Here is a 144179-nt window from a genome sequence, read left to right on the forward strand (position 1 = left end):
CTGTCAGACTTGCCAGGCAAGTGGAAAGAGTGGAAGGAAGCAGAAGGCTCCTCTCCAGCCATTCCCTGGGGTCAGTACCCCCTTTGAGCGGGTGGGGATTGGCATTGTGGGGCCACTGGACCCCAAGACAGCCATAGGCAACATGTACATCCTGGTCTTGGTGGACCATGCCACCCGGTACCTGGAAGCCATACCTCTGAGGACAGTGACGGCCCCCGTGGTGAGACAAGCACTGATGGGAATTTTATCATGAGTAGGATTCCCTCAAGAGGTTGTGTCTGACCGGGGAACCAACTTCATTTCTAAGTACATGAAGTCCCTGTGGCAGGAATGTGGGGTAACCTACAAGTTCACCACTCCTTACCACCCCCAAGGAAACGGGTTGGTTGAAAGGTTCAACCGAACCCTGAAGGGCATGATAATGGGTCTTGAGGAATCCCATGAGGCGTAAGTGGGATGTCCTCGTACCATGCCTGTTGTTTGCGTACCGGGAGGTGCCACAGAAATCTCTAGGGTTCAGTCCTTTTGAGACAGAAGTACTGTAATGGGGTTCCTGGGTGCACCTTCCCCAATTAGCAGTTTAGAACCACCGTCCTCCGTATCAGTCTGAGCAACACTCTGGCTATCTGGGATCTGTGGAAAATGTAACTTTGACATTTTTCGTTTAGCAAATCGTCTTATCCTTTTTTGTTTCTTCTTCCTATTTTGCACTTTGCAGTTTGTTGCAAGCCCTCCCCTCTTCCCTGCTTTCGTTCCCAAGTTCGCCAAAGAGTTTGAAGGTTGGGCCTGTGGGGCAGGTGGAGTTGGGGCCTCCCCCTTTGTCCCTCCCCCACCTTTTTGCCCAACGTAACCCTCGATTTTCTCTCCATTCTCAGTGGCTCCACTGGCCCCCCTTTTCCCCTTCATGAACAAAGGATAAAGTTTTAGTGGGACATGTCCCAAAGGAAGGCCCACTGCAGCTTCCTCAAAGAGTGGGCTTAAACAAAGCTCTTCATTCTCAAGATTACAGGAAGATTCAATTTGGGACATTGAGAAGAGAGGTGTACCTGCTTGAACAGACACATCTCTCTGCTCTACAAGGGGAACAAGTAAAAGGGGACTAACATCAGTTTGTTCGTCCAATCGCACGGGTATAATAGAGGGGGGAATAATGGTGCCCAATTTATTTACTTTTTGTACTTCAAACAACATTACGGAAATCATTTCAAGCATATGATCTGAACTAAAAACAGATTTCTCCAATAAAGACAAAATAGAACTTAAAAGTCTTTCAATGCAGACAAAGTATTCCGAAAACATACCATCCCTCTCATTACCCAGCTTTGGTTGTGAGCAAGGCAAAAATACATCATGAACATCATGAGCATCATAGACGGGCTCCACAGAATTACCATTCAGTGGACTTGTACTACAATATAATAGGGGCAAAAAGAGACGCCTGAGGGGGGAGTTTACAATGCAAGTGTTCTTCTCCTTTGGACTGCTCATTGAATACCCGTTCTTCACAGGGCTCTCCACAGGGTGTACGTTGATGGCTCCCCACCCCCTTGTTTGAGCTTCAATGTCAATGTCTGGGAGTGTAAAGTCTTCCCTTAAATTGGGTTTTTCACAAAATGAAGCCTTTTCCACCATTACAACAATAGCCTTCCCGGCATCCTCCGGAATTCCTCCAACACACCCATGTGCACCCTCTTCACTGAGCACCTTGCCGATGTTACCCTCCATAGGGGCAACATATGCACCCGCGTTCTTACTGGACGATTTTTTCCTGCTCAATGAAGTGGATTGCTGATTCTGCTGGTTAAGAGGATGATCCGAGCTCATGACTACGAGCAAAGCAACGTCCAATGCAACAAGTATACTAACAGCAGGAAACTCCATTTCTGATGGATTCGAAGGGATATAAAGGCTATGTTGTGACTGTTGGGACCGTTGGATTGAATGATTACCACATGGGCCAGGACCCAAATTTGTCCTTGAAGATATGTCCGGTAAGGCAGGCCTAACAGCCACCCCAGCATGTACACGTTGTGGGTTGGGACGTGTCCGCATCGTACCCCACACTGGGAAGCATTGGAATCTGAGCTTACGGGCATCCTGGGTTGGGAGGTGCCACACAAGCCCCTAAATCTACTCCTGGGGGTTATGGACGGCCTAGACGGATCAAGGGCAGACATGCTCCTCCTGGGTACTGCCATCATAGTAGCCAAACGGGATATCGCTAAGAACACTATCACTACACCTTGACCAACTCATAAGATCTGAACATACATTGTGCAGATGTGACGGTTTGTTATTCGTCCCTGAGGCGAAGCAGCATCAATAGATCATGAACAAGGGCGGCCTGACTAAGGTCTCGGCTTGGGAACAAGAATGCTTTTTGCTATAAATAAACAAGCATTTCTGGTTTGGGGCAGAGGAGCACTTGTGTCATTGCAAGGTCACTCCATACCAAAACCTTAACCCAGCTGCTTGCCAATCACTCTGCGAGGAGGGATGTCCAACCTGTGAGCAAGACGGGTGTCAGCTAACCCCTGTAGCAAACAATGGAATAGAGGATAAGGAGTACCATGCCATCCCTTCATATATTTCTCCCCTCCTGTATTCACAGTCCCCTTTTACCAGTTGGCCGCTTTGCTGTCAGCAAGAAGTGGAGAGAGGGGAGAGGGGAATCGGATGGCGGCCACTTTAAGCCAGAGCTGAGGACGGATGTCAGAGGATATATGCTTCAAGAAGGTTGGAAGCGCGTCGGGTTAGTCAGTAGTTGGTCCAGCTACACGCAGCACGGGAACGCGAGGCGGAGAAAACACGAGTGTGGGGAGTGAGGCCATATAGCCAGGACCTGTCCCCAAAAGAAGTCGACGGAAGAACCAATGGATGTCGGTTGTATACCCAAAACCATCCTATATACAGAAGAAATGGGTTCTGGCTTCTACGCAAGTCTCACACTCAATGGAAAAAACGTGAAGCCTTATTGGATTCGGGTTGTAGGCAGGCCGTCGTACAGAGCACACTGGTGAAAGACTTTCAGATCTACCCGGAGAAAAAGACACCCATCTGCTGCGTTCATGGAGACATCAGAACATATCCAATAGCCAAAATCCCCATCAAGTTACCCAATGTCAGTACTCTACTGGTTAGGGTGGGATTATTGGACAACCTACACAAACAACTCATTTTGGGCACAGACAATCCAGAATACATCTTGTTGCTCAAAAGCACACCGAGGGAGACTTCTACACCCCCTTGTATGCTGCTCACACAAGCCCCCTGGCTTTCGGACCGGTCATTTCAGTATGCTCAATTCCAAGACCCCACCCTCCAGAATGCCTGACAACAAGAGAAGAACCCAGTGATACCGTCCTCATTTCCCTTATTCATCATCAAAAACAATTTACTACCGGATAGGAAAACAAGACGTTCCCCCACAGTTAGTGGTTCCCCAGAGATTTCCCGATCAAATATAATTTTTTGCCCATTCATACCTGCTAGTAGGTCACAGTGGGCCTGCAAAAACAAACCAGACTGTGTTGAGATATTTTTATTGGCCAGGGATATTTGCCAATGTAGATAAATACTGCAGGGAGTGTGAAATATGTCAGAAGAAGAACCCCTATAAACTCCCTCTACCAAGAATCCCTTACAACCTCTACCAATCGTCAATAACCCTTTTGAGAGGATAAGTATGGATTTAGTGGGTCCTCTTCCAAAATAAAAAAAAGGATATATCTATATACTGGTTATTGTTGATTACGCAACTCGATACCCAGAAGTATTTCCCCTATGAACACCAAGCACGAAAATTATCAGTGAAAAGTTACTAGAAAGGTTTTCGAGGGTAGGATTACCTGAGAGATTTTGACAGACCAGGGAACCCCCTTTGTTTCTCGTTTAATGAAACAAGTCTGTAAAACCTTGAATATTACCCAAATAAGAACATCGGCCTATTACCCTCAGACAGATGGTCTGTGCGAGCGATATAATGCCACCTTAAAGCAAACCATGAAGAAAATGCTAACACCGAAGGGAAAGAATGGGACATGTTGTTGCCCCCCGCCCTCTTTGTTTTTAGAAGCCAGGTTTAGAGATGCTTGGGTTGTTCTCCCTTTGAACATCTTTACGGGAGACAGCCACAAACCTTGCTAGAAATGACAAGAGAAGCGTGGGAACAAGAGAAACAATAAGACACGCAAAACCTTCTAGAATACACCCAAAGCCTAAGAAACAGCATACAGAAACTGTGAGATTTTGCTCACGACAACCTAGAAAAAACTCAAAGAAGTCAGCAGATGTCTTAGAATAAAGGAAAGTGGTGGCAACAGTTACAGGTCCATGACTGAGTGCTCCTACTCCTACCTTCCTCTATACCCCATAAACGGGCAGAATGGAAGGGACCATTTGAAGTTGTTTAAAGGATAGGCCTTACTACTTCCCCTTTATGCCTTTCCTCAACTAAAACCCAGGTATACTACATAAATCTGCTAAGGAAATGGTTGGGACCCCTCCCCAAAGACACCCATTACGTGTTGTCTGACTCAAAACCCATTCATTCAACAGTGACTCAATTGCCTATAAACAAACATCTAACAGAGGAACAAAGAGTGTCTCTTCAGGCCCTCTTAGAGTCCTTCTCCTCCATTTTTTCCGACCTCCCGGGAAAAACAACAATAGTCGAGCATGCAATTGTTACCCCACCAAACAAAGCAATAAAACAACGCCCCTACAGAATACCAGCCGCTAGGAGGGACTTAGTTGCTGCCGAAATCGAGAGCATGTTACAGCTAGGAGTCATAAAACCTTCCAGCAGTAACTGGTCGCCCCCCCTTGTCATAGTTCAGAAACTGGATGGTTCCATCCGTTTTTGTACAGACTTCCGAGCAGTCAATGCCATCTCAGAATTTGACTCATACCCATTACCAAGAGTCTATGAGCTAATCGTGAAATTAGGCGTGGCCCGATATATAACCACACTCGATCTTACAAAAGGCTATTGGCAGGTACCACTTAAAGAGGAAGAGCAAGAAAAAAACGCCTTTCGCACCCCTAATGGGTTATACGAGTTTACTGTACTGCCTATTCAGTTACATGGAGCACCGGCAATGTTCTAAAGACTTATGAACAAAGTTCTTTCCCAACAGCAAGAGTACTCCTTAACCTACATAGACGATATCATAATAGTTAGCCCTAACTGGGAACAACATCTCGTCCATTGTGGGAAGGTATTCCAAGCACTTAGGACTGCAGGGCCCCACATGAACTTCAAAAAGTCCAGGATAGGATTCACCAAAGTCAAATATTTGAGCTATCTATTGGGGGATGTGGCTATCGCTCCCCAACAAGAGAAAGTTAGAGCAGTCTTAGACACCCCCTTCCCTACCACCAAAAAAGGCATTAGATCCCTTTTGGGCTTACTAGGCTACCACCGCCGGATTATATCCAATTATTCTGAAATAGCAGCACCACTAACTGACCTACTGAAGAAAGAGAAAAGGAACAAAGACCTGGTAAATCCCCCACAAGCCGCCAGAAAGGCATTCCACGAGCTCAAGCGAGCCTTAACGTCCAGTCCTATCCTTATTTTACACAATTTGAGGGAACCCTTTATCCTACAAACAGATGCCTCGGAAGTAGGTCTGGGGGCCGTTCTTTCCCAACACACAAAAGAAGGCCTTGAGCGTCCGGTCCTCTTTATCAGCCATAAATTATTTCCAAGGGAGAAGAAATATTCTACGGTTGAGAAAGAGTGCTTAGCTATAAAATGGAGAAGTTACACTATTATCTGGAGGGATCTCCTCTTGTCCTGTATACTGATCACGCCCCCCTCTTAACAAAGGGAATAATCCCAGTGTCCTCAGGTGGTTAAAAATAAAAATAAAAAAATCTGTATTTGTAAAGCACAAACTACTCACCCTTACAGGTCTCGAGGCGATGGGGGCCGTCGTGGAAATTAAGTGAGCTATTGCCCAGAGTCACATGGTACTGAGCTGCCACATAACATAACATAACATAACATAACATAGCTGAGCTGCCACCGGAGCCCGGGATGGATCTGTGAACCCTGTGCTCCGAAGTCAGCTGCCCTGGCCGCTGCACCACATCTCTTTACCATGAGATGGCATTGACTACTCATTTGAGGTCCGTCATAGAAAATGGTCTGATAACGGCAATGCTGGCTTTCTTTCACACATCCCTCATTTCCACGAACGGGAAACGCCTGGGGGTGGGGTGTGTCAGGTAGCCCCTGTGGTAGACGATGGGATAGAGGATAAGGAGTGCCATGCCATCCCTTCATATATTTCTCCCCTCCTATATTCACAGTCCCCTTTTACCAGTTGACCGCCTTGCTGTCATCAAGAAGTGGAGAGAGGGGAACCGGCAGGCGGCCACTTTAAGCCGGAGCTGTGGATGGACATCAGAGGATACACGCTTCAAGAAGGTGGGGGGGAGCGCGTCAGGTTGGTCAGTAGTTGGTCCAGCTACACACAGCACGGGAATGCAAGGCGGAGAAACCAGCGGGGGAAGACCAGAAAGACGGAGATTATCTAACAGCCTTCTTCCGAGAGAGAAAACCTGAGCCCAGGGGAGGTCACAGCTTGTCAGCGAGCGGAACACCCGAACCTGGCAGAGGAGGGAAAATTGAAATGGAAGGAGACCAGACTTCAGTGAAGGACGCGGAGTCACCACACCACCGCCCCGGAGAGACGTGGCTCTTCCAAGTGCATGGGCGTCTATGGGGCTTTTGGAAAGGGGCTGAGTCAAAGAGGGACGAGAGGGGAGGCTGAGGGGTGAAAGGGACCCAGGGAAAAGGAAATAGGTGAGATGTAAAAGAAAGACAAGAGCAGTAATCATCGGCTACTCTTTTTCTTTTGATTGCTCCAACCTCTACCCCTTCCCTTCACATTTATGCATAGCTATTATTTATCCCTCACATCCTCCCTTGATTAAACCATACAGCAAAAACACTTACCTGAGTGTTTTCCTTCTGTCCGAGAGACTACAGCGGCCGAGGCTCACCTATGGGACTTAAGAGGAAGACCCTGTAGGAAAGAAGAATATAACAGAGAATCAATCATTGTGATTTCCTGTAATACTAATACAAAGTGCATACCAAGAAATTATTTAATGCAGTGTGCTCCTTCTTGACCGACTCTTCTACAACGGGGAGCTACATACTTTCCCTACAGGGAATGGGAGACAGACACACAGAGACCAACGGACACACACACGGGAAAGCATAGTAGGAAAATGCTACATACAGTTTTTATATGCTTGCATATGTACATTGTTTTAGAAAGATGGTGGAACTATTGATTTTGTTCAATGTGCTTATTTTGCTAATTAGTTTTATCTGCTTCTATTATCATTGCAGCACATACATTCTATACAAGAATTACAATGGTTCAATAAATAATAAAAATGCTAATATTATATTATTTTAATTTGATATCGCCCAAGAATTACCCCTAAGCAGAAACTACTTTAAGGAGAAATTTAGGATTACGTAGAACCACTCTACCTTTGTGAAGTTGAAAGAAAGGCTCTTGTATAGTTAATGCCTGAAGTTCATCAACTCTCCTTAGTGAGGTTATCGTTATGGGGAAAGCAACTTTCCATGATAGGAATTGTAACTGACATTTGTGCATTGGTTAAAAAGGCGGGCCCATTAGCCTTGTAAGGACTATGTTTAAGTTCCACTCTGGAGCAGGGGGAACACTTGGTGGTATAGCCCTTTTTAATCCTTCCATGAAGGCTTTAATCACTGGTACTCTGAAGAGAGATAGGTGTTGTCTATTTTGCAAGTATGCAGCTACGACTCCCAGGTGTAAACAAATGGATGTGTAAGTTAATCTACATTGCTGTAAATGCAACAGATAACAAATGATGTTCTGCACGAACGCATCAAGATAATTGATATTGTTGTTGTTACAATAGGAAACAAAACGTTTCCATTTGCTGCATAACATGCTCTAGTAGTAGGCTTTCTAGCTTCCTTGAGAATATTCATACAGTCTGGTTGTAGTTGTAAATAACCAAACTCTATGACTTCAGGAGCCAAATCGCCAGGTTGAGTTCTCTGGGAATTGGATGTCTGCTTTCTCCATGGCTCTGAGTAAGGAGACTAGATGTGAGATGTAGCTTTTGATGTGGAACCACTGAGAGTTCTAAGGTTGAGAGTACCAAGGTTGACGAGAACATGTGGGGGCTATCAAGATCAGTGAGGGACATTTGTCTGAGCTTCCGAACTAAAAATGGAATTAGCAGGGGAGGCGGAAAAGCGTAAGCAAATGTCCCTGACCAAATCGTCAAGCGGGGGCTGAGAAAAAAGGGGGGGTCCCAAAACGCGTTTTCTCCATGTTAATTTCCATAGGAAATTTTACGACAAGCTACAGACCAAACTGCTGAACGGAATTACCCGAAATTTGGCAAAAATGTAGAGCTTGGTTCAGAACGCAACCTTCTTTAAAATGGTGTAAATCCGTTCAGTAGTTTTTGAGAAAATCAAAAAATAAGAGTAAAAAAATTAATTTCCCATAGGAAAATTTGTGCAAGGCTACAGCCGAAACTACTGAATGGAATTACCCCAAATTTGGCAAAAAGGTAGTGCTTAGGTCAGAAAGCAACCTTTTTAGGTCTCACCTGAGCCAGCGCATGCCCTGCACTGGTGAAACTTTTAGTAAGTGGGCTTCAGAAAATTCTACCACTGTTGCCTAGAGCTTGCGGTTAAGCGCTCGGGCGCGCGCTCACGAGCAGAGGAGCGACCTGGCTTTTCTCTCTCCTCATGGGTCATCAGCTACGAGAGCATTCTTTCCCATTCCTTAATATGATAGCTTCCTTTTCATTTGCCTATATATCCCTACCTCTCTTCTACCCATCTACCTCTACTTCTACTCTACCTCTCTTCTACCCCTCTACCTCTCTTCTATCTGTCTACTTCTACACTACCTCTCCACCTCTCTTCATCCCACTACCTCTCTTCTATCCCGCTACCTCTCCTCTATCCCTCTACCTCTCTTCTACCCCTCTACCTCTACTCTACCTCTCTTCTACCCCTCTACCTCTCTTCTATCCCTCTATCTCTCTTCTATCCCTCTACCCCTCTACCTCTCTTCTACTCTTCTATCCCTCTACCTCTCTTCTAGCCCTCTACCTTTCCTCTACTCCTCTATCTCTCCTCTACACTTCTACCTCTACTCTACCTCTCTTCTACCCCTCTACCTCTCTTCTACCCCTCTAACCCCCTTCAACCTCTCTAACACTCTTCTACCCCTCTACACCTCTACTACCCCTCTACCCATCTAATACCCCTCTTCTTCCCCTCTACACCTCTTGTACCCCTGTACTACCCCTCTACCCTACTATCCCTCTAACCTGCTATCCCTCTATTACCCCTCTACCTCTCTTCTACCCCTCTTCCTCTACTCTACCTCTTTTCTACCCCTCTACCTCTCTTCTACCCTCTACATGCACTCTACCTATATTCTACCCCTCTACCTCTTTTCTACCCTTCTACCTCTCTTCTACCCCTCTACATGTACTCTACCTCTCTTCTACCCCTCTACCTCTCTTCTACCCCTCTACTCCTACTCTACCTCTCTTCTACCCCTCTACCTCTCTTCTACCCCTCTACCCCTCTTCTATCCTTCTACCCATCTACCCCTCTACCTCTCTTCTACCCCTCTACCTCTACTCTACCCCTCTATCCCTCGACCTCTCTTCTACCCTTCTACCCCTCTACCCCTCTTATACCCCTCTACACCGCTACCCTTTTTCTACCCCTCTAATACCCTTCTTCTACCCCTTCTACTCCTCTACCCCCCTTCTACAGCTCTACCCCTCTTCTACCCCGCTAACCCTCTAATAACCCTCCACCCCTTTTCTACTCTTCTACCTCTCCTATACCCCTCTACTACCCCTCTTCTACCTCTACACTACCTCCCTTCTACCCCTCAACCTCTACTCTACCTCTCTTGTACCATTCTACCTCTCTTCTACCCCTCTACCTCTCTTCTATCCCTCTACCTCTACTCTATCTCTCTTCTAACCCTCTACCCCTCTTCTAACCCTCTACCCCTCTTCTACCCCTCTACCCCTCTTCTACCCCTCTACCTCTCTTCTACCCCTCTACCCTTCTTCTACCCCTCTACCCTTCTCCTACCCCTCTACTATACCTCAACCCCTTAACTACCCCTTTACTACCGCTCTCCTACCACTCTACCGCTCCACTACCCCTCTTCTACCACTCTACCCCTTTTCTACCCCTCTACCCCTCCTCTACCACTCTACTAGCCCTCTACCCCACTACTCATCTACCCCTCTAGTACCCCCCACTACCCCTCTACTATCCCGCAACCCCTCTACTACTGCTCTACAATGCTCTACTACCCCTCTACCTCTCTTCTACCCCTCTACCCTCTACTACCCCTCTTCTATCCCTCTACTCCTCTTATACCCCTCTACTATACCTCAACCCCTTACCACCCATCTACCACTGCTCGCCTACCCCTCTACTACCTCTCTTCTACCGCTCTACCCCTTTTCTACCCTTGCACCCCTCTTCTACCCCTGTACCCCTCTTCTACCCCTCTACTACCCCTCTTTTACCCCTCTTCTACCCCACTACCTCTCTTCTACCACACTACCTCTCTTCTACCCCTCTACCTCTACTCTACCTCTCTTCTACCCCTCTACCTCTCTTCTACACCTCTACCTCTCTTCTACCCCTCTACCTCTCTTCTACCTCTCTACCCCTCTTCTACCCCCTACACCGCTACACCTCTACCCTTCTACCACCGCTCAAACCTACTACCGCTGTAGCCTACTACCCCTCTAGTACCCCTCTACCTCTCTTCTACCCCTCTTATCTCTTTTACCCCTCTACCTCTATTCTACCTCTCTTCTACCACTCTACCTCTCTTCTACCCCTCTACCTCTCTTCTATCCCTCTACCTGTCTTCTATCCCTCAACATCTCTTCTACTCTTCTACCACTCTACCTCTTTTCTACCCCTCTACCACCCCTCTTCCCATCTACTACCCCTCTTCTAACCTTCTACCCCTCTACTACCCCTCTACTACCCTTCTACCTCTCTACCATCCCTCTTCTACCCCTCTACCCCTCCTCTACACCTACCCTTCTTTTACCCCTCTACTTCTCTTGTACCCCTCTACTTCTCTCCTACCCCTCTTCTACCCCACTACCTCTCTTCTACCACACTACCTCTCTTCTACTCCTCTACGTCTACTCTACCTCTCTTCTACCCCTCTACCTCTTTTCTACGCCTCTACCTCTCTTCTACCCTTCTACCTCTCTTCTGCCCCTCTACCTCTCTTCTACCCCTCTTCTATACCTCTACCCCTCTTCTACACCTCTACACCTCTTCTACCCCTCTACCCCTCTACAACCGCTCTATCCCTCTACTATCCCTCTACTACCCCTCTACCCCTCTTCTAACCCTCTACACCTCTTACCTTTCTTCTACCCTTCTATTACCCCTCTACTACCCCTCTACCTCTCTACTACCCTTCAACTCCTCTTCTACCTGATTCTATTAGGGCACAGAACCATTTTATTTAGTGATGTCCATCTGCACACTTTCCTGCATCTTGTAGTAAATTGAATATTGACAAACAGAAGTGTTATTTCCAGAAACAGTGAGTTCTGCAGCTTGTCTGTGTATCTTTGATCTGCACCTCACTGACTCCTCACATTCCTCTCGAGAGAAGATCCTGCCTCTTACTCATTAGTGAGGTTTCAGTAACTGTTTCTATCATGTGTTCATGTTTCATTGACTTGTATTAAGAGAAAAGTGTGTAAAAATACATTGTGTAGCATTAGCATTATATACTCAAATTGCTTTAGGGTGGATGCTCTCGTCCATTGCAAAGATAATTGTCACTTGTTAGTTTGCATGGCCTTTTTCTATTTTTGCATTAAATGTATTCAATGTAATCTGCCTGTTACTAAATGACTGACTTGAATTGCATCTTGCTGATGTGAGCTGCGGAATTGCGCGGTGTATTGTGTCTGCCATGATTTTGTTCCTCAATAAAGGTTTTTGAAAACTTTAAAAAAAAAGAAAAAAATATTTTTTTCCATTAAATGTATGATAGATTTGTTGGCCTCCCAGTGTGCTGTGTTTTATTTTACATATCACAAGAGATGAAGAGGAAAATGACAGTCCAATATACACATTCTTCATATAAATCAACTCACAGTATACTGTTCTGGAGGTTAAGCCCCACAGACATTATCTCTAACTGAACGCAGCCAACCTAGGAAGCATGTGCTTTTCAAACCAGTTGCCCTCTGATGCGGCACTATTGGATAAGTCAAAATGTCCTGAATTTTAGGAGGGTTACCGTATCTAGTGCACTCTGTTAGACAGTGCTCACCTGTGGTAGTAAGATGGTAGTAGGCACCTTATCACCTATGCACGGTGCAGGGCTTTGAGTTACAGAGCTCCTCACGCTGTGGAGAAGATTAGGTCCTATTTACCCATTTTCCCATATTTGGTCATGATGAAATGCCAACAGATTGCTACATGACTACACAGGGCATGAACAAAGTTGACCTGAAGTATATACCCCAGCTTACCAGCAGGTCCATAGGTTATTGACACTTTCACACAGTGATAGGGGCCATTAGTTCCTCATTTTCTCTGCCACTGTTTTTAATCTCAACATGGACCAGGAAGATCACATGAACTATATTGCAGCAACTGGCCGATAGTTGATCTTATATTCATACTTTCACCAATCTCACATCTTATGACACAACATCCTCTGTCCTACTATGCTCATCCCGAGTACTTAATAAAAGATCTCCGACAAAGTGTCCTCTTGTGGTGCCCGCCAGGCATTGTAGCGCCGGGTGAGTGAACGCAATTGTCTTAAAAACACATGCTTCCTAGGGTGTCTGCGTTCAGTTACAGATAATGTCTCTGGGACTGAACCTCTGGAACAGTATACTGTGATTTGATTGCCCCTCTGACCTACCGGTCATTTCCGCCTGCCCAGTGACCTGCTTGTTGCTGCCTTCTTTGACGGACTTCGCCCCATCCACATTGCGGAGCGCTGGACTGTCGGGACTCCAGTTCCCAGGAGGCAGCGCGCTCTCACAACATTTCCATCGGGCCAACGAGGATAAATTAGCGTCGGGGCTCCTGCGGCGCAGGACAAGGGCGGGCCCGTCAAAGGCCGGAGGAGGCCGGGTAGCGCCCCCCCCCTTGAGTCTGAAACAGGACACCTCCCATAGGGACGGACGCTAGACCCAGAGTGGCAGTAAGTAAACGGCCGGATACACATTGTGGACACGTCCTCCAGTGAATGAGTGGAAGTAATAGCTGATTACATCAGTTTTAGCAGTTAGGGAGGCAGCGCCTTGTGCTTTGTGGACTCCATTTAATTTTTAGTGCCTTTCGTACTGTATGTAACGTAGGACCTGACCATAGTTCTATAGCACATCTGCGCTGTAACCGGTGGGAGTATCGAACACCACTCAGTAAGCGGAAGGTGATTCCTGGGGTAGGGGCGGGGTTAAGGGGACCCTTGATGCATTTCTTCAAAGGGCAGAATCACTATTAGTCCACGAAATTCAGCTTACAGAAAAAAGATTGTCGCTAGATACACTGCTAGAACATAAGCGATCATCAATGGGCCCCATAGCAAGGTCTAAAACACCAAGTAAAAGTATCCTCCAAGATCCATCAAAGCAGGATAGTGGCAGCATCACTAGTGCTATGGTTCATGTTCCCCATATGACACAGGAGGGTGGCTCACTTATGTACCCTGATGACCCACTTATAACGGATTCTGACCCTGACCGGTCTCACATTAGTATTGAAGAGGTGGAGAAGAATTCCAGCAAGTCCACTCCAGTGATTGACAGGCCAGAACAAGGGCCATCAGAGTTGGTAGCCTCTAGGGCCAACTCAGGTATTGGAACCATAGTAAGGGGGGGTGGAGAAGTGATCACAAGATTAAAAGGTGCAATAAAAGACACATCTACTACGCAGTTGGTATCACCTCTAGCTGACACAAAGACCCGGGGCAAAATCAAAACAGAAGGGTGCCGTAAAGATCAGCAGAGTGAACACTGCCGTGAGACCCATTTGTAGCATCAATGTTCAAACTGTGGGAAGATGGGGAGCGGACAAGGAATGGAAGATCTATTAAGGTCAAACGTAGAGCTCCTTTTTTCCACCCATTTGGGACCGGTGCTCGAGAGAATTAAGGTTATTGAGGAAAAACCATCTCGGCTATGCGATCAGGGGAATAGTGTGCCAGGTAGAATTAGGGGACCGGAGGAGGGAGAGCAGAAGCCTCATCAGACTCAAAGCCCACAACTAGTTATGAGGGTCAAGGAGGGGGGCACAGCGAAGGCGGGCGATTGGGCAAAGACAGTGAGGGCACCAACAAGGGTGCCTTGGCGGGTAAAACGAACGAGACTACCCTAAGCATAAACAGAATGGGGCCACCTAATACGGTTTGTCCTGACACAGCCCAGAGGGGCTCGGAGGGAAGAAGGGCAATAGTCAGTGATGAGGAGTTAACAATAGCGGACGCTGTGCAGAGCACTAGGGGTTTACCGACATTGGATCTCCCCCCACCCTCCAGCCCCTACACAGTGGTCCTTGTAGGGGTTCCTACTAACGGGGATGAGAGGGAGGAATCCCCGCGCACTCTAATTAACAAGACAGCACATTGGCTAGTCAAAAACACGGGTTTCAATATCACACAACACAGACATATTCTGATGGCAAGGAGGGGGGCTTGGATCGGAAGTAGCAGAAAGAGCTTTGCGGGTGATTGTGTGATTTTGAATTTCAGACATCCAGAGTTAGTCAATGAGCAGATGACGCAGTACTCTTGGCCCGCACTGCGCGTGGACTGCAGCGCCTCATAGATGGCTTTGTCCATTTTATGGATAGCTTAGATTTGTCACCGAACCTCACCAAATCATATGTTATGGAGGTAGGGAAGGACCATCCAGCAAAACTAAGTATACAATAGGCACCCAGGGACTGGAAAAGGTCAAGTCATTTTCATATCTGGGGATCATGTTCGACCGTCGCCTTAGTTTTAAAGCCCTTGTGGAGGAGAAATGCAATAAACTAATTAACTCAACAGGGGCAACTATGAATTTTGCAAAGAGGCTAGGCCGATGGGCTCAGGAACAAATCCTGAACCTCTACAGTTCTGTAAGCTGTGCCAAAGTGTTATATGGGAGTGAGGTCTGGGGCTTTATAGACCCGCTTAAGTTACAAATAGAAGAAAACAAATATTTGAGGTGGGCACTGAAAGTCCCACAAAGCATTTCCTCCTACGTGTTTCATGAGGAACTGAGTATAACCCATCTGTGCGGTAGGCTGCAATGGAAGCCCCTCGCATGCTGGATTAAGGTATGGACAAACCCAGAGGCGGCGTTAAGTCAACAAATAAAATCAGACTGCATTGCACGGGAACGGGGTTACAATATTCCTTGGATTAGACACATCAAGGAAAACCTGTTAGCCATGGGTTGTGTTGAATATTTTACCCACCCGACCAAATTGCTATCTAAGGATAAGGGCTGTATTCAGTCAGAATTTTTAAACAGAGCCAAGTCAAATAGGGAAGCAAGAGAGCTGACTAAGCCATCAGTAGGAACTCATCAGTTAACAAAGTCGTGCCTGGGCGTGGAACCTTATTTGGGTCTTATTTACAATCCTCAAGACAGATTTCTCATGACCCGTTTCAGGCTAGATTTGTTACACCATACTTTGGCGGTTCCAGCAGGGTATACACAGCATTTGGAGAGTAAGGGCTCCTGTGGCTGCGACCAACGGTCTCCACCGTACGCTCTATTTGGTCCTGCTATGCCCATTTTACGCTTACCCTAGGCGACTATTTTTAAAAGGTATTTTAAGGAAGGCCAAGTTCAAACAAGCTAAGGTGGCCCTACTGTTTCTGAAATTGTCAGTAGAACCTTTAACGCTTTTCTGTGTAATAAATTTTCTAAGATTAGCGATGAAACTCAGAGCCAGTAGCGGGGAGGAATAATGGTCCTGTGTGTTCAATATTTGCTCTGATTTGCACTATACTATGGATGAAACATTTTTAACCGGGTACCTCCTTGTCATTTCTATAAGATGATCCCCATGCCGAATCATTTATATTTTATGTATTGTTGTTAAACAGGTTTTTAGTATGGTTTTTATAATGTATGAGATATTGTTTTTTAACACTGTACTTTTATGGTATTGCTTTATGCCGAATAAAGTATATTTTGAATTGACTTGATTGTGTTTTATTTTAACAAATGTACATAGCAGATATTGGTGCTTGCTTGTTTCACAAAAATGATCGGATACCTGCCTCGGAGCGCACTTCTTACAGACGAGTATGGGGGTATCATGTTGCTGCTACAAGGTCCTTACCTGTGTGAGTTATCGGGAACGATGCAGGGGGCAGACCCAAACCACCACACATGGAGATCAATGACAAATACTGAAGAATTAACTGAGCTTCCAAGCTGATGACCATTACTTAATTGACCTTCAAAATAAAAGACACGTTTTTAGTATCCTGGTGACTCATGACCATAAAAAAAAAAGATTATAAATTCAATATTGTATCAAATACTTAAAAAATGGAACTGGATGTGCTGAATCGGAAGTTGTCCCAGGTCATGCGTGACACCTTCCACCACTATTGCTTATGGGACTTGTAGTTTTGTTTTTATCATTAAAAGGATGGTCTCTAAAGTCCCAGTGTTCTAAGCAATGTTGGTCAAAATCAGAGGCCTGACGGAGGATGAAGCATGACATGGCTCTGCTTAGCAGTGAGATGAATGACAGTTCCCCAGCCCTTCCATTCTTTGACAGACAGAGGCTCGTTCGCCATTCATATTTTTTTTCAATGACAAAGAAACTTTTATTGTAGCTTCTGTCAACTGAAGAGATAAAACCCCTGGGCATGTTTAATTAACTACTGACAAACATGAACAATCAAGAAAATGAGTTTCTGGAAAACTATCAAGCACCCAATCAGAATCAGCCGCCCTTCACACCCAGGAATTCTTGAGGCTTGGCTTTGGAGAGGATGAATTGCACGTGGTATAAGCAGTGGCGGTTGGTACATAGGGGCGAATGGGGCGTTGCCCCACTAGCCTCGGGAGTCGGGACGGGGAGGAAGACAAGAGAGACACGTACCACACGCACGCAATGCAGCAGTGTCAAATCGATGAACTGCTCACTGCCCCGTGTGTCACAAATTAAATTCAGTCAGTCTGACTCTGACTGTTTTGTTTTTTTTCGTCAAGGGACGGACGATGACGAGGGCACAGCAGGTCAGAGACCTCCTGCGCATGTGCTGGCCGGGGCGAGGAATATTGCTCGCCCTTGAAGCACATGCGGAAAGAGTGATGTCACCATGAAGCGAGTGGCGTAATAAAGGGAAAAAAGGCCTGGTTTCAAATGGACACAAAAGGGGGTGGGGATGGACGGAGCATCTGAACCAATCAAACACTCACACCCAGTCAACAGATCTAGATTTAATCCATCACTGTTCTTTAGCCCACTCTGCCACCCCAGTTCAGACATGGCCATAAGCAAATCAGTCTGACCCTGTGCCTCATGGGAACAGTCCAGCCCGAACTGCCAAGCCATGCTTTCCATGGACCGGAAACAAGCTTCCTAGGACCAGTTTCTGGCATTTCAGCTGAACAAAGCGGGCCATCACCACCCCCTTTTGTACCGCTTTGTTCGCCATAAGTTGGTAGGGTATGCTCGGACGTAAATCCCTTGCTCACTTTGCCACTGGATTCGACAAGCCTGGCTGAAGACGGCTGAAATGCCAGAAACCGGTCCTAGGAAGCTTGTATCTGGAGCGGAGACACCTGCGAGCAGCAGGTTAACAGCAGCAGCATGTGCGGATTTCTCTTCTGCAGCATTGTTTTCCTGCCCCGAGGAAAGGGATGGCTTACTTCATTTAACTACAGTAGATGCGGCTTCATTTTGCATACGTTATGCCACTTGATTGGTAAAAGAAATAAATGAAATACCGCTATTCCAAATATTGGCAGATATAGCTGTGACGTTAAATGGGAGCTGTGTGGATGTGTATGACTCTTTTTGTATCAATACATCTGTCCCCCATTCCATGTTTGCATTGAGTAAAAGACAGCCTGTTTCTGTTTACCAATCGATGTACAAGCATTTGTAATGCAATAGGTCTCGCAATTACACGAGTTTAAGCTATTGGTATTGTAAATGACAATGGCTTTTATTTATGTTTTAAAAACGAATCAAAAATAAAAGGGATTTTAAGTTGTAATGTCAATAGCTCAAACTCGTGTAAATGCGAGACCTATTGCATTGCAAATGATTGTTTTGTAAAAGAGCCCCATACTGCTCTTTCACTTTCACCCCTTTCTTTAGACACGGCTCGTCTAAGAAAAGGGGCCCGGCCAACATTAAAGTTAATGCGCTGCATGGGCGTTTTTACAACAGGCATTTGCAATGCAATAGGTGTCGCATTTACGAAACTCTGGTAAATGCGAGACCTATTGCATTGCAAATGCTAGTTTCAATTTACCATAAGCAATATCGACCTTTTTAAAACAAACTCTTTTCCATGTGCACCTTTTGCATTTTCGTGCTAAAGCAATACATATATTTTTGATAAAACAAAGAGGGTGGCACATAACTCAGCAGGCCACAGGTTGGTCATTTAGACTCAAATGTGCAAATGGCAGGTCAATACACATGTCCAGCGCTTACAAATCCAAGGGCGTGAACACACATCTTTCTCGGGGTTGGGGCAATGCACCAGTGAGAAAAGACCAGGTAGAATGTATTACTTTTCACAGTTCTCCCATTAGAATCTAAATAATGTTGATAACTATGCAGTGTAAACATCTTGTAGAGTTAAGCACTGAAAGGAAATAGCCCCAGAGCTGTGAACACTGTCACAACTAATGTGCGTGCACCATTTGCTTTGTGGAAACATCGAGCTATTTTTTATAACGACTTTCTGTAAGAAATAACACTAGAATCAGTTCCTATTGTAAACATTTTGTTACATTGAGCAGAAAAAATGAGAAGACCGAATGCACTCAACTATACCTGGAACAAGAAGCCAGGTGCTTTGAAATTCCGTTTAACTGTATCCACTCTTCAAACAACCGCCATGGGGCCCCTAAGGAACTAGAAACTGAGACCCCTTGTCCCAGATTCACCTGGACACCCAGTGACCTGTCAATGGCGCTTGTGACAAACAACCTATCAGCGTGGGCTAGAGGCTTTGCATTAACTGCGCATGCGCTGAGGACAGACACAGTTGAAGATTGCCTATTGATCAACAACTGCGCATGCGCGTAGAACTGACACTACGTTCCACTGCGCAGCACCAGAGCGAGGGTTCCCGAGGGTCTGCTGGTTGAACACATGCGCATGCGCAAAGGACAGAAACTGCTCTCGGGCCTTATATTAACACCTGCGCATGCGCCGAGGACAGAGACTACTCCTGTCCCGGAGCACGAGAAGTCATCAAATGAAGTGCATTGGAGGAAATAAATATCAGAAAGTTCTATATTTTGAACAATGAAGCTCTAAACATATTTTGAAAATAATGGGAACGACTGAAATGAAAGGTCACTAACCTACAACCTCTTTGTAATATAACTTCATTTTTAAACTAATGGCGGCAAAGAAGACCCATGAGAGGGAAGTTTGATGGGGCTGTGAGACACTTACTTAGCGTGACAAGACCTCACTCGTGGGTCAACACTTTGCAGCAGACAAACAGGAAGTTTTAGAGGCCAGTGCGTCAAGAAATATAGACGGGCCAGTTACTCTGAATCTCTTTTGCAAATGTGCGCTCTGTACAATTATACAAATCTCAATCTCAGCTGCACAGAGAGTGTTATTATTGGTGCAGACAAGAATGATGCTTCAATTCAACCGTGCTATTCTAAAACACAGACTCTTATTTCCTCTGCAAACTGCGTAATAATTAATTGCCCGTCAATTGTCACGGTACGAAATTGTGGCTAACATGAGGCTTTACCAACAAGCATTTACAATGCAATAGGTCTCGGGTGAATTACGTTTGAGCTATTGGCATTGCTAAATATTGCAACTGCAACAAAAGTCTATAAATTGTAGGCCAAATAAAATGTGTATTTATTTTTGTAGCAATGGTGGCATGCTGCGCTTTAGATGAATATGTTTAAAAGTAAAGTGCACCATACTGCGATTGCTACAATAGTTAATTGTGGATGCATTAACAAATGATGTGTGCACGGATGACTGGTGGTGTGTGTGCCTGTTGGAAGTGTGCACTGCCGGCTAATGGTGTGTGTGCCTGTTGGAAGCGTGCACTGCCGGCTGGTGTTGTGTGTGCCTGGTGGAAGCATGCACTGACGGCTGGTGGTGTGTGTCTGATGAATGCATGCACTGACGGCTGGTGGTGTGTGTGTGTGCTTGGTGAAAGCGTGCACTGACGGCTGGTGGTGTTTGTGCCCAGTGAAAGCGTGCACTGATGACTGATGATGTCTGTGCTTGTTGAAAGCGTGCACTGACGGCTGGTGGTGTTTGTGCTTGGTAAAAGTGTGCACTGACGGTGTGGTTCTGTGTGTGCTTGTTTGTGTGTGGTTGTATGTGTGGTTGTCTTTGTGGTTGTATGTGTGGTTCTATGTGTGGTTGTGTGTGTGATTGTGTGTGTGTGGTTATGTGTGTGGTTGTGTGTGTGGTTGTGTGTGTGGTTGTGTGTGTATATGTGGTTGTGTGTGTGTTGTGTGTGTGGTTGTGTATGTGGCTGTGTGTGTGTGGTTGTGTGTGTGTGGCTGAGTGGGTGGGGCGAGTAAGGGGGCAGATAAGCGTAATGTTGTCAGCTCTGAGGAGCACACAGTTTATGCTCATATTCTGAAGCATGTGCTTCCAGACTCCCTGCTCCCCCTTCACGGTCGGTCCGAGTTATACCTTGCACTGCTGTTAAGCCTCAATAAATCCCAGGCACACTTCCGCTTTGCATCTATCGCCACAGGGAAGAAGCAGTGTACCAGTGCATTGATTAATTGACCGGCTGATGAGACCCTCCTGTGAAATCTAAAGCATTTAATAAAATAACCCTCATGTTAGCTCTTAAAGTGACCCTCACATTATATCCTCAAATTACCTTCATGTGTGATAATAAAGTGACCCTCCAGTGAGACCCGAGAGTTAGCCTTTGAGATCCAAGGGTGATTATACCTGAGACGCCAAAAGAAGCCACTGTGACATGTCCCGGAGCCACCTACATTACCCAACTGTATTTACAACAAGCCATGTAAGGACTATCGCGAACAGATGTTTGTGACGGACCCTCGCGAAGTTTGCTTACTGTGCCTGGCGGCGGAGCACAGTTCTAGGGCTGCATCGACTGCGCTCAGTTGAATCTGAAGGTCATGCTGTTTGCTTACTGTGCCTGGTGGCGGAGCACAGTTCTAGGGCTGCATCGACTGCGCTCAGTTGAATCTGAAGGTCATGCAGTTTGCTTACTGTGCCTGGCGGCGTAGCACAGTTCTAGGGCCTGCATCGACTGCGCTCAGTTGAATCTGAAGGTCATGAAGTTTGCTTACTGTGCCTGGCGGCGGAGCACAGTTCTAGGGCCTGCATCAACTCCGCTCAGTTGAATCTGAAGGTCATGCAGTTTGCTTACTGTGCCTGGCGGCGGAGCACAGTTCTAGGGCCTGCATCGACTCCGCTCAGTTGAATCTGAAGGTCATGCAGTTTGCTTACTGTGCCTGGTGGCGGAGCACAGTTCTAGGGCCTGCATCAACTGCGCTCAGTTGAATCTGAAGGTCATGCAGTTTGCTTACTGTGCCTGGCGGCGGAGCACAGTTCTAGGGCCTGCATCGACTGCGCTCAGTTGAATCTGAAGGTCATGCAGTTTGCTTACTGTGCCTGGCGGCGGAGCACAGTTCTAGGGCCTGCATCGACTCCGCTCAGTTGAATCTGAAGGTCATGCAGTTTGCTTACTGTGCCTGGCGGCAGAGCACAGTTCTAGGGCCTGCATCGACTGCGCTCAGTTGAATCTGAAGGTCATGAAGTTTGCTTACTGTGCCTGGCGGCGGAGCACAGTTCTAGGGCCTGCATCGACTCCGCTCAGTTGAATCTGAAGGTCATGCAGTTTGCTTACTGTGCCTGGCGGCGGAGCACAGTTCTAGGGCCTGCATCGACTCCGCTCAGTTGAATCTGAAGGTCATGCAGTTTGCTTACTGTGCCTGGCGGCGGAGCACAGTTCTAGGGCCTGCATCGACTGGGCTTAGATGAATCTGAAGGTCATGCAGGACTGTGAGGTGAAGTTCCATGTCACCAAATATTGGAACCCTTCACACCATGACATGTCGGAGCGTTGGGACACCCCCTACCGTTGCGCAAGAGTCCTGCATTAAAGTTTCCAGATCCAGGCTGACACTTGGGGAACATTCTCGGTGAGTAAACTGTGGGTAGAAGTATCCATCAGAAACAGGCCACGTTGATAACAGGAGATATGACACCTGGTAACAGTGACAAAACAGACCGAGAAGAGAGGAGGCCGGAGACAAATAGGGGACTGACAGAGGCACAGAACACACGTATGTAACATGGGAAAGGAGATTAAAGTCACCTGGGACAGAGAGAGACTGGGCTAAGTGACAAAGAAGAGACTGTGAAACTAAGGGACACATAATCCAAAAGAACAGCTACACCAGGAGACCTACAATAGACGCAGAGAGACAGAAGGGGTCAGAGAGAGGGAGATCATACCACTGTGGTGCAGAAGAGAACACAATGCGACATGGGACACTCATGGAAAAAGAGACTGAAACTAAGGGACACATAATCCAAAAGAACAGCTACACCAGGAGACCTACAATAGACGCAGAGAGACAGAAGGGGTCAGAGAGAGGGAGATCATACCGTGGAGCAGAAGAGAGCACAATGCGACATGGGACACACATGGAAAAAGAGACAAAGAAGAGACGGGGACATCTTGGGATACAGACGGGCAGAGAGTAGAGACACTCAGAATAGAGACACACCAGGGGTCGGACACAGGGAATACAATCAGAGACATCTTGACAGAAGCAGAGATTAGCACAAACAGTGACAACATACTCAGGAAATAGAGAAATGAACAAACTAATCGGCAGGCCGGTGCCTCCAACGCCAGTTGAATCTTCGCTCATGCCCCGGCACAGGGAGGTCATATACACCTGTGCACTTCAGTGCGGCTTATAAAGGGCACTGGATGGCTCGGCGCCTATACAGAGCACGGCAGAACACGGACCCGGGCAGAGCTATGCACCTGTACGCAGCACATAAAGGACACAGGGCCATCACCCAGGCCCTGGCCCACGGAGGAGATGTGCACCTGTGCACTTCAGTGCGGGTCAAATGGCAATGGAGGGCTCAGAGCTCATACAGGGCACTGCAGAACAGAACACTACAAAATGTAGTTTGAAAACAGTAATTTGTAAGCACTAACATGCATAATGTCCAGCAAGATGTCTCATTGAGTTAAATTGCTGCTGACATCGGTTTTGATCGGAAGAACCAGCAAAGCCAACTTAATTGTCCATCCTGGCCTGACTCTAGACGGGTCTGTGATTGATATGGGCAATGGCTTGGTAGGCCTCAGGTGTCCCGTGTCAATGAGACATGGGTACTCAGCTTTCACTCTCGGCTCATACTGCTGCATGGCCTTGGCATCGTCATCCTCTCACCTCTCCGCATGCGCAACAAGGACTCAGAGGTGTCTGGAGCACCCCGCTGCTGCCACCTGTTCATTCGAAGGCGGAAGCCAGTATTGCCCTGTGGTGGTTCCACGGACTGACTCCCCGTGCCTCGGTTACCCAGAAACATCTCTTCCTCAGTCTGTGGACCCGTTCTCCACAGCCGGGACGTCAGCCTGCCTCATAAACGAAGCAACTTCGGATGCTTCACCCCCCACCAAAGTCCGGTCTCACTAACGGTCACATCTGAATTATAATCCCCCACGGTGTGCCACCTGAGCCAGTAGCAGCAACCACTCACTGCTTAGAGCAGTCGGTAATTGCAAGAGCAGTGTGTCAAAGCCGCGCGGCACCGCTGCAATTAATCATGTAGCCTGGAGCTAGGCGCGACAGGGCGGGCAGATTCATTGATACAATGTAACACTCTCAGCCACTCCAGAGCTGAGAGCAGACCATTTTTAACTATTTAGGAACTACTGAGTCCAGCAAGCAGCTGCTGGCACCATGTCTCGGAGCAGCAGAGCAGGCGCAAAGGTTCAAACACAATGCAGGTGGTGCGCGCTGGAAAGTGGCACTAAATGCATGACAATGCATTTCAGTGCGGTGTTGGGGAACACCGCACTGAAATGCATGAGCGTCACACCTGATGCGTGATACTTAACAGGCATGGATGGTGACAGGTGCACTGCACCATGCAGAGGGTGACAGGTGCGCTGCACCGTGCAGTGTGGCTGGTGCACTGCACCGTGCAAAGTGTGACTGGTGCACTGCACCGTGCAGAGGGTGACAGGTGTGCTGCCCGTGCAGTGTGGCTGGTGCGCCGTGCAGAGTGTGACGGGTGCACTGCACCATGCAGAGGGTGACGGGTGCACTGCAGTGTGCAGAGTGTGACTGGTGCACTGCACCGTGCAGAGTGTGACTGGTGCACTGCAGTGTGCAGAGTGTGACTGGTGGATTGCACCGAGCATCAGGGTGACAGGAGCACTGCACCATGCAGAGGGTGACAGGTGCACTGCACTGTGCAGAGTGTGACTGGTGCACTGCACTGTGCAGAGTGTGACTGGTTCACTGCACCGTGCAGATGGTGACAGGTGCACTACACTGTGCAGAGGGTGACTGGTGCACTGCACCGTGCAGAGGGTGACAGGTGCACTGCAGAGTGTGATTGGTGCACTGCACCCTGCAGAGTGGGACAGGTGCACTGCACTGTGCAGTGTGGCTGGTGCACCGGGCAGAGTGTGACTGGGGCACTGACCCGTGCAGTTGGTGATAGGTGCACTGCAACATGCACAGTGTGACTTGGCATTGCACTATGCAGAGTGTGACAGGTGCACTGCACCGTGCAGAGGGTGACAGGTGCACTTCACCGTGCAGAGGTTGACAGGTGCACTGCACTGTGCAGAGTGTGACTGGTGCACTGCACCCTGCAGAGTGTGACTGGTGCACTGCACCGTGCAGAGTGTGACTGGTGCACTGCACCGTGCAGAGTGTGACAGGTGCACTGCGCAGAGTGTGACTCACTGCACCGTGCAGATGGTGACAGATGCACTGCACCATGCAGAGTGTGACTGGTGCACTGCACTGTTCAGAGGGTGATGGGTGCACTGCACCGTGCAGTGTGGCTGGTGCACCGTGCAGTGTGACTGGTGCTGTACTGGTATTAAACCTTAAAGTGTCTTGTTATAAACATTAAATGGGGAACCGTCGCCAAAGGGAGTGCACAGAAGACCTCTGCCAGGGGCCCCATATTTTTGTCCATTTACCTGGGCATCCCCTGCTCTCATATACCACTCTTTCAGCCTGTATGCACCAGTCCATATTGGCCGCCCAGTCCCTGTGTTGGGGCACCTTTCCTACCTTCCATGTTCTGGTTATGTTGCGTTTTGCTATTATACAGCCCAGCAAAGCCCATGTTTGTTCAGTTCAAGAGAGGTCATTGGCGTCCCAAATGTTTAGGAGACAAAGTCGAGGAGAGGTTGCTATAGGTGTATGGCATATTTGGGACATGGTGGACAAAATCGTACTCCAGTAATGTTGAAGAACAGGACAGTCCCACCACTGGTGTAAGAAGGTGCCCGTGGAACGACAGCCTTGGGGACAGAGTGGGGAATCAGAAAGACCCATTTTAACAAGTGCTGCGCTGGTATAATAGGCCCTGTGTAAGCTGTATGAGCTTGAAGCAGAAACGGACAGCCACTTCCCAGGGAGAAGCCAGAGCCTCCCTCCAATCTTCATCAAATAAGTCTCCCATGACATCGCACCATTTTGTGCGTAGTTTGTCAAGAGTCTCCAGGTAATTATTAAGTATTTTATGGTAGGTCAGGGAGATGAAATTAAATGAAATGAAATGAATGAAGCTTATATAGCGCATGGCTTACCCTGGGGCATCTCCGCGCTTGCTTAGGGAACCCATCCTGGTATTCCCCTGTGAGATAACCCTGGCAGGGTATCCACAAGGTGAAAGCCAGGCATCCCACCGCGAGGGGCCGATGTGGAGATTAAGAAAGCTATTGCCCAGAGTCGCAGAGTGTGAACCCGTGAGTCGAGAAGGCACCGGAGCGAGAATTAACGAGTCCGTGGAATTTTAGAGCCCAAGACCCACCAAGGCGGGGAATTGAACCCTGGTCCAGGGCCGAACTCAAGCTCCAGGTCTGCCGCCTCTAACCCCTGAGCCACACTTCTCCACTAGAGATGGCCTTATCCGGGAGATAATCGTCTAGAAGCCTATCTACCAGAGGCAAGGAGACGGGTAGATCGGAGCCCCTGGGAGTTGCCTTACACAATACACTAAGTGCCTGAAGATAACGAAATGTTACCCCCTCATGCAGTTGGTATTTTACTTGTAGTTCACGGAATGGAACCACCCCACCTTCCTCCACAGCTCCCCAAATCCCCAAATCCCACTTTTCAAACCCTGGATAACCTGAGAGCATACCCCATTGGCACGATTCCAGTAATGGGGTAACCTGCGAATTTTCCCCTTCCAACCCAGCGCGGTGGTTGCCGCATGCCAGATTGAAACTGTGGTAGAGGTCGGAGTATATTGGGTAGATGCCTGAGCCCTCCTGACAATGCCCGTGGATAATTGCCGCCACTCAAGGTCCGACGTCTGGGTCCGCAGTTACTTAACCGCCGTTTCCAGCTGCATCGTGGAGTGTTTAAGTGTTGTGACAGAGTCTTCGTTTGCCTTGACCCTCTCCCCCATGTTTCTCAGATCGGTGCATATGAGGTTGACGTCGATTGAGACAGTGTCAATTTCATGTTCCAGTGCTGTGCGGACTCCCCACATAGCCTCCATGATGTCCAGCAACGTTGGAACCCTGTCTTCAGTGTGCTGCGTCGCCTCCACACCAGCCTGCTTCCCCTCAGTTTCATCTGACTTCGAATGGGCACTTTTGGACAGTTTTTGCAATGAGGATTGCCTGGGGCCCCTTGCAGAGGCCATTGCGTCCCGCTCTCTGCAGTTCACGGTGGCCGGTGCGGACCTCCGTCCTCGGAAAGCTTAAAGCGGCAACAGCTGCGGGCTGGGCCACCTCTCACCAGGTGCCCTCCAGGGTTGACAGGCTTGCCCCCGATGCGCCGGGCCGGCAGTGGGAGAAGCCGTGCGATGTCACAGCCGGATCCTCGCTCCCCTCCCTGCCGATAAGGTTGAAGGCGATTGCTCTGGTTTATGGGGTCGGAATGAGGAAATAGAAATTTTTAGGTAGTCAGTGTGACCCCCACTCGCACCCTATCCATGCACCCGTGCCCCATGTATGTCCATGTTATCATGTAATTCCTTTTCCGTGCCTGTTTTAATCATGCCTCTGCATTTCCATCAAATGTTAGCATGTCAGTTAGTAAGCCCTTTTTGTATAAAGTACTGATTCCACATTCAGGCCTACGTTTCCAATGCATTTACATGGTGCACTTTTAAATAATGCGAAGCACACGTTTTCCACGTTTTTCTGGCTCAGTCGAGCCAGGCCCTAATTGAGGCTCCGAGCCTCTTCTGTCTCTGAAAGCTGCAGTTTAGGTATGCATCCCTGACCTCTACCTTACTTCCTGCCCAGCGAAGCGGTGCCCGGCTCGGCCTGGCCTGCCTGCCAAGACGGTATTTTGCCTACAGTTATCTGCTCAGCCTCCGCAAAAACACATTCCAGTCTAGTGAAATAGGTAAACATATTCCCGGCTGCAGAGCAAAGGGCCCTACCTTCCTGTCTCCTTGCAAGTGATTTACCGAACCTGTTGCCATGGTAGGCCCATGGCCCCCGTACATTGCATGAAGAACCATATGCACGCACTAGCATTCAGTATTGAACGACCTCTGCCCGAGAGACCTTTTACTTCAGACAATACATCCTCCAAACACAAGATACCAGATGTGCTATAGGTGCAGGTCGTCCTGACATCCCAGACACCAGACTCCTCTACTAGTGCTAAAGTCAAGCCCCCCAGCTCTCCCCAGTTACACGTCAATACCACGTCATGCTCAGTTGCGCGCGCATATGTGGTAAAGGTTTCTGCTGACCCTGCAAACTTTCTCTTTGCATCCACCCACCTATGACATTTCTGTGACGTTTCCAGCACCCACCTCCGTGTACGCCTCCTTACACGCCTTCTTTTACGCCCATGTGTTATTATCACTCTCTTTTTCACTTGTTACGCCTACTGTATTCAATGTAACTGTTCAGTTTTACTATATATAATGTGTGATGTTAATAAAATGTTGAATATCCCTTCCTGAACCTTAGTGGTGATGGAACCCGATGTCCAGTGACTCGAGCCACTTAATTAAAGCCTGTATGACTCAGATACCACGGACTCTGCCTCTCATTTATTGAGCTATCCTTATTGTCATTTAATGTATAGAAAAATAGTCCCAGTAATTTTATTTACCACATAATCTGGTGCCCGAATAGGGACCCCTCCCCTTCCCCACGCGCCAGCGATGTAACGCAGGCCCCTGACCCCTTCTACAGCCGTGACGGACCCCTTACAGTGCACACTCGCGGGTTTTCCTGCTAACTCCCTCAGGCCCACGGAGGAGACGGAGACTGCGACCCGGCATCCAGACGAGGCGGTGAGGAATGCGGAGAGTCCCGACCAGAGCCCAAGCCGAGAGAGCAAGGTCCGAGGTATCCGGAGGCCCACCTGTTCCGAAGCGCATGCGTAGTAGCAGCCAGACGCCGTAGCAGTCCAGTCCAGTATCGAGTTTCCGAGGCCTTCAGTTTTGCTTCCCGGTGAGTACCGTTGTTGGGAACGCATCTAGACGGGTTCATTAATTTGTGCCCGGTCGAGACGGGTCTGGGTACACAGACCCGGTCCAGACGTGTTCACTTAGGTGGATACGGTATGACGTGTCTCTTTATGGGACCGGTATGTCTGTATTGTTTTAGCAGTGCATCCAGTGAATCAGTATTCTAGTATTGTCTTTCGAGATTTTCAGAATTTATGTTTTTCTATGTACCAGGTAGTATCAGTCTGAAATGTTTTAATGTGTTTAATGTCGTGGTATGAATGATTGTTTGCAATTCATTACTGTGTTTATTGTGTTCACGTTCAAGTAAGTTCAAATATGCTGCTGTTTTCGAAATTACGTCAGATAGGAACCAGGAAAGGGATACTCGAAGAAGCAGTTCCCGTCCCGCCTAGGGACACTCCCGGACATTTTATGTACCATAAACATGGCTTAGACGCCATACTGTACTTAGACTTATGGGTTGACTATACCAAAGATCTGGAAGAGAAATATCGATGGCCTGTCTCAGGGACATGGGATGCTGATTGCATCATGAGAGTGAGGAAATATAAATTTTATGGTCAAGTTGTGTTCCCTAGCGAGTACCCCACCGTCTCCATGTACCAGCTTAAAGTGCATGTAACTTCCCTCCTGTCTCAGCTATGAAGACGCAAATACATTTGCGTCCAACGTTAACATGTCCTCTTTCAGATCCACCCTGAATGGGTTAAATAGTCCGTTCCTAAGTATGCTATGCCAACGTCTTTTTGTAGTGTACTTTACACGTTTCTACAGCTCTGGCAAAGTAGGCCCTGAATTTCTGCCATCGAGCCTTTTTTCTGGCTTCTGACTCTGAAAGCCTCAGCCCAGGCAGCCTCTGTACCCGTGAACTCTGACTTACTCCCAGCGCGGCCCCCGCGCTCAGCTCAGCCTGCTGCCTGCCAAGACTGACTACAACCTTCGAATTATCTGTTCAGCTCCTCGAAAATACATTCCTGCCTACTAGTTTAAGTAAACATTCCCCCAGCTGCAGAGCAAAGGGCCGACCTGTCTCCGTGCAAGTAATTCATAGCCTCTGTTACCATGCTCCCCTGGAAGGCCCATGCCCCCACGCTTCTCATGCAGACACTCAGGCGCTTATACACGCATTCATAGTCAGTATAGAATAGCTTCTGCCCCAGAGACCTTTCCCGTCCAGATAATATGGTTCCCAAACATCAGATATCAGATATGATAGAAGTACGAGTTGATCTGACATGCCAGACTTCTGTCTCTTTCCATCAGTGTAAATGTCAAGCCCCCTGCACCCTCCGGTTTCACGTCAATCACACGTCATGCAGCTGCGCGCGCATCCAAGCTTCCGATTTCTGCTGACATTGCAACATTTCTGTTTAGTGCCACCCCCTTGTGACACCTACCTGTGACGTTTCTAGCACACACCTCTAGTTTACGCCTAGTCCACGCCTTCTGATTACGTACTAGTAACACGTGGATGCTGTTATCTTGTCTTCTCTCAGCTGTTACGCCTCCTGCATTGCTTTCTATGATGTAAATTAAGTATATAAGCTATGTACTGTTAATAAAATATAGCGCTCTATCCCTTCTTCCACCCCTGCGGTGGGAAGAACATGATATCCAGGTCTTGACCATTCCTTTTTAAGGAATAAAACCCCTAAGAACTCTAACACCACGGACTCTGTTTCTTTCTTTCCGATTTGAGTTATTATTGATTAAGTACCTACCTGCATAGAAATTAAGACGGTAAATTATATATTTACGACAAGAGTAGAAGAAGCACTTTGGAAAAAGAAAGCCAGACAATCCCAGAAAGATGCCATAGAATTGTGGCGTAAAGAAGCGCATAGAAGAAGAGAGAAAGAAATCAGAAAAGCAGAGAAAAGTAGAGAATCATCAGAAAAAGCCCAAGAAAAAGAGTTACTAGAAGAAGGGGAACGAGTTAAAGCCGAACAATTAGACCGACAAAGAAATGCCCTTATGAAAGGCATGTACCCCCTTCTCGCCGAGGGCCTACCTAAGGTGACCCCGGAAGTACCCAGTAATTTACCGCCACCACTGGTTCCAACTAAACTCCGTCATAAACAGACCGCAGCGGAAATTTTTCTTTCTTCTTACTTAGATGACACTGTCCCAGAATATGCAAATACAAATCCTCCTCCAAATATTCATCCTCACAACCCTGTTCATGACACGATTCCCCCCACTGTTTCTCCTGCCACTGGTCCTGGCAATCCTTTTAATCCACCTGTAACCCAGGACCAACCTGCATTACCTACACCTACTTTACCAGCTACACTACCACCAGCGACAGCACAGCCAGTAATAGTTGACGATCACACTTCAGGAGGAGCAGTAGGAGGAACCCCTCTCACCCCACCTCAAGTAAAATGAACATCACTAAGAGAACTAGCATTACAGCGCACACCAAAAGTAGCTACATTCGCAGCCCTTAAACAGTACCTTACTGATTGCATATATGATCCAGTACCAGGCGAAGACCAGATGCTTGTATATTCAATACGTGTACAACGTGTTACAAACTATTTGACTATTTTACCAGATATGAGGCAACATTTAGACAACATATATCACTTTATTAGAACGGGGGAGAGACCAGAAAGTATTCTCGAGGCCATGGCACACAGGAAAGTGGAGATCCAAAAGATGATCTTACAGTTTTTGATAAATTGTTTGATAAGAGAACAAGATCAGCCAGGTAAAAGCAAAGAAGAGATGAAAGTCCTGACAAAATGGAGTGACAACATAGCTGATGGTAAACATAGTAAACAAGGTTGTATAGAATCCATGTATAGAAAGATTCGTAAAGAAATTCTAGACATACACGAAAGGGAAAGAGCAGCGAGAGAAGCCGAGAAGGCGGAGGATGAAGTCTCAGAAGACGATGATATAGAAACAGGGAATGCAAGTAGAATAGCGTACGTAGGTAAGGCGAGACCCTTTGACAAACCCATACGCCCAGAATGTAAGAAAAGTTTTCTTTCTCCCATACCAGAACAATGTTCTCTTGAGCATCTATTCCAAGCCACTGATAAAGTACTGAAACAACGAATAGGTTACAGTGAACTTAGTACCATGCATGAACAGGAACTAGCCCGGTCAGCAGTACAATGGGCTGGCAATACTAGCGTATATAAAGATGACATAGTAGCGAAAACATTTTTGAATCTTTCCCCAGACGAACAGCGACTAGCTGGTATGTACATGATTCAACACCTCATTACACTATATGAAAGTCAGCATTCTGATCCAGGTCCCCTGTATAATATATTGGAAGAGTTACTCCTAGGTAGATGGAGAGGCCTAGGTACCGATTTAATTAATGTCATTCTAGAACAGCGACACAAATACAGGACTTTCCTGACTCCACATTTCGTTCCTGTTCCACCCCCAGTAAGGAAAACATTTTACATAGACAGACAGAATCCCTTACGAGAAGTTCATCCCGTCCGGACCACAGGTGGTGAGCTTGAACGAGTATTCGTATACACACCCTTGACAAAAATGGAATTATTGGAAATGAAAAAATTAGTGCCCTGTCACGATAAAGATCCAGCAGGGTTTCACCGTGAATTAAAGGACATGCTCCGCTTGGGGGAGTATACGTATCCCGATATCATTAAAATGTTGAAAGTCCTGTTGCCAGCCGGCATTTACGAAAAACTTAAAGAAAAAGAATGGGAAGTGGGAGAGAAAAAGATTGATTGGGCAGAATTAGAACACGAGGAGAATACACGAGTCCCTGGTACTGGTCTTGGGGAAAAAGCTAAAGCATTACCAGAATTATTAGTACAGGTCTTGCCGAGGTTATTGACAACTAAAAAGGAAGACTGGGATGCTATCTCAGCCTGCAAACAGAAACAAGACGAAGACACTAGTGATTTTTATTCCAGATTCGAGAAATGTTTCATTATTAATAGCGGCCTGAAAACAAGTAGTGAATCGTATCCACATCTGTTTGTGACCAAACTAGTAGAGAATTCCATACCACAGATTAAAAATAGAGTACTAAAGGTTGAGAGTACCTGGCAAGCTAATACCCCTTCCCAAATGTTGCAAATGTTACAGTACCATCAAAACCGAATTAGAGAAGAACACGAACACGAACAGAGACGCATGAAAGACACGAAAATGAAAGTACTAGTTGCTCAGTCTGTCCCAGCTGATGGTCAGAAGAGGGGCACGGCACCCACCGGTCCTTCTGCAGCTCCTGGTAAAGGGAACTGCAATTACTGTAAACAGCCAGGTCACTATATAAACGAATGTGCCGTCCTGAAACACAATATAGCTACAGGCAAGACGAAAGAAAGACCGCGTCCCCCTAGACAGGAACATGTACCGCAGAACACGCAACCTCCTCAGAACACACAACAGACAGTAGCCGTACCCCAGGCTATAGCTGCCACACAACACGTTACACAGCAAATGTACCAGTATGCTCAGTCAGATTACCCCGATTATCAACAGTATTCATGAAATAGCCTAGAGAGGGAGGTTGGCTTGCCCCTTATCGAGGTTCCTGTAGATCAAGAGGGTCCCTATGTACATAGTCAGGTATTAGGGAAGGACAGAAAATTTTTGATTGACACAGGGGCGAGCAGAACTACCATCAGTCATGACGAGGTTCCAGGGGCACCCCTCTCAGGCTCAAGTAATGTTTCCCTGGGATTTTCAGGAAAACCTATTGTTAACGAAGTGTCAAAACCAGTTTCCCTAGAGGTTGGTCCATTGTCCCGTACTACAGATTTGTTGCTTACGAAATCATGTCCTGAAAATTTGCTTGGTATAAAAACACTGAAAGCGCTGGGAGCAGTGATTTGTTGTTCTCCGGAAGGAGTGAGATTGTTTTTACGTGATTTTAAAGGACATTATGTGTTGAGAGATTTTGATCCAAGATTGCAGAATGTACCACAGCATTTATGGGCACAAGGTCCAACTGATGTAGGTTGCATGCACATTACACCATATCGTGTCACTCTCAAACAAGGAGTTGTACTGCCCCGAATCCGACAATACAAGTTACCACCTGAAGCTGTAGTTGCCTTACTGAAAATTATTGACGAACTCATTGCACAAGGAGTGGTTGTAGAAACTGACTTCAATGTATGTAATTCTCCAATCATCCCGATTCTTAAACGAACTGATCCGAATGCACCACCGGTCTACAGACTGGTGATCGACCTTCGAGAATTAAACAAATGCATAATACCCCAGTACCCAGTGGTCCCGGACATTTCTTCCCTATTGACTGCTATTGACTCAGAAGCAGCGTTCTTCACTGTAATCGATCTCAAGAACGCCTTCTTTAGTGTCCCCATTCATCCGGAAAGCCAGTATCTCTTCGGATTCTGTTTAAATGACCGAAGCTTCAAATTTGCACGTGCTCCTCAAGGGTTCACAGAAAGTCCTAGCATTTACAGTCAAGCACTGAAACGACAACTAGACAGTATTCACATGCCTACTGACACTGCCCTACTCCAGTATGTTGACGATCTATTGATCACAGCACAAACAGAACAAGATTGCGAACGTGCATCACTGACAGTCTTGTATTTTCTGCCCGAAAAGGGGCATAAAGTGTCCCCTTCGAAGCTGCAATTCTGTGCCCAGCAAGTGGTATACCTTGGACACTTGCTGTCCAAGAGGGGTAGACAGTTGACACCTGACCGCATTCAGTTAATTGCACATCTTCCACAACCCAAGACACAAAAGGAAGTACGGGCCTTCATTGGCCTCACTTCTTACTGCAGACAATGGATTCCTCAGTATGCATATCTAGCCAAGCCACTCATACAGTTAACAACACAGGAGGCAGCGACTTCGACTGACCTCCCTTGGACTCAGGAACATACACTTGCTTTTGACGAATTGAAGAAAGCCCTATGTCAAGCACCTGTTTTAGCGACACCATGTTACAGCAAACCTTTTACACTTTTTGTCACTGAATGCGATGGCACAGCATTATCTGTTCTCACACAAGATCAAGCAGGAAAACACAAGCCTTGTGCTTATTTTTCTAGTACATTGGACCCAGTAGTCAAGGCTCTGCCTGCGTGCCTGAAATCAGTTGCAGCAACAGCTCTAGCTATCAGACAAAGCGACTCCATAGTGTTAGGACATCCCCTGACAGTACAGGTCCCACACTCCGTGGAAGTTCTCTTAAACCGAACACAGACTCAGCACTTGACCATAGCACGACTGACAGGATATGAACTGACACTGTTCCAACCACACATAGAGATCAGACGTTGCAACATACTAAACCCTGCTACACTGTTAACCTCAATCACAGCAGACCCTGCACCACATGACTGTGTGGACGTCATTAATACTGTAACAAAGCCAAGACAAGACTTGACAGACATTGCATTACCCGACCCAGACCTGACACTTTATGTGGATGGTTCATGCATGAGAACAAGTACAGGAGAGTTAGTGGCCGCATATGCAGTGACTACTGAAACTGAAGTCATGGAAACACATCGTATTGACACACTGTCTGCTCAAGCAGCAGAGCTCATCGCTCTGACCCAAGCCTGCATACGAGCCAAGAACATGAAAGTAAACATATACACAGATTCACAGTAGGCATTCGGAGTCGTTCACGACTTCGGCGTTCTCTGGCAAGAGAGAGGTTTTTTGACTTCTCATGGAGCCAAGATACAGCATGGTCCCCTCATTCAAGCTCTGTTAGAAGCAATACACTTGCCTACAGCCATTGCCATCATGAAGTGCAAAGCACATACGAAAGTCACTGACACTATTTCCCAGGGTAACGACCTGGCAGATCGAACAGCCAAGCTTACAGCTCAGACTCATGCTGACATTCCAGCTAACACGACAAAGACTGAAGTAACTCCACTGACGCATTGCATGACGGTCAGGTATCCCACACAAGATGTACTCGACATTCAGACACATGCCACTTCAGACGAAATTAAGAAATGGACTGAACAAGGAGGGGTCCAGACAGATCAGGAATGGATGACGAAGGGAAAAGCCACATGGTTTCTCCCCGATTCTATGGTTCAAGTTATCATTAATACAGCACATAGTCCAGCACACTTAGGAGAAAAGGCCATGTTAGACAGCATTCAGAATATCTGGTTCAACAAACATTTACGTGCAGCAGCAAAACAGAAAGTACGTACCTGTATGATCTGTTGTCAGTTCAATCCAGGTAAAGGCATTCCCGTGGAACAAGGTGGATTTCATCCTCCTGACCACCCTTTTGAAGTCCTCCAGATGGATTATATCCAGATGGACAGATGCTGAGGATTCAAGTATGTCCTCGTAGTTGTATGTGCCCTATCCAGATGGACAGAGGCGTACCCAGTCCCAGATTACACTGCTGTAACCACTGCCAAACAGTTGGTCCGTGAATTCTTCCCGCGATACGGCTTGCCCCTTGTCGTGTACTCAGATAATGGACAGCCATTCTCGTCCGAACTGATGAAACAGGTATCACTCCTGTTAGGGTACCAGTGGAAATTTCACTGCGTACGACACCCCGAAGCAGCTGGTCTCGTTGAGAGACATAATCAGACTCTGAAAACACGGTTAGCAAAGGTCTGTGCAGAAAAAGGTGTAGATTGGATGGTAGCCCTGCCGGTTGCCCCCTTTTACATGCGTATGGTAGCTCATTCCAGAACCGGACTGTCCCCGTACGAAGTGGTCTTCGGTCGACCACCGAATATGTGGGGTACACCTATGCCTAGGAGAATAACTGACGTTGACAGTAATATGCTGACAGATTACCTGGCTTCCTTGATGTCTGCACTACTCTCTTGTCGTTCACAGGTCGCGGCTGCTTTCCCGGACAACACCCAAGTGAAACCGCATGAAATTGTTCCGGGCGATCATGTGTGTATAAGGAACTTCGACCGCTCAAGCCCTCTGGAGCCCAGGTGGCGGGAGCCGAAGCTGGTGTTGATGACCACGAGGACCGCAGTGAAAGTTGAGGGAAGAAAAGGGTGGCTATATTCCAGCCACGTCAAAATATTTCATGGACTGTGTCCAGAGACATTTCCCAAGGACTAACCTGATTCTGATACTGACACTAAACTCCTCTTGTTAGAAAAAACTCTGCAGCAGGAGTATAAAGCAAAGTTAAGGTCTAGTAAGTCAGACAGCGTTTAATTGTTTAAGTCCCCCTCGGGTGAAGCGGTTAGACAGGTTTCTGACATGTATGAGATAGACCCAAATAGTGAGAGAGATAGACAGAAAGTCAAGAAAATGAAATACTGTAAAAATCTACGTAGCAGATGCATCGTTATATTACTTTTTATGTTTTTTCTGAGTATTACGATCATATGTATAAGCTGGACGTTACATGTTTTCTTTCCTCCTCTTGGTTCACATGTACATTCTTCTTTCAATGATACTATAGAGCACACATTCAGTGACCTGCCACCTCATGAACTATCCTATCGACTAGCACTGCGCAACAACACTTTTATCCGTATGTTACACCATTCTCACCAGACCAGCAATGTCACGAACTGCTGGGTGTGTGGCCGACTCCCACCCTACCAGAAAATGAAGGGAGCTCTGCCCCTCTTTCCCTATCCGTTTACACACAATGGTTCGTGCGGGCATGGTTTACTTTAATGTCCTCCTTAGACAGTAAGTCCAAAGTTTCCCAGGGCAATTGGATATGGGGGAACCTGAATACAGTCATGAATAAAGCATGTTTCCCAGACAAAGACGGTCTTCCCCAAAGGACAGGGACCGATCTGGAAAATGGAGTGTATGGATTAGGAAATTTTACCATTAGCCTCATGATTCTGAAGGTTCAGTCCGAGACTAATTCGGACTTGCCGTTTATAACAGTTTTACCCGTGAAAGGTGAATTATGCGTCAGGAAAAATAGTTCAGTACACCTAGGACACAGTGATTGTAATACTGTGGTTGAATTTAGCGATAACGAAAAGTCTACTTTCAAAGCTTCCCGCCATTCTTATTTTATTTGTGGTCAGACAGCTTATGTACGTCTGCCAGTAGATTGGGATGGAACATGTTACATTGCGTTCCTACTGCCACCAGTTTTTCTAGCCCCATCCAATTATCATCGAGATACCCATCTTGTGCATATAAGACATAAGAGGGAGATCGAGTCCCCAATTGTCGATCAGACTGAGACAGCGTGGGAGCAATATACAGATTTCAATAAAGGATTCTTTTTCTTTGTAGGTCCTGTCCAAAACAGTAAACTGATACGCAAATTAACCAGAACTTTGGAAGCAGTAGTGAATGAGACTACTTCTGCCTTAGGTAACCTGACCAAAGAGCAGTCTGCTATGAGACTTGTTGTTCTTCAAAATCGCCTTGTCCTTGACGTCATCATGGCCGATAGGGGTGGGGCTTGTAGAGTGATCGGATCCAGTTGTTGTGTGTTTATTCCTAATAACGCACCATCAGTATATAAAGCAATAACAAGGCTTCATAAAATAGCTCACCAGATACACCAGAATCCTGGCACCTGGACTTGGTCCGGTTGGCTCTGGAGTGTGATATCCGCCTGGGGATGGAAAGTACTGTCATTCCTAGGAATAATATTGCTTATAGTATTCAGTTGCTGTCTCTGTTTACAATGTGGGCCAGCGATTTGCGGCTTGTGCGCCACGTCTTGTATTCCCCGTCCACGTTCACGTTCTCGTACCCGAATGAAAAAAGATGAGCAAATGATGTTATACGAACAAATAGATGGTCTCATAAAAATAGATATATCCTGAAGGGCGCAGTAGGGGCCAAGGAGGGAATGAGGAAATAGAAATTTTTAGGTAGTCAGTGTGACCCCCACTCGCACCCTATCCATGCACCCGTGCCCCATGTATGTCCATGTTATCATGTAATTCCTTTTCCGTGCCTGTTTTAATCATGCCTCTGCATTTCCGTCAAATGTTAGCATGTCAGTTAGTAAGCCCTTTTTGTATAAAGTACTGATTCCACATTCAGGCCTACGTTTCCAATGCATTTACATGGTGCACTTTTAAATAACGCGAAGCACACGTTTTCCACGTTTTTCTGGCTCAGTCGAGCCAGGCCCTTAATTGAGGCTCCGAGCCTCTTCTGTCTCTGAAAGCTGCAGTTTAGGTATGCATCCCTGACCTCTACCTTACTTCCTGCCCAGCGAAGCGGTGCCCGGCTCGGCCTGGCCTGCCTGCCAAGACGGTATTTTGCCTACAGTTATCTGCTCAGCCTCCGCAAAAACACATTCCAGTCTAGTGAAATAGGTAAACATATTCCCGGCTGCAGAGCAAAGGGCCCTACCTTCCTGTCTCCTTGCAAGTGATTTACCGAACCTGTTGCCATGGTAGACCCATGGCCCCCGTACATTGCATGAAGAACCATATGCACGCACTAGCATTCAGTATTGAACGGCCTCTGCCCGAGAGACCTTTTACTTCAGACAATACATCCTCCAAACACAAGATACCAGATATGCTATAGGTGCAGGTCGTCTTGACATCCCAGACACCAGACTCCTCTACTAGTGCTAAAGTCAAGCCCCCCAGCTCTCCCCAGTTACACGTCAATACCACGTCATGCTCAGTTGCGCGCGCATATGTGGTAAAGGTTTCTGCTGACCCTGCAAACTTTCTCTTTGCATCCACCCACCTATGACATTTCTGTGACATTTCCAGCACACACCTCCGTGTACGCCTCCTTACACGCCTTCTTTTACGCCCATGTGTTCTTATCACTTTCTTTTTCACTTGTTACGCCTACTGTATTCAATGTAACTGTTCAGTTTTACTATATATAATGTGTGATGTTAATAAAATGTTGAATATCCCTTCCTGAACCTTAGTGGTGATGGAACCCGATGTCCAGTGACTCGAGCCACTTAATTAAAGCCCGTATGACTCAGATACCACGGGCTCTGCCTCTCATTTATTGAGCTATCCTTATTGTCATTTAATGTATAGAAAAATAGTCCCGGTAATTTTATTTACCACAGGATTCACGCCGGTGGCAGACCGGACAGATCCCATAACCTTCATTATTGATCCTGCACTCTTCTGAAGTGAAATACTCGGCCGGGCAGCATTCACCAGCGGGGTTTATGTAAAATAAGGGATCCTTTTTGCTTGTAAACACATAGCCAGAATATCATTTTAGTGAAGAATGAATTTCATTCACCTTCCTTCTGTTCTAAATAGAGATTTATTTTCTGGGCCAAGGGTCCAGAACTGTAAAACAGATTTCTGAGTTCTATTTTTTACGTGCTATCAGGTTAGTATCAGGTAAAAAAAAAAGGTCAAATAAACTATACTAGGTGATCAAATGTTCATGAGTTCATCGTGGGGCTGCGTATTGGTGCAGCCAGAGGCAAGGAGGTTTGCGGCCCCATATTTGCCCAGTGATTTGGCCGCTCTGGTGGCAAATTTGGTGAACCGAATGTTCAGCTTTGTATTTTCAGAGCTCAAGGTGGCTATTATCGCCTGGCGAAATGTACGAGGTCCAAGTTTGTTCCATTCGTCACGCAGTAAGTTCCTCCTGTCATTGAGCAATGAGGGACACGCGCAGGTTATGTGCTCCATTGCTTCAGAGTGGTAACCGCATTTTCTACATTCGGTACTGACATTTAAGTAAATGCTTTAAAAAAGGCCATTCTCCCAATCTCAGGACCATACATTTTAACTTCCAAAAGAGTGCAAACATACATGATAAATAAGATGATTTAACGCCCAGTTTGAAGTCAAAAATAACCTCCCAGGCATGTTTCCTTCTAGAGCGATTTGCCCTGTCTGAATGAAAGGACCATAGCTGGACACTTCACTTAATAAATGTCTTTAACGCCGGCTGTAACGGATTTGTTCCCCAGTATTCCTTGACGCCGAGTAGCTGCAAGGAATGGTTGAGATGATGCCCTGTTTTTGGCTGGATTGGCTGTTTAATATTTAATTCCAAAATCTAACCTCTAAGCTGCCTTCCCGGGAATTGCTCAGTCTATTGCAATGCTTGATAAACGTGCCGACCGTAACAACATGATGGTCTTATAGTCCACGTTCAATTTGGACTTGCGACGAGGATCTTGGCAGGCGCCCTGCTCATTTAAAAATGTTGGTGGTTAGTTTGTTTAGAAGGGTACTTAATGCACCCGTCATGATCTCATGCCCATATGATAGGGAGTTGGTTATCTTTGCCTTCATCACCTTTAGCAATGGGGTTAGGCTTGGGCCAAGTAGTTGTTTCGAAAGTTTCGCTGAGGCAACCTTGAGTGACCAAGCTTTTGTCCTTACTGCCTCTTTCTGCTTTGAAAAGGAGCCTCTGGCGTCTTAAAAAATTCCCAAATATTTGTAATAAGATACTGTTTCAATGTTTTTATTATTAAAGAACCACCCACCTCTCTGCTGCGTCCGCTTCCCAAAATAAATTATTTTTGTTTTTGGCAAATTTAGTTCAAGGGAGTTTATTGTTGTGTAGGGGTGCAGCTGATCAAGTAACCTCTGTAGTCCTACTTTTGTATGTGTCAGTAACACAAGGTCGTCAGCATATACCAGGTTGCTAATGCGAGATCCGTCTATTTGAGAGGGATGAGAATGGACATTGGTAAGTAAAGGAGATAGGTCTGAAATAAACAAGTTAAAAAGGGGTGGAAATAACACGCAGCCTTGTTTGACACCGCTATTGGTTGAAATCTTCCTTGAAACATGGCACCCATCTCCCAACTTCATTCTAATCCAGGTTTTCGAATAAAGTTGAATTATGTTTTTTAAGAGGGCTGGGGTATGCCCCAGCTCTCTAAGTTTTAGCCACTGTAGGTCCGCTGCACCCAGTTAAAAGCCGCTTTGAAGTCCACAAAGCAGCAGTGAAGTTGGATACCTGGGACTCCTGCTTTCTCCATCAAAACAGATAATGCAAGTAGGTTTCTGGTTGTTCCAGAGTTCGCCACAAAGTCGATTTGGTTGAAGGGAAGGTGCTTTGTTGATTCAGCTTAGGCCGACAGCTCTTCCAACAAAATACTGGGATAGTATTTAAATTCGATGTCAAGGAGAGCTATCATTCGGATGTTCTCTTTCCACTTTTATAGATTGGGTGGATAATAGCGCCTTTCCAGGACTCTGGGATGTTGTGGCCAAGAGGTCCGACCACAAATCTACGTCCGATTCAAACAAGGCCTGAGGAATACCGTTAGGCCCAGGAGCTCCTTCTGGCCTTGCTTTTCTGATTGTACGGGCAATGTTGTTTCTTAACACTTCTGGTGTCATCATGGTCTCTGTCAGTGGGTCTTCGCTTTGCTCTTTTCCGTCAAATGTTTTTGCTTCTAGGACATGATTAGCTAAGTTGCTAGGCTTGGTCTTACCTATGTGTTTGGCTTCCAAAGGTAATAACTCCAAATTAGTTGATGGGGGGGCAAGAATGACCGCCCCTGTTTGGGTGGTCGCGGAAATGTTTAGATAAAAACTGAGTCCATTCTTCAGAGGTTATATTTGCGCTACCATGCTCACTTCTACCTAAAGGACACCTGTTAACTAGAGACCAGAACAACTTTGTGTTGGAGTTCTTGCTTGCGTGAACCAGCTTCAGCCAGAACTGATCAGACGCTATTTGTTTGTCCCTTTAAATAGATGATTTGAAAGCTTTTTGTGCTTGCTTGTAGTTGTTAAATAAGCTTGTGTTTCCTGGGTGTTTCCTAGCCAGGCATAGGGCCATGTTTCTTTGAGATTTTTACTTTTTTGTCACTAATAAAATGCGAGGTTGTGTAATGTGGTGACGAGTACAGCTCGTAGACGGGAATTTGGACTATCAATGCAAGGAGGTTCAGCACTATATGATATAGTAAACACATGTCATATTTTCATAATTCCAAAATTGATTAGCATACAAAGAAACATCCAAGTCCACGGTGTATTTTATCTTGAGATGGCTTCTCTTTATTTTTTTTAAAAGGATTCTTTCTTTATTTCTTAATTTTTCCAAGAGAAAATGTTCATAACCAATAACCATAGCCAGGCTACTTTTAGTCCACTTAGTGCCAGTCTCCCAATGGGTTTCCTGATACTTCATGTTATTCCTAGCTGTAGGGAAATAAAGAATATTACAGAATAGACACTTTCATTGATGGGGATGGTGGAGTGCTCGTTGATTTTTTTTAGGTTTGAAGATTGACAAAAGCTTTTTGCACGTTCACTGTCATGATATAGCTTTTCACCTGTGTGCCTTGGCTGATGAATCCTTAATGTTGAAGAATCACGAAAGCTACTTCCACATTCCCTGCAATGGTATGGTTTTTCTACAGTGTGTGTTTGCTGATGTCTATGTAGGACTGATAAGCGACAAAATCTCTTCCCACATTCATTGCACTGGAATGGTTTTTCTCCAGTGTGTATTTGCTGATGTCCATGTAGGTCTGATAAACGACAAAATGTCTTCCAACATTCATTGCACTGGAATGTTTTTTCCCCTGTGTGTGTTTGTTGATGATACATTAATCCTGAAGATGAACTAAAAATACTTCCACATTCACTGCACTTGAATGGTTTTGTTGTAGAGATTCTGCACATACAGAACTATGCACAAGAAAATAGGCCGTTAGGGCATGATTGGTTGTACTGCACTTACACCTAAGAACCTACAATCCCTGGACCGACTAGCTACAGTGTCTCAGCTCCCCAGACCTTCCAAAGATACCTAATGCTTAGACAAACCGAGACCAAGGACATCCTGGCCTCTCGGTCGCGGTACCAATGCGCACCCTTTTGCTCACTCACCCTTGCTTATCCACACTAAATAATGCAGAGTCTATGTAAAGTTTAAAATGTTTATTTTTCAACTAACAAACTCTGTGTGTTGTTCAATAATGCAGTAAACAAGCTAGCACCAGCAGAATAATACATAAGATAAAAACAATGATCAAAGGTACGATGCCATAAAATAAGAAGGGGGTGATAATTCTGAATGACCAGGGGATATTACGGCTATATTGCCTAGACCACCCTCTCCTGGTAGGATTATGTATATTAAATAAAAGAAGATCTCTGGGCCAATTCTGGGGAAACCCTGACAATAGAACGTAGGAGTAAGGTTGCATCATAGGATCAGCAAGGCTCTAGTTCGTAGAAGGAAGTCTTCCGTCTGTCTTGAGAAAGCTGCTTTGTGTTAGTATAATGCAAGCATTTCTCAATCGTGCCAAGAAGTGCATAATGTTATGTCTAGGTAATACGGAATGACCAGAACTGGAAAGCACAGTGGCTTATTTTTCGACCTTGTACGCTGAGAGCAAACTATAACAATATGAGCTCATGTGAGCACAAAGGCGTCTTGCCCAAGAAGATAGTGTCACGCGCAAAAATAAAAAGACAAACAGCTAAAATGGTTGCTGATTCAGGCTAACTTTAGCAAAGAATAGTGTGACCCTAGGGGCCACACTACAGTTTTTCCCCAGTGTGTGCTCGCTGATGCCGTTTTAGATTTTTATAATTGACAAAAGCTATTCCCACATTCATTGCACTTTAATGGCTTTCCCCCAGTGTGTGTTTTCTGATTCTGTTTTAGGCTTGATAAGCGAAAAAATCTCTTCCCACATTCATTGCACTGGAATGGTTTTTCCCCAGTGTGTGTTTTCAGATGCTGTTTTAGGTTTGATAATTATTAAGAAAAAAGGGGTGACCCTGTGTCTCTCAGAACCTGGGTAATTAATGGTTAATTAAAGAGTGGTTCTGTTGGGTAGAAACACAAATAATTTACAACTGCTGTTTAATGCAATCAAAGAATCAAAGAATCCCATAGGTACTCGGCCTTTGAAGAATGTTGACGTTTTGACCCTTCGGCGCCCATGTCTAAGGTCGCGGTGGGTCTTTCTCAAGACGGATGCTGGGAGTGCGAAGCACGACAGTCCAATCTTCCAGGTTGGTCTGAATCGCCTGAAATGGGAGGGCGCAAAGGCCTCAAATACGGATCTGCTGGTGGATCGTGTCACTGGTATGTGGCGCTGCTTCGCATCAGTCGGCTGCGGTCTGTCAGCTCTGCGGCCGCGACCTTAGACACGGGTGCCGAAGGGTAGAAACGTTGACATTCTTCAAAGGCCAAGTACCTCTAGGATTCTACCAAACTGAAATAAATAAATAAGAATCTCTAGAAATATACCAGCATATGGCCTTCAGAAAATAGAACACTTGTATATATTTGTACATATCGATTGTATTGAATTGTATCTTCACTGTATATATTTCTTTACCACGTGATCACTATTCACCATTGTCACATTTTTGCACTTTCAATTTATATTGACAGTCATTGCACTTACTGAATGAAACATCAATTTGAATGAATTTAATTCAGATAAATACACAGTACAACGAATTGCTCACAGGTCTCTTTTTCATTCAGTGTAAGGGCTTTATTTTTCAGAGGAGACACGTTTTAGGTTTGATAAGCAACAACATCTTTTCCCACATTCACTGCAATGGTATGGTTTTTCTCCAGTGTGTGTTCACTGATGAATCCTTAATTTTGAAGATTCACTAAAACTACTCCCACATTCACTGCAATGGTATGGTGTTTCCCCATTGTGTGGTCGCTGATGTCTATGTAGGTCTGATAAGCAACAAAATCTCTTCCCACATTCATTGTACTTGAACGGTTTTCCCCCAGTGTGTGTTTTCTGATGCTGCTTTAGGTACCATAATTTACAAAAGCTCTTCAGACATTCACTGCAATGATATGGTTTTCCCCTTGTGTGTGTTGTTTGTTGATGATACATTAATCCTAAAGAAGAACTAAAACTACTTCCACATTCAACGCAATGGTATTGTTTTCTTAGCTGTAGGGAAAAAAACAATAGCAGACCATAGGCACTTTTATAATTTTTCAAATATATGTGTTTGTCTTCTTTCCTACTAGTTCAGTCTTCTATCCTCTGCTTTTTATCTACTGGTATTTGAATGTCCAGCATAACTGTAATTTCATCAGTTTCTAGAATTCCTTCATCTCACAATAACTGCACATTTTTGCTTCAGTGCACACCCACAGATGGGGAAGTGTTATTGTTGATGTACTTAAATTATTACCAAATTCACTGCAGCTCTATGTTTATTTCTATATGTGTTCAGTGATGATGGAATTCTCACGGATGTCTGCGTAGGTTTTAAAATGGGCAAAAGCATTTTGGGCATTCATTGCCATGATATGGCTTTTCTCCTCTGTGTGTTCGCTGATGTCTATTTAGGTCTGATAAGCAACAAAATCTCTTCACACAATCACTGCACTGGAATGGTTTTCCCCCGTGTGTGTGCGCTGATGAATTCTTAGGGTAGAAGATTCACTAAAGCTACTTCCACAATCACTGCACTGGTATGGTTTTTCCCCTCTGTGTGTTCGCTGATGAATCCGTAATGTTGAAGATTCACTAAAACTACTTCCACATTCACTGCGCTTGAATGATTTTTCCGTGCGTGTTCGCTGATGCCATTTTAGGCTTAATAAACATATAAAGCTCTTCCCACATTCATTGCACTTGAATGGGTTTTCCCCATTGTATGTTCTCTGATGGTGTTTTAGGCTTGATAATTGACTAAACCTCTTCACACATTCACTGTAATCGTATTTTTTTTTCCCCAGAATGTGTTTTCTGATGATTTTTTAGGTGTGATGATTGACAAAAGCACTTCATACATTCACTGCCCTTGTATGGTTTTTCCCCTGTGTGAATTCTCTGATGGTATTTTAAGCCTGTTAATCGACAAAAACTCTTCATACATTCACTGCACTTAAATGGTCTTTCTCCAGTGTGTGTTCGTTGATGAACCCTCAATGTTGATGAGGCACTAAAACTACTTCCACATTCACTGCAATTATATGATTTTTCCCCTGTGTGTGTTGGTTGATGATTCCTTAATCCTGAAGAGGAACTAAAACTACTTCTACATTCACTGCAATGATATACGTTTTCCCCTGTGTGTGTTTGTTGATGATTCCTTAATCCTGAAGCGGAACTAAAACTACTTCTACATTCACTGCAATTATATGGGTTTTCCCCTGTGTGTGTTCGCTGATGATTCCTTAATGCTGAAGATTCTCTAAAGCTATTTCCACATTCACTGCAATGGTATGGTTTTTCCCCAGTGTGTGTTCTCTGATGCCGTTTTAGGTGTGATGTTTGAAAAAAGCTCTTCACACATTCACTGCACTGGAATGGTTTTTCCCCGGTGTGTGTTCTCTGATGGTATTTTAAGTCTATTAATCGACAAAAGCTCTTCATACATTCACTGCACTTAAATGGTTTTTCCACCATGTGTGTTCGCTGATGATTCCTTAATGATGCTGAAATCCTAAATCTACTTCCACATTCACTGCAATGGTATGGTTTTTCTCCATTGTGTGTTTGTTGATGATGCCTAAATCCTGAAGAGCTACTGAAACTACTTCCACATTCATTGCAATGGTATGGTTTTTCTCCAGTGTGTGTTCGTTGATGAACCCTTAATGTTGATGAGACACTAAAACTACTTGCGCATTCACTGCAATTATAGGGTTTTTCCCCTGTGTGTGTTCGTTGATGAACCCTTAATCCTGAAGAGGAACTAAAACTACTTCCACATTCACTGCATTGATATAAGTTTTCACCTGTGTGTGTTCGCTGATGATTCCTTAATCCTGAAGAGGAACTAAAACTACTTCTACATTCACTGCAATGATATGGTTTTTCTCCAGTGTGTGTTCTCTGATGCTGTTTTAGCTGTGATAATAGACTAAAGCGCTTCAGACATTCACTGCAAGAATATGGTTTTTCTCCACTGTGTGTTCTCTGATGCCGTTTTAGGTATGATAAATACATAAAGCTCTTCCCACATTCATTGCACTTGAATGGTTTTTCCCCAGTGTGTGTTCGCTGATGACTCATGAGTTTTGATGATTCCATAAAACTACTTCTACATTCACTGCAATGATATGGTTTTCCCCCTGTGTGTGTTCACTGATGCTTTTTTAGGCCTGATAATTGACTAAAGCTCTTCAGACATTAATTACATTTGTATGGCTTTTCCCCGGTGTGTGTTCTCTGATGCAGTTTTAGGCTTGGTAAATATACTCTGTGTTTAATATAGCAGAACCCCCATTTCTTTTAACTTTCAGTTAACTGTGCTTTTCGCTGGTTGCTGTGGAATGGCCTGAAAGAGTTTACAGTACACCTCTAGCACTGAATGGTGGTCTGATATCACTTTAGGAAGCAGAGTACTGCTGTAACCACCTCATGATCCGAGCTGGTATTGGACATGTTTACACAAGAAGTGGTTGATCAGTGTTGCCTTAATTTTCTAGAGGTCATTTCTTCATCATGAGGCACGGAGGTGCACAGCTGAGACTCGTAGAACCACCGAATTGCCCTTGACGGTACTTCAAAGATCTGACAGTTTATGTTCAGGTTCGGCTGTCTCTGTCGGCACTTATGTTTTCCTGAATACTGGAACTCAATGTTTCGGACTTTGCTTTTGAAGATTTACAGTATTATCTTCAGTATTCTTAAACATTTTGTGCCATCAAGGATTGTTTTCTGTCGGATGTAAAGAGATTTCAATTACTTAAATGGAAAATACCAGAATGTGCATATACAATTTTTAATTGATCGTAAAAGCATCTAATTTATTACAATTGTTGAAACTTATGAAGACATATTTAAGACACATTTAACCATACAGAGATATTTGCATAAAACTTCCTTTGAACATGCCACAATCTTATTAATTTCAGCAAAGTGGAGAAGTGTGGCTCAATGCTTAGAGCGGCAGACCTTTATGCAGAACGCTGGCCAGGGACCAGGGTTCGATTCCCGCCTCGGCGGGTTTCGGCCTTAAATTCCTCTGACCGGATATTCTCGCCTCAGTGCCGATTCTAAGCATGGGTCCCACGCTGCAACTCTGGGCAATAGCTTGCTTAGTCTCCACAAAGGCCCCCTGATACACAAGGGATGCCTGGTTTCACCATGGGATGCCCAGGAGTGGACACCCCACAAGGAAAAGCCAGGAGGGGTTCCCTTGTGGGAGGAGTACAAGCACCGGGATGCCTCCGGGTCACTGTTCGCGCTATACAAATACACCACATTTACATTTACACAAAGGTGTTCATAGAGTAACTTAGCAAACAAGCATTTACAATGCAACAGTCTCGCCTTTGCCAAAGTTAGAGCTATTGGCATTGTAAATGACACATTTTCTATTTATGTGTTGGTTTTAAAAACAGATAAATAAATGGCATTGTCATTACAATGTCAATAGTTAAATCTCTCGCAAATGCGAGACCTATTGCATTTGCACCCACCCACACACCCACAGAGAGCCACACACACACACACAGAGAGCCCCCCCACACACACACAGATAGCCCCACACACACACACACAGAGCCCTACCCACACACAGCCCCACACACAGCCACACACACACAGCCACACACACACAGCCACACACACATAGCCACACACACACACAGCCCCACACATACACAGCCCCACACACAGCCCCACACACACACACATCCCCACACACACAGCCACACACACACACAGCCACACACACACACACACACACACAGAGCCCCCCCCACACACACACAGAGCCCCAAACACAAACAGAGCCCCACACACACACAAAAGCCCCAGACACGCACACAGAGCCCCAGACACACACGCAGAGCGCCGCAGACACACACAGAGCGCCCCAGACACACACACACAGAGCCAGACACACGCACAACGGCCCCCACATACACAGTGCCACACACACACAACGAGGAACAGGTGGGCAGAAAAGCGAGCACAACGAGGCAACAAGGGGTGGGGGGCAGAAAAGCTAGCACAACGAGGAACATGGGTGAGGGGGCATAAAAGTGAGCACAATGAGGCAACAGGAGGGTGGGGGGGCAGAAAAGCAAGCACAATGAGAAACAGGGGGGTGGGGGGCAGAAAAGCGAGTACAACGAGGCAACAGGGGGTGGAGGGGCAGAAAAGCCAGCACAACGAGGCAACAGGGGGGTGGGGGGCAGAAAAGTGAGCACAACGAGGAACAGGGGGATGGGGGGGCAGAAAAGCGAGCACAACGAGGCACAGGGGGGTGGGGGTGCAGAAAAGTGAGCACAACGAGGGAAAAGGGGGTGGGGGCAGAAAAGCGAGCATATTTAAGACACATTTAACCATGCAGAGATATTTGCATAAAACGTCCTCTGAACAGGCCACAATCTTATTTATTTCAGCAAAGGTGTTCATAGAGTAACTTAGCAAAAAAAGGGCACTCGCATAGCACACATATTCTAGTTACAGCCATAGGTAGATGCATACGGTCAAGGTTTTGTTAAAACAAGAACAGCTGTTGGAGGAAGAGATGGATCAGGAAGACTCAAGACAGTACGGTGGACAGTAGGATGTTGTGCCATACATAAAATCCTATTGTTCACAGAGGTGCCTGGTCTCATTCACAACTAACTCTTTTTTCAGGAGGATTTCCCTTGCTGTTGTCTCAAGGTTTGATTACGGGGGCCTTTTGTGCGCTGATTGTGTTTGGGGCCCGTGTGGCGTAAAGGGGCTCTATCTGATGTTGTTTACTAATTCTGCTTAGATTTCCAGACTGGCTTGGTCTGTCGAATTTCCAAGAGCATCCTATGCCACTGTTCATCCTATCCCCCTATCCCTCTAATCTGGATTCTATCTACCTAACTGCATAATCTAGTTTGACCTAATGTATTTCAACCTCCCCTTTTTATATTTGCAGCTGGGCCCTCTCTTCAGGATTTTCTGTTTTCCACCTAGTAATCGCATGCATATAACGCTGGGAAGCCCACAACAGAAAGAGTACCTTCTTCTCTCTTGACATCTTCTGTCATTATGCTGCTGTTTAATGGGCTGTCTTTGTAGAACGGAGTCATGGAACTTTCATCCAGCCACCCCATGATTTGCTCCATCCCTTCCTTCCTTCATCTGACATACCCCCTTCTCCTCAACTCCCCTCAGCTTCCCCCCACGTGAGCATGTAGTACTCCGGTCCCTCCCCCCTTTCCACTGGATTACCTTTCTCGAAGATCAGTAGACTCCAAACTTGTTCCAGATGGCTGAAATTCCTACACTATCATATATCCCCTAAACTATCTAAAAGTGTGTTCAAGAACTAGAAACACAGGCTTCTCAAATTTCACTCAGAACCCCTTATTTCCACCCCCTATGTCTACACAAATAAAGGAGCTATCATAAGTGACCTTATCTTTTGGCACTAAAAGACCAGCACAATGAAGGAAAGCCCTTTGCTATCTGCTCCGGATCACTGCATCCACTAAAGCCCCCCACGATCTCAGACTCTCTGTAACTCCCTCTATTGTTCGCCAAGCAGAGGCAATCATCTCCCTTTATAATAATGGGATTATCCTCATCCAAGCATCTGAACGCAGCCTAGAATTACTTGATGAAATTTTCCTCTCATCAAACTCTCTGTGATGAATAAGTTTCCCCCTTGACTCAAGCTCATCTTAGCCCTTTAGTCATCCCACGGGTACCTCGTTCTGTATCCACCCCTCTCCCCACTACTTGTATTGATCCACCCCTTTCCCCTCCTCCCTATTCATCTTCGTTAGATTACCCAACAGCATTCATTTACCATTACCCTTGCAACTTGTTTCAACCAACAGCTTTCGTCATAATAGCCTGAGCCCTCATCACACCTCTAGAGCAGCGACCACTGAAATACACTGACTTGATACTAACACATTCGCCTCATCTCTGCCCCTTACCTCTGAACATTTACTTTATTTATTTATTTTTTAATAAAGTTGTATATAGCACGAACATGACCCAAGAGGGTATCAGAGCGATTTACAATAGTAGATGGTAGTATATGGATAGCATAGGTGACTAGTAGTCAACAAAGAATGATCCGCGAGGGAATCAGAACGCTTCACAATACACAGTTATTAAACATTAGGTGGTTGAAGTAGTAAACATACATTCGGTATTCAACTTCAATAAAGAAGATGTAGGAATTATTATAATATATGGATCGCACAGGTGACTAGTGGTCACAATTGAATTAAAGTCTTAGGATGTGAATTTGTTCATTAGAAGCATTTTTACTTCTTTTTTGAAGGAGGTAAAGGAAGAGATTCCACGTACCACTGGAGGTAGGGAGTTCCAAACCTTCGGTGCAATCCCTGAGAATGCTCTGCAACCAGTTCACTTTTTATGGAAGGATTGTGGTTTCAGTAGTAGTGAACTCGCACTTTGCAGTTGTCTGCATCCCCCCGATCGCTCTCGCTTTAGAGCTAAGTAACTGGGGGTTTTGCTATGCAGGGCTTTATGGGTCATGCAAGCGATCTTTAGGTGTATTATTGCCTCGTAGGGCAGACAGTTCCGAACTTTCAAGGTCGGAGAGATGTGGTTATTTCTTTTAGTTCCTGATACCAGTTTGGCCGCAGAGTTAAGCGATGCCCTCAGCGGGGCCGGCCAGTATTTGGGGAGACCGCATAGAGTGGTGCGTCCATAGTCTAATCTTGGTAGCATTAGGGCTTGTACTGCCATTTTTAAGTCGGTCTGTGGGAGGAAGGGTTTAAGTTTCCTTAGTATACTCATCTGGTGATTAGCTCCCTTGGTGGCATTAGTGATTTGCGCCTGCATGTTCAGGTGTTTGTCCATGGTGACTCCCAGGGATTTTGCGGAGTCAATGATGTGCGGAGCACAGTCAAAGGAAGTTATATGTTTCAACCATAAGTCTATCTTGGGTGTGTGATTGGGTGGGGAGATGAGGAGGAATTCAGTTTTTTTGGGGTTAAGCATGAGGTGGTTGCCAGTGAGCCAACTTTGAGTATTCTGCGGAATAGCGTTGAGGGAGAAAAAGTCTTCTGGTGAGGAGATTTTCTTATACAGTTCAGTGTCATCCGCATATAGGTGATATAGAATGTTCGCTGAGTTCAATGCATTTGCCAGGGGTCCATGAGTAGATTAAAAAGAATGGGTGAAAGTGCTGAGCCCCCGCTGTCAGCTCTGATGCATTTGTGACACTCTTTCTCGAAAAACCCTGACACTTGCTATCTCGGAACCCCCTAACATGACCAATAACATGGCGCCTATCGACTCATCAATCTGTTTTTGTGTCCCCGACCCCCACTCCTCAATCAAGACTCCAACTCTATTCCACCCTACCCTGGTTCTCCCAACTCAGCTTCTCCCTAACACCATAAACCAGAGCAGTCTCACCTGGCCTCCTGGCCCACATCACGAGCTCCTGTTCCCACATTACTAATGACGCCAAACTCACTGAGATCTCTCAAGAGCTTCATCAATTTAAGACTGAGGTTTAAAGCCCAATATCTCTCACCTCCGAGCTAGCTAATTGTTGGTGTCCCACCAGGCCGATGGGTAAGAATAGACACTCCCTTTAGCAATCCAATTACAATCACGTTAGACGGATGTCACCCCGCACATCCAATGGGATCTCAGCAATCGCAACGTCTCCTCATTTGACCTGGAAGACAATTCCCCACCCCCACGCCTCCACCCGACCCATCAGGATGAAAGATACTCAATCGGACAACAATATTTACTCCCTCCTCCTTCAGTCAAATCCACATAGAGATCCTAGGCCCAATCCCAGAGCAGGTAACAATTCCGACTTCAAGTAAATTCCCATCACTCAGGCTGCCTCCGCTGTCGCCATACCCCACCTGAAACGTATGCTACTCAATTGCAGATCGGCATCAAAGCACGCAGTGGATATTGTTGACCTTTTCCTTACTCATGATCTTGACCTCATAGTCCTGACTGAAACTTGGCTAAATTACTCCTTCACACCATCGTTCGACATTCTAGCACCGCCCAGCTCCGACATCATCAAATTAGATAGACGAAGCAGACCTGGTGGAGGTAACCCCTGTACTCACAGCAATAATCTCTCTATGAAGCAAGCACAAAACATTACTCTCATCTCGTGTAAATATCTAGGCATCGATATCCTGAGTACAGATAGGCCTTGATACAAACAACATGCATTTTACCACCCTCCAGGAGATAACCTCCCATGCATTGAACAAATTATGGAAATCATCGCAACCAACTGTGGTGTATACTGCGTCCAAATCTTCCTTGGTAACTTCAACCTCTAACGGAATGACCCAAATGACCAATCAGTGATTAGCCTAAAAACCTTCCTAGCTGACCTAAACTTGATCCAAATATGCAAAAGTCCTACCCACAACCATGGATCAACCTTGGATTTAATTATCTCTAAAGCTAATTCCATTCAACTTGAATCTATCATTCCATGTGATTGGACAGACCATCACTGCATCACTTAGCTCATAACTGTCCTAAAAAAAGGTTCAAATAAAAAAATTAGACACTGGAAAAGGAACCCTCGAAACATAAACCTGAATGAACTGACATCTATCAGCAATTACATACTAACCCCTCCCGAGGACATGTCGGATGTCCAGGACCTTACTGATCATTACACTAATTCAATAACAAACATTCTAGACTCTATGGCACCCCTCCAACTAAAAAGAGTATCCACCAAAGACTCCGAGCCTTGGTACAATGGTAGTCTAAACACGGAAAGATGCAATCTAAGATCGGCTGAATGGTCATGGTGATTGTCCTATTTGCTCGAACACCTCAAGTACCTGAGATCTCTAAGAATCATTTACAACAAATGCATACATAGCTGAAAAGCAAACTTTTTTAGGAAACATCTAAACAATGCCAGGAATCGACCTAAAAACTGTTTGAACTTGTTAAATTGCAGTCTAATAGGAAACCCAACCTGCTTTCTGGGTCTAGTCTTGGTATTAAAGGGATTGCATATGGTAAAACAGCTGGCTTCACATGCCCTCTTGAGTTTAGGCTAAGACTGCTTTTGTCCATGCTACCACTAGGATAGCTGGTCTATACGGTTGACTTTACGACCATCACCATAAGGGTTGTTTGGACTGGTGCAAGGTGCTCACTAGAATAGTGGACATCACATATCAGGCCAACTTCTCACATTGGTGGGCAGTGGTTGGGATTTGAGCTTGCTGTTGTTTTACCAGTTGTAATCTTTCATATATCATTTGAAAGATCACATTAGGTACCATAGGTACATATAACAAGACTTAGAATACATAAGTTCTACTGAACCTAGTTGTTGTAGACCAAAGGGCCTAGCACACCCTGACTACAACTCCTAGAGAGGTTAAGTAGGAAACACATAGTGTAAGTAGGTGCACACACCACACCTCACTAGAAAATGTCAACCTCAGGTGAGCCTAGTGTGTCTCTACCTGTGGGAGAAGTCCCTGCCCTCCCAGTTTGACATACTCAGCTTCAGAGAGCTGAGACACACTTGTGTACCACAAGGAAATTGAAACAGGGTTCAAACCCTACCCTTCAGCATTTGATAGACCTCCTAGAGGAGAACGAGGTTAGAAAGGCCTCCAACTCTGGTCCTTCGGGTAATGCAGAAGGCATACCCTCTACAGAAGATGACCTCCCTGCTTCTGAAGAAGAAGTAGAAGAGGAGGAAAAAGAAGGTTCTGAAGTAGGAGTAGACAGCCAGGTACCAGTCAGAAGGCTTAGCCAGGCTAACCTATGCTTACATGGGGATGGAGAATGGAGAAGGGCTACACCTTTCCAGGCCCAACAGTAGACTTAATCCAGGCAATAGAAGGGAGAGATCTCCTTCCAGGGAATCTCTCCTCTCCAATGCCTCAGGAGGTTCTCGCAGGGGAATGGCTTCCCCTCAGTGGAGAGAACACAAGGCAAGGATGAGAGCAGTCCAGATCAGAATAGAGAAGGAGGAAACAGCCCTAGCCCACACTAAACTTGCTTTAGCAAGGGAGCAAAAGTTAAGTGGATAAGATTCCACTGGTGGCAGCAATATCCCTAGAGATAGTGACAGGTCCTATAATGGAAATAGACACCTGAGTATGATAGGGCCCCCCTACAAAGTTGGGGATGACATCCACAAATGGATTACTGCTTTGGAGAGGGCCTGCAAAGTACAGCAGGTACCCCAAAGTCAGTGGGCAGCTATCTTGTGGCTCTCCTTTGAAGAAAAAGGTAGAGTAAAGCTCCTCAAAGTTAGTGATGAAGATGCTAACAATTACACTGTCCTGAAGAGTGCTCTGATTGATGGATTTGGCTTAACCACTGAACAGTACAGGTTGATATTCAGGGATACCCAGAAGACACAGACTCAGGACTGGACTGATTTTGTTGATTGTGCCACTAAGGCTCTGGAAGGCTGGTTGCTGGGAAGTAAAGTTAAGGACTATACAGGATTGTATAATTCGATCATGAGAGAGCAAATCCTTAACAATTGTCAGAACCAGTTGTTGCACCAACACCTGATTGACTCAGATCTGACCTCTCCCCAAGAATTGGGAAAGAAGGCAGACAAATGGGTCAGGACCAGGGTTAAGCAGAAACTCCAGAACCAAGGTGGTGATCAGAAAAAGGCAGACCAAAAGGGTGGGGAACAGAAACAAAAAGACCAGAAGTCTTCTTCAGGCCCCCAAAATACGTCTAATGAGGGGGGGGTCCCAAAATGCCAAGAAAAAGAAGAAAGATGGCCCAAAGAAACTTTGGTGTAATTATTGTAAATCTGCCTCTCACTGGTTTAGTGAGTGCACCAAGAAAGGTATAGCCCCTACCACTGCAGCCCCTAAGGCAACTGCACCCCCTAGTACAGTCAGCAGTGGTAGTTCCCAACCCAAGGCTATAGTGGGGTTAACCATGGGTGCTGAGGTGGATTCTGGCCTAGTCAGGATTCCAACTCAGGCTGTTCTTGTCTGTAATGTGGACATGGCTATGTCCTCAACTGTGAGTCCCAGTACTCTGGTCAAGTACAGGCAAACACCTTTAATCAATGACAAAGTGGCTCAGGCCTACAGGGATACATGTGCCAGTGTCACTATGGTGACACCTAACTTTGTGGACCCTGGACAGATTGTACTGGGCGATAATTACCTGGTGACCAATGCTAGCAATGTCACCACTACACATAGTGTGACAGTTGTTAATTTCTCCTGGGGAGAGGTAACTGGCCTCAAAAGAGTTGTGTTAAGTGCAGAACTCCCGGTTGAATGTATTTTGGGCAATGATCTTGAAAACTCAGTATGGTCAGAAGTGGAGAACAGGACTCATGCAGAGATGTTAGGCATATCAGCTCATGTCCTTGCTGTGACCAGGTCACAGGCCAGAAAGTGCCAAACTGAACAGGTCTTGGATCCTGAAACTATGGACCAAGTACAACCCAATAGGAAGAGCAGTAGGGTTAAGGCTGTGCCTTCCCCCCTGACCTCAAGTGAGGGTTAGCCTTCTCAGGAAGCTGATTATGAGACCCCTGGAGGAACTGTCCCAGAAGAGCTTGAGCCTGAACAGGTTGAGTTTCTTGGGACTGGGGGACCTTCAAGGCAGACTTGAGGCAGGCGCAGTTAGACTGCCCTTCTCTTGAACCCCTCAGACAACAAGCTGCTGCTGAGGCTGCATGGAATGCTTCGGGTACCCATCAAGTGTATTGGGATTAAGGGCTCCTTTAATCAGAGGCTAGAGACCCCACGCCTGGTGCTTCTAGGAGGTTGGTCATACCTTTGGCATTCAGGGGCTTCCTTCTTACCTTAGCACATGATATTCCCCTTGCAGGACATCTTGGCCAGAACAAGACTTGAGACAGGCTTGACCCTCACTTTCACTGGCCCCATATGTCAGAAGATGCCAGGGAGTTTTGTCGCTCCTGTGTAACCTGCCAGTGGCAAGTAAGGTGGCACAACAAAGGCTCCCCTCATACTACTACCTGTGGTGGGGGTACCCTTTGAAAGAGTTGGGATAGACGTTGTTGGACCAATGGATCCCAAAACAGCATCTGGACACAGGTTCATGCTGGTGGTAGTGGATCATGCCACCAGGTATCCAGAAGCTTTTCCCCTAAGGACCACAACAGCACCTGTTGTGGCCAGAACCCTCCTAGGAGTTTTCTCAAGAGTGGGCTTTCCAAAGGAGGTTCTCCCGGACAGAGGTGCAAACTTCATGCCTGGGTATCTGACTGTAATGTGGAAGGAGTGTGGTGTTAATTACAAATTTACTACACCCTACCATCCACAGTGTAATGGGCTTGTTAAAAGATTTAACAAGACCCTAAAGGGTATGATTAAGGGTTTACCTGAAACGCTTAGGCAAAGATGGGACATCCTTCTGCCCTGCCTTCTGTTTGCTTACAGAGGGGTCCCACAAAAGGGGTTTGGCTACAGCCCTTTAGAGCTTTTGTTTGGGCATCCTGTAAGGGGACCCCTGTGTTTGGTGAAGGAAGGATTGGAGTTACCTCTCAAAAAGCCTAAGCTAGACATTGTGGACTATGTACTTGGTCTCCGCTCCCGGATGGCTGAGTACATGAAGAAGGCGTCCAAAAACCTTGAGGCCAGCCAAGAACTTCAAAAAGCTTGGCATGACCAAAAGGCTGTGCTGACTGAGTATGAGCCAGGACAGAAGGTGTTGGTGTTGGAGCCAGTGGCCCCAGCAGCCCTCCAAGACAAATGGTCTGAACCCCACACCATTTTTGAGAAAAAGGGAGAGGTCACCTACTTGGTGGACCTTGGAACCCCTAGGAGCCCCCACAGGGTGCTCCATGTCAACAGACTCAAAGCATATGTTGACAGGGCAGACATGTCAAGTCAAGTCAAGTCAAAGAATTTATATAGCGCACTACATACCCAGAGGGTCTCAAGGCGCTTAGGAAGGGGAGGAGGATTATTTGTCAAATATCCACGTTTTAAGTTGCTTTCTGAATGCTAGGTGGTTCTGGGATTGCTCATGGCTACAGATGAGGGACAGGAGGAAGAGAGTGCCCCTCTCCCAGACCTGTTGACTCAGAACCCTGAGGATGGTTCAGTAGATGGTGTGGCCTTAGCTGGCAGCCTCACTGACCAGCAGCAACAGGACTGTAGACAAGTTCTTCAGTCTTTTAGACATATGTTTTCCTTAACACCTAGTCAGACTAACTGGTGCACTCATTTTTTTTATCTGTTTATTTTTATTTATGAATACAAAACAAGAAAAAACGCATTTGGCACATATTTACAATCAAAATATCGCTGTGTGTTTTTGCGAGTGGTTACACATTATCGGTACTGTTCAATAGAAGCGCTATGTCTTTACATACTGATAGTTCGTGAACAGAATCCGCGCGCTCAAACGTACCTTACCAGGGAGAAACAGGAGATAACCCAGTCCGCCCCCCTGAAAGGGAGGGGATAAGTTATGTGTAGTCGTTCCAACCTCCAATGAGTGCCATGTGCAAACAGACAAAAAACAAGGAACTGCGACATTGTCACCAATATACATCACTACATGCCCCGTTTCCCAACCCCCCCAGGCCAGGCCCCCCCCCCCCTCAACCCCCTGCTCAGGTGACATACGGTATCCCGTGAGAGGCCTCCCCACCACTGTGCCGTGCGGTGTATCGGAGCACGCGCCACGTGTGGTGGTCGCTGCGCCCCCGTCCCTCCCCTCTGTGTCGTCAGCCTAAAGTTCCACCGCTCCTTCTTCCGCAGTGTCCCCTGGCTCTTGTAGTGTGTCTAGTATATGCTTCCACCTTTCTGCCAAAGGTTCCTTCCGGAGCCCCATAGTTTTCTCCCTCCGGATGGCTGTCCACTCTGCGCGCGCCCAGGATGAGAGCGACAGAACCCATGCCTCTACACTAGGCGGGTCCCTCGACTTCCACCTCCTGGTAAGGAGCCGCACTGCTGTCACCATCCCCAGGTCAAGGAATCTAGACGACGCCTTGTCCTTAGGTGGTCTCTTGAAGTGGTGCAAGAGGTATTCGAGCCAATTGCAGGGGAAAATGCGACCAGTACTCCGCGCAAGTTGTGCGTGAATATCGCTCCAGTAGGTTCTGAGGCCCGGGCAGCGCCACAGAATGTGGAGAAAGTCTGCATTCACTTCCTCGCACCTGGGGCAGGACGCGTCCGCTCTGTGTAAGTATTTATTTATGAGGTCTGGGGTTAGATAGGCCCTGTGCACTATGTACACTTGGATCTGACGGAATCTCGCGTTTCTAGGGATGCGCACTGGACTTTTCAGGACCCATTCCCACTCCTTGTCTGCCAGCTCTCTTCCCATGTCCCTCTCCCATTTTGCCCACAACGGGGTTAAATCGTGTTCCGTATGGATTCGCAGGGTTGCGGCAAACCATTTGATTAGATGCCTGCCTCTACCCATTACGTGTAGGTACTGCACTGTCAGGTGCTGCATTGGCTCCTCTGCCACGTCACCTCATGCGGCTGCCATGTGTGCAGTGAGGGACCTGTGCAGAAGGAAGCCCCCTGGTGAGAGCCCAGCTTCCGTTACCAGTGTTTCGTAGGGTGCCAAGAATCCCTCCTTGTACAGGTCGCCCATCGTTCGGACATCCACCTCTTGCCAGCGTTCTAGCATGGAGTTCGTGAGTGTCCCCCATACCCCGGGCGAGCCTTCCAGGGGCACCGCAGGTGCGTAAGGGTGCACCTTTCTCGTCAGGTACAGTGCCCTACGGAAGCATTTAAGTGCTACCACCAACAGCAATGGCAATGGGGCAGGACGTGTCGGTGTCACCAGTGGGTGCAGTGATCCGCTCCAGCGGGTACGATTTTTCAGGCGTGGCAGTATCCTCCCGCCCTCTGTCCGCTAGCTAGCAGGCGATCCACTGGAGTTGTGCCGCCAAGTAATAGTGCTCGAAGCAGGGAGTAGATAGCCCGCCCCTGTCAGTGGGCAAATACAGTTTCCCGAACGCTAGTCGGTGTCTAGACGCACCCCATATAAAGTCCCGTAGCATCTTGTTGAGGTCAGAGAAGAAGGGCACGGGCAGGAAAAGCGGTAGGTTTGCGAAATAGTAAAGGAGGCGGGAGAGCATCACCATTTTGGCGAGGGCCACTCTGCCTGTGGGTGAAAGCGGGAGTGTGGACCAGAAGCTCATCTGGGCCCTGAGCGCCGTCACTGATCTTCCCAGGTTCCCATCCAATAGGTCCTCCTGCCGGCGGTATATCTGGATCCTCAGATATTTAAAGGTGTCCGCCTGCCATTTGTACTCCGGGTCTGCCGCCCCATCTCTGAACGCATAGAGACATGACTTGCCTGCGTTAACTCGGAGCCCCGAGACATCCGTGAAACGACTTAACAGTGGGGCCAGGAACTCCGGTATGTGGTGCACGTCCCGGACGAACACTAACAAATCATCGGCGTACAGCGACACCTGATGAACACCGTCACCTAGAGGGATACCGTCCGCCAATTGTTGCCTCATAGCCGCAGCCAGGGGCTCCATGGCCAGTGCAAATAGGAGCGGCAACAAAGGGCAACCCTGCCTGGTGCCCCTACCTATCGCCACCGTCTCCGAGACGTACGGTCCCAGCCGGACACGGTCCACAGGATTGTTATACAGAAGCCCAACCCCTGGGCGGGGGCGTCGTCAGGGCATTAGGTGGTGGTACAGTTCCGGTCCCGCTATGTGTGTCTCCTCCCCAGGGCCCTTGCAGGTGCAGGCAGCGAGGTTCACATGAGCGCCGCACCACGTTAGTGGTATCTAGGGGTCCTCTCCGTCCGGGTCTTCGCCACCGGGTCAGCCACAGCGACCGGTAATATCGTCAGGCGTGGTGTTCTGCTTACGCAACCAGGAGACACGGGAGGGAACTCCCTTCCACGGGCAGCAGGGCAATGTAATTTGCCGCTCGCTTCGCCTTCTTCACCCCCTTTCTTTAGTCTCCGCTGTCCTCGTGGTGTGCCTGGTTCCCCCCGTGGCTCCCTCTATAGCTCTCAAAGGGCCTAGTTTCCGCGCCCTAGGCCTCCGCGGCTTCACGGGTAGTGGCAAGCGTTCGCCCTGTCTGCGCTGTGAGCACCTATCAACTCTAGACCGCGCTCTCACCAGTTGTCGCCGGGTCGCCTCTATGGTCTTCCTCCACCGCCTTCTCTAGGCCTGCACTCAGCCCCCAGGCCCTTGTGTTCTCAAGGGGGCAATGTGTCAATGTCCCTCGGCCTCACAGCACCTCGCTGCACCCCTCTGAGCGCTGTTTGCCTCTCTGGTTCCAGGTCCGTCAACTCGAGTGCTCTCAGCTCTGCCCAGGCTCGGCTCACGCAGTTCCTATCCTGTTGCCCAGCTCGAGATGCATGCGGCTCCCCACCTTCCCTCAGCGTCCCCCCAGTTTACCAGCCGAGGCTGCACCAGTACTCACTCCGCCTCGCTGCTTACCGGCGGGTCGGCCTGGCTGTCCGCATCGCCGAGATGGCTTGGCGCCTCCTTCTCCGGGCCCGTCGAGGTCCAGACCAGGGCCGCTCGTCCGCACCACAACACAGCGCCTCCAGCGCCCGGTGGCCAATATCACACTGCCGCGGTCCCCGCAGCAGTGCACCGCACCCCGGCAGATCTTGTGGTCTCTCCAAGTCGGGTCGGCGTGTCACCTCCTCTGCCCTCTTAAGGTCCGTGCCGGGCCACGCCGCCAGCCCCGATCCCTGGCCGAGGTTCGCGCCTCCGCAGGGCCCCTGGGCCAACTCTGTCCAACAGCCGGGCGCTCGCTGTCTCAGCCACCTGTATGAACGTGCCGCACACCGCCGCGATCACCAGGTAGGCACACAGCTTTTCCGCCCAGCGTGGGCGATCCCTTTTGCCTCTCGAAGGATCTTTTCAGGAGAAGTCTGGGCCACGCTGGCGGAGCCTCAGTGAGTTGCATCCGCCATGTTGCCCAGTTGGCCACGCCCCCCAGACTTGCTGGTGCACCCATGAGGTGGATACTGGTGACAGTCTGCCTGTGAAGAGTAAGATCTACAGGCAACCTGACCATGTTTGGGATTGTATAAAGACTGAGGTGCAGAAAATGTTGGAGCTGGGAGTAATTGAGCCATCATAGAGCCTCTGGGCCAGCCCAGTAGTCCTTGTACCAAAAACTCACACACAAGATGGAAAGAGAGAGATGAGGTTCTGTTTGGACTATAGAGGTCTCAATGCTGTCACTAGGACAGATGCTCACCCAATTCCAAGAACAGATGAGCTCATTGATAGGTTGGCTTCTGCCAAGTTTCTGAGCACATTTGATTTGACAGCTGGCTATTGGCAGATCAGGTTAGCTGAGGATGCCAAGGCCAAAACAGCTTTCTAAACCCCTGGAGGTCATTACCAATTTGTGGTGATGCCCTTTGGCTTGAAGAATGCACCTGCCACTTTCCAAAGGTTGGTGAACCAAGTCCCCACTGGGTTGGATGACTTTTGTGCAGCTTATCTTGATGATATTGCTGTCTTCAGCTCCACCTTGGAGGATCACCTGATCCACCTGAAGAAAGTTTTGGAGGCCCTGCAAAAGGCAGGCCTAACTATCAAGGCCACTAAGTGCCAGATAGGGCAGAGTAAGGTTGTGTACCTTGGCCACCTTGTAGGTGGAGGTCAGGTTCAACCACTGGAGAGTAAGATCCAGACCATCAAGGACTGGTCTCCTTCAACCACCCAGACACAGGTCAGAGCTTTCTTGGGCCTGTCCGGGTACTACAGAAAATTTGTCAAGAATTATGGGTCCATTGTGACACAACTCAATGACTGAACTTCCAAGAAGATGCCAAAAAAGGTTCAGTGGACAGTAAGCTGTCAAAAGGCATTCGATGACCTGAAAAAGGCCATGTGCTCTGCACCTATCTTGAAGAGTCCTGACTACTCCAAAGAGTTTATTGTCCAAACAGATGCTTCTGAGTTGGGAGTGGGAGCTGTGCTTTCACAACTTAATGTAGATGGTCAAGACCAGCCCATTGCTTTTATTAGCAGAAGGCTGACGCCTAGAGAGAAATGTTGGTCAGCCATTGAGAGGGAGGCCTTTGCTGTGGTCTGGGCCCTGAAGAAGTTGAGGCCATACTTGTTTGGCACTCACTTCAAAATTCAGACTGACCATAAGCCCCTCTTGTGGCTAGATCAGATGAAGGGTGAAAACCCCAAGCTCCTCAGGTGGTCCATTTCCCTACAGGGGATGGACTTTACAGTGGAACATAGGCCTGGGACTGACCATGGTAATGCAGATGGTCTCTCCAGATATTTCCACTTAGAACATGAAGACTTAGCTGGTCAAAGTTAGTTTAATGTCCCTGCGTTTGGGGTGGGGGGGGGGTTATGTATGAGAGGAGGGTCTGTTTTTCTATGGTCACCCCACTTTTTGCTTTTTGCTTCACTGGTTTTCGACTTTAGTGTGGCTGTGGGCCTGCTAATCAGACCCACAGCCCTGCTGTTCTCTCTCTAAATTTAACACCATGTACTTTAGGTACATTACTAATTGGAATTTGGGTCACTCTTGTGAGTCCTTGTACACAAGGTGCTTCATGCATAGGCCAGTTCAAACCGGGGCTGGGGCACTCCAGCCCCAGCTCTGGTGCGAAACTTGACAAAGGGAAAGGGGAGTAACCACCCCCTTCCCTGGTCCCACCCATAGGAGGGACATAGCAGGTAATCCAGCCCCTAGATTTGGTATATAGGTAGGAGCTGAGTCCCAAGACTTTAGATTATCCTGATTTTGCAAACTGAAACGAAACTCTGGACCTTCGACGATTTCCTTGAAGAAGACGATTGAAGAATCTCCCTTGTGGTCAAGAAGTGACCACCCTGTGCAAGCAGGCACCATCAATCACTCAACAGTTTGCTTTGTCGTCGCTCCCGCCGGAGCCCGAATACGGAGCTTGACAAGACTTGGACTTCCAGACTTCCTTCAGCCCGATCCACAGCCACAGCAAAGCTGAGACCTGTGGAGGCGACGCGAGACGTGGGACTGGCCATCTTGGAAAGCCAGCGAATTGCTTTCTGTGCAACTTCTGAGGCACCCTCGAAGTTGTGCATTGGAGATTGAGAAGCCCCAGCCCGAGCACCAACTGCGCCGAAGATCAGCCCTCCACACTCCATGAGTTCTGCGTGGGGCCCTTCTGCATTTTCCTGCTCGATGCGTCTGTCCGGTCACTTGCCTGCTGGCTAGTGGACTCTGTGACGATGAAACTATGAATCTACAACACTGGTCTGGTTGCTCCAGACTGGCCCCTGCTTCCCTGAAAAGGAGAAGTCCATCAGACCTTGCTGGTCTGATCAAGAAGCCCTCTTTGAATCCTGAGTGGGTTGCCTTTGCAAGGCTTGTTGACTCCAATCTGGAAGCCGACACTGCCGACAGCGAGAGCCTTCGTGGGACAGTCCGTGCCCAGCTCCTGGTCATCGTCGACACCTCCTGGTCCACGTGGCAGCAGAGACAAGCTTCACGACATCGCCTGATTGCTTCCCGACATCGCCTGGTTCCGTCCTGGTGCCCTCCTGGTAACTGGCTAGTGACCCGGACTCTGTCCCCTCTGCTTTCAGGTACTCTTCATCCTCGATCCGCTCTTGGATCCAACCGGACACTTCTCTCCTGGTCGCCTGCAGCATCTTTCTCCAAGGCTCCATAGGAAGCAACGACGAAACCCGACACACTTTGGGACCTATGCACCCGCTTCCTGTGGGTGAGGTAATGCGAGTACTTCGGTGCCCCTGTGAAGATTGACTATCCTAGTGTCCTAGTTTCACGTAGTTAGTTCCTAGTCCAGTCGGAAGTCTCCTAAAAGAACTACTTTCTAATTCTTTTGTTCCCATTCTAACTCTATGGTAACCCGCGTGCGAGTACAGACACTGCACACGCCTCCTGCTTCCTAACTCTTGGTAGTACAGCATAGCCCCAGCGATTCCCTAGGCCCTAGGCCTATCCATTGTTCGTGACGTAGTTCTTATACCACTATTTTAGTATATGGTTTTAGGTGCCCCTAGGGCATAACTGTATATTGTGCAACTTATTGTATGTTTATTGAGAATCTTGTTATGTGCTTGTGCCTCTGCCCTCATAAAGAGTTCAGAGGATTAATTTAGTAAGAAATACATATATTTTATATATATATAACCTGTGTGGTGTCCTTTTACTTGGTATTAAAGGGACTGCATATGGTAAAACAGCTGGCTTCACATGCCCTCTTGAGTTTAGGCTAAGACTGCTTTTGTCCATGCTACCACTAGGATAGCTGGTCTATAAGGTTGACTTTACAACCATCACAATAAGGGTTGTTTGGACTGGTGCAAGGTGCTCACTAGATTAGTGAACATCATATACCAGGCCAACTTCTCACAGTCTTCACTGTTGAAACTGCAGAAATTCAAGAAGAAAATGTACAATCGAACCTTCTCATGCATTTCCCCGAGAATCTGGAATTTCCTACCATCTGAAATCCGATTTTACTCTTCAACAGCATCTTTTTAAAAATATGTGAAAGTGCTACTAAAGACAACATTCTTGCTTTAGCTCTCTTGATACTGTTATTGCGATGGTTATTATGTTTTATTATGGCCTGTCTTATCTGTGTCTCTGCGGGTGGCTCCTCCATTGGAGGGAAGGAGCGTCACCCCAATTAAATGCCCCCAGAAAAGCCCCAGAGGCGACAAATACAATGATAATTAAGTTAATTCATTACTATTTAATTTTACATCAACCCTGCCTGACTCAGGAAGGGGCGGGCCTGGTGAGTGGCAGCAGTGGTGGGCTTCCTGTGCACTTGTTTATAGTGCGCATGTCCCTTTGGCCGGCCGTCTTCTGAAGGACAGCCTGAAATATGCATTATAAACGTCTCAAATCAGCCATCTTAGACAGATGGGTTTAGAGCCTGCACACGCATTTACTGTCCTCGGGAGCCCCAAGATACACAGCTCCCTCCAATCCTGGAGCTTCTCTCATGCAGAGAGCAGTGCCTCGATTGGTTAAGTAGGTTAGCTGGGGCACTGGTTGTGACGTTGGAAAAGAAGAGGACAGGTGCGAGAAGGACCTACCTGCACAAGCCGTTGTTTTTTTCCAAAAATGTATTTCATGTATTAATGTTCTGTATTTATTTTATGCCCGGCACATTTGCCCGCCATCACTGGTTTCTCTCATCCTAATCGTTTATGTAGAGCTATTTTGGACTAATAGGCGTTCTTCCCCCGCTTGGATACTGCTACTTCCCTAACTGCGATTGTTAGTATTGTTTATTATTGTCGGCCTTGCCTCTTTCTTGCACCCTGATAATTTGTAAAGTGCTCTGATAACGTCCTGAACTCCTAGTGTGCTAGTGACTGCTGTCACTAGCCCCTATCCACACTACCTTTGGCGGAGATCCGTCCGCCTGTTTATAATCCAAAATAGAAATAATTGTCCAGATTACTGAGTTTTCAATGAATACTTTTCTTTTTCTTTTTCTTTTTCTTACTTTCAAGAGTTCTTATTTTGGCTTTTTTCAATAAAGAATTTTACATGATGTTTTTTTCTTTTTACAGATTATTCATTCTCTGTTATTAACAACATCACACATTATGCAGCAAAAAGAAAAAAAAATTCCGTCCCAATGCATTTCGGGATGAATCCCTTCGTCAGGGGAACTGTAAAAATTAATTAAACATAATCATGAGTGTTTATCCTTATTAATCAACACACGAGAGTATCAACAGTTATTTCATGATGTGACTATTGTTTCTTCCCTATGTAATAAAAAAAAATTTCGCAAACACATCTTTGAGTGTAATTGTTTAGCCTCATATTCAATACAAACATAACAGTTGAAACATTATGTCATTTGATAGGTTATGTCATTTGATAGATCTAACGGATGCTTTAGGCTTCAAAACTCACCATTAAATATGCTGCTGTGTAAAGTGGTGTGGTACTAGTTCTGTCATATAATGACCGTTGCAAATTGACCTTTGGGTGGAAAAGAAAGAAAGTGGTAAAGTTGTAAGTGTATCTTCATTTCAACTAGCCCTTGTAGATAATGTAGTGCAAAGTCTGAATACCTTGCTAGAGAATCTCGTTTGTTTTTCGTGGATAGTATATGGAGAAGTGAAGATATGCTCTGCTTAAACTGATAACTCTGTGGATACAAAAAATATTTTTTGGAGAAAATTGTTTTGTGATGTTTGCAAGTTTAAAGCGATTAGTTCTAATCGATACAATCACTAGGTTTACCCCCGAGGGTCTATCCGAATTGGTAAGGATACAAGATTATCTTCTGCGTGGGCCCAGGCTGTCAGCGTGATAAAAAACTGAAAAAAGTACGTACACGGGTTTTAGAAAATGATACTGTGGCTGTGTATTTCCTATTGAGATTATCTATGCAAAATTTGAGTTCCTCATAAAAGAAGAAGTCGTGGTACATCAACTTTGTTAAAACTAGCGGGTGACGTTTCAAGAGTAACACGCCTGAGGTTCGGCGATCATAGTTCTAACCGTTGCTAACCAATAACTTAGTGCATAGCGCTGGTTTATATTTACCGATTTGGAATGGTATACGGTGGTGAACTCTGGGCTGGTTCTTATGTTCAACAATATGAGAAGTCTCCGTGGTTATAATTGCAATATCTGTGTACAAAATAGAAAGGTTTCCGTTAGAGTAAAGGAACTAATGATAGTTTAAACGGAGCCAGTATGATGATAAATAGGTACTTTCCTCGGAAAGGTGCCGCTTGCTAATTATCTTGAAAGACTCCGAAACGGAGAGAGGTTCGGCATCTATGGTGACAAGAGGTGTTAAGTTAGATCAGTGAATACTGCCGGTAAAGTAAAAAAACTGTTGAACGCGGTACTGGCTTTACCTTAGTTGTGATAATTCACAAGCTGTATCTTCTTCGTTTGGAGAGAGCGGCTGCCTAGCAAGATACGACGCAACGTTACTTCCGGGGTTAGTCTCGAAATAGAGAACGGACCGAGAAATTGACTTGAAGTCGAACGAAGATGGACATAAAAGAGATACTTATCGGCTACATGTATAATTATCCGAGTAGGGGAGTGAAATAATAAATAAAGGGATGGAAATATGTTTCAAATAGAGAAAATTACTAAAAGAAACAACAGGTATAGTAGCAAAGAAAACACATATTGTAATGTGGTTAGAGTGAGGCAATGGAAAGAGAAGAAATACTGTTAGGACTGAAAGAGTTAGGAAAGATTATCCTGTCGAATCCGGTAAAAAGTACTGAAGAACAAGAAATGGAATATGATATAATTAGCGAAAATCCTAAGAGGAAAAAATTATGTTATGTGCTGGCACTGGAAGTAAGCTTGAAGGTAGATAAATCCGATGAAGGATGGTGAGTCATCTGTGTGTGTGTGTGAGTTTTCGATTAGATGTGTATACGATTTCAACACTGATATTCTAATATAAACAAACTGAAGATAGCAATAAATTCTATGTTATTTACAAGAAACAAGCTTATTTGTTCTTTACAAAAAGCAAGACATATCTATTTTGTCATTTAAACCTTTCGGTGTCTGGGTTTGCAAAAAGTCTATCCACCATATTTCTCTTTGTGAGAGCCAAGTTTCATTGTTTCGATCTGGTTTGGTGTCTATTTGTTCCAGGACTTGAAATTTCAATTGAGGAATGGTATGTTTCATCTCTGTCCAGTGAGTTACTAAACTCGATGTCAAACTTTTGTTCCTGATTCTACTCTTGTGTTCTGTGATTCTGATTTTTATTTTTCTCTCTGTTTTCCCTACGTATAATTTGCCGCAAGGACATTTTATACAATAAATCACGTACATAGAGTTGCAGTCAGTTCGTTGCCTGAGAGTGATTTTCTTGCCAGTTTGGGGATGTTGTATGTGGGGTCCTTCCATTACATTGTTGCAATGAGTGCAGTTGTAGCATTTCTTCATTCCTTTCATGGTGCCAGTGGTGTTGGGACCCTTTTTGGTGTGTGTGACTATGTCATGTATATTGTGGTGTCTGGTATGGGCAAACAAAGGTTTCTTTGCAAATATCCCATGAAAATCTTCCTCTTTTTGTAATAATTCCCATCTTGAACTGATGACTCTTTTAATCAGGTTTGTTTGTGTTGAGTATTTAGTTACAAACACTTGTCGATCTGTTTTCGATTTGGGTTTGGTATGTAGCAGTTGTTCTCGTTGGATTTTAGCGATTTTCTTTTCTGCTTCTTTTATGACTTCATTAGGATATCCTTTGGCTTCAAATCTATTTCTTTGGGTGATAATTTCATTATCCAAATTTTCTGTGGTTGATGCAATTCTTTTACAACGTATCAATTGAGAATATGGTAGGTTCTGTAGAAGACTTCTAGGATGGAAACTGTTGTAGGACAAAGTATTATTTCTGTCTGTGGGTTTGTGATATACCGAAGTTTCTATTGTGTTGTTTTGAATTTGTACTAGCACATCTAGGTATGGTATTTCCTTCTTATTGATTGTGAAAGTGAATTGAATTTTTTTTTTTTATTAAGCTCTGTGATTTTGTCAAGTAGTACAGTTTCTGGTCCTTTCCAAAGCAAGAAAATATCATCTATAAATCGTTTGTAGAAAATGGTGTGAGTTTTCCAGATGTTTTCCGTTAAAATAAAATCGATTTCGAATTTGGCCATGAAGGTATTAGCGAAGGATGGGGCTCCTGAAAAACCCATTGAGGTGCCACTGATTTGTAAGTAATACTCACTGTCCCATCTGAAGTACGAGTGTTGTAGACAAAATTGAAGAAGTTCAAGAATGAATACTTTGTTAGCTTTCAAGGTGGGTAATTGTAGTAGTGCCCATTCGTAAGCTTCTAGACCTTCACCTAAAGGGATTGAAGTGTATAAAGATGTTACATCTATAGTACATAGTAGAATGTTATCGTCTACTGTTGTTATTGCATTCAATAGTTGAAGAAAGTGGCACCCGCCATGTTGCCCAGTTGGCCACGCCCCCAATGTCACACAAAGTTATGGACATGTTTGAAACACTAGTTAAACAAGATCTACAACAAATCAATTGGCATCAACAACAGAGAACTAACTTGAATAAACACGAGATTGACACCCTAAAGAAGTTGTCAGAGGATTCATCAATTACACTTAAAAGAGCAGACAAAGGAGGAGCTTTAATCATCATGGATACTTCTTTTTATAAAGCCAAAGTAGAAACCCACATTCAAGATAGCACTACTTATCTAAAACTTCAACAGAACCCCACGCAAGAAATACCCAAAACATTGGAAGGAATTCTGAACAGAGCATTGGAGATGGAATGGATAAACGAGAACACCAAAAAATATCTGACTGCCAAACATCCACGATGTCCTGAACTTTACATGCTTCCTAAGATTCATAAAAATGCCATGGATCCACCAATGAGACCCATAGTCAGTGGCTGTGGGTCATTGTTTGAACCTCTGGGAGTATATATCGATGAGTTCCTTCAGATCTTTGTACAAGGATGGAAATCTCACATAAAAGACACAAGCCACTTTCTTCAACTATTGAATGCAATAACAACAGTAGACGATAACATTCTACTATGTACTATAGATGTAACATTTATAGCTATGTAGTATTTTGCGATAAAAAGCTGGGTAGTAGAACGCTGGCTTCCAATAGCACAGCACTGAGCACCCCACCTCAGCCAATCTTTAATGATTGTTTGAAGAACAGGGCAACAGGAAGGGGTGTTAAATGCCGACCATTAACCCTTCACCAGCTGCACACGGGGACAGCATTGGCTAGATGGAACGCTGTTCTCCCGAACACCGCTCAAGTCATGCATGCGGGCGCTAAAACATGTTGCAAAGGGTTACTTGAACCCTCGATTTCAATTCACTCAATTTACCTACACACATCACAGTTTAAAAAATATATATATTTCTTTATTAGGTGTTCCTTCATGTCAACGGATTACATACAAGTATCAGCATCAATCTCTGTCACCTCAGCCGAGGTGGAACACTGTTTTATATCAGTACAAATCAAGATTTAGACCACCGATGTAGCCAGTGGAGGAGACTCTTATTCCGTCTCATTTTTATAAACATTCCCAAAAACATAACTGTAACTAACCACCCCCACCCCTACTCTCCCCCCAAACCTCCACTCCCCTCTACCCTCCTCCTCTCCCCCGCCAGGTCTGGGTACCTCGAGGTCTGTACTTCGTATCATCTGTACTGGGTCCCTTTGCGTCTGCCCACTGTGACCTGGGGCCGTCCCCCCTGTGGGAGGCACCAGCTCCTCATTTGCATATGTGGATTGTGTGGTGTGCCCCATTATGTCTTGCATCATTTTTCCCCATGCCAGCTGCACTTCTGGTGGTTTATGATCTCTCCTGGTGTTACGCAGTACACACATCACAGTTATCTCTACCCCCGCCGTACCAAGTGCGCGTTTCCTGATTCGACACCAGAGTGTTCGTGCTGTAAACTCGCTGATGCCAGCTTCTAACATATGGTGTGGGAGTGCCCACCACTATAGGTGTCATGGCTCGAGGTTACAGCCACCATAGCGGAACTCGCAGGCCAGACACGGTCAACTACTCCTGAATCCTGCCTGCTAGGCCTTCGCCCTAAAGCAAAGGGGGACACACACTCACACCGGTTCATAGACCTTGCATACGTACTGTTGAAGCGCCAAATAGAAATGTCTTGGAAAGCAGCCTCTGTGCTGGACACCAAGAGGCAGCTGCATACTCCCCTGCACTGTGCACGAGCAGAGGCCAGCACACTACACATGCTACTCACTAGAGGTGTGGGGAGAGTGGATGGGGGGGACTGGGATATACATATCCTTAACCTAGAAGCCATGAACGACATTCGACCACCATAAACAAACTATGTCCGGGACCTCATGAATGCATAATTTCTGTACAATTGTACCGAAGTATGATGTACATCCTCCTGTTCAGGTGATCTCTGTTTCCCTGAGGACGGTTGACGGTGGGAGCCGCTCTGGCAGATGGCATGGATTAGACATCATGTGATCTCCCATATGTGTTCCCTTACACCTACTTCCTTATGATTTATTATTTTATTGGCACACTGTCTGCTATTAGGATGGGCATGTTTCATAGTCCTCACCGTCCTCCTTGCCTTGTGATCACCCTTTACCTTAGTAGATCTTGCTCCGACACTGATGTAAATGGCAATGCTGCCGAACCATGATGTGATTACATATGTCACATATATTATGTCATTGATGCTGCCTGCAACCTGTATCCCTAATTGAGTTTCCTCTTGTTGATGTTTTAAAAGAATAAAAAATAAAAAAACTTTCACCAGCTGCAATTAAATATTTATGAGATAATGAGATGCAAACATACCTCCATCCTGCACATCCTGGGACTAGACTGCTGGAAAGAGATCAATGGGAAATGAGACAGGTTTGGAGGTGAACATAACACTGAATCATCACCTGAAAGAGCAAAGTCAAATAAGAGAGTTAGGAGAAGATAGATGGATATTGGTAATGGCACTAGGGACAAGCAAGAGAAGGAAATAAACTTAACATTCTTTGGATAAACACCAGCCTTGTGAATTTTTACAGAGCAAAAATGTTTTAAATGTTTTTAAAACACTGAAAACAACACCACAATTTAGAACCCACAGAAACAGAAACCAGAAAAGCCTATGCATCTTTTTTTCAATGTGCATTATCAGAGAAGAGGACTTGCTGCATGCGCAGGACGATTAACCAAGAGATCCACAGTGGCATAACAAAACTTGAGGGGGCCCCGCAGCATAGTAGATGGAGCCCCACGCTCCAGACCCCTCCATGAGCTCTCAGGCCAGAGACTGCGTAGTTCTGGAGGGGGCCCCCTGTGGCTCGGGCCCACGCACCACAGTTGTTTTTGACATTGTGACCCCACTGGAGTGCTAAAAAAATGTGGGGTAAAAAATAAGTTTTAAAGTCATGCAATGTTTTTATCTACGTTGTCCTGTCATCCACCCATGGAGGTATTGCTATTTGCAAAGAGGAAAGTAACGGGCAAAATGATAGTCTGATGTGTTAGTGGAATACAAATATATAATTGAATCCTCATGCATGTAGGCATTATTCTAATCAAAGAGGAAATAGTAGGAATGTGACATGTTTACATAATCGGTTCTCCATGCATGTATGTAGGCAACATTCTCTGCAAAGAGGAAACAGCGGACAATGTGACAATCTGACATGGTTCTGAAATACCCTTACATGATAAATTTCCATAAATATGGCCACTGTTCTTTGCACAGTAGAAGTGCGAGGATCATTCCGCGAAGGAAGCACACTCCTTTTCAATCATGAAGACTTCACTGGCATTCTCGGTACATTTATTCCTTTTGGTAGAAAAACAACATCTGGGCGAGTAATATGCAGTTTCTCACTCAGTTAGCAGTAAGGGCTTTATGGAACTGCGAACCGACTACGTACACAAAACAATGTTCAAAGAGCATGGAATAGTACAAGAACGTTGTTCTTTAAAGAATCCAAACCATAATAAATAACTTTTCTTGTCTTGAACTTTAACCTGTTAAAAATACCCCCTCTGCTCACATTACAGGAGCATTTCTTGGACTCTTAGACCCTATTTACACTTCCTCATATCAAAACCAGCCCTGTGACTCCTTTCATGTTTGCAGCTCATTTCAGAGCTGTTTCTTAAGTTCCTTAGGAGCTCCAACCCAAACCCAGAGCTTTTTACGACGACAACCCTAAGTCTGGGTGTCAAACATGGTTCGGCAGGAGCCGCATGCAGGGCTGATAATTCGTATCCCTAAGGCGAGGCGGCGAGTATAATTTTAAAACTTTGTCCCGAACGGATGTCACGACCCTGCTGTCAGCAAGTGTAGTGAGTCATGAGTGCAGTACTGTATGCGCTACTGTGCTGTGAAGGTCCCCCGCAATGGGGGCTTTGGGGGCCTATGTTACGCCCATGGATATCTAGTGTGCCATGATTGTGCACCAGGTTCAGTTTTCTGTAGTCACGCATTTCAATTGGCTCTGGGAAGTGCAGTATTTTTAGGTCTCGTGCCTAGCAGTGCACTACGCAGCAGTGCCTGCGCAGCTAGACATTTAGGGGCACAATTGGATGGCGGGTGGACTTTGTCCGCCCGCCATCGCATCGTACAGGTGGACCGCCCGCTATAAGTGTGGGGGTCCCGTGCCTGCTATTAGGATACACCCGCCACAGTGGTAGGCGCATCAAGCATTCCTGAAATTGTGGCAGCCGGTGCACTCAGCACCGCCCATCATAATGCCAGGAAGGCACATTGTGCACTTCCATGCACAACATGGCAGGGACATCGTGGTGCCTGCCATGTTGTGCATGGAACTGCAGGGGGTACCATAGGTACCCTCCATGTGCACCCCCTACCCCCCTGGAGTCCCTGGGGGCCCACAACCCCTGCCACGGAAAGGTATTCCCAATAGCACTTTGTAATATGGCTGGCGATGTCAAACAGACACCGCCACCATATTGCAGCCTTTTCCGCCCGGTCGCAAGTCGACCTGGGCAGAAATGCGGCGTACGGTCTTTCCATCCACCATGGACCCCCAGCCATTATAATATGGCGGGGGGGTAATTTCTGCAGGGATGGCAAGCGGATCGCCCCCGCATGGCCGGCGGTGGTTCCACCAAAAGTCAGTAAAATGCCAACAGTAGGTGAGGTGTACCCTGTCTGGCTTTTGAATACTCCCAGGAACAAGGGTGGTGCTGTGGCTGATAATTCCGGTGACCTGCTGCTCTGATGTGCCTGATAGCACCATGGGTGCTAATGATGTCTAAGATTGCACCAAATTACAATAACAAATGAGACTTCTTGGAGCCGTGGTCCTCTGATGTATGTATTACTTTGTTACTGTGCTTTGCAGTTTTGAAGTATTGCACAATATTCCTAAATTTGTGTTTTGGCGTTGCCGTTTTCTTTTGCCACCAAAATGGTTTCTAATTAACAAACAAATGGTTCTGTCGGGTATAGACAATTTCTTAGGAGTGGGCTGTAAACAGCTCCAACGCACACAAACAAGCAAAAAACTCTCTGATAGTCAAAGTTTTTATATTATTAAAAACAGATAGAAGAAAAAGAAATACAGTGGGAATTACTTCATTCCACTACATTACAAACAATAACTTAAAATTACGTGAATAGTGACTGTGGTGATTCAGGTGACAAGTGCAACATTTGATTGGTGACATTTATTTACAAAACCATATTATTTACAATAAAATTTCAAACAAAGGACCGGGGGAAGTTTTAAACGATGTGGTTTCTGTCGTTTAAGGGGCCAGTTTTGTATTAGTAAAAGTTCCAAGGAAAATCAGTGGTTAATGTCCATATTCCTGGAGTTCACTTGGCCAATGTTAGAGCGTCGACGTTTCGACCCTGGATGCGCCCCAGTTGGTGGTCGCGGCGGGTCTTTATCAAGACAGGGGGAGGGGGAGGGATCGGTCAAGGCGTGATTTCTTCCAGAGGGTAGCCCGTTGGTCAACCCTTGATCTAGTAACATCAGCGAGCCACGAGCTTTTCCCACGGACAGCTCGGTTGGCGTGCAAATCCAGATCGCCTTTTGACTACATCGCGGAGTATTGATCGCTGATGTTACTAGACGTCGACGCTCTAACATTGGCCAAGTGAACTATACGGGCTTTGCGCCGGCGCTCAATATCCTCCAGCATCCTGCCCCTCTGAAGAGGGATCAGCCCTTGCTGGTGGCTGACTACCTGCCCCCATCACTTAGTGCAGCTGCTGGACCCACCGTGGTTTCAGCCCCCTTCTCAACTCATGGTCTGCATCGATTGAGCAGATATGGAGAAGGCCATTACAAGTATGGGGTGACCCAGTTGAGTCCAACAGTGGTCCAAAAACCAATTATTCATACAGTGAAAAAGTATTTCAAAATCAATCTTTTGTTATGGAGCAGAAATAAAGCTAATGCTCCTACTGGGTAACCTTATCCCAAAAGTACAGTATTTGCGATATTAGATACTTCAATACATACAATAAATGAAATGTAATATCGGCGAAAAGAACAATTTCAAGGAAAAAATCCAAGGACAAAATTCAAGGGAAAATTTCAATGAAAAAATTGGATGTGCAGAGCCTTAACTTAGGTTAACAGTTAATCATCACATTTATTTTAGTTCCCAATTTTTTTTTTAAACATTTCATCATGAGAAACAATGGTTGCTCCAAGGGGAACGTGCAAAGAAACGGTGCTCAAAGGTTTGAGTGAGTGGGGGACTAATCCCAACATGAAGTCTTGGAGGAGAAAGTAGATAGGTTTAAGGAAAGATTGATTGGACTTATCAATCTGGGTGTCCTGGCCCAATTGTATAGTTTACATGGTCTATTTACATTGCTTGGTACAATCACAGATTGTAGTCATCTGTGGCACGTGATCGTTAGGGGCTTAGTAGGTCCGGGTACAGGGGAAGTATTCGTCGACGTTTCGACTGGACTTGTGGCATATGGGACAGTTGGACCTTTGCCTGCGAGTCTTCCTCAGGACAGAATAGTGGTGGGTAGGGAGGCAACCAGCCAGTGGTTTAGAGACCTAAAGGTAATTGAAATAATCATATAGTTCCAAAACTTCGGCTGCCCAGGGGTCAGTCCAGTAGGGCAACTGGATAGTCCAGGCCCTGTGATTCAATCCAAGTCCTGACTGAAATGGCCGTTTCAGTCGGGACTCGGATTGAATCAAAGACCGTGGACTATCTATAGTCATTTCAGTCGGTACTCGGCATAGCACAGCCGCAACCAAACGGAAGACAACAAGAACTTCAATGAATGGATCACCACCTGCACCGACACCCTGGACCCCCTTGAGCACAGCAGCAACCTAACGGAAACCATCAAGAACTGCAGTGATTGGAGCACCACCTGCTCCGACACCCTGGACCCCCTCACGCACAGCATCAACCTAAAGGAAGACATCAAGAACTTCAATGAATGGATTACCACCTGCACCGACACCCTGGACCCCCTTGAGCACAGCAGCAACCTAACGGAAACCATCAAGAACTGCAGTGATTGGAGCACCACCTGCACCGACACCCTGGACCCCCTCACGCACAGCAGCAACCTAACGGAAGACATCAAGAAACGCAATATAGGGATCACCAACTGCAGCAATAGCCTGCCCCGTTCAAGCATACCAGCAACCTAACGGAAGACATCAAGAACTTCAATGAATGGATCACTACCTGCAGCAACACCATAGACCCCCTCAAGCACAGCAGCAACCTAACGAAAGACATAAAGAACTGCAATGAATGGATCACCACCTGCACCGACACCCTGGACCCCCTCAAGCACAGCAGCAACCTAACAGAAGACGTCAAGTACTTCAATGAATGGATCACCACCTGCAACGTCACCCTGGACCCCCTTGAGCACAGCAGCAACCTAACGGAAGACATCAAGAACTAAAATGAAGGGATCACCTCCTGCACCCACACCCTGGGCACCCTCGAGCACAGCAGCAACCTAACGGAAGACATCAAGAACAGCAATTAATGGATCACCACCTGCAGCAACACCCTGGCCACCTCAAGCATACCAACAGCAACCTAATGGAAGACAGCAAGAATTCCAATGAATGGATCACACCTGCAGCAACACCATGGACCCCCTCAAGCACAGCAGGAACCTAACGGAATACATCAAGAACTGCAATGAATGGAACACCACCTGCACCGACACCCTGGACCCCCTCAAGCACAGCAGCAACCTAACGGAAGACATCCAGAACTGCAAAGAATTGATCACCACCTTCACCGACACACTGGACCCCCTCAAGCACTGCAGCAACCTAACAGAAAATATCAAGAACTGCAATTAATAGATCACCACCTGCACCGACACCATGGACCCCCTCAAGCACAGCAGCAACCTAACGGAATACATCAAGAACTGCAATGAATGGAACACCACCTGCACCGACACCCTGGACCCCCTCAAGCACAGCAGCAACCTAACGGAAGACATCCAGAACTGCAAAGAATTGATCACCACCTGCACCGACACATTGGACCACCTCAAGCACTGCAGCAACCTAACGGAAGACAAGAAGAACTGCAATGAATGGATCACCACCTGCACATACACCCTGGACCCCCTCAAGCACAGCAGCAACCTAACAGAAGACATCAAGAACTGCAATGAATGGATCACAACCTGCACCAACACCCTGGACCCCCATGAGCACAGCAGCAACCTAACAGAAGACATCAAGAACTGCAATGAATGGATCACAACCTGCACCAACACCCTGGAGCCCCATGAGCACAGCAGCAACCTAACGGAAGATATCAAGAACTGCAATGAATAGATCGCCACCTGCACCGATATCCTAGACCCCCTCACGCACAGCATCAACCTAATGGAAGACATCAAGAACTGCAGTGATTGGAGCACCACCTGCACCGACACCCTGGACCCCCTCATGCACAGCATCAACCTAACAGAAGACATGAAGAACTTCAATGAATGGATTACAACCTACACCGACACCCTGGACCCCCTCAAGCACAGCAGCAACCTAACGGAAGACAAGAAGAACTGCAATGAATGGATCACCACCTGCACATACACCCTGGACCCCCTCAAGCACAGCAGCAACCTAACAGAAGACATCAAGAACTGCAATGAATGGATCACAACCTGCACCAACACCCTGGACCCCCATGAGCACAGCAGCAACCTAACGGAAGACATCAAGAACAGCAATGAATGGATCACCACCTGCACCAACACCCTGGTCCCCCTTAAGCACAGCAGCAACCTAACGGAAAACATCAAGAACAGCAATGAATGGATCACCACCTGCAGCAACACTCTGGCCCCCTCAAGCATACCAGAAGCAACCTAATGGAAGACTTCCAAAACTGCAAAGAATTGATCACCACCTGCACCGACACCCTGGACTCCCTCAAACACAGCAGCAACCTAACGGAAGACATCAAAAACAGCAATGAATGAATCACAAGCTGCACCAACCAACACCCTGGACACCCCCAAGCACAGCAGCAACCTAACAGAAGACATCAAGAACTGTAATGAATGGATCACCACCTGCATCGACACCCTGGACACCCTCAAGCACAGCAGCAACCTAACGGAAGATATCAAGAACTGCAATGAATGGATCACCACCAGCACCAACACCCTGGACCACCTCAAGCACAGCAAAACTATTCAATATCACGAATACAAGTCAACTGGCACACAGAGGCATTCAGGATGGCGAAGCAGCACAGTAAGCAACTGAAAGCAAGTGGTGAATGAGCCAAGACACCACAAACAAGGAAGTCTTCAAATCTGCCCTGAGATACTTCCAACAGCAAGTCTTAGAGGAGAACGTAGATAGGTTTAAGGAAAGATTGATTGGGTGTTTCAATCTGGGTGTCCTGGCCCAATTGTATAGTTTACATGGTCTATTTACATTGCTTGGTACAATCACAGATTGTAGTCATCTGTGGCACGTGATCGTTAGGGGCTTAGTAGGTCCAGGTACAGGGGAAGTATTCGTCGACGTTTCGATTGGACTTGTGGCATATGGGACAGTTGGACCTTTGCCTGCGAGTCTTCCTCAGGACGGAATAGTGGTGGGTAGGGAGGCAACCAGCCAGTGGTTTAGAGACCTAAAGGTAATTGAAATAATCATATAATTCCAAAACTTCGGCTGCCCAGAGTTCAGTCCAGTAGGGCAACTGGATAGTCCAGGGTCTGTGATTCAATCCGAGTCCCGACTGAAATGGCCATTTCCGTCGGGACTCGGATTGAATCACAGACCCTGGACTATCCATGGTCATTTCAGTCGGGACTCGGCATTGGATAGCAGCAACCTAACGGAAGACATCAAGAACTGCAATGAATGGATCACCCCCAGCACCAACACCCTGGACCCCCTCAAGCACAGCAGCAACCTAACAGAAGACGTCAAGTACTTCAATGAATGGATCACCACCTGCACCGAAACCCAGGACCCCCTTGAGCACAGCAGCAGCCTATCGGAAACCATCAAGAACTGCAATGAATGGATCACCACCTGCACCAACACCCTGGACCCCTCAAGCACAGCAACAACCTAACGGAAGACATCAAGAACTAAAATGAATGGATCACCTCCTGCACCCACAGCCTGGGCACCCTCGAGCACAGCAGCAACCTAACGGAAGACATCAAGAACAGCAATGAATGGATCACCACCTGCAGCAACACCCTGGCCACCTCAAGCATACCAGCAGCAACCTAATGGAAGACAGCAAGAATTCCAATGAATGGATTACACCTGCAGCAACACTATGGACCCCCTCAAGCACAGCAGCAACCTAAACGGAATACATCAAGAACTGCAATGAATGGAACACCACCTGCACCGACACCCTGGACCCCCTCAAGCACAGAAGCAACCTAACGGAAGACATCCAGAACTGCAAAGAATTGATCACCACCTGCACCGACACATTGGACCCCCTCAAGTACTGCAGCAACCTAACGGAAGATATCAAGAACTGCAATTAATGGATCACCACCTGCAGCGACACCCTAGACCCCCTCACGCACAGTATCAACCTAATGGAAGACATCAAGAACTGCAGTGATTGGAGCACCACCTTCACCGACACCCTGGATCCCCTCACGCACAGCATCAACCTAACAGAAGACATGAAGAACTTCAATGAATGGATCACCACCTACACTGACACCCTGGACCACCTCAAGCTCAGCAGCAACCTAACGGAAGACGTCAAGTACTTCAATGAATGGATCACCACCTGCACCGACACCTGGACCCCCTCAAGCACATCAGCAACCTAACGGAAGACATCAAGAACTTCAATTAATGTATCACAACCTGCACCAACACCCTGGACCCCCATGAGCACAGCAGCAACCTAACAGAAGACATCAAGAACTGCAATGAATGGATGAGCAGATGCACCAACACCCTGGAGCCCCTCAAGCACAGCAGCAATCTAACGGAAGACATCAAGAACTGCAATGAATGGATCACCACCTGCACCAACACCCTGGACCCCTTCAAGCACAGCAGCAATCTAACGGAAGACATCAAGTACTAAAATTAATGGATCACCACCTGCACCAACACCCTGGGCCCCCATAAGCACAGCAGCAATCTAACGGAAGACATCACGAACAGCAATGAATGGATCACCACCTGCAGCAACACCCTGGCCCCCTCAAGCTTACCAGAAGCAACCTAATGGAAGACAGCAAGAATTCCAATGAATGGATTACACCTGCAGCAACACTATGGACCCCCTCAAGCACAGCAGCAACCTAAACGGAATACATCAAGAACTGCAATGAATGGAACACCACCTGCACCGACACCCTGGACCCCCTCAAGCACAGAAGCAACCTAACGGAAGACATCAAGTACTAAAATTAATGGATCACCACCTGCACATACACCCTGGACCCCCATAAGCACAGCAGCAATCTAACGGAAGACATCACGAACAGCAATGAATGGATCACCACCTGCAGCAACACCCTGGCCCCCTCAAGCTTACCAGAAGCAACCTAATGGAATACATCAAGAACTGCAAAGAATGGAACACCACCTGCACCGACACCCTGGACAACCTCAAGCACAGCAGCAACCTAATGGAAGACTTCCAAAACTGCAAAGAATTGATCACCACCTGCACCGACACCCTGGACTCCCTCAAACACAGCAGCAACCTAACGGAAGACATCAAAAACTGCAATGAATGAATCACAAGCTGCACCAACCAACACCCTGGACACCCTCAAGCACAGCAGCAACCTAACAGAAGACATCAAGAATGTCAATGAATGGATCACCACCTGCACCGACACCCTGGACCCCCTCAAGTACTGAGCAACCTAACGGAAGATATCAAGAACTCCAATGAATGGATCACCACCTGCACCAACACCCTGGACCCCCTCAAGCACAGCTAAACTATTCAATATCACGAATACAAGTCAACTGGCACACAGAGGCATTCAGGATGGCGAAGCAGCACAGTAGGCAACTGAAAGCAAGTGGTGAATTAGCCAAGACACCACAAACAAGGAAGTCTTCAAATCTGCCCTGAGATACTTCCAACAGCAAGTCTTAGAGGAGAACGTAGATAGGTTTAAGGAAAGATTGATTGGGCGTTTCAATCTGGGTGTCCTTGCCCAATTGTATAGTTTACATGGTCTATTTACATTGCTTGGTACAATCACAGATTGTAGTCATCTGTGGCACGTGATCGTTAGGGGCTTAGTAGGTCCAGGTACAGGGGAAGTATTCGTCGACGTTTCGACTCGACTTGTGGCATATGGGACAGTTGGACCTTTGCCTGCGAGTCTTCCTCAGGACGGAATAGTGGTGGGTAGGGAGGCAACCAGCCAGTGGTTTAGACACCTCATCCGCATTAGAATTCTGTCGGGAAAGGTAATTGAAATAATCATATAGTTCCAAAACTTCGGCTGCCCAGGTTTCAGTCCAGTAGGGTAACTGGATAGATAGTCCAGGGTCTGTGATTCAATCCGAGTCCCGACAGAAATGGCCATTTCAGTCGGGACTCGGATTGAATCACAGACCCTGGACTATCCATGGTCATTTCAGTCGGGACTCGGCATTGCACAGCAGCAACCTAACGGAAGACATCAAGAACTGCAATGAATGGATCTCCACCTGCACCAACACCCCTGACCCCCACAAGCACAGCAGCAATCTAACGGAAGACATCTGGAACTGCAATGAATAGATCACTACCTGCACCGACACCCTGGACCCCGTCAAGAATACAAGCAACCTAACGGAAGATATTGAGAACTACAATGAATGGATCAACACCAGCACCAACTCCTTGGAACCCCTCAAGCATACCAGCAAACAAAAGGAAGACAACAATGAATGGATCACCATCTGCAACGACACCCCGGACCCCCTCAAGCATACCAGCAGCCCAACGTAAGACGTCAAAAACCTCAATAAATGGATCACCACCTGCACCAATCACCATGGACCCCAGCTCACAGGGGGCTCACAGCAGGACATTGCTTCACGCCGTGAGGGGAACGGCTGACATACCTGCTCTCCTTTTCCTGCTGTGAGGGCAACGGCGTATCCTTTTTCTCCTTCTCCTCGCACGGTGCCGTGAGGGAAACGGCCTCGAGGCAAACACGCCGGACCCACTAACGGGCCCAAACCACAACTCCCAGCAGCCACGGGTCTGGCGCAGCGGGAGCAACGTCACCAACGCGCCCGGCGGTGCACTAAGAGTAGGGTGCGCCGAGCGCTCATGGGGCTCACAGCAGGACATTGCTTCGTGCCGTGAGGGGAACGGCTGACATACCTGCTCTCCTTTTCCTGCTGTGAGGGCAACGGCGTATCCTCTTTCTCCTTCTCCTTGCTCTGTGCCGTGAGGGAAACGGCCTCGAGACAAGCACACCGGACCCACTAATGGGCCAAAACCACAACTCCCAGCAGCCCCGGGTCTGGCGCAGCGCGAGCAACGTCACCAACGCGCCCGGCGGCGCATTAAGAGAAGGGCACGCCCCCCGTCCCGCGGGACGCGCGCGGGCGGCGCCGGGCTAAGCCCGGGCAAAGGGCGGGCCCTCTTAGGCCCTCAGAGGCCAGAAGAGACTGGGCTGGGCCACAGATCTTGATTTTGTTATGATTTGTTCAAGACTTGTCAAATTCACGTGAGACTTCGGTGTTTAGTTTTTAATTTTGAACTGTGCATAGTGCGTAAGACTTTTCTCGATTGTGTTCTTTTATATTGCATATAGCCTCTACTGTGCAGGGGCAGGACTGTGTAATGTCCAAATCTAAAGCAGACATGTCTGTTTTCGGCTTGGGCACCATGGATAACTACCTTGTTAAAAAGGTGAACCAGATCAACAATGAGAGATGGGCTTCTTTGGGACTAGCTGGTCTCCCCTTGTTGCATGATGAGGCCTTACCCCTACCGGGGGATATTTCACCAGATAACAGCGATGTTATAACTGATCAGGTTGCTATAACCACAGTAGTACAGGTACATAGGGAGTCACTCGATGTCCTGCCTGATACTTCTATGGAGGAATCAGAGCAGGTGCCACCAGTGACTAGACCTGTGAGATCCTGTAGGAAACTGCAGTCTAAATGTGGGGGAAGCATAGCAAAAAAAGACCTGACCCTCCACGAGTAGTCTGCAATGGCCCTATTGAAGGGCCTTGCCCTGTGGACAGAAATAAAGAGGAGGTTACGCTCATTCATTCTGAGCAACTTGAACTACTTGTTAGCTCTATAGTAGCAAAAATAGAGGCCAAAATGGAAGACCTGTTGGGACCGCTGACCACTAAACTGGACACTGTCTCGCTAGAAGTGGACAGATTGGGTGGAATATTGTCAGCATATTTGGCAACAGTTCCAGCTGGCCCTCCCAAGGTAGTAGATAAGGGCCAGAGTGTTAGGAAAGAGAATGTGCAACAGATCGGTCGGCAAGCTCTTGCCACTGAATCTGCTCCCCCGGCCCAACAACTAGCAATGTACAGAATAGACAACCCATAGTAGAGTCTGATGGCAGGTCTGATTTCAAACATAGAAGGAAAAGTCGTTATATCAATTTGCCCCCGGATTGTGCTCCTTATGTGGCGGTATTAACAAACGTTCCGCCCATTGATAATCTCTCTGCCCAGCCTCATGGGGAATCTCATGATTCCTTAAAAAATAAAACAGTTGCGTGGCTGAATAAAAATTGTGGATTTCCAACTTAATACTCAGACCAAATACTATCAACACGTAGGGTGAACTGGATAGGACCATCTGTCAAGAGTACTAGTGGGGATTGCATTTTTGTAAATTTTAAGCGTGCGCAACATGTGGCAACAGTATTATTAAGGGCGGCCTCTTTAGTTTATAACACGAACAGTGTATGCGTACGCCCACTTGGCTATTTTTATGCCCACCTGATTGTTGCACCCCCTGACTCTAGGAGATTTGGACCATTGTCCCAGTCCTTGACACCGGCTTTGCAGACACCACATATGCATAATGTTAATACTCACTGTTGGAATGACCCCATTGTGGAAATACTTAATAGTCATAATGCTGCGACCCAAGGTGGGAATGGTTTTAATGTAGATATTCAGAACAGATATGATTTGCTCTCTGGTCTGGAGGTGTGTGATTGATGCAAGGAGTGCGTGGAGCAAGGGCAGGAACATGTGGTAGAAGAAGGTCTGGAACTTATACCTGAAGTGTCAGCAAATTGTAGTAATGTCATTTGTTGGAACATTGCGGGATTGGGTTCAAAGATGGGTGATTGTAATTGGAAAAGGTTCATCAAGCAATATTAGATTATCTGCCTCCAGGAGACCTGGTCAATTGAATGTGACTTTTTCCTTGACGGGTACAAATCATTCTATGTTCCCGTGTCTGCATATAGCAGGGGCAGGCCAAAGGGGGGTTTAGTCATATCCATTTCCATTGCTTTACCATGTAATATACGTAGAGTTTTGACTGATAACCCAGGTATTATTGGGCTGATTTTATCTGGAGATAACTGTTTGGCTGGCCTGGTTAATTTTTATAATGGTGTAAATCCATGCTCAGTTCTTAGCCAAGTCTTGGCACTAAATAATTTTATTTGCCTTTCTATGAAAGAATGTCTCCATAACCGCTTGATTATGGGCGATTTCAATGTCCATCCATGTGGTGATCTCTTGTTGAAAAGTATTTCGGATGTGCATTGTGTACGCTCCCATGGCCTACACATGGAACATACAATTTAAATATCAATTTCAAAAAGCTTTATTCGGAGCATAGAAAACATGTCCATAAAAGCACACACAGTTATAAATACAGAACATTTGATCGATTGTAATAAACAAAAACACATAATACATTATTATCCAAAGGGGGATGGAATAAATAGTTAAAATGATTAAAAACACATACTTTTCCTAGCACCAATTGCTTTCAGCAGGAAAGTAGCCGTAAAAAAACAAATGTCCGGGTGGTGCAAATTAAAAAGCAGTTTCATAGACTCGTTAATTGTTCTTACTCCAAATATTTTCAACATAGGCTTTAAGAAGATTTTCCGCAGCTCCCCATACAATTGACACGATAGGAGAAAGTGCATAGGCCCACATGCATCATTGTGACATTTTGCACTTCCTAATTTGCAAAAAATAAGGAATCGCAAATTAAGAAGTGCAAAATGCTATGCATCATTATTTTTGGTATTCATTTGTGATTCGGTAAAAATCGCAATTTTTACCGAATCCCAAATGAATACCGAATTCTTAAGTTAATTTTCGCAATTCCCATTGATTCCTATGGGCCAAAAGGCCCATAGGAGTCAATGGGAATTGCGAGTGGCACTTTGAAAATTTCATGGGTGCAGGGGGGGGTCCAAAGGACCCCCCCATGCACCCCTGAAATGTATTTTTCGCATCATGTTTCACACACACATGTCCTAAGGACATGTGTGTGTGAAACATGAATGTTGAAAAAAAAACATTTTAAGCATTTTAAACACTTTTTCCAAATTTAACCGAGTGGTTCAACCACTCGGTAAATTTGGCACCCTAATTGCGAATTTACAGTTTTAAATTTAATGATGCATTGCTTTTAAGAAATCGCACATCTGCGACTTCTTAAAAGCCCCCGCAATTTTAGAACTCGCAAACATGTTACGAATTCTAAAATTGCTTCATGCATCCCAAAAAGCACTTTTGCATTCGCAAACGGCCGATTTTAAGGAATCGCACCGTTTGCGACTACAAAAATGCTTGATGCATGTGGGCCATAGTGCTTTGCTCAGCATTATTATCACAGGCACAGGGTCCGGATGGGCGCATTTTTACATTAGGGCACGCTACCAGATGATGCATTGTTCCCATCCTCATCCTGGTCAGCACAAACTGGTGCGAAACTCTTGTCACCTGTATCAAGTACGGATGAAGTCCAATAAAATCATTCAGACTATTATACATCATACAGGTAGACAGACTTGATTCCTCCAAAGCACGCCTCTCTGCACAATAATTCAAGAAGGTGGCTTTCAAATTAGACTTGGGAATTTCAGAGGCACAGTATCGATCATTGGACACATTGAACCCAAAAACCTTCTGGAAACTATCAATCGTATATTTGATCCAGGGGATCTTTAGATGCTCGTCCAAGGAAAGGCAATCATCGATGATGGCTCTATTCAGGGAGGTACCCTCATTCAGCCATACCGAGCGCCACAGTAAAAGGGGTCTTAACATGATCATGTCGTTCAAAAATTGGATCCCCAATTCCTTATGTACCAAGTTATTAGAGGTAGATTTAGGCAAACACAGGAGCCTTTTCAGAAAATTATTCTCCTCCACCTGCAGACTCCCGGCTGATGACACACCCCATACTCCGGCCCCATAGAGGGCCGCGGAAAGACATCTTGATTGGAAAATATTTAACATGTCTTTAATACGCCTATTCCCCAACTTCTTGGCAAATACAAATACCCCATTAGCACTCCTCGTCATCTTTGTTTTAACAGCTTTATGTTCTACATCCCAATTACCGTTTTTGGAGAATGTAATCCCCAAGTAACAGAAGTTATCAACTTTTTGGACCGGTTCACCTTCTATGGAATAATGGGAATTAAGTCTCGTTTTAGATTGTCCTGTCCCACACTCCATAACATAGGTTTTTGTCCTATTAATCACCAGCTTCCTACTTTTGATGAACTGTACAAACCTGTCCATCAAACATTGGAGGCCTAACGGGGTCCTGGACAGCAGCACGGCGTCATCCGCATAGAGTAACACAGGGATGTTAAGGTTGTTAACTCTCGGGACGTCCGCCGCAACTGTTTGTAGAACAGAATCCACCTCATTAATAAAGAGTGTAAAGAGCAGGGGTGCTAAAACACACCCCTGCCTTATTCCCCTTCCGATCCTGAACTTGCTTGTACACTCCCCATTAGGACCATAACGAACACTGGTGCATAGTTTTTCGTACAGGCGGGCCAAGAAGTAGACTATACCTTCAGGGGCTCCCATTTCGATCAGTTTGGCCCAAAGTATAGCGTGGTCTACCATGCCAAAAGCGCTGCTAAGGTCAGCGAAACATAAATAAATAGACCCTTTTTTAGCCTGGGTATATTTCCCAACCAAAAGTTCTAAATTCAAGCATTGCTCGATGGTGCCACGACCCTTCCTAAACCCAAACTGACTGTCGGTTAAGATCCCGTTGGTCTCTGCCATTCCTCTAATCTGACTAGAAGGACCCGGCTCATAACTTTTACCGATGAATCCAGTAAGGATATCGGCCGGTAATTTTTTGCGTCACCCCGGTCACATTTTTTAAAGATGGGAACAATTATTGATTCAGCCCATGTTGACGGTATCTCACAACTAATTGCTCCATTAAATGTTTTTACCAACAATGGGCCCCATATCTCCGGGGCTGTCTTATACACATCTATGGGCACCCCATCTGGTCCCTGGGCCTTCCCTCCCTTACTGGCTCTAATACTGTCCATGACCTCTGGTATGGTGATATTTAAGGCAACAATAGGCCAACCATCTCCAATCGGGACCGGGCCATTGCCAGAGTCAAAAATAATGGAAAAATGTTGAATCCATGATTCCTTATTCACATTAGATGTTAGCTCCGGTATTTTCTCGTCCTTAAGAAATGGGCAGTTCACAGTAGCCCAAAACAATGTACAGTTCTTCAATTCAGCCGCTTTGCTAAGGTTATCCCACGCTTCCTGCTGTAGTTCAGCCTTTCTGCGCTTAAGGGTCGAATTGTAGTCCAGCCTAAGTTGGGTCACCAGACTCTTGTCTCTAGGTTTAACTGCAAAGGCCTCTTTGAGGTCTTTCCTGGCGGTAGAACATGCATGGTCAAACCACCCCCTTTTTTGTCTACTCTTGTGCCCAGCTACTCTAGTGAACTTCTTGTTAATGATTGCGTTAATTCTGCCAAAGTGATTTACACTATCAGCCGTGATTTCTTCCTGTTCGAGGATCGCCGTGATTTCTGTCATACAGCTGTTAATGATAGAGTCAGATGTTATTTCGGCTTTATCCCCTTTCCACCTCAGCCTAAAACCATTGGGTCTGTGAGGTTCAATATTAGCAACAACAGTACCCGAATCGGAAACGGGGGCAGGTTTCCAGATCATGGCTTCAATAGTTAAGCAGTTATGGTCACTTAGCATAACATCCACCACCATTGGTTCTGAGCACAAGGGGATTACATGCACATAAAATCAATGCCAGTATTAGCCACCCTCCCTCTGAAAGTCGGTAGATTTTCTCCTAAGTCATTCTTTCCATTTTCCATTTTCCAAAATTTCCATGTCATAATCTATCAGAAAACTGTTCAGGGTTTCTCCATACAGATTATGGGGAAAATGAACATTGGCATCCCCCGAACGATCATAGACACCACATAGCTTCTGAGATGATAAGGGACAAACTGAAATATTAAAATCCCCCACGAAAATAAATTCATAAACATCATTAAAAATTTTCATAATACTACTTAGCGCGTTTTCTAAGTCATTAATTACTGTGTGCCTGGTACCATCAAATATATTATTATAAAAATTTATCAAAAGAATATTTCTACACGCTTCTTGTGCTAGCCATAGAATTTGGGAGTGAGCCCCCACTAATACATGCTTTTTTACCAAAATTGGTAACTTGACCGAAAGTAAAACCAACAACCCCCCTTTTGCTCTGCCAGAGGATGATGCCAAGGCAGGGAGTTCATACGATACAAAGCCATCAATACCCTTGAAGCTTTTGCACCATGTTTCCTGCAGGCAAATAATATCAAATAAACCAATAAATTCTTTCAATCCTAAAATATCTTCCTTGGCCGTCAGGCCAGCAATGTTCCAACTGGCAATATAGCAAGTTTCACAATTCCTACAGTGGCTAACGTTTGGCGGGCCATCACTAGATATGGACAGGTTCTAAATTAAAAAGTTCAGTGTTATACATAACATTCTCCTCTTTTCCTTCAGTGGACATACAGTTTGTAATCACATTACCAACCAATTCATTTTCAGACGTGTTTGACTCTCCATTACAATTTTTGTTAACATCCCTCCCGATTCCAGATCCCGTCTGATGTCAATCATTTTGGTCCATGAAACTCAAGGACTGGTACCTGTTCTGGATTGGGACTTGGTAGACCATCCCATTAGCAGAAGAAAAAATACTATCACATGTGGGTACAAAGTTGGGGGTGTGTGTTACATATCTGTTCCCGCCGGGGACAGAGTTCAACATGTGCATAGGCAGAACAGGTCTGCCATCAAGAAAACCAGGGCTAAAGGTGTTCAACACAGGTCTATTTCCAATATGTGAAAAGTTAAAGTTAGTAGCCCCCTCTCTACAATTAGCAGAAGGCAACCTGTTAAGATGGTTATAGAAATAGCCCAATGGTCCTGCGACAACATCTGTCTCTGACTGCGTTATTGCAGCTGCCCTAAGCAGGACCGTCGCAACATGTTGCGGGTGTTTAAAATGTATAATCACGCAGTCACCCCCACAGGTCTTCCGGGTATTACCAATCCAGTTAACCCTTCTTATAGATATAATTTGATCAGAGTAGCCAACTGGATAACCGCAATGGCGGTTCAACAATGAAATTGTTTTGTTTTTTAAAGAATCCCCAGACTCCTGGATATCTGGGGTCTGGGTTAAAGCCGGGACATTAGTTAAGACCACAACATAGGGTACACATTCAGGGGGAAGGTCTACTGGTCATCTACATATCCTTACAGGTACCCCATCAGTCCCCCCTATAGCGGTTGGTATGGCTGAAACAACTGGCACCGGCACAGTCTTATCTCTATTTGGTGCTGGTAATGTTCTTGCGTCAGGGTTTAAACCTACAGGCACTACGGCTACTGACGCAACCGCTGGTACCTGCAGAGGTCGACCCGTATCAAGGTCTAATGGGCGAGCCAATACAGGTGTCACCTTTGGTGCTTGTTTTGCTACAGTCGTAGCAGGGGGGGGCGCTATTTACGTGGCGAGGCCTTCCCTTATCTTGTTTAGGTGCAGGATGAGGGCATGTAGTATCTTTTAAAATTGATATGGATTTATCCAAATTAACTACATGCTGATCCACCGCAGCCCTCAGTCTCAGTACTTCTGCCCACAATTCTTCAATTTTAGCTAATAAAGGCTCCACAACCAACTTCAGTTTATCATCAATAGTAGTCACTAGCAGATCAATTTGGTCAGTATTGATGGAAACACAATTGTCTTTAGATGATGCCCCTTTTTCATCAATGTTCTCCTTATATGTGGTGTCCTTTTTTTTCCTAGCCGAATGGCTTCCCCGTTTAGGAGCAGTTTTCCTACACGCTCTCATAAATTTTGTTGCCCTGGTGGACTGTTGAGGGGTGCCTTCAAGGGTCTCAGATGGGTTCGATATATCTTCCACCACAGTAAGGTCATCAGGGGCCTCAGCATTAGTGGATTCAACATCAATACAGGTGTTATTGGTCTCAACTGCTATAATAGTATCATTGATTTTATTGATATCCGCATTAATAGGATCCAGAAATGAAACCAAAGGGAGTTCAGGTAAGTTACCTTTGCCAAGCGATTTCCTTCTGTCACTATTAATTCTGGTGACTACTTTCAGGAGGTAATTATCCGGTAAAGTAGATTGAATGGACATGTTGGGGGTAATTCCAGAGTCACAAACAGTTATGAGGTCACAATCAAGGTTTTATAAACAGCAAATCGCTACCAGCCCGACCAAATAGGACTCGTACTCACGATTAAAGTCAAGGGGGGTGGCCCGTCCCGTCCCTGGTCGTCCCCGGACGGCCACAGACGGCCCGCCCTCTGCCCGGGCTCCGCCCGGCGCCACCCGCGCGTGTCCGCGACGCGGAGGAAGCTCTCGTTATTTCAGCGCCTCCGGGCGCGCTCCGCCGGAAGTGGGCATTGTAAAGCTGCAGGGCAGGCTGGGAGGTGTAGTTCTCCCCACTCAGCGGCCGAGTGATGGTAACTACTCGGCGGCGGGGGAAACCACAGCGTCAGGGACCCAGCGCTGCCAGGGACCACAGGTAAGGCGTGTGACCCCCTCTGATGTCCTCTCGGGTCTGTAGATGTCCCCCGCTCCTCAGTGGGAGCTCTCGTTATTTCAGCGCCTCCGGGCGCGCTCCGCCGGAAGTGGGCGTTGTAAAGCTGCAGGGCAGGCTGGGAGCTGTAGTTCTCCCCACTCAGCGGGCGAGTGATGGTAACTACTCGGCGGCGGGGGAAACCACAGCGTCAGGGACCCAGCGCTGCCAGGGACCACAGGTAAGGCGTGTGACCCCCTCCGATGTCCTCTCAGGTCTGTAGATGTCCCCCGCTCCTCAGTGGGAGCTCTCGTTATTTCAGCGCCTCCGGGCGCGCTCCGCCGGAAGTGGGCGTTGTAAAGCTGCAGGGCAGGCTGGGAGCTGTAGTTCTCCCCACTCAGCGGCCGAGTGATGGTGACTACTCGGCGGCGGGGGAAACCACAGCGTCAGGGACCCAGCGCTGCCAGGGACCACAGGTAAGGCGTGTGACCCCCTCCGATGTCCTCTCGGGTCTGTAGATGTCCCCCGCTCCTCAGTGGGAGCTCTCGTTATTTCAGCGCCTCCGGGCGCGCTCCGCCGGAAGTGGGTGTTGTAAAGCTGCAGGGCAGGCTGGGAGCTGTAATTCTCCCCACTCAGCGGCCGAGTGATGGTAACTACTCGGCGGCGGGGGAAACCACAGCGTCAGTGACCCAGCGCTGCCAGGGACCACAGGTAAGGCGTGTGACCCCCTCCGATGTCCTCTCGGGTCTGTAGATGTCCCCCGCTCCTCAGTGGGAGCTCTCGTTATTTCAGCGCCTCCGGGCGCGCTTCGCCGGAAGTGGGCGTTGTAAAGCTGCAGGGCAGGCTGGGAGCTGTAGTTCTCTCCACTCAGCGGCCGAGTGATGGTAACTACTCGGCGGCGGGGGAAACCACAGCGTCAGGGACCCAGCGCTGCCAGGGACCACAGGCAAGGCGTGTGACCCCCTCCGATGTCCTCTTGGGTCTGTAGATGTCCCCCCCATGGAACATACACTGGAAGGGGAATTACTCAATGATCTATTGAACGATCTAGACCTGATAACAGCTATGGAATTGAGGGACCCTACTAAGTGTTTTCTTACCCCAACCTTTAAAGGGCATGGACGGGGAACTTTCATTGACTTTGTGTTACTCACATTGCCAATGCAGTCTTTTGTGGACTGCTTCTCAATGGAAAATAGTGAATTTAGTGACCACAACCCGCTCATTTTTCAGCTGAAGGGCCCCTGGGTGGTTAAGGAAACTCGGAACCATGTTTTAGGTAGGCTTAGCACAACTGATGGAAGACGCCGCCTCAGATGGTCTATGATCTCTGCGGACGTGCTATACAGAAAAATAATGGACACTTGTACAGATGAAATCTTGAGCTGTACTTCAGCTGGGTCTGAACCAATTAGGGTCCTGGACGCTTTTCAAAATCTGTCGGACAAAGTATCTCAGCTGATGCTGGCTCCTGTAAAAAATACGGAAGCCAGGGGACCTAGATGGTTTAATCAGGATTGTTCGAGAGCAGCACGCAATTTAAGGTTGGCCCTGGCAGCTAAACCCAGAGTAAAACTGACTGTTCAAGCGTGTAGGAAAGAATATAAATCAGTTATTGCCACACGCAAGGACCGTCTAAGAGAGGAGGCTTGGGATGAGATCCTTGACCCTGATATCTTGCAGTGTAGCTCCAGATTTTGGGCAATGATAAAGAAACCCTTCCTCGTGCAGGATTCGAGTGATGGCCTGGAATCTTGCATAACTAAGGATGAGTGGGAAAATCATTTAAAAAAATTATACTGTTGCACGTCAACGGAAACTTCTAATTTTCCTTTTGGCGATAGCGATAGTGTTATTAGGTTTGAAAGAGCTGAGATTATGGAGGGCATAGCTGGACTGACAGCGGGGAAAGCTCCGGGCCCTGATTGGATCCCTCCTGATCTGTATAGGTCTGATCCTAGTTTTTGGGCTCCCATACTGGAGGCGGTTTTTAACGCAGCTGCAACAGCTGGTTGTCCACAATCATGGGGGGTCTCCACAATTGTCCCAGTTTTTAAGAAGGGGGACAGGAATAGTCCACTCTGTTATAGGCCAATCTCACTAATTGATTCTATGGTTAAAATAGTTGGCAGAATGCTACTGCAGAGATTGTCGGACTGGGCGTTGGAAAAGAACATCATGTCCATCGAGCAGTACGGCTTCTGCGGTGGACGTTCGACTATAACACAGTTCCTCAATATCTTCTTAATTTTAAGCAAGTATACTATAGCGCAGAAGGGTATAATACACCTTGCCTTCATGGATTTGTCATCTGCCTTCGACTGTGTCAACAGGGGAAGGATGTGGCAATCCATGAGGGCAAAGGGTGTTGATAACGGGATAATTAATTTCTTTGTTGATCTACACAGCAACACTAGTGCCAATGTAAGTATTCTAAGGATTTGGGCGTAACCAGTAATTTTGAAATCAGGAAGGGGGTGCGCCAAGGCTGCATTCTAGCCCGCTTTCTTTTTAATTTCTATATCAATGATCTTGATAGCGACCTGCAGAATATCCAACTGTCCTAGAGTCGGTAGGCGGGGTATTCCTGTTCTTTTTTATGCAGATGATGCGGTTTTAATTTCTAGAACTGAGAGGGGACTCCAGGCACTGCTTAAGGCTTTTAAACAGTTCATGCTAGATAGAGACTTATTGGTCAATAATTCTAAATCTTATATAATGCAAGTTGGCCAACAGCCAAGCAGAAACTTTTTGTTTAAGCTAGATGATGTAGTGATCCCTGTATCAAAATCATTCTTGTACCTTGGGGTCACTTTTGATAACAAACTTAGTTGGGGTCCATATCTTGTCAAGAAGAAAGGCGAATTGGCCAGGGTGAACGCTTCTATTTTTAATTTTGCAGCAAAGCTTGGGGAAAAACCCACCAGTGCCATGATGAAACTTTATAATGCGAAATCGGTGGCAACTGCTGTTTATGGAAGTGAACTGTGGGGTTATGTTGTGGGGGAGCAGTTTCAGACCACTGAGAATTCTTTCATGAAGCGCCTTTTGTGTGTACAGCCGGAACTTCTAATTTTATGACGAGCTGGGGGCACATTATTTAAATGACAACTTCTCTTTACGCCCGCTGATATGCTGGCTTAATTGGTGGTTAAACGAGGTCATTCCACTGACTCACTTGATCATGAAAGACTTTTTGTCCCTGGACAACGCAATGGGTACCCCATGGCTAAAATACTTGAAAACTAGCTTCTCCAGGTTCGGTCGTCTGGATCTGTTCGAACATCCGAGTAGGATTGTAGAAAGGGATGTGGAGGCAATCAAACGGTCCTTCCTTATGGACAGAAACATGCAAAGGGAAGGTGTGGAGCTTCTCAAATCAACTGTAAGAAAATTTGTTATGCTTACAACATGTGAATCAATGGAGCCATACTTGACTGGCTCATTGTCTTCACATGAGAAGTTTTTGCTAACAAGGTTTAGGTTAAACATTTTCCACCATTTGCTGATTAGACCAAAAAGTGACATTTTTAATAAACCTGCTGCACCCTGTGGCTGCGACGGAAAGTCTCCACAGGATATGCTGCATTTTATATTTTTATGTAGATTTTATGATTACCCGCGCAAACGCTACCTGGTTGTTCTTTTAAAGAAACTTAATTTTAATCAAATCAGACAAGCACTTATGTACTTACAACTTTTGCATAAGGACAGTATTCTTCAAGTAATGAATTTTTAAAGCTATGTATAAGATTGAGAAATTGCATGGATCAATGATGGCCTTCTGTGCTGATTTATCCCTCTTCGGAAATTCACTTTTTGTATGTAAACTATTGATCCCTGTACTTTTGCACTTTATCCTGTACTCTCTGCACTTTACTGTATATTCATATATTTACTGTATTTTTAAACTGCATTGTTACACATGTGCTTTTATGGTTTGAATCAAAACCGAAATAAAGTCTCTATTGAAAATAAAAAAAAATAAAAAACCCTGGACTTCCTCACGCACAGCATCAACATAACGGAAGACATCAAGAACTTCAATGAATGGATTACCACTTGCACTGACACCCTGGACCCCCTCAAGCACATCAGCAACCTAACGGGAGACATCAAAAACAGGAATGAATGGATCATCACCTGCACCGACACCCTGGACCCCCTAAAGCACAGGAGCAACCTAATGGAAGATATCAAGAACTGCAATGAATGGATCACCACCTGCAGCAACACCCTGGACCCCCTCAAGCATAGCAGCAACCTAACGGAAGACATGAAGAACTGCAATGAATGGATCACCACCTGCACCGGCACCCTGGACCCCCTCAAGCACAGCAGCAACCTAACAGAAGATGTCAAGAACTTCAATGAATGGATCACCACCTGCACCGACACCTGGACCCCCTCAAGCACATCAGCAACCTAAAGGAAGACATCAAGAACTGCAATGAATGGATCACCACCTTCACCAACACCCTGGACCCCCTCAAGCACATCAGTAACTTAACAGAAGACATCAAGAACTGCAATGAATGGATCACCACCTGCACCAACACCCTGGACCCCCTCACGCACAGAAGCAACCTAACAGAAGACATCAGGTACTAAAATGAATGGATCACCACCAGCACCAACACCCTGGGCCCCCTCAAGCACAGCAGCAACCTAACTGAAGACATCAAGAACAGAAATGAATGGATTACCACCTGCACCAACACCCTGGACCCGCTCAAGCACAGCAACAACATAAAGGAAGACATCAAGAACTGCAATGAATGTATCTCCACCTGCACCAACACCCTGGACCCCCTCACACACAGCAACAACCTAACCGAAGACATCAAGTACTAAAATGAATGGATCACCACCTGCACCGGCACCCTGGACCCCCTCAAGCACAGCAGCAACCTAACAGAAGATGTCAAGAACTTCAATGAATGGATCACCACCTGCACCGACACCTGGACCCCCTCAAGCACATCAGCAACCTAAAGGAAGACATCAAGAACTGCAATGAATGGATCACCACCTTCACCAACACCCTGGACCCCCTCAAGCACATCAGTAACTTAACAGAAGACATCAAGAACTGCAATGAATGGATCACCACCTGCACCAACACCCTGGACCCCCTCACGCACAGAAGCAACCTAACAGAAGACATCAGGTACTAAAATGAATGGATCACCACCAGCACCAACACCCTGGGCCCCCTCAAGCACAGCAGCAACCTAACTGAAGACATCAAGAACAGAAATGAATGGATTACCACCTGCACCAACACCCTGGACCCGCTCAAGCACAGCAACAACATAAAGGAAGACATCAAGAACTGCAATGAATGTATCTCCACCTGCACCAACACCCTGGACCCCCTCAAGCACAGCAGCAACCTAACGGAAGATATCAAGAACTGCAATGAATGGATCACCACCTGCACCAACACCGTGGACCCCCTCACGCACAGAAGCAACCTAACGGAAGACATCAAGTACTAAAATTAATGGATCACCACCTGCACCAACACCCTGGGCCCCCTCAAGCACAGCAGCAACCTAACGGAAGACATCAAGAACAGAAATGAATGGATCACCACCTGCACCGACACCCTGGACACCCTCAAGCACAGCAGCAACCTAACGGAAGACATCAAGAACAGCAATGAATGGATCGCCACCTGCAGCAACACCCTGGCCCCCTCAAGCACTGCAGCAACCTAATGGAAGATATCAATAACTGCAATTAATCGATCACCACTTGCACCGACACACTGGACCCCCTCACGCACAGCATCAACCTAATGGAAGACATCAAGAACTGCAGTGATTGGAGCACCACCTGCACTGACACCCTGGACCCCCTCACGCACAGCATCAACCTAACAGAAGACATCAAGAAATGCAATGAATGGATCACCACCTGCACCAACACCCTGGACCCCCTCAAGCACAGCAGCAACCTAACGGAAGATATCAAGAACTGCAATGAATGGATCACCACCTGCACCAACACCGTGGACCCCCTCACGCACAGAAGCAACCTAACGGAAGACATCAAGTACTAAAATTAATGGATCACCACCTGCACCAACACCCTGGGCACCCTCAAGCACAGCAGCAACCTAAAGGAAGACATCAAGAACAGCAATGAATGGATCACCACCTGCAGCAACACCCTGGCCCCCTCAAGCACTGCAGCAACCTAACGGAAGATATCAATAACTGCAATTAATCGATCACCACTTGCACCGACACACTGGACCCCCTCACGCACAGCATCAACCTAATGGAAGACATCAAGAACTGCAGTGATTGGAGCACCACCTGCACTGACACCCTGGACCCCCTCACGCACAGCATCAACCTAACAGAAGACATGAAGAACTTCACTGAATGGATTACCACCTACACGACCCCCTGGACCCCCTCAAGCACAGCAGCAACCTAACGGAAGACATGAAGAACTGCAATGAATGGATCAGCAGCTGCACTAACACCCTGGAGCCCCTCAAGCACAGCAGCAACCTAACGGAAAACATCAAGAACTGCAATGAATGGATCACCACCTGCACCAACACCCTGGACCCCCTCAAGCACAGCAGCAACCTAACTGAAGACATCAAGAACAGAAATGAATGGATTACCACCTGCACCAACACCCTGAACCCCCTCAAGCACAGCAACAACATAAAGGAAGACATCAAGAACAGCAATGAATGGATCACCACCTGCAGCAACACCCTGGACCCCTCAAGCATACCAACAGCAACCTAATGGAAGACATCAAGTACTCCAATGAATGGATCACCACCTGCAGCAACAATATGGACCCCCTCAAGCACAGCAGCACCCTAACAGAAGACATCAAGAACTGCAATGAATGTATCTCCACCTGCACCAACACCCTGGACCCCATCACACACAGCAACAACCTAACCGAAGACATCAAGTACTAAAATGAATGGATCACCACCTGCACCAACACCCTCGGCCCCCTCAAGCAGAGCAGCAACCTAACGGAAGACATGAAGAACTGCAATGAATGGATCAGCAGCTGCTGCAACACCCTGGAGCCCCTCAAGCATATCAGCAACCTAACGGAAAACATCAAGAACTGCAATGAATGGATCACCACCTGCACCAACACCCTGGACCACCTCAAGCACAGCAGCAACCTAACGGAAGATATCAAGAACTGCAATGAATGGATCACCACCTGCACCAACACTGTGGACCCCCTCACGCACAGAAGCAACCTAACGGAAGACATCAAGTACTAAAATTAATGGATCACCACCTGCACCAACACCCTGGGCCCCCTTAAGCACAGCAGCAACCTAACAGAAGACATCAAGAACAGCAATGAATGGATCACCACCTGCAGCAACACCCTGGCCCCCGCAAGCACTGCAGCAACCTAACGGAAGATATCAATAACTGCAATTAATCGATCACCACTTGCACCGACACACTGGACCCCCTCACGCACAGCATCAACCTAATGGAAGACATCAAGAACTGCAGTGATTGGAGCACCACCTGCACTGACACCCTGGACCCCCTCACGCACAGCATCAACCTAATAGAAGACATGAAGAACTTCACTGAATGGATTACCACCTACACGACACCCTGGACCCCCTCAAGCACAGCAGCAACCTAACGGAAGACATGAAGAACTGCAATGAATGGATCACCACCTGCACCGGTACCCTGGACCCCCTCAAGCACAGCAGCAACCTAACAGAAGATGTCAAGAACTTCAATGAATGGATCACCACCTGCACCGACACCTGGACCCCCTCAAGCACATCAGCAACCTAAAGGAAGACATCAAGAACTGCAATGAATGTATCACCACGTGCACCGACACCCTGGACCCCCTCACACACAGCAGCAACCTAACAGAAGAAATCAAGTACTAAAATGAATCGATCACCACCTGCACCAACACCCTCGGCCCCCTCAAGCACAGCAGCAACCTAACGGAAGACATGAAGAACTGCAATGAATGGATCAGCAGCTGCACTAACACCCTGGAGACCCTCAAGCACAGCAGCAACCTAACGGAAAACATCAAGAACTGCAATGAATGGATCACCACCTGCACCTACACCCTGGACCCCCTCAAGCACAGCAGCAACCTAACGGAATACATCAAGAACTGCAATGAATGGATCACCACCTGCACCGACACCCTGGACCACCTCAAGCACGGCAGCAACCTAACGTAAGACGTCAAGAACTTCAATTAATGGATCACCACCTACACCGACACCTGGACCCCCTCAAGCACATCAGCAACCTAATGGAAGACATCAAGAACTTCAATTAATGTATCACAACCTGCACCAACACCCTGGACCCCCTTGAGCACAGCAGCAACCTAACAGAAGACATCAAGAACTGCAATGAATGGATCACCACCTGCACCAACACCCTGGAGCCCCTCAAGCACAACAGCAACCTAATGGAAGACGTCAAGAACTGCAATGAATGGATCACTACCTGCACCAACACCCCGGGCCACCATGGATCAGCAGCTGCACTAACACCCTGGAGCACCTCGAACACAGCAGCAACCTAACGGAAAACATCAAGAACAGCAATGAATGGATCACCACCTGCACCAACACCCTGGCCCCCTCAAGCATACCAGCAGCAACCTAATGGAAGACATCAAGTACTCCAATGAATGGATCACCACCTGCAGCAACAATATGGACCCCCTCAAGCACAGCAGCACCCTAACAGAAGACATCAAGAACTGCAATGAATGTATCTCCACCTGCACCAACACCCTGGACCCCCTCACACACTGCAGCAACCTAACCGAAGACATCAAGTACTAAAATGAATGGATCACCACCTGCACCAACACCCTCGGCCCCCTCAAGCAGAGCAGCAACCTAACGGAAGACATCAAGAACTGCAATGAATATATCAGCAGCTGCTGCAACACCCTGGAGCCCCTAAAGCATATCAGCAACCTAACGGAAAACATCAAGAACTGCAATTAATGGATCACCACCTGCACCAACACCCTGGACCCCCTCAAGCACAGCAGCAACCTAATGGAAGACGTCAAGAACTGCAATGAATGGATCACCACCTGCACCAACACCCTGGGCCACCATGGATCAGCAGCTGCACTAACACCCTGGAGCCCCTAAAGCACAGCAGCAACCTAACGGAAAACATCAAGAACTGCAATGAATGGATCACCACCTGCACCGGCACCCTGGACCCCCTCAAGCACAGCAGCAACCTAACAGAAGATGTCAAGAACTTCAATGAATGGATCACCACCTGCACCGACACCTGGACCCCCTCAAGCACATCAGCAACCTAAAGGAAGACATCAAGAACTGCAATGAATGTATCACCACGTTCACCAACACCCTGGACCCCCTCACACACAGCAGCAACCTAACAGAAGACATCAAGTACTAAAATGAATCGCTCACCACCTGCACCAACACCCTCGGCCCCCTCAAGCACAGCAGCAACCTAACGGAAGACATGAAGAACTGCAATGAATGGATCAGCAGCTGCACTAACACCCTGGAGCCACTCAAGCACAGCAGCAACCTAACGGAAAACATCAAGAACTGCAATGAATGGATCACCACCTGCACCTACACCCTGGACCCCCTCAAGCACAGCAGCAACCTAACGGAATACATCAAGAACTGCAATGAATGGATCACCACCTGCACCGACACCCTGGACCACCTCAAGCACGGCAGCAACCTAACCGAAGACGTCAAGAACTTCAATGAATGGATCACCACCTGCACCGACACCTGGACCCCCTCAAGCACATCAGCAACCTAACGGAAGACATCAAGAACTTCAATTAATGTATCACAACCTGCACCAACATCCTGGACCCCCTTGAGCACAGCAGCAACCTAACAGAAGACATCAAGAACTGCAATGAATGGATCACCAGCTGCACCAACACCCTGGAGCCCCTCAAGCACAACAGAAACCTAATGGAAGACGTCAAGAACTGCAATGAATGGATCACCACCTGCACCAACACCCTGGGCCACCATGGATCAGCAGCTGCACTAACACCCTGGAGCCCCTCAAGCACAGCAGCAACCTAACGGAAGATATCAAGAACAGCAATGAATGGATCACCACCTGCAGCAACACCCTGGCCCCCTCAAGCATACCAGCAACCTAACGGCAGACATCAAGAACTTCAATGAATGGATCACCACCTGCAGCAACACCCTGGCCCCCTCAGCATACCAGCAACCTAACAGAAGACATGAAGAACTTCAATAAATGGATCACCACCTGCAGCAACACCAAGGACCCCCTCAAGCATAGCAGCAACCTAACGGAAGACATGAAGAACTGCAATGAATGGATCACCACCTGCACCGGCACCCTGGACCCCCTCAAGCACAGTAGCAACCTAACAGAAGATGTCAAGAACTTCAATGAATGGATCACCACCTGCACCGACACCTGGACCCCCTCAAGCACATCAGCAACCTAAAGGAAGACATCAAGAACTGCAATGAATGTATCACCACGTGCACCAACACCCTGGACCCCCTCACACACAGCAGCAACCTAACAGAAGACATCAAGTACTAAAATGAATCGATCACCACCTGCACCAACACCCTCGGCCCCCTCAAGCACAGCAGCAACCTAACGGAAGACATGAAGAACTGCAATGAATGGATCAGCAGCTGCACTAACACCCTGGAGCCCCTCAAGCACAGCAGCAACCTAACGGAAAACATCAAGAACTGCAATGAATGGATCACCACCTGCACCAACACCCTGGACCCCCTCAAGCACAGCAGCAACCTAACGGAAGACATCAAGAACTGCAATGAATGGATCACCACCTGCACCAACACCCTGGACCCCCACGCACAGAAGCAACCTAACAGAAGACATCAAGTACTAAAATGAATGGATCACCACCAGCACCAACACCCTGGGCCCCTTCAAGCACACCAGCAACCTAACGGAAGACATCAAGAACAGAAATGAATGGATTACCTCCTGCACCAACACCCTGGACCCCCTCAAGCACAGCAGCAACATAAAGGAAGACATCAAGAACAGCAATGAATGGATCACCACCTGCAGCAACACCCTGGCCCCCTCAAGCATACCAGCAGCAACCTAATGGAAGACATCAAGAACTCCAATGAATGGATCACCACCTGCAGCAACACTATGGACCCCCTCAAGCACAGCAGCACCCTAACAGAAGACATCAAGAACTGCAATGAATGTATCACCACCTGCACCAACACCCTGGACCCCCTCAAGCACAGCAGCAACCTAACAGAAGACATCAAGAACAGAAATGAATGGATCACCACCTGCAGCAACACCCTGGCCCCCTCAAGCACTGCTGCAACCTAACGGAAGATATCAAGAACTGCAATTAATCGATCACCACTTGCACCGACACACTGGACCCCCTCACGCACAGCATCAACCTAATGGAAGACATCAAGAACTGAAGTGATTGGAGCACCACCTGCACCGACACCCTGGACCCCCTCACGCACAGCATCAACCTAACAGAAGACATGAAGAACATCAATGAATGGATTACCACCTACACGACACCCTGGACCCCCTCAAGCACAGCAGCAACCTAACGCAAGACATCAAGAACTGCAATGAATGGATCACCACCTGCACCTACACCCTGGACCCCCTCAAGCACAGCAGCATCCTAACGGAATACATCAAGAACTGCAATGAATGGATCACCACCTGCACCGACACCCTGGACCACTTCAAGCACGGCAGCAACATAACGGAAGACGTCAAGAACTTCAATGAATGGATCACCACCTGCACCGACACCCTGGACCCCCTCAAGCACATCAGCAACCTAACAGAAGACATCAAGAACTGCATTGAATGGATCACCACCTGCACCAACACCCTGGACCCCCTCAAGCACAGCAGCAACCTAACGGAAGACATCAAGGACTGCAATGAATGGATCACCACCTGCACCAACACCCTGGACCCCTCACGCACAGAAGAAACCTAACAGAAGATATCAAGTACTAAAATGAATGGATCACCACCAGCACCAACACCCTAGGCCCCCTCAAGCACAGCAGCAACCTAACGGAAGATATCAAGAACAGAAATGAATGGATCACTACCTGCACCAACACCCTGGACCCCCTCAAGCACAGCAGCAACCTAAATGAAGACATCAAGAACAGCAATGAATGGATCACCACCTGCAGCAACACCCTGGCCACCTCAAGCATACCAGCAGCAACCTAATGGAAGACATCAAGAACTCCAATGAATGGATCACCTCCTGCAGCAACACTATGGAACCCCTCAAGCACAGCAGCACCCTAACGGATAAAATCAAGAACTGCAATGAATGTATCACCACTTGCACCAACACCCTGGACCCCCTCACACACAGCAACAACCTAACTGAAGACATCAAGTACTAAAATGAATGAATCACCACCGGCACCAACACCCTCAGCCCCCTCAAGCACAGCAGCAACCTAACGGAAGACAAGAAGAACTGCAATGAATGGATCAGCAGCTGCACCAACACCCTGGAGCCCCTCAAGCACATCAGCAACCTAACGGAAAACATCAAGAACTGCAATGAATGGATCACCACCTGCACCAACACCCTGGACCCCCTCAAGCACAGCAGCAACCTAACGGAAGACATCAAGAACTGCAATGAATGGATCACCAGCTGCACCAACCAACACCCTGGACCCCCTCAAGCACAACAGCAACCTAACTGAAGACATAAAGAACTGCAATCAATAGATCACTACCTGCTCCGACACACTGGAACCCCTCAAGCACTGCATCAACCTAACGGAAGACATCAAGAACTAAAATGAATGGATCACCACCTGTACCAACACCCTGGACCCCCTTAAGCACAGCAGCAACCTAATGGAAGACTTCAAGAACAGCAATGAATGGATCACCACCTGCAGCAACACCCTGGCCCCCTCAAGCATACCAGCAGCAACCTAATGGAAAACATCAAGAACTGCAATGAATGGATCACCACCTGCAGCAACACCATGGACTCCCTCAAGCACAGCAGGAACCTAACGGAATACATCAAGAACTGCAATGAATGGAACACCACCTGCACCGACAGCCTGGACCCCCTCAAGCACAGCAGCAACCTAACGGAAGACTTCCAGAACTGCAAAGAACTGATCACCACCTGCACTGACACACTGGACCCCCTAACGCACATCAGCAACCTAACGGAAGACATCAAGAACTTCAGTGAATGTATCACCACCTGCACCGACACCCTGGACCCCTTCAAGCACAGCAGCAACCTTACGGAAGACATCAAGAACTGCAATGAATGGATCACCAGCTGCACCAACCAACACCCTGGACCCCCTGGAGCAAACAGTAACCTAACAGAAGACATGAAGAACTGCAATCAATAGATCACTACCTGCTCCGACACCCTGGACCCCCTCAAGCACTGCATCAACCTAACAGAAGACATCAAGAACTTCAATGAATGGATTACCACTTGCACCAACACTCTGGACCCCCTGAAGCACAGCAGCAACCTAACGGAAGACATCAAGAACTGCAATGAATGGATCACCACCTGCACCAACACCCTGGACCCCCTCAATCACTGCAGCAACCTAACGGAAGACATCAAGAACTTCAATGAATGGATTACCACTTGCACCAACACCCTGGACCCCGTCAAGCACAGCAGCAACCTAACGGAAGATATCAAGAACAGCAATGAATGGATCACCACCTGCAGCAACACCCTGGCCCCCTCAAGCATACCAGCAACCTAACGGAAGACATGAAGAACTTCAATGAATGGATCACCACCTGCAGCGACACCCTGGACCCCCTTAAGCACAGCAGCAACCTAACAGAAGTCGTCAAGAACTTCAATGAATGTATCACCACCTGCACCGACACCTGGACCCCCTCAAGCACATCAGCAACCTAACGGAAGACATCAAGAACTGCAATGAATGTATCACCACCTGCACCAACACCCTGGACCGCCTCACACACAGCAGCAACCTAACAGAAGACATCAAGTACTAAAATGAATGGATCACCACCTGAACCAACACCCTCGGCCACCTCAAGCACAGCAGCAACCTAACGGAAGACATCAAGAACTGCAATGAACGGATCCCCACCTGTACCAACACCCTGGACTCCCTCACGCACAGCAGCAACCTAACGGAAGACATCAAGTACTAAAATGAATGGATCACCACCTGCACCAACACCCTGGGCCCCCTCAAGCACAGCAGCAACCTAACGGAAGACATCAAGAACAGAAATGAATGGATCACCACCTGCACCAACACCCTGGACCCCCTCAAGCACAGCAGCAACCTAACAGAAGACATAAAGAACAGCAATGAATGGATCACTACCCGCAGCAACACCCTGGCTGCCTCAAGCATACCAGCAGCAACCTGATGGATGACATCAAGAACTCCAATGAATGGATCACCACCTGCAGCAACACTATGGACCCCCTAACGCACATCAGCAACCTAACGGAAGACATCAAGAACTTGAGTCAATGTATCACCACCTGCACCGACACCCTGGACCCCCTCAAGCACAGCAGCAACCTAACGGAAGACATCAAGAACTGCAATGAATGGATCACCAGCTGCACCAACCAACACCCTGGACTCCCTCAAGCACAACAGCAACCTAACAGAAGACATGAAGAACTGCAATCAATGGATCACCACCTGCTCCTACACCCTGGACCCTCTCAAGCACTGCAGCAACCTAACGGAAGACATCAAGAACTTCAATGAATGGATTACTACTTACACCAACACCCTGGACCCCCTCAAGCACAGCAGCAACCTAACGGAAGAAATGAAGAAGTGCAATGAATGGATCAGCAGCTGCACCAACTCCCTGGAGCCCCTCAAGCACAGCAGCAACCTAACAGAAAACATCAAGAACTGCAATGAATGGATCACCACCTGCACCAACACCCTGGACCCCCTCACGCACAGCAGCAACCTAACGGCAGACATCAAGTACAAAAATGAATAGATCACCACCTGCACCAACACCCTGGACCCCCTCAAGCACAGCAGCAACCTAACGGAAGACATCAAGAACTGCAATGAATGTATCACCACCTGCACCAACAACCTGGACCGCCTCACACACAGCAGCAACCTAACGGAAGACATCAAGTACTAAAATGAATAGATCACCACCTGCACCAACACCCTCGGCCCCCTCAAGCACAGCAGCAACCTAACGGAAGAAATGAAGAAGTGCAATGAATGGATCAGCAGCTGCACCAACACCCTGGTGCCCCTCAAGCACAGCAGCAACCTAACAGAAAACATCAAGAACTGCAATGAATGGATCACCACCTGCACCAACACCCTGGACCCCCTCAAGCACAGCAGCAACCTAACAGAAGACATAAAGAACAGCAATGAATGGATCACTACCCGCAGCAACACCCTGGCTGCCTCAAGCATACCAGCAGCAACCTGATGGATGACATCAAGAACTCCAATGAATGGATCACCACCTGCAGCAACACTATGGACCCCCTAACGCACATCAGCAACCTAACGGAAGACATCAAGAACTTGAGTCAATGTATCACCACCTGCACCGACACCCTGGACCCCCTCAAGCACAGCAGCAACCTAACGGAAGACATCAAGAACTGCAATGAATGGATCACCAGCTGCACCAACCAACACCCTGGACTCCCTCAAGCACAACAGCAACCTAACAGAAGACATGAAGAACTGCAATCAATGGATCACCACCTGCTCCTACACCCTGGACCCTCTCAAGCACTGCAGCAACCTAACGGAAGACATCAAGAACTTCAATGAATGGATTACTACTTACACCAACACCCTGGACCCCCTCAAGCACAGCAGCAACCTAACGGAAGAAATGAAGAAGTGCAATGAATGGATCAGCAGCTGCACCAACTCCCTGGAGCCCCTCAAGCACAGCAGCAACCTAACAGAAAACATCAAGAACTGCAATGAATGGATCACCACCTGCACCAACACCCTGGACCCCCTCACGCACAGCAGCAACCTAACGGCAGACATCAAGTACAAAAATGAATAGATCACCACCTGCACCAACACCCTGGACCCCCTCAAGCACAGCAGCAACCTAACGGAAGACATCAAGAACTGCAATGAATGTATCACCACCTGCACCAACAACCTGGACCGCCTCACACACAGCAGCAACCTAACGGAAGACATCAAGTACTAAAATGAATAGATCACCACCTGCACCAACACCCTCGGCCCCCTCAAGCACAGCAGCAACCTAACGGAAGAAATGAAGAAGTGCAATGAATGGATCAGCAGCTGCACCAACACCCTGGTGCCCCTCAAGCACAGCAGCAACCTAACAGAAAACATCAAGAACTGCAATGAATGGATCACCACCTGCACCAACACCCTGGACCCCCTCACGCACAGCAGCAACCTAACGGCAGACATCAAGTACTAAAATGAATAGATCACCACCTGCACCAACACCCTGGACCCCCTCAAGCACAGCAGCAACCTAATGGAAGACATCAAGAACAGCAATGAATAGATCACCACCTGCAGCAACACCCTGGCCCCCTTAAGCATACCAGCAGCAACCTAATGGAAGACATCAAAAACTCCAATGAATGGATCATCACCTGCAGCAACACTATGGACCCCCTCAAGCACAGCAGCAACCTAACAGAAAACATCAAGAACTGCAATGAATGGATCACCACCTGCACCAACACCCTGGACCCCCTCACGCACAGCAGCAACCTAACGGCAGACATCAAGTACTAAAATGAATGGATCACCACCTGCACCAACACCCTGGACCCCCTCAAGCACAGCAGCAACCTAACGGAAGACATCAAGAACTGCAATGAATGGATCACCACCTGCACCGACATCCTGGACCCACTCACACACAGCAGCAACCTAACAGAAGACATCAAGTACTAAAATGAATGGATCACCACCTGCACCAACACCCTCGGCCCCCTCAAGCACAGCAGCAACCTAATAGAAGACATGAAGAACTGCAATGAATGGATTACCACCTGCACCGACACCCTGGACCCCCCAAGCATAACAGCAACAACCTAACAGAAGACATCAAGAACTGCAATGAATGGATCACCACCTGCACCGACTCCCTGGACTCCTTCAAGCACAGCAAAACTATTCAATATCACGAATACAAGTCAACTGGCACACAGAGGCATTCAGGATGGCGAATCAGCACAGTAAGCAACTGAAAGCAAGTGGTGAATGAGCCAAGACACCACAAACAATGAAGTCTTGAATCTGCCCTGAGATACATCCAAAAGCAAGTCTTAGAGGAGAAAGTAGATAGGTTTAAGGAAAGATTGATTGGGCGTATCAATCTGGGTGTTCTGGCCCAATTGGATAGTTTACATGGTCTATTTACATTGTTTTGTACAATCACAGATTGTAGTCATCTATGGCACGTGATCGTCAGGGGCTTAGTAGGTCCTGTTACAGGGGAAGTATTTATCGACGTTTCAACTCAACTTGTGGCATATGGGACAGTTGGACCTTTGCCTGCGTGTCTTCCTCAGGATGGAATAGTGGTGGGTAGGGAAGCAACCAGTCAGTGCTTTAGAGACCTCATCGGCATTAGAATTCTGGCGGGAAAGGTAATTGAAATAATCATATAGTTTCAAAACTTCGGCTGCCATGGGGTCAGTCCAGTAGGGCAACTGGATAGTCCAGGGTCTGTGATTCAATCCGAGTCCCGACTGAAATGGCCATTTCAGTCGGGACTCGGATTGAATCACAGACCGTGGACTATCCATGGTCATTTCAGTCGGGACTCAGGAAAGCACAGCAGCAACCTAACGGAAGACATCAAGAACTGCAATGAATGGATCACCACCCGCACCGACACCCTGGACCCCCACAAGCACATCAGCAACCTAACGGAAGACATCAGGAACTGCAATGAATAGATCACCACCTGCACCGACACCCTGGACCCCTTCAAGAATACAAGCAACCTAACGGAAGATATTGAGAACTGCAATGAATGGATCACGACCAGCGCCAACACCTTGGACCCCCTCAAGCATACCAGCAAGCAAACGGAAAGACAACAAGAATTTCAATGAATGGATCACCATCTGCAACGACACCCCGGACCACCTCGAGCATACCAGCAGCCTAACGGAAGACGTCAAAAACTTCAATGAATGGATCACCACCTACACTAACACCCTGGACCCCCTCACACACAGCAGCAACCTAACGGAAGACATCAAGAACTGCAATGAATGGATCACCACCTGCACCGACACCTTGGACCCCCTCACGCACAGCATCAACCTAATGGAAGACATCAAGAACTGCAATGAATGGATCACCACCTGCACCGACACCCTGGACCCCCTCAAGCACAGCAGCAACCTAACGGAAGATATCAAGTACAGCAATGAATGGATCACCACTTGCACCGATACCCTGGACCCCCTAACGCACAGCATCAACCTAATGGAAGACATCAAGAACTGCAAAGAATGGATTACCACTTGCACCGACACCCTGGACCCCTCACGCACAGCATCAACCTAATGGAAGACATCAAGAACTGCAATGAATGGATCACCACCTACACCGACACCCTGAACCCACTCAAGCACAGGAGCAACCTAACGGAAGATATCAAGTACAGCAATGAATGGATCACCACCTGCAGCAATACCCTGGCCCCCTCAAGCATACCAGCAACCTAACGGGAGACATGAAGAACTGCAATGAATGGATCACCACCTGCACCAACACCCTGGACCCCCTCAAGCACAGCAGCAACCTAACAGAGGACGACAAAAACTTCAATGACTGGATCACCACCTGCACCGACACCTGGAGCCCCTCAAGCACAGCAGCAACCTAACGGAAAACATCAAGAACTGCAATGAATGGATCAGCAGCTGCACCAACACCCTGGACCCCCTCAAGCACAGCAGCAATGTAATGGAAGACATCAAGAACTGCAATGAATGGATCACCACCTGCACCAACACCCTGGCTCCCTCAAGCATACCAGCAGCAACCTAATGAAAGACATCAAGAACTCCAATGAATGGATCACCACCTGCAGCAACAGTATGGACCCACTCAAGCACAGCAGGAACCTAACGGAAGACATCCAGAACTGCAAAGAATTGATCACCACTTGCACCGACACACTAGACTCCCTCACGCACAGCAGCAACTTAACGGAAGACACCAAGAACTGCAATGAATGGATCACCACCTGCACCGACATCCTGGACCCCCTCACACACAGCAGCAACCTAACGGAAGACATGAAGAAGTGCAATGAATGGATCAGCAGCTGCACCAAAACCCTGGAGCCCCTCAAGCACAGCAGCAACCTAACGGAAAACATCAAGAACTGCAATGAATGGATCACCACCAGCACCAACACCCTGGACCCCCTCAAGCACAGCAGCAACCTAACGGAAGACATCAAGAACAGAAATGAATGGATCACCACCTGCACGGACACCCTGGACCCACTCAAGCACAGCAGCAACCTAACGGAAGACATCAAGAACAGCAATGAATGGATCACCACCTGCAGCAACACCCTGGCCCCCTCAAGCATACCAGCAGGAACCTAACGGAAGACATCCAGAACTGCAAAGAATTGATCACCACTTGCACCGACACACTGGACCCCCTCACGCACAGCAGCAACTTATTGGAAGACATCAAGAACTGCAATGAATGGATCACCACCTGCACCGACACCCTGGACCCCCTCACACACAGCAGCAACCTAACAGAAGACATCAAGTACTAAAATGAATGGTTCACCATCTGCACCAACACCCTCGGCCCCCTCAAGCACAGCAGCAACCTAACGGAAAACATCAAGAACTGCAATGAATGGATCACCACCTGCACCACCACACTGGACCCCCTAAAGCACATCAGCAACCTAACGGAAGACATCAAGTACTAAAAGGAATGGATTACCACCTGCGCCAACACCCTGGGCCCCCTCAAGCATACCAGCAGCAACCTAATGGAAGACATCAAGAACTGCAATGAATGGATCACCACCTGCACCGACACCCTGTTCCCCCTCAAGCACAGCAGCAACCTAACGGAAGACATCAAGAACTTCAATGAATGGATTACCACCTACACGACACACTGGACCCCCTCAAGCATAGCAGCAACCTAACGAAAGACATCAAGAACTGCAACGAATGGATCACCACCTGCACCGACACCCTGAACCCCCTCAAGCACAGCATCAACCTAACAGAAGACATGAACAACTTCAATGAATGGATTACCAGTTACACGACACCCTGGACCCCCTCAAGCACAGCAGCAACCTAACGGAAGACATCAAGAACTTCAATGAATGGATTACCACCTACACGACACACTGGACCCCCTTAAGCATAGCAGCAACCTAACGAAAGACATCAAGAACTGCAACGAATGGATCAACACCTGCACCAACACCCTGGACCCCCTCACGCACAGCAGCAACCTAACGGAAGACATCAAGTACTAAAAGGAATGGATTACCACCTGCACCAACACCCTCGGCCCCCTCAAGCACAGCAGCAACCTAACGGAAGAAAGCAAGAACAGAAATGAATGGATCTCCACCTGCGCCAACACCCTGGACCCCCTCAAGCACAGCAGCAACCTAACGGAGGAAAGCAAGAACAGCAATGAATGGATCACCACCTGCAGCAACACCCTTGCCCCCTCAAGCATACCAGCAGCAACCTAATGGAAGACATCAAGAACTGCAATGAATGAATCACCACCTGCACCGACACCCTGGTCCCCCTCAAGCACAGCAGCAACCTAACGGAAGACATCAAGAACTTCAATGAATGGATCACCACCTGCACCGACACCCTGAACCCCCTCAAGCACAGCATCAACCTAACGGAAGATATCAAGAACTGCAATGAATGGATCAACTCCTGCACCGACACCCTGGACCCCCTCAAGCACAGCATCAACCTAACAGAAGACATGAACAACTTCAATGAATGGATCACCACCTACACGACACCCTGGAGCCCCTCAAGCACAGCAGCAACCTAACGGAGGACATCAAGAACTGCAATGAATGGATCACCACCTTCACCAACACTCTGGACCCCCTCAAGCACAGCAGCAACCTAATGGAAGACATCAAGTACTAAAATGAATGGATCACCACCTCCAGCAACACCCTGGACCCCCTCAAGCATACCAGCAACCTAACGGAAGACATAAAGAACTGCAATGAATGGATCACCACCTGCACCAACACTCTGGACCCCCTCAAGCACAGCAGCAACCTAATGGAAGACATCAAGTACTAAAATGAATCGCTCACCACCTGCACCAACACTCTGGACCCCCTCAAGCACAGCAGCAACCTAACGGAAGACGTCAAGAACTTCAATGAATGGATCACCACCTGCACAGACACCCTGGTTCCCCTCAAGCATGTCAGCAACCTAACGGATGACATCAAGAACTTTAATTAATGTATCACCACCTGTACAGACACCCTGGACCCCCTCAAGCACAGCAGCAACCTAACGGAAGACATTAAGAACTTCATGGAATGTATCACCACTTGCACCGACACCTTGGACCCCCTCAAGCACAGCAGCAACCTAACGGAAGACGTCAAGAACTTCAATGAATGGATCACCACCTGCACAGACACCCTGGTTCCCCTCAAGCATGTCAGCAACCTAACGGATGACATCAAGAACTTTAATTAATGTATCACCACCTGTACAGACACCCTGGACCCCCTCAAGCACAGCAGCAACCTAACGGAAGACATCAAGAACTGCAATGAATGGATCACCAGCTGCACCAACACCCTGGACCCCCTCAAGCACACCAGCAACCTAACGGAAGACATCAAGAACTGCAATGAATGGATCACCACCTGCACCGACACCCTGGACCCCCTCAAGCACTGCAGCAACCTAACAGAAGACATCAAGAACTTCAATGAATGGATCACCACCTGCACCAACACCCTGGACCCCCTCAATCACAGCAAAACTATTCAATATCACAAATACAAGTCAACTGGCACACAGAGGCATCCAGGATGGCGAAGCAGCACAGTAAGCAACTGAAAGCAAGTAGTGAATGAGCCAAGACACCGCAAACAAGGAAGTCTTCAAATCTGCCCTGAGATACTTCCAACAGCAAGTCTGAAATGCCAAATGAACAGCTCATGCCAACCGCATTCAAGCCAACAACAGCAGCAAATAAATCTTCACCATCATCAGAGAATTCATGGTGCCTGCAGCCACCACCAGCAACATCCCCCATTAAAAGACCCCTGCAACAATCTCTGTAAATCGTTTTGGAATAAGATCACATCCATATACGACAACTTCAACCTTCCACCTGACCCGCTCGCAGCCAGCCTTCCAATCTCAGCCAAAGAATGGACCTTGGCTATGTTGAACGCCATCACCACAAACAAGACTGTAACAACCATGAAGACCATCCACTCCGGTGCCACATTAGACCCACCCGCAAAACTTTAAATAAGCATTTGCAATGCAATAGGTCTCGCATTATTAAAGTTTGAGCCATTGGCATTTCTAATAATAATGCAACACCAATAACTCCAACATTCTGTAATGCGAGACCTATTACATTGCAAATGCAGTTTTGAGTATTTAAAGAAATGCTGTGTGTAAGTGTTTTGCGAGCTTTGGGAGACCATGTATTTGTGCTTGCTACAGGCAATCTTTGTGGTGACGTTAGGGAAATCAGCAATAACCCCGACCCACCTGGCCATACAAAAGACCCAAAAATGAGCCACACAAATCTGCCATAAATTGAGCTGTCAGGTCAGCTGCCAGACGGCAGTACAGGTCAGTGCAGCCCTGCTTACCTGCCTCTTCTGCCAAACATAGAGCTGTCAAGCCAGTGCAGCCCTGCTTACCTGTCTCTTCTGCCATACATTGACCTGTCAGGTCAGTGCAGCCCTGCTTACCTGCCTCTTCTGCCATACATTGAGCTGCCAGGTCAGCTGCCTGACGGCAGTACAGGTCAGTGCAGCCCTGCTTACCTGCCTCTTCTGCCATACATTGACCTGTCAGTTCAGCTCTACAGGCACTGCCAGACGGCAGTACAGGCCAGTGCAGCCCTGCTTACCGGCCTCTTCTGCTATACATTGAGCTGTCAGGCCAGTGCAGCCCTGCTTACCTGCACTTCTGCCATACATTGAGCTGTCAGGTCAGCTGCCAGGCGGCAGTACAGGCCAGTGCAGTCCTGCTTACCTGCCTCTTCTGCCATACATTGAGTTGTCAGGTCAGTGCAGCCCTGCTTACCTGCTTCATCTGCCATACATTGAGCTATCAGGCCAGTGCAGCCCTGCTTACCTGCCTCTTCTGCCATACATTGAGTTGTCAGGTCAGTGCAGCCCTGCTTACCTGCTCCATCTGCCATACATTGAGCTATCAGGCCAGTGCAGCCCTGCTTACCTGCTTCTTCTGCCATACATTGAGCTGTCAGGTCAGCTGGCAGATGGCAGTACAGGCCAGTGCAGCCCTGCTTACCTGCCTCTTCTGCCATACATTGAGCTGTCAGGTCAGGTCAGCCCTGCTTACCTGCCTCTTCTGCCATACATTGAGCTGTCAGATCAGGTCAGCCCTGCTTACCTGCCTCTTCTGCCAGTTGGCAAAGGTGGCTTCAAGCGTTGTATAAAGCACTCTGGACATTCAAGTGTTCCTTTCTATCAGAGCAGTGGGGTGTGGAGCAGTGTGTGGTGAGCTCAGAGCAGGCGCCACACTTCGCTCGAGGCTGCCTTACTTCCTCCTTCCTCGCAGCATCACATGGCTTCACTTCCCTTTCTTCAGCTAGAAAAGCTTTCACAACCCCCTCCTCCCCCAGACCTTCAGCTGCAGAGCACGTGCAGACCCCAGAGGGGGCCATTGTACCCCCTCCTCCCTCAGACCTCCAGCTGCCGAGCACGTGCAGCCCCCGGAGGGGACCATTGTACCCCCTCCTCCCCTAGACATCCAGCTACAGAGCACATGCAGCCCCCAGAGGGGCCTTTGTACCCCCTCCTCCCCCTGACCTCCAGCTGCAGAGCACGTGCAGCCCCCAGAGGGGGCCATTGTACCCCCTCCTCCCCTAGACCTCCAGCTGCAGAGCACGTGCAGCCCCCAGAGGGGGTCCATTGTGCCCCCTACTCCCCCAGACCTCCAGCTGCAGAGCACGTGTAGCCCCACGAGGGGGGCCATTGTACCCTCTCCTCCCCCAGACCTCCAGCGGCAGAGCACGTGTAGCCCCACGAGGGGGGCCATTGTACCCTCTCCTCCCCCAGACCTCCAGCTGCAGAGCACGTGTAGCCCCACGAGGGGGGCCATTGTACCCCCTCCTCCCCCAGACCTCCAGCTGCAGAGCTAGTGCAGCCCCCAGAGGGGGCCATTGTACCCCCTCCTCCCCCAGACTTCCAGCTGCAGAGCACGTGCAGCCCCCAGAGGGGGCCATTGTACCCCTCCTCCCCCAGACCTCCAGCTGCAGAGCACGTGCAGCCCCCAGAGGGGGCCATTGTTCCCCCTCCTCCCACAGACTTCCAGCTGCAGAGCACGTGCAGCCCCCAGAGGGGGCCATTGTACCCCCTCCTCCCCCAGACTTACAGCTGCAGAGCACGTGCAGCCCCCAGAGGGGGCCATTGTACCCCCCCCTCCCCCAGACCTCCAGCTGCAGAGCACGTGCAGCCCCAGAGGGGGCCATTGTACCCCCTCCTCCCCCAGACCTCCAGCTGCAGAGCACGTGCAGCCTCATGACTCGGCCATTTTACCCCCTCCTCCCTAAGACCTCCAGCTGCAGAGGATGTGCAGCCCACAGAGGGGGCCATTGTACCCCCTCCTCCCCCAGACCTCCAGCTGCAGAGCACGTGCAGCCCCCAGAGGGGGCCATTGTACCCCCTCCTTCCTCAGACCTCCAGCTGCAGAGCACGTGCAGCCTCATGACTCGGCCATTTTACCCCCTTCTCCCCCAGACCTCCAGCTGCAGAGCACGTGCAGCCCACAGAGGGGGCCATTGTACCCCCTCCTCCCCCAGACCTCCAGCTGCAGAGCACGTGCAGCCCCCACGATGGCGCCATTGTACCCCCTACTCCCCCAGACCTCCAGCTGCAGAGCATGTGCAGCCCCACGAGGGGGCCATTGTACCCCCTCCTCCCCCAGACCTCCAGCTGCAGAGCACGTGCAGCCCCCAGAGGGGGCCATTGTACCCCCTCCTCCCCCAGACCTCCAGCTGCAGAGCACGTGCAGCCCCCAGAGGGGGCTATTGTACCCCCTCCTCCCCCAGACCTCCAGCTGCAGAGCATGTGCAGCCCCACGAGGGGGCCATTGTACCCCCTCCTCCCCCAGACCTCCAGCTGCAGAGCACGTGCAGCCCCCAGAGGGGGCTATTGTACCCCCTCCTCCCCCAGACCTCCAGCTGCAGAGCACGTGCAGCCCCCAGAGGGGGCTATTGTACCCCCTCCTCCCCCAGACCTCCAGATGCAGAGCACGTGCAGCCCCCAGAGGGGGCTATTGTACCCCCTCCTCCCCCAGACCTCCAGCTGCAGAGCACGTGCAGCCCCCAGAGGGGGCCATTGTACCCCCTCACCCTCCAGACCTCCAGCTGCAGAGCACGTGCAGCCCCCAGAGGGGGCAATTGGACCCCCTCCTTCCCCAGACCTTTGGCTGCAGAGCACGTGCAGCCCCCAGAGGCGGCCATTGTACCCCCTCCTCCCCCAGACCTCCAGCTGCAGAGCACGTGTAGTCCCACGAGGGGGCCATTGTACCCCCTCCTCCCCCAGACCTCCAGCTGCAGAGCACGTGCAGCCCCCAGAGGGGGCCATTGTACCCCCTCCTTCCTCAGACCTCCAGCTGCAGAGCACGTGCAGCCTCATGACTCGGCCATTTTACCCCCTCCTCCCTAAGACCTCCAGCTGCAGAGGACGTGCAGCCCACAGAGGGGGCCATTGTACCCCCTCCTCCCCCAGACCTCCAGCTGCAGAGCACGTGCAGCCCCCAGAGGGGGCCATTGTACCCCCTCCTCCCCCAGACCTCCAGCTGCAGAGCACGTGCAGCCCCCAGAGGGGGCCATTGTACCCCCTCCTTCCTCAGACCTCCAGCTGCAGAGCACGTGCAGCCTCATGACTCGGCCATTCTACCCCCTCCTCCCCCAGACCTCCAGCTGCAGAGCACGTGCAGCCCACAGAGGGGGCAATTGTACCCCCTCCTCCCCCAGACCTCCAGCTGCAGAGCACGTGCAGCCCCCACGATGGCGCCATTGTACCCCCTACTCCCCCAGACCTCCAGCTGCAGAGCATGTGCAGCCCCACGAGGGGGCCATTGTACCCCCTCCTCCCCCAGACCTCCAGCTGCAGAGCACGTGCAGCCCCCAGAGGGGGCCATTGTACCCCCTCCTCCCCCAGACCTCCAGCTGCAGAGCATGTGCAGCCCCCAGAGGGGGCTATTGTACCCCCTCCTCCCCCAGACCTCCAGCTGCAGAGCATGTGCAGCCCCACGAGGGGGCCATTGTACCCCCTCCTCCCCCAGACCTCCAGCTGCAGAGCACGTGCAGCCCCCAGAGGGGGCTATTGTACCCCCTCCTCCCCCAGACCTCCAGCTGCAGAGCACGTGCAGCCCCTAGAGGGGGCTATTGTACCCCCTCCTCCCCCAGACCTCCAGATGCAGAGCACGTGCAGCCCCCAGAGGGGGCTATTGTACCCCTCCTCCCCCAGACCTCCAGCTGCAGAGCACGTGCAGCCCCCAGAGGGGGCCATTGTACCCCCTCACCCTCCAGACCTCCAGCTGCAGAGCACGTGCAGCCCCCAGAGGGGGCAATTGGACCCCCTCCTTCCCCAGACCTTTGGCTGCAGAGCACGTGCAGCCCCCAGAGGCGGCCATTGTACCCCCTCCTCCCCAGACCTCCAGCTGCAGAGCACGTGCAGCCCCCAGAGGGGGCCATTGTACCCCCTCCTCCCCCGAACCTCCAGCTGCAGAGCACGTGCAGCCCCCAGAGGGGCCCAGTGTACCCCCTCCTCCCCAGACCTCCAGCTGCAGAGCACGTGCAGCCCCCAGAGGGAGCCTTTGTACCCCCTCCTCCCCAGACCTCCAGCTGCAGAATATGTGCAGCCCCCCGAGGGGGCCCGGCTCCACCTGCAGAGCACGTGCAGCCCTCAGAGGGGGCCATTGTACCCCCTCCTCCCCAGACATCCAGCTGCAGAGCTAGTGCAGCCCCCAGAGGGGGCCATTGTACCCCCTCCTCCCCAGACCTCCAGCTGCAGAGCACGTGCAGCCCCACGAGGGGGCCATTGTACCCCTCCTCCCCCAGACCTCCAGCTGCAGAGCACGTGCAGCCCCCAGAGGGGGCCATTGTACCTCCTCCTCCCCCAGACCTCCAGCTGCAGAGCACGTGCAGCCCCCACGATGGCGCCATTGTACCCCCTCCTCCCCCAGACCTCCAGCTGCAGAGCACGTGCAGCCCCACGAGGGGGCCATTGTACCCCCTCCTCCCCAGACCTCCAGCTGCAGAGCACGTGCAGCCCCCAAATGGGGCCATTATACCCCCTCCTCCCCCAGACTTCCAGCTGCAGAGCACGTACAGCCCCCAGAGGGGGCCATTGTACCCCTCCTCCCCCAGACCTCCAGCTGCAGAGCACGTGCAGCCCCCAGAGGGGGCTATTGTACCCCCTACTCCCCCAGACCTCCAGCTGCAGAGCACGTGCAGCCCCCAGAGGGGGCCATTGTACCTCCTCCTCCCCCAGACCTCCAGCTGCAGAGCACATGCAACCCCCAGAGGGGGCCATTGTACCCCCTCCTCCCCAGACCTCCAGCTGCAGAGCACCTGCAGCCCCCAGAGGGGGCCATTGTACCCCCTCCTCCCCAGACCTCCAGCTGCAGAGCACGTGCAGCCCCCAGAGGGGGCCATTGTACCTCCTCCTCCCCCAGACCTCCAGCTGCAGAGCACGTGCAGCCCCCACGATGGCGCCATTGTACCCCCTCCTCCCCCAGACCTCCAGCTGCAGGGCACGTGCAGCCCCAAGAGGGGGCCATTGTACCCCCTCCTCACCCAGACCTCCAGCTGCAGAGCACCTGCAGCCCCCAGAGGGGGCCATTGTACCCCCTTCTCCCCCAGACCTGCAGCTGCAGAGCACGTGCAGCCCCCAGAGGGGGCCATTGTACCCCCTCCTCCCCCAGACCTCTAGCTGCAGAGCACATGCAGCCCCCAGTGGGGGGCCAGCTCCAGCCGAAGAACATGTGCAGCCCCTCGAGAGGTCAATGTACCCCTCCTCCCCAGACATCCAGCTGCAGAGCTAGTGCAGCCCCCAGAGGGGGCCATTGTACCCCCTCCTCCCCAGACCTCCAGCTGCAGAGCACGTGCAGCCCCCAAATGGGGCCATTGTACCCCCTCCTCCCCCAGACTTCCAGCTGCAGAGCACGTGCAGCCCCCAGAGGGGGCCATTGTACCCCTCCTCCCCCAGACCTCCAGCTGCAGAGCACGTGCAGCCCCCAGAGGGGGCTATTGTACCCCCTCCTCCCCCAGACCTCCAGCTGCAGAGCACGTGCAGCCCCCAGAGGGGGCCATTGTACCTCCTCCTCCCCCAGACCTCCAGCTGCAGAGCACGTGCAGCCCCCACGATGGCGCCATTGTACCCCCTCCTCCCCCAGGCCTCCAGCTGCAGAGCACGTGCAGCCCCACGAGGGGGCCATTGTACCCCCTCCTCCCCAGACCTCTAGCTGCAGAGCACGTGCAGCCCCACGAGGGGGCCATTGTACCCCTCCTCCCCCAGACCTCCAGCTGCATAGCACGTGCAGCCCCCAGAGGGGTCTATTGTACCCCCTCCTCCCCCAGACCTCCAGCTGCAGAGCACGTGCAGCCCCCAGAGGAGGCTATTGTACCCCCTCCTCCCCCAGACCTCCAGCTGCACGGCACGTGCAGCCCCAAGAGGGGGCCATTGTACCCCCTCCTCCCCCAGTCCTCCTGCTGCAGAGCACGTGCAGCCCCCGAGGGGGCCATTGGCCATTGTAAACCCTCCTCCCCCAGACCTCCAGCTGCAGAGCACGTGCAGCCCCACGAGGGGGGACATTGTACCCCCTCCTCCCCCAGACCTCCAGCTGCAGAGCACGTGTAGTCCCACGAGGGGGCCATTGTACCCCCTCCTCCCCCAGATCTCCAGCTGCAGAGCACGTGCAGCCTCATGAGGGGGCCATTGTACCCCCTCCTCCCCCAAACCACCAGCTGCAGAGCACGAGCAGCCCCCAGAGAGAGCCATTGTACCCCCTCCTCCACCATACCACTAGCTGCAGACCACGTGAAGTCCCACGAGGGGGCCATTGTACCCCCTCCTCCCCAGACCTCCAGCTGCAGAGCATATGCAGCCCCCCGAGGGGGGCCGGCTCCACCTGCAGAGCACGTGCAGCCCCACAAGGGGGGCCGGCTCCAGCTGCGAGCACGTGCAGCCCCACAAGGGGGGCCATTGGACCCCCTCCTCCCCAGACCTCCAGCTGCAGAGCACGTGCAGCCCCACGAGAGGGGGCATTGTACCCCCTCCTCCCCCAGACCTCCAGCTGCAGAGCACATGCAGCTGCCAGAGGGGCCCATTGGACCCCCTCCTCCCCAGACCTCCAGCTGCAAAGCACGTGCAGCCCTCAGAGGGGGCCATTGTACCCCCTCCTCCCCAGACCTCGAGCTCCAGAGCACGTGCAGCACCCAGAGAGGGAGGCGGCTCCAGCTGCAGAGCACGTGCAGCCCCCAGAGGGGGCCATTGTACCCCCTCCTCCCCAGACCTCCAGCTGCAGAGCACGTGCAGCCCCCAGAGGGGGCCATTGTATCCCCTCCCCCAGACCTCCAGCTGCAGAGCACGTGCAGCCCCACGGGGGGGGGCCATTGTACCCCTTCCTCCCCAGACCTCCAGCTGCAGAGCACGTGCAGCCCCATGAGGGGGCCATTGTACCCCCTCCTCCCCCAGACCTCCAGCTGCAGAGCACGTGCAGCCCCAAGAGGGGGCCATTGTACCCCCTCCTCCCACAGACCTCCAGCTGCAGAGCACGTGCAGCCCCCAGAGGGGGACATTGTACCCCCTCCTCCCTCAGACCTCCAGCTGCAGGGCACGTGCAGCCCCATGAGGGGGCCATTGTACCCCCTCCTCCCACAGACCTCCAGCTGCAGAGCACGTGCAGCCTGTTGGACAGGCCACATGACGGGCCGCTCTCCCCCGGCTCGACCAGGCCCGAGCCAGTCACGCAAGCACCACACACCACCATTGCACGTCCTACGTCCCCTCAGGGACACCTGCCCTCGAGCATGATAACCTCGTGGGTCCGATCCACTGCCGACCCATGCGCCCAGCCGGGGCCGCCATCTTGGACACTTCGCCACGAGGCAGCCTGGCCCCCGATCGACCTCAACCCTGGGCCTAGCCCGGCCTCAGACATTCCGGCACCACCCTCCACCCAGGAGGTGAGCGAGCTACTTGGCCAGTCAATGGGAGGAAGAGGTGTCGATGGTTCTCCCCCGGCCAGTGCCGCTCGCCCATCGCCTCCCCGGGCGCTGGCTCCACCCCCCTGCTGGGTGTCTGGACTCCCTCATCCCGGACCTCCCGACCTCCAAGTGCGAGGGTCCGGACATCAAAGCACGCCAGCCCTATAACTGGGGCAGCTCCAGAGCAGGAAGGCAGTTGTATCTTGGAGTCGAGAGACGAAAGAAGAACTCATCCTGGACGGACTACTGGCGCTGCCGTAGCTCTGTCCTGTGCACCATCATCCTGCCTGTTGGCGCTGCCACAGCCGTCGTAACCTTCATCCTTCATCGTCGTCCGGATCTGCTGGCGAGGCCGCGGACCGTTGTAACCGTCATCTGCATCGGGACCTGCTTGGCTTCTCCACGGCCCGTCGACCATCCTTCATCCATCTCGGGACCTGCTTGGCTCCTCCACGGCCCGATCAGCAAACCCGCCGAGCTCGAGGATTGAGAGCTATTGAACTCATTGGTAACTAAGACTGTCCCGCTACCCTTTTCCTCAACCAGAGATCAGAACCGAGGGGACCCCTGAGTCCAGACCTCCTTGTATCATATTGACGTAACCTAAGAATTGCATATAAAGTCTCGTTAACCTTCAATCTTGTGTGGTGTCCGTCTGTGGGGGGGAAGTTACTTATCTGTACAGTCGTTGGAGACGGCTCTCCCTGGAGACCTCTCCCCGTAACCTCGGCCGACCCTCCCGGTCCGTCTAACATTGGTGGCCAGCGGCGCGATCCGAATCACCGCATAACGTACAGAGAGTAGCTCACCCCACAACGAACAACAATGTCGACTAAAGAGAGCGGAGCAACTGAGAAGTTCCAAATGGAAAAACTAGAGGAATACAGCCATCGTGAACTAAAGCAGTTCTGCATCGAACTAGGTATCGCTACCACCGGACTAAGCACCAAGGACGATTTTAAGCATGCCCTAGAATCTTGGGCAGAAACCGGGGATGTCGAAACCCCTGAGCAAAGCACCGCGAAAAAGACCAACACGGCCCCTGAAGAGCAAAGAACGGGTCTCTCGCAAGACGAGATCCAAGAAAGAGAAAAAGCCCGACTACACGAACTCGAAATGGCCCGACTCAAGATGGACGTAGAACTCAAATTGGCCGAGCAAAAAATAAACTTAGAGCACCTTCGCCTCCGAGAAGAAAGAGAGGAGAAACAGAGGCAAAGGGAGCTCGAGGAAAAAAGACTAACGTACGAGCACGAGCGGAACCTAGCCGAGATCAACCTGCGCAAACAGAATAAAGAATTAGGGGTGCCCGACAGACCGTCCACCCCAGGGACCACGGACAAAAAAGTGCACATCCCCAAGGATGTGGTCCGAGAATATTTTCGAGAAGACGACATCCAGCAATGGTTTAAGGCATATGAAATCGCGATGACTGCGCACCGGATCGATAGAGCCGACTGGGGAGCCGGCCTATGGGGCAAATTCCTCAATGAGGGCCGCGATACTCTGTTACAGCTCCCAGACCACCAGATGACCTCCTACGACCATATGAAAGCGGCCCTCCTCACTCGCTATGGCCTCACGCCCGAGATGTACCGTCAGAGGTTCCGAGACTGCACACGCATTCCAGGTACAACTTGGGTGGACTATGTAACGTACTTTAGCCGAGCCTTCGAAGGCTGGATCAGAGGGAACAACGTCACGACCTACGAGCAGTTGTTCAATCTGATGGTATGGGAGCATCTGTCCAACAATTGCTTCATTGAACTACGCCAACACCTCCTCGACAGCAAGCTAACCGATCCCCGGCAGCTCGCAGCTGAAGCTGACCGGTGGGAGATCACCCGAGTGGGCCGGAATGGGTCCTACGAGCAGAACAGGAACAACAATGGTCACTACCGACCCAGAGGAGGAGGAGGGGGCCAAGGACGAGGAAGAGACAATACTCCGGCCGCCCCCGCTACCAGCACCACCCCCCCGGCCAACCGGGGCAGCACCCCGGCGCGACCGGGATACAGAGCCAATGTTACATGTCACCGATGCCAACGAGTCGGCCACTATGCAAACGACCCAAGCTGCCCGCAGTATCAGAGTCCAAGACCCCGCCAGGTGGCCGCCGCGGCACTAGGGGAAGAACAGATCTCCGAGGAACAAGAAACAGGCGAGCAAGAGTATCAAGAGTGGGAGCCAGCCGCCATGACTCTCGCGTGCTTAGGGGGAAGAGACATGGTCCCGCGGGTCCCCCTACCCGCTAACACCCAGAAGTACAGCCAATGGGTGAGCATCAATGGACAGCGGGCCGAAGCCCTTCGAGACACCGGGGCTAGTGTGACAGCCGTCCGCTGCCACCTGGTGACCCCAGAACAATATCTACCGAACATTCTCTGCCCTGTGCGATCAGCCGACAACTCGGAGAGTCTGTGTCGGATGGCCTGCGTCCCCTTTGAGTGGGGAGGGGTCTCCGGCATGTTGAAAGTAACGGTCCGAGACGACGCCCCCGTGGACTGCCTCCTCGGAAATGACCTGGAAAGCTCCCCGTGGGCAGCCGTGGAGCGAAAAGAACACTTGGGGATGTTGGGCGTCCCAGACTGGGCGTGTGTCACCACCCGGTCCATGGCCGCCCGTGCCAACCATCACCCGGAAGAACCAGAATGGCCGGCGCCTCCGCCTCCGGTCGCCCCCGCCGAGACCCCCGACCAGGACATCCCCCTCGAACCTGCTCAACCTTCCGACCTTGCTAATCTTGACCAGTGGGCTCAAGAAGGGGGACCCACACAAGAACAATTTCGTCAGGAGCAGAAGACCTGTCCCTCCCTTGAGGGACTCCGACAACAAGCGCTCGCCCAAAGCGCAGGGGATACCTCCGGAACTCATTGGGTCTACTGGGACAATGACCTATTGTACAGCGAGCAACGAATCGCCGAGCTGGGGGCCAACCGAGTACTAGTGGTGCCCCTCCGCTTCAGAGACTTCCTGCTAAATCTGGCCCACGATGTCCCCCTGGCAGGGCACCTGGGACAAGATAAAACCTACAGCCGCCTAGTGACCCACTTCTTCTGGCCAAAAATGAGAAACGATGTGCACCAGCATTGCCGATCTTGCCCCACGTGCCAAGCTAGTGGGAAGAGCGGCCGCAAGTTAAAGGCCCCCCTGCAACCCTTTCCCGTAGTCACGACCCCATTTGAGAGGGTCGGAATAGACATTGTGGGACCCCTAGACCCGCGTACAAGACAAGGCCATCGTTTCATCCTAGTACTAGTGGACCACGCCACCCGCTACCCTGAGGCTATTCCTCTCCGGACCGTGACAGCCCCAGTGGTCGGCAGGGCCCTGATGGGGATCTTCTCCCGTGTGGGGTTCCCCCGAGAAGTCGTCAGTGACAGAGGCACGAACTTTATTTCCAAATATATGAAGTCCCTCTGGCAACAGTGTGGGGTCACCTACCGCTTCACGACCCCCTATCACCCCCAAGGAAACGGACTTGTTGAGCGGTTCAATCGCACACTAAAAGGGATGATCGGGGGATTGGAAGAACCCCTCCGTCGCCAGTGGGACGTGCTGCTGCCGTGCCTCCTCTTCGCCTACCGGGAGGTCCCACAGAAGTCCCTAGGCTTCGGCCCATTCGAGCTGCTCTATGGGCACCCAGTACGGGGACCACTCAGCCTGATCAAAGAAGGCTGGGAGATGCCTCCGGCCAAGAGTCCTCCAGATGTCTTCCGGTACCTCCTCACCCTCCGCAACCAGTCTCAGCGGTTCAGAGACCTAGCAAAAGCCAACCTAGAGGCCAGTCAAGAGGACATGAAGAAATGGTATGACCAGAACGCCTCATCTATTGAATTCGAGCCGGGGCAACAGGTCTGGGTAATGTCCCCCACAGAACCGTGCGCTCTCCAAGACAAATGGACGGGACCCTTCAAGGTAGTCGAGCGCAGGGGTCCTGCCACCTATCTGATCGATATGGAGTCCGCCCGGAGTCCGCTCCGAGTCCTCCACACCAACAGACTGAAACCCCACTTTGCACGAACAGAACTCAGCCTCTTGATGGCCACAGACAACGGGGTTGAGGACGACTCCGAGCCTCTCCCTGACCTCTTGCGGACCCAGGAGCAAGACGGCTCCGTGGATGGGGTCCGACTCTCGGAGACCCTCACCCAGGAACAACGCCAAGAGTGCCAAGCCCTCCTATCACGATTTGCCAGCCTGTTCTCCCTCACCCCAGGTGTCACTTCCTGGTGTGTGCACGATGTGGACACCGGAGACAGCCCTCCTATCCGCCACCGGGCCTACCGCGTACCTGATCGGGTACGGGCCTGCATCCAGGCGGAAGTAGCCAAGATGCTCACGCTCGGGGTCATCGAGCCCTCCGACAGTCCATGGGCCAGCCCGGTCGTACTGGTCCCCAAAGCAGCCGCCCCCGGAACCACACCCGAACTCCGGTTCTGTGTCGACTACCGGGGCCTGAATGAAGTCACCAGAACGGACGCACACCCCATCCCCCGGGCAGACGAACTGGTCGACCGAATGGGCGCTGCCCGCTACCTCAGCATCTTCGACCTAACGGCGGGCTATTGGCAGATCGGCCTCACACCCCGAGCACAAGAACGTTCTGCCTTCTCCACCCCCGATGGCCACTATCATTTCACGGTCATGCCCTTCGGCATGAAAAATGCCCCAGCGACTTTCCAACGGCTCGTCAATCAGGTCCTGGCGGGGCTCGAAGAGTTCAGCGCCGCCTACCTGGACGACATCGCTGTGTACAGCCACCATTGGACCGAGCACCTCCACCACCTCCAAGCAGTGTTGCAAGCCCTTCAGCGAGCTGGCCTCACGATCAAGGCCAGCAAATGTCAAATTGGACAAGGGTCGGTGACCTACCTCGGACACCAGGTGGGAAGCGGTCTAGTGGCCCCTCTACAACTGAAAATTGCCGCCATCCAGAACTGGCAACCCCCTATCACTCAAACTGAAATACGAGCCTTCCTGGGCCTCACGGGCTACTACCGAAGGTTCGTGAAAGACTATGGTACCATCGTGGGGCCTCTCACCGAACTCACGTCAAAAAATCAGCCCAAGAAGGTGAACTGGACCCCAGAGTGTCAAGCGGCATTCGAACAGCTAAAGGCCGCCATGTGTTCCGCTCCTGTGCTCCAGGCCCCAGACTACAGCCGAGAGTTCGTCGTCCAGACGGACGCCTCCGACCAGGGCATTGGGGCGGTCCTGTCCCAGGTGAACACCGAAGGCCTTGATCAACCGGTGGCCTTCATCAGCCGGAGACTCCTGCCACGGGAACAACGCTGGAGCACCATAGAGAGGGAAGCCTTCGCTGTGGTATGGGCCCTCAAGAAGCTCCGACCCTACCTTTTTGGCACCCACTTTCGGGTGCAGACTGACCACCGACCCCTGCAGTGGTTGATGCATATGCGGGGGGAAAACCCAAAGCTGCTACGCTGGTCCATCTCCTTGCAAGGTATGGACTTTACCGTTGAACACCGGCCTGGGTCCGACCACGCCAACGCGGATGGCCTGTCCCGGTTTTTCCGCCTCGACGAAGAGAGTCCCCAAGAGGATGGGTAACTCTCCCCGCCTTCAGCTGGGGGGGACGCATGTTGGACAGGCCACATGACGGGCCGCTCTCCCCCGGCTCGACCAGGCCCGAGCCAGTCACGCAAGCACCACACACCACCATTGCACGTCCTACGTCCCCTCAGGGACACCTGCCCTCGAGCATGATAACCTCGTGGGTCCGATCCACTGCCGACCCATGCGCCCAGCCGGGGCCGCCATCTTGGACACTTCGCCACGAGGCAGCCTGGCCCCCGATCGACCTCAACCCTGGGCCTAGCCCGGCCTCAGACATTCCGGCACCACCCTCCACCCAGGAGGTGAGCGAGCTACTTGGCCAGTCAATGGGAGGAAGAGGTGTCGATGGTTCTCCCCCGGCCAGTGCCGCTCGCCCATCGCCTCCCCGGGCGCTGCCTCCACCCCCCTGCTGGGTGTCTGGACTCCCTCATCCCGGACCTCCCGACCTCCAAGTGCGAGGGTCCGGACATCAAAGCACGCCAGCCCTATAACTGGGGCAGCTCCAGAGCAGGAAGGCAGTTGTATCTTGGAGTCGAGAGACGAAAGAAGAACTCATCCTGGACGGACTACTGGCGCTGCCGTAGCTCTGTCCTGTGCACCATCATCCTGCCTGTTGGCGCTGCCACAGCCGTCGTAACCTTCATCCTTCATCGTCGTCCGGATCTGCTGGCGAGGCCGCGGACCGTTGTAACCGTCATCTGCATCGGGACCTGCTTGGCTTCTCCACGGCCCGTCGACCATCCTTCATCCATCTCGGGACCTGCTTGGCTCCTCCACGGCCCGATCAGCAAACCCGCCGAGCTCGAGGATTGAGAGCTATTGAACTCATTGGTAACTAAGACTGTCCCGCTACCCTTTTCCTCAACCAGAGATCAGAACCGAGGGGACCCCTGAGTCCAGACCTCCTTGTATCATATTGACGTAACCTAAGAATTGCATATAAAGTCTCGTTAACCTTCAATCTTGTGTGGTGTCCGTCTGTGGGGGGGAAGTTACTTATCTGTACAGTCGTTGGAGACGGCTCTCCCTGGAGACCTCTCCCCGTAACCTCGGCCGACCCTCCCGGTCCGTCTAACACAGCCCCACGAGGGGAGCCATTGTACCCCCTCCTCCCCCTAGACCTCCAGCTGCAGAGCACGTGCAGCCCCCAGAGGGGGCCATTGTACCCCCTCCTCCCCAGACCTCCAGCTGCAGAGCACGTGCAGCCCCCACGAGGGGGCCATTGTACCCCCTCCTCCCCAGATCTCCAGCTGTAGAGCACGTGCAGCCCCCAGAGGGGCCATTGTACCCCCTCCTCCCCAGACCTCCAGCTGCAGGACACGTGCAGCCCCAAGAGGGGGCCATTGTACCCCCTTCTCCCCCCGACCTGCAGCTGAAGAGCACGTGCAGCCCCCAGAGGGGGCCATTGTACCCCCTCCTCCCCCGAACCTCCAGCTGCAGAGCACGTGCAGCCCCCAGAGGGGCCCAGTGTACCCCCTCCTCCCCAGATCGCCAGCTGTAGAGCACGTGCAGCACCCAGAGGCGGCCATTGTACCCCCTCCTCCCCCAGATCTCCAGCTGCAGAGCACGTGTAGTCCCACGAGTGGGGCCATTGTACCCCCTCCTCCCCCAGACCTCCAGCTGCAGAGCACGTGCAGCCACCAGAGGGGGCCATTGTACCCCCTACTCCCCCAGACCTCCAGCTGCAGAGCACGTGCAGCCTCATGAGTCGGCCATTGTACCCACTCATCCCCCAGACCTCCAACTGCAGAGCACCTGCAGCCCCCAGAGGGGGCCATTGTACCCCCTCCTCCCCCAGACCTCCAGCTGTAGAGCACGTGCAGCACCCAGAGGCGGCCATTGTACTTCCTCCTCCGCCAGACCTCCAGCTGCAGAGCACGTGAAGCCACCAGAGGGGGCCATTGTACCCCCTCCTCCCCCAGACCTCCAGCTGTAGAGCACGTGCAGCCCCCAGAGGGGGCCATTGTAGCCCCTCCTCCCCCAGACCTCCAGCTGCAGAGCACGTGCAGACCCCAGACCTCCAGCTGCAGAGCACATGCAGCCCCAAGAGGGGGCCATTGTACCCCCTCCTCCCCCAGACCTCCAGCTGCAGAGCACATGCAGCCCCCAGAGGGGGCCATTGTACCCCCTCCTCCCCAGATCTCCAGCTGCAGAGCACGTGCAGCCTCATGACTCGACCATTGTACCCCCTCCTCCCCCAGACCTTTAGCTGCAGAGCACGTGCAGCCCTCAGAGGGGGCCATTGTACCCCCTCCTCCCTCAGACCTCCAGCTGCAGAGCACGTGTAGTCCCATGAGGGGGGCCATTGTACCTCCTCCTCCCCCAGACCTCCAGCTGCAGAGCACGTGCAGCCCCCACGATGGCGCCATTGTACCCCCTCCTCCCCCAGACCTCCAGCTGCAGAGCATGTGCAGCCCCACGAGGGGGCCATTGTACCCCCTCCTCCCCCAGACCTCCAGCTGCAGAGCACCTGCAGCCCCCAGAGGGGGCCATTGTACCCCCTCCTCCCCCAGACCTCCAGCTGCAGAGCACGTGCAGCCCCCAGAGGGGCCTTTGTATCCCCTCCTCCCCCAGACCTCCAGATGCAGAGCACGTGCAGCCCTACGAGGGGGCCATTGTAGCCCCTCCTCCCCCAGACCTCCAGCTGCAGAGCACGTGCAGCCCTACGAGGGGGCCATTGTAGCCCCTCCTCCCCCAGACCTCCAGCTGCAGAGCACGTGCAGCCCCAAGAGGGGGTCATTGTACCCCCTTCTCCCCCAGACCTGCAGCTGCAGAGCACGTGCAGCCCCCAGAGGGGCCTTTGTACCCCCTCCTCCCCCAGACCTCCAGATGCAGAGCACGTGCAGCCCCCAGAGGGGGTCATTGCACCCCCTCCTCCCCCAGACCTCCAGATGCAGAGCACGTGCAGCCCCCAGAGGGGGTCATTGCACCCCCTCCTCCCCCAGACCTCCAGCTGCAGAGCACATGCAGCCCCCAGAGGGGGCCATTGTACCCCCTCCTCCCCAGATCTCCAGCTGCAGAGCACGTGCAGCCTCATGACTCGACCATTGTACCCCCTCCTCCCCAGACCTTTAGCTGCAGAGCACGTGCAGCCCTCAGAGGGGGCCATTGTACCCCCTCCTCCCTCAGACCTCCAGCTGCAGAGCACGTGTAGTCCCATGAGGGGGGCCATTGTACCTCCTCCTCCCCCAGACCTCCAGCTGCAGAGCACGTGCAGCCCCCACGATGGCGCCATTGTACCCCCTCCTCCCCCAGACCTCCAGCTGCAGAGCACCTGCAGCCCCCAGAGGGGGCCATTGTACCCCCTCCTCCCCCAGACCTCCAGCTGCTGGGCACGTGCAGCCCCAAGAGGGGGCCATTGTACCCCCTCCTCCCCCAGACCTCCAGCTGCAGAGCACCTGCAGCCCCCAGAGGGGGCCATTGTACCCCCTCCTCCCCCAGACCTCCAGCTGCAGAGCACGTGCAGCCCCCAGAGGGGCCTTTGTACCCCCTCCTCCCCCAGACCTCCAGATGCAGAACACGTGCAGCCCTACGAGGGGGCCATTGTAGCCCCTCCTCCCCCAGACCTCCAGCTGCAGAGCACGTGCAGCCCCCAGAGGGGCCTTTGTACCCCCTCCTCCCCCAGACCTCCAGATGCAGAGCACGTGCAGCCCTACGAGGGGGCCATTGTAGCCCCTCCTTCCCCAGACCTCCAGCTGCAGAGCACGTGCAGCCCTACGAGGGGGCCATTGTAGCCCCTCCTCCCCCAGACCTCCAGCTGCAGAGCACGTGCAGCCCCAAGAGGGGGCCATTGTACCCCCTTCTCCCCCAGACCTGCAGATGCAGAGCACGTGCAGCCCCCAGAGGGGCCTTTGTACCCCCTCCTCCCCCAGACCTCCAGATGCAGAGCACGTGCAGCCCCCAGAGGGGGTCATTGCACCCCCTCCTCCCCCAGACCTCCAGCTGCAGAGCACGTGCAGCCACACAAGGGGGGGGCAGTGTACCCCACCCGAGGAACAAGGTGTAATGGAACCAGCCCTGAACCTAATGTGATGAAAAATCTTTCTAATGGAACATTCCGAGCAGTTTATCCTCTGACACAATGGTTTTTTAGGCAATCCCCTCTAGTTTTCTGATGCAACATTAGTTGCGCCTAACAAACTGAAATAAAATAAAGTAACGTAAGAGAATATGTCCCAGCATAGCAAATAAGTTACATAGAGTACACAGCAACATGAGATGGGGGGTAAAGGTGCATAACCAGGACAATGCACAAGGTGGCTGCAGGCAATGCTCTCTGCTGGGAAGGCCTTCAAGTGGCTACCGTGCACGTGCACCTATTGTCTGGTATTTACCGGCACTATGAGGAACCCACTCACGTGTGCAAAGCTGTAAGTGGAAATAGAGCAACAACAAACATATCTTTCAGCTCCACAATACCTTTGAAACTATGCACACCTCTGCACCGACTGCCACGTACACATCATACGGGACTCCTGCAGCCTTCAGAGCACTTCTGAAGGGGTGAGACAAGGCTCTTTCTATGGCCAGAAGGAGTGGTCATAGAAACATCAGTTATCCAGCAGGAGCTGGGCATGTCTTCTAATACAAAGCAGCTATTTCCCTATTTTAGTTTTTTGCAAGATACAGCTTTACAGAAATAAAGATAAGACCTCAGCGATTTCCAGGGACAAGAAAGTAAACATTTTTTTTAAGTTGTGTCAGTTAAAAGTATCACTACCTAAAAAACCACCAGCGTGGAACGTCATCAGAATCCCGTTTGGTCTCAGGGTACAGGTATAACGGCACGCTGCACTCTGGGGTGTGTGGACTGAGTGACACCACACAGCCAAGGAACCTTAAGTGAAAACTGGCTTAAACCAAAGGTGCCTCAAAGATAAAAGCAGCAGAGATATTTCGAGGCACTTTGAAACATCTGCACTGGGCCCAGTGGCACTATAAAAAATAAAGGAATTAATAAATTAATCTAAAAAATGACCCATGTTGGACAGGCCTCGTGGCCGGGCTGTCCCCTCCCCGCATGGCGGGTCGCGGACCCCTGCACCTCCTGTTCCCTGGACCAGAACCACCCCCTGCAACCCGCCGGGGCAACCTCCGGCCCTTCCCTGACAGAACCCTGGCTCCTGAACCCCACCGTAGCGGCTGGCCCGGGTCCTTTCCAGAACCCCTGTCCCCGGCCCAGCCGCCATTTTGGACACTACTCGACCAGGCCTCGTGGCCTCGGGTCGACCTCAGCCTCGGGCCCAGCCAGGCCCTGACATCGAGGCACCACCATCCCTCCAGGGGGTGAAGAGACCACTTGGCAGGTCAATGGGAGAAGGAGTGTCAACGGCTCCCCTCTGCCAGGTGTCGATCGCCCCAGCCTCCCTGGGCGCTGGCTCCACCCCCCTGCTGGGTGTCTGGACTCCCTCATCCCGGACCTCCCGACCTCCAAGTGCGAGGGTCCGGACATCAAAGGGCGCCAGACCTATAACTGGGGCAGCTCCAGAGCAGGAAGGCAGTTGTATCCTGGAGTCGAGAGACACCGAGACGAACTCATCCTTGGAGGCCTGCTGGCGCTTCCGCGGCTCCTCTTCGTGAACCCTCTTGAAGGCCTGCTGGCGCTGCCGCGGCTCAACCTTTCGTGAAACCATCTTGAAGGCCTGCTGGCGCTGCCGCGGCTCCTCTTCGTGAACCCTCTTGAAGGCCTGCTGGCGCTGCCGCGGCTCAACCTTTCGTGAAACCATCTTGAAGGCCTGCTGGCGCTGCCGCGGCTCCACCTTTCGTGAAACCATCTTGAAGGCCTGCTGGCGCTGCTGTGGCTCAACCTTCCGTGAACCACCTTGAAGGCCTGCTGGCGCTGCCGCGGCTCAACCTTTCGTGAACTATCTTGAAGGCCTGCTGCCGCGGCCCCTACCTACGAACCCACCAGCTCGAGGATTGTGAGCTCCACACCTAACACCCCCGTACCTGTCCGGTACTGAGACTGTCCCGCTATCCTTTTCCCCAAAGAGACTAGAACCGACAGGATCCTCGTATCCTGGTCCTGCTGTACCGTCAAATACCTTGCTTAAAGATATATAAAAGTGTGCAGAACTCATCCCTGTGTGGTCTATCTGTGGGGGGGAAGTTACCTGTCTGTACGATTACCGGAGAGGACCCTCACCGGAGGCCTCTCCCCCCTGTACTCGGCCGACCCTCCGGGTCTCCGTCTAACAACCCATGAGCAAGATGAACATAGCGTCAATAAACATGGCCTCCCAACACTAGCGGTAAGTAGCTCTCTTGTTGCAATCAGGCAAATTTAGCCACAAAATGGGAGAACCCTTGCACGTAGTGACTGACAGTAGTGTTGACTCAAGAACCTAAGCTTAGAACCCCAAAGTTTCTGATGCCAAAAAAAGACGTCCTTTGAGTGGTAGTTTGTACCCTCCCGTCAACCCCCTCACTTATAATTGATACTTGTCAAAACTCAGATTTTGCTAAAACGAAACAAAATGGGGTCTATTTTTTTGGAGATCGCAAGATTCCTCGCATCTACATTTGACGTCATTTAAGGGCATCTCTGTATTCACCCAAAAGCCCCTCATTCATGTTTTCTTTTATGGTGAGAACCATGTACAATCTGAAGTTTTTTCGCCTTCTATTGCAAAGTGAACGGGGGTCTGGCGCTTGATCTAAGGGGAGAGAAGGAGTGCGGAGTGTGAGATCCGAGCTCACTGAATGGACCTTGCTGCAGCCGGTGTTTTAGCACACCTCTATGACAGCCAGGAGATTCCTCCAAAAGCAGTCACAGTCCAAATGATGGGGCATAAAAGACACCTAAATGAAGACATCAAGAACTGCAATGAATGGATCACCATCTGCACCGACCCCCTGGATCCCCTCAAGCACAGCAGCAACCTAACGGAAGACAACAAGAACTTCAAAAGCAAAAAAAGCAAAAGCAGTCACAGTCCAAATGATGGGGCATAAAACACACCAGGCATGTTCTGGACACGAGGCGTTCGTCAGCATGATATACACGTTACAGGCATTTCCAATCGATAAGTTGTTCTATCGGCTCAATGGCAAGAGAGGTGATCAATTCTCAACTTTCTCTGCACAGACACCGTGGGAAGAGCTAGAGGTGAGGCAAACAGTGGTCAACCCGGCGGAAACACCAGTGTGACGGGCTGGAAACCCGGCCTGACACTGAACCAGCACCGCACAACCAGACCGGGGGAGATAAAAGATGGCAAAATGGGGTTCGAGGCGGAAAGGTAGGGGGTGGCATGCAATGGGAAAGTGGCACGGCGGACTGGAATGAAGCGAGTTTGACAGCTCCATTGTCGGGCCGTCCCATTGTCAGGCGCAGAGATGAATTCAAAGTTATGCACCCGCTGCCGGGTAAACCACAGGCTACATTTTCAAAGCACGGAGCCAAACTGGCAGAGTTCCCACTCACCCTCTCTCTTTTCCCACCCTAAAAAGCTGGGCTTCACACATCAGGACGCTTCGCTAGCCCACGAGAGGCCACTCAGTCAACCTAGAAGGGAGCCCGGGCAGTGGTAGCACTGAGAGGCTCTATTTAGGGAGGATAAGTCCAGGTTAAAGCACTGTTGGCAGTGGCAGCTTCCACCCTGGCGCATGGGTGGCTTTAGACGGGATTAGGAAAGTATGGAGAGGGGAGGCTATTCCTAGAGAAGGCTGAGTTCATAGTGGGCACGGAACAAAGAAAACCAGTGGTGCGGGGGCGAGTGAGCCTGTTGTCTGTGCCGCGCTGATGCACGTAACAGCACCGGTGGGACGTGGGTGGAGCAAAGGCGGGACATATGCCCGCCTTTGCCCAATTGCGTGCCTTATTTTTTTTAAAACAACACGCTAAAGCCAATGGCAGCCGGCGAAAACAAAACCACATGCACAAGCGTGTGGTCAGCTTTCAAAACCCTGTACAAGAGGTACAAGATAAATGTTGCGCACTGCAATGCTAGGCGCGAGACCTAAAAAGGCCTAAACACTATCAGTGAAGTCGTCCCTCCCATCCTGAACGATTCCATCAATGCAGCCCTCTTCCCAGGAGCCTTGAAACAGGCAGCTGGTACAGCCCTGCTGAATAAACTCTCCATGGACCTCACCAAACTCTACAACTACTGACCAAGCTTCCTCCTACCATACACGGCCAAAGTCCTACTGACCACCATCAACAGGTGTTAGACCTGGCACCATTGGCGTGGGTCACCCTTCTTTTTTTGCTGTTGCCTGTGTTAGATGCTTTGGGCACTTTGCCACGGATATCCAGCGCCACAGTGCAAGTGCTCCATATTGTAAACTGATGTATTAATCAGTGGTTCCATGTTTGGCTATTTGGTTTACTTGTCAGACCCTAGTCTAGTGCACTGAGTGTGCCCAGGGCGTGTAAATCCAAATGCTGCTGGTGGGCCTGCAGCACTGGTTGTGCCACCCACAGAAGCAGCCTTGTAAAATGTGTCTAATGTCTGCCATTGCAGAGCCTGCGTGCAGTCTGGTACTGTCATGCTGACTGGGCAAGTGCACCCACTTGCCAGTTACTAAACCTTCCATTTCTTCATATCAGTCACCCCTATGGTAGGCCCATGGACAGGGTGCATTGTAAGTATAAAGTGTGACAAGCCCTGATGTATGTGGCATGTCCTAATAGTGTATTAAAGGCATTTTCATTTTTCACTATTGCATGGCTACCTGTTCTCCATAGGCCAGAATGGGCTGTTAGAGTTATTACATTTTATAATCCTAAATGTCTCAGAGAAAATGGTAGAAATTCGAGTTTAGTATGCCCGAACTCAGAATAAGAAAATACATCTTTTAGTGAAGTTGGTTTTAATATTCTGTGTTTGCAAATACCACTTTTAGAAAGTAGGTATTTGCTTGTCTAACCATTCAGTTCAGGTCAGTTCATACGCTTTTATTCGGGTGTAATATACAACCATATAAGCAGTGCATATAATCTTCAAAAAGCAATACAACATAATAAAATACAAAACAGACAGCATATACCAACAGTTAAGAGACAATGAAAATACATAAATCAACAAACAAGATCATATATTCATACTTTTGTTAAAAACAATGTGAGAAGAAAATGCATTGTGCAATTCAGATTTTCAGTTTTCTATTGTTTAGACAGTACTATACATACTAAATATTAAAAAAATAAAGTGCATCGTGCCATTTACATTAGTGGTGCCATAACATTTTCCACATTAACGATCAGTGATTTAGGAGCAGTTAGCTATACCCTCTCAGTTGTCAGACTACAATAGATTTCCTGATAGTAATAGAATGTAATAAATAAGATGCTACATGAAAACATTATCCTGGGCTGTCCAAATAGATCAACAAATTCATTGCAGTTGTTGTCGATCTTACATTATACTTTAAAAAGATAGGTTTTTAAGTAAAATTTCCTCATGAAAAGATAACATTTGCAAAATAATAAAAAATGGCAGCAGCTTTGTCGTGATATATTGTCACAAGGGCAGACAGCCGAAGAACGCTTTTTCATGACTCGGAATGCCACAAGATGATGGGCAATACCCAGCCGAAGACGGGTCAAAACAAAGCGATGAGATGGTTTAGAAGCAATAGTTAAGTAATCCTGAAAACTATCATTAACACCTTGGCTGCTAGGGGTTTTCCCCTCCTGTGCTGGCCCTTGGTGAACTCCATTGTTCATGACGAGCTCAGCTCGTCATAAGCACAGCTCAACCGTGCCTCATGACGAGCTGAGCTCGTCATGAGCAGCGAAGGGGTTAAGACCCAATTGCTGATAGAACATAAAAGTTGACTGGTCACCAATAGCTCTAAAACGAGTCTTTATTTTATATTTAAGGAAAAGGTTTTTATCTCTGATTTGGCAATTAAAGGTGCATAATCTAATTCAGTCTGGGCATCATAATTAAAAAGGAGGTCATACCAATGGTGGATGTAATTTAGCCAAGGGATTTTAAGGCAAGTATCTGATCTCATACAGTCTTTAATTATAGATTGTGTAAAAGCAGTATTGTTCTTAGCCAAAATAGATCTCCATAGGAGAAGCGGTCGAAGTGCAGCAAAATCTGTAATGCAATTAATACCCACTTCGCGGTGTATGAGTTCCGTTGAAGCTGATTGTGGAACACATAAAAGACATTTAAGAAAAGTATTGTCATCCTGCTGTAATAGATCAAATTGGCTATACCCCCATACCCCTGCACCATAAAGGGCAGAGGTAACACACAGGAGAAGAGTCTTGCCGGTGGCAGTGGCAGGCTCTATCCGCTCGCGCTGCTCATTCTAACAGGTTCTCACTGCTGTAGCGCTGATCTATAGCGTTTTTTAATTTTAGCGAACAAAGGCTAATTTTAAATGTATTTGTGTGCACTGTAATTCTGTTTCACTTACTTCACTGCCGACTCCCGCCCCGGTCCGCCGCGTCCATTTCTGGGCGTTTGTTTGCGGAGGGTGAGGAGGAGCCTAGCACTTCCGGGCTCGGGCGGCTGGTCAGCGTTCTAGTTGCGCTGTAGGCGGACTGTATTTAATCTGCTGCCTCTCTCAGTCGCGCTGTGGAGAAGAGTCTTGCCGGTGGCAGTGGCAGGCTCTATCCGCTCGCGCTGCTCATTCTAACAGGTTCTCACTGCTGTAGCGCTGATCTATAGCGTTTTTTAATTTTAGCGAACAAAGGCTAATTTTAAATGTATTTGTGTGCACTGTAATTCTGTTTCACTTACTTCACTCCCGACTCCCGCCCCGGTCCGCCGCGTCCATTTCTGGGCGTTTGTTTGCGGAGGGTGAGGAGGAGCCTAGCACTTCCGGGCTCGGGCGGCTGGTCAGCGTTCTAGTTGCCCCTACAGCCTATAAATGTGTGTTGGCCAGCGACCGCGCAGCGGACGCGTGCAGCGGGCGCGCCGGAAGCACGCCGAAGTCGAGCCAAAGTCAAGCCAGTCTGCGCCCGTCCGCGACTGGACGGGGCGCGGGGCCACAAACCCTGGTCAACAGAAGCCCCCTCACTTACGGTATGATAAACAAACTCTGCTGAATCTCCGCCCTGCCCTCACCTCACCCTGCCTACACTCTATGAAGGCGCTATCTTTACACAATTGCTCTATGTGCTATTTCACTCCTAGTACCAGCTCTTCCGAAATCCCCCACAAAAGCGTGTTAAAAGCGGCACTGCTTAACTGCCGTTCTCTAAGCAAACACTGCATCCAAATATATCACCTTCTTGAGGATGAAGCACTTGAGATCCTACTACTAACCGAAACCTGGCTTGGTGAACACTCTGACCCTGACATCATCGAGGCGTTGCCTCCAGGTTACTCCCTCGCCAGGCTCGATAGGCAGGATGGTAGGGGCGGAGGAATAGCCATTGCTGTTAGAGCCCCACTGGAATGCTCCTTATCTCCCCTGACTATTGATCACTGTGAAGCTGCTTCTTTCACTATCGCACTGGGTCCTAAACACTCCCTATCTGGCATTCTCTTATATACACCCCCGGGCAGACTGTTTGACTTTACCGCTAGCCTAATAGAGGCTACAGCACATCTCGCCTTAAGGAAATCTAGACTCCTGGTACTTGGCGACATGAACATACATTTCGACGACGCCGGGGACAAAGACGCCACCTGCATAAAAGCAGAGCTACTTTCCTTGCAGCTAGATCTTAAAAATCAGAACCCTACTCACAGACAAGGTCACCTGCTCGACCCCGTATTTGGCAACTGGAATGGAGTAGAAGTGCTTCCTCCAATTCCCGTTCCCTGGTCTGACCACTATGTAATTCCTCTACATATACTAGTGTCTGAGACTGAAACTAAGAACGATAACATGCAGACCTACCAAAGTCGCAAGTGGAAAAATTTTAACCTAGACACCTTTATCGACAAGCTTGAAACGGCTGGACCTCCTAGAGGTTCCGACTGTGAGACCGCCTATACTTGCCTAAAAAATTGTGTCCTAACTGCTCTTGACGAAACCGCTCCCATCCGTAGGTCAGTGGCTAATAAGAGATTGAGAAAACCATCCCCTTGGTTTACATCTGAACTGCAAGATGTTAAATCTGCTTGTAAAAAATTGGAACCCGAATGGCGTGTCAATTTCTGCCCCATAGCTAAAGAACACTATAAGAAAGAGCAAGCGAGATATTACAAACGTATCCGCTCCGCTAAAGCATTACACTACAAGACCCGTATTGGTGAAGCAGAAAACTCCTCTAAGGAGCTTTTTAAAATTTTTAAAGAAATCTCGGTGGCTACCAACGTGAGCAATGCCCACAATGATTCTGTTGAAACATGTAATAATATTGCCAAATACTTTGCCAGTAAAATCACTACTATCTACTCTAATTTCTCCACTGAGTTGCCATCGGGCTCTGACTTCACTAAAAATCTGGAGCTTATTCATGATAAGAAATGCCTTACCAGTTTCTCTGTTCCCCACACTACAACTTTAACTAGTATCTGTAAAAACATAAAATCTGGTTCGCCCCGGGACCCTGCCCCCCCCAAGATAATAGCAGCTAGCCTGAAGGTCCTAGAACGACACTTCAGACACATCCTCCAACTGTCCTTTTCCACAGCTACCCTCCCTATGGAATGGAAGAAGGCCATTGTATTACCAATAAAGAAAAAATCTAACATCAGTCAAGACATCCTGGAAAACCTACGGCCCATCTCGCTACTACCCTATCTGGCGAAGGTGGCTGAGAAAATAGCTAACAGCCAACTCATGGCCCATTTAGAGTCTAACAATGCCTTCCACAACTCCCAATCAGGGTTTAGGTCAGGTTATTCCACCGAAACCGCCCTTCTGAGAGCGACCGAAACCCTACGGGCAGGTGCAGATGAAGGACAGACCATGGCACTAATAATGCTGGACCTTAGTGCTGCGTTCGACACTGTGGCACACTCCATCTTGCTACAGTGTCTGAACAAAGCCGGGGTCACCCAGGAAGCATTGGGCTGGTTGAAAGCCTTCCTCACTAACCGTTGCTTCCAGGTTCAGAGAGGCACGTATCTCTCTGAAAGCATTGCCTTAGAACAGGGGGTACCTCAGGGCTCGGCCCTGAGCCCTACCCTGTTCAATCTGTACATGGCCCCCTTGGCGGAAGTGGTCCAATCGTTCGGCATTGAATTAGTTTCATATGCCGACGATACCCAACGTCTCATCTCCCTATCCCAAGCCCCCTCCATTTCTGCAAATAACTTTAAATCTTGCATGCAGGCTCTGGCAGGTTGGATGACCCAGCACTGCCTGAAGCTCAATGGCTCAAAAACTGAGGTTCTGGTAATTGGAGGCAGGGATACGAGCTGGACCAAGGAGTGGTGGCCTTCTTGTCTGGGTACGTTACCTACCCCCTGTAAAGCGGCCAAGAACCTGGGGATCTGGGTTGATCCCAAACTCTCATATGACTGCCACGTAAACAAAGTGGTCGGAAAATGTTTTGGGGTCATGAAGACCCTGAACCGCACCCTTGATCTCCTTCCTCTTGAAGCCAGGCGCACTATGACACAAGCTCTAGTGACCTCGAGAATAGATTATGGCAATGTGCTTCTGCTCGGAACAACGCAAAACAACATCAGGAGGCTTCAAGTACTCCAAAATACAGCAGCACGCCTGGTCCTCAGACTTCCCAAGAGAGCTCCCTCCAAACCAGATCTGGACACTCTTCACTGGCTACCTATAAAAAAAAGAGTTCTTTTTAAAGCACTCTTAATGTGCTATAGGATCATTTCCCAAAAAGCTCCTCCCTACATGAATGACCTAGCCATTCCCTATGAGCCCAACAGAACCCTTCGCTCTGGGGGAACTGGCCTGCTCAAAATTCCCCGTATTAGGAAAGCCAGAATGGGTGGTCGTTCCTTCCGGGTAATGGCCGCCAGGGAATGGAATGCTCTCCCTATGGGTATCAGACTAGCGGACTCTGAGTCCACCTTCAGGAAAAGCTTAAAAACCCATCTGTTTTCCCTGTAATTCCCTCTATTGGCCCTGACTCTTTCTCCACAGCGCGGGGACACGCCGTGATGGCGTCACCATGCGCTTTACAAGCCCCTTTATTATTATTATTATTATTATTTATCTTGCATTATAGATAGTTACCATGTCCGCGATGCGACGGTTACCCAGTTTTGTTGCAAATCTAAAAATCCCGTTGGTGTTCCTAGTCATCTTAGAGCGTATATTTTCCTGTTCGCTCACCCATCTCCCCATTCCTGCAAAAGTAATGCCCAAATAACAGAAAGACTGTACCACTTGAATTTTTTAATTGTTTTATATAAAAGGAGCTATTGGCTTTAGGATTCATGCCAAAGCCATAACACATGTCTTTGTCTTATTAATTAAAAGTTTCCTGTTTTCGATAAATAAAACAAACTCATTAATCAGACGCAGCAATCCAATGGGTGTACGCGACATTAATACAGCATCGTCTGCATATAGTAGAATGGGTATAGCACTTTCCTTGACCATTTGGGCGGCCGCAGGTATAAATCTCAAGGCTGCATCCACATGATTAATAAATAAAGAAAATAATAAAGGCGCCAGGACGCAACCCTGGCGGGTTCCCCTTCTGACCCTAAAGGATTGTGTACATTCTCCCTTATACCCATAAAGTAATTTGCAAGAGTGCGCCGCATATAGTCTTGCTAAAAATTGAATAATTTCCTTGGGAGCTCAAAGTTCTAGCAGTTTTGGCCACAGTATAGAGTGGTCGATTAGGTCGAAAGCACTGCTGAGGTCAGCAAAGCAAAGATACAGATTTCCTCCTTTGGCCAGGGTTTATTTTCTTAACAATAAATCAAGATTGACACATTGTTCAAGGGTTCCTAGGCCCTTTCTAAACCCATATTGGACCGGGGACAAGATCTTATTGTCATTCACCCAGGTTTCCAATCTTTTTAATAACACCCTACTCATAACCCTGACTGAAGAATCCAGCAAGGATATTGGGCGATAGTTACAAGCTTCAGTTTTTAGCCCTTTCTTATAGATTGGAATTATAAGGGATTCGCTCCAGGAATTTGGGAAATCATTCTCAGCAGCAACGTTAAAAACTCTAGCCAATATCGGGGACCACAGACCCATTTCACATTTATACAGGTCTACCGGGACAGCGTCTGGGCCCGGTGCTTTGTTTCCCTTACTGCCAGCTAAAGCGTCACGGACCTCCTCAATACTTATTGACATAGACAATGCCTGCCACACAGTATCCAATAAAATTGAAGTACATAAAACTTCCCTGTCTGGTGGGTTAAAAATAGTAGAAAA

General features: G+C 49.0%; 1 protein-coding gene and 1 pseudogene across 2 annotated transcripts; one reads left to right on the top strand and one right to left on the bottom strand.

Annotated features, from left to right (window-relative positions):
* Positions 1 to 43817: 43817 nt before the first annotated feature.
* Positions 43818 to 116618, bottom strand: LOC147737708 (uncharacterized). Of its 2 annotated transcripts, none has more exons than XM_086942430.1 (3): positions 116531 to 116618; positions 73046 to 73137; positions 43818 to 48494 (listed from the first exon to the last, which is right to left on the bottom strand). In XM_086942430.1, exon 3 carries the CDS (start codon positions 47862 to 47864, stop codon positions 46536 to 46538), a length of 1329 nt encoding a protein of 442 aa, XP_086798556.1. In that variant the 5' UTR covers positions 47865 to 48494; positions 73046 to 73137; positions 116531 to 116618; the 3' UTR covers positions 43818 to 46535. The 2 variants fall into 2 exon arrangements, with proteins under 2 accessions (XP_086798556.1, XP_086798557.1); XM_086942431.1 differs by lacking the exons at positions 73046 to 73137; positions 116531 to 116618 and adding exons at positions 67607 to 67675; positions 67768 to 67830.
* Positions 84515 to 85871, top strand: LOC147737709 (uncharacterized; annotated as a pseudogene).
* Positions 116619 to 144179: the final 27561 nt, after the last annotated feature.

The sequence above is a fragment of the Lissotriton vulgaris genome, chromosome 1_1 (genome assembly GCF_964263255.1).
Source record: "Lissotriton vulgaris chromosome 1_1, aLisVul1.2, whole genome shotgun sequence".
Classification (NCBI taxonomy): domain Eukaryota; kingdom Metazoa; phylum Chordata; class Amphibia; order Caudata; family Salamandridae; genus Lissotriton; species Lissotriton vulgaris.

What these genes read in the sequence shown, in the direction of transcription:
- LOC147737708 (XM_086942430.1), bottom strand. Translation starts at nt 47,864, where the DNA reads ATGGAATCATCAAAACTCATGAGTCATCAGCGAACACACACTGGGGAA.